Genomic DNA, 144,179 nt, shown 5'->3' on the forward strand with positions numbered 1-144,179 from the left:
TGTCATCACTTCCAATTTCACCTAACGTTTAATCTATCTCTTTCCTGATTGGATCAAATTGGTATCGCGGCCTGAAAATTCATTTTCTGTTTAATAAAGAGCTGGAGACTCCTGTTACTGAACAAACAAACACTATATCAATGATTACTATCAGAATATGGAGCTATTTAAATATAAGAAATAAGAAAATCACTTACCCTGCCTTTAATGTAATGTCTGTACCTCCGCCATGGGGTCCCACAGTAGATTTCCAGTGGAATGTTTGCATTGGGTTTTGGATACATTTAAAAAATATATGCTCTGTAGCAAACAACGATTTATGATATTAACGATATTTTCTCCACAAATCAACATCAGGTTTATTTTTTTTACGATTTTTGAGTCACATTAATAAAAGTTTTAAAAAGCACATAACGGCATCAAAATTCATGGTTGCGATATTAACAGCCTTAATTTACTGTATGTCACAGAAAACGTCAAACTATCTTAGGCTTATGTTAACCGCAGAGTTTATTTTCCTGCGTAAATCAAACACCCTATGGCAAAAAGCTTTGGAGCTACAAACCGTAGCACTCTATACCCTGCCATGCATTGCTGTGGGCAGGGTAATAACTCTAATAAATTTAAATATAGACTATGGGTCAACTTTTTACGTCAATCATTACTGATCTGAAGCCAGGTGACGTTTTAAACTAGAACATGAGTCCACAGCAACCCTAATTTGCATCCTTGCAATGGCAAACATTTTTACTGATTACTTTGGATACGTCCTCAGCCCTTTTTAATCCCATGTCACCTTGAGTCGAGTTGCTAGAACTAAAGGACCACTATACTGTAATAAACATATGCCTCTTGGCTATAGCAAGCCTTCTTTCTGGATGTAGAAGGAAAATTATTCTGTAATTTCTAACTAACGTTGACAATAAAAGCAGGAATCATGTAGCTGCACATTGCCAGTGTTTGATTGTCTTTATCCATACTGTCCTTATGAAATCACTGACATGCTTCACTGGCTTTGTTCACTGTCCTTGGATAACAAGGCATTTTTAACAAAACGTTGTATAGGTTTGTATTTGGCCCGCATACAAAGGCCTCATGTCATGACAGATATTACAGGCCCACTTTGTCATCAACGGGCTTCTGAGAGACACGGTGACAACATTACTGGAGCGCTTGGCATCTCTGTATCAACACAGCATGGTGTTGAGACGGGCCAGGCCTTATCTTGACAATCACAAATGTATCTCACCGAGCTAGTTCCCAGAGGCCCAGAGCGCAAGCCAGGGCCCTGAACTCACACACCCAGGCCTTGTTTTGACAGGTTGTCGTTCATCTCTTGGAAGACTTGGTATGAAGAGGAGCCCGGGGTGGCCAGATACACACACGCGCCATGTTCTGTTGTTATTATTTCCAATCAAGCCCTCCTCGAACCCCTGTCTGCCCGCCTGGGAGGTATGGTGGGAACTTGCATGATCGATCACACGATGTGTCAAAAACAACAAAAACATGACTGCAGAATAACCTGAGAATAAAGACATGCAAGGCTGCCGAAGATTAAAACAAAAGAATCCAGACTGAAAGATGCAAGGAGAAAAACAGGACCATAATAAAAGGGGGAGAGGGGGAAACCCTGCCCCCACTTTGCTAAGGAAGAACCGAAAGCAGCGTGTTTTTGTAATGGGTCGTGTCCCTTTTACAAGCTGATGTAATACCCAATAAAGAGCCACGGGCCGGCCGAGGGCCACGGCAGCCGACGGGGTACTGGACTAGCGGGGTCTTGACTGGGCCAGATATAGCACCAGCCGTGGAGGAAAGGGAAACGGCATTGTGAAAAAGGTCTGGTCCACTCACTCACTACGTGCTAAAACTGTCAACCCGGGCCACGAGTCGCATGAGAGGATCCAGGTGGCCTGGGCCCTAACACAAACAAACCGTAAAGCCCCTCACCTTTGCCCACTAATAACAGTACGTTTTACGCTAAAGTGTGACCGCTTTCGGCGCATTAAGGTGTCCTTGAGGAAATGCAGAGAAAAGTCTGAAATAAAATGCTTCCAAAACCTGAGAAGAAAGGAGATGCCGTAGTAGAGCTTGTTAGCACAAAGGAGCGCAAAGGAGCAAGATCAGACGGGGGGTTCCTCGCCACAGGGAGCCTCAGCCTGAGTCTGTGTGTCATGTGTCAGCAGGTGTTGATGGTGGGGAGTGCTGGGGAGAGTGTTCCTGGGAGTACTTGAGGTTTTGGCTGAAGACAACGGGACCCTAGTGAGTGATGCTCCACAGGGGCTGCCTGACAGCCAGCCAGAGTTCAGGGAGTGAAGCACCTCCTGAATGAATCTGGATGGGGGGAGGCTAAAAAATGCCCACAGTGTAGGGTCTGGCTGCCTGGCACTCGCCCTTTGTAAAGCCTCCAGAGAGGAGCCCCAACGTTATAGCCCCCGAAACCCCCCCCCCCCACACACACACACACACACACACACACACACACACACACACACCGGAGTACAGCAGCAGACGCGCTCGCACGCAGTCTGCAGACAGACTGATTAGTCCGCTGTGCTTTGTGATTAGACTACATTGTTAGCATTGGAACGGCACAGCCTTTGAGGGCCTCTCCTTGGCTTGCGGAGAAGTTGTACAGAAACATATTGTATTTCCCCAAACTGAACTTCAAAGTGTCCGGTTGGGATACTCCCTGAGTGCAGCTGTCCTCGTGTTTGAACACTGGACATACTACTGTTTATAAACAAAAGGTCTAGTTTTGTCACACCAGTGATAATGATTACTGGATGCTTAAACTGTAGGACATGATCATTATTTGTAATACCTTCCTTTTGCAAAAGCTCCCCTTGACCATTGACGCTTGCCATGTGCTCCTTGTGGGCCCGAGTTCCAGTACAGCTCCTGTCTTGTCCCTCCTCCATCTCCGTCTCCATGTATAAATAATACTCAGCGGTACGCAGTGTGACTATTAGCACCAATGCACCAGTGTATTTCTCCAACCACTGGAGAGTTTGTATTTACGACTGGTACAATACAGATGTTACTACTATCACTACCACCGCAAGAAGAACAACAATAAGTGTGCCTTCAACTAACAGAAGGCAGATATGTGGTGCTCAACCATTTCCTGCGTGTTAGAGGCACAAGCTAAAACCAGTAACCACACACAGTGGAATTACATCACATTGGCGTTTACACAGTATATAACTCTTGACATGTAGCTGATCAAGTGGACATTTGTTTAATGTTATGCACCGCTATTTTGGCTTGGGTATTTTTCCATTGTTTCCTGTTATGCGTAGAACATTCGGCTGTTGCATTGTTGTCATTGATGTCATTGATATACTGTGGTCACATTGGAAGTTTAATACCAAATGTCCTGGTGTGCAGTCCTTCCCTGGCAGCTTTAGCCTACTGCATGCCTTAAGGCTCTCAAACACTGAGTCGGTATTATTCGTATCCCTTTGTTTTTTTTCCATCCCTTTGATTTTATCCATCATCCGATCATAATCGTAACGCACACTGCCAATACTGTGATGACCAATTATTCCACATTGCGGGTTCAGGCCAGTGAAGGTTCATTCATACTCCATCACACAAGGCTTTATTTTCTGAAAAGAACTGATCTTCAAGCTTGATGATCAGTATTTATGTCTTCAAGAGACACTGTCATACTACAGAGTTTAATTAGGCTTAAGTTTTTCAGCATTCTCTTTAACCTGGTTAGATATGCGTCCCAGTATCTTCTAAAAGTGCCTGGTAAGCATTTTGAGATTGTTAAGATGATGTCATCCACCAACGATGAAAACACATGTAAACATGCTTGAATACATTCCAAACATGTGTAGTGAGAGGCGGTAAAAAAAAGATTTGTAGCCTACACAAATTATTTTCACATTTGTAGATCAAAGTTGAGGAATATTATTGCAATACCATATGAAAAACTGAAAATAATGACCATAATAATAAAAACAATCTCTCTCAGATTAATATCATGAATATAGTTTAAAGAAATTCATGGGAAAAAAAATATTGAAAGAAAGAAGAATCTACACACAATATTCCAGTTCTGAACACTATCTTGAAGTGGTGTCCTTTCCAGATATATTGTCTGTTAACAGACTATTTTTTTGGGGTGTGTGGGTGGTGTCATTATTTCCAAGGAGTGGTTAGTATCCCCTCATGACGGGAGGAGAGGAGAGAGGCACCTCTGCCTCTCCGACTCCCCCTCTCTCTCTCGCTGTATTCACCCAGCTGCCTCTTCATCTGGTCTCCACTCTCACTTCCCTCCTTTTCTCTATACCTCCCCACCTTGTTTTTTAATCCACTCATCATCTGTCGACGCTGTCACCTCGCAGCTCTTCATCTGTACTTTCCCTCCGCGTGTATAACAGACCCTTCACTCTTTCCTGTACACTTCCTCCCCTGTCTCCCTCTCTTTTCATCCCCTCTCTCTCTCTCTCGTAATGCCTATACCCTCTCAACTCCCCTCTGGCTCCTCTCCCTCCGGTACCTCAGCCCTCGTTCGTCCTGTAGCGGAGGAGGGCAGGAACAAAGGGCCCCTGAATGTCTTCCTGGAGAGCGCTTCTTAAAACAAAAGTCAAATTGTATTAGAGCTCCCTGCGCGTTAGCGAGTGAGGCGGTGCCAAAACGTGGACGGACCCACAGACCGCACTTTCAAAATAATAATTACGCTTTGAGAGATGGAGCGAGGGAGACAAGAGAGCAAGAGGAGAAAGAGGGAAGACAGCAGAGATCTGTGTTTTTATTTAAGTGCTCCGCTGAATGACTCAAAATAGTAGAAGCAGCTGCTATCTGCAGCCAAGGAAAGGGGCCTGGGAGGTGGAAGGAGGAGAGGGATGGGGAGAGCATAATGACATTAAGCAAATGACAGTGTTTTATCACAGGACGTTATCACAGGATTTTACAACGTAGCGAGGTCATAATCTTGCATGGACCAAACAGAGGATCAGTGAAAGGACAAATGTGTTATCTCAGCCTAGCCTACAGTACATTCACTGCTGACATCTGATGACGTGCATATAATTAAGTGATCAAACATGTGATGTGTCAATTATCACCATTTATTTCAAATTGATTTGGGGATAACGTGGCTGCGAGTACCTTCTCCTTTCTGTATCCCAGCTTGGGAGATGGTTCGGTATTTTGTGTGGCAGTGAATAAAAGTGTTCCTATTAAAAGCCTCCTTATTCGGATCTGAAAACCAAGGTCATTACAATATTAAGTCATCTCATATTTTGTACAGCGATATGCTACATTAATATCACACAGCCAAGATGAGAAGTCTACTTAGAAGACTCTTGACTTTCAAAATGTTGACAAATTACTGACAACATGCTCTGTTGCTTTTACCCGTCAACTTCAGAGTCAATCTTATTTTTTATAAGATTTTTTTTAACATGGCTTGATATGTGCTTTTCTATTTTTACATTGAATGACAACTCATGGATATAAAAACAAATACACATTTGTAGATGGCTATGTGTACTAACCATGTAAATGTTTTGGAAATATTAAAGTTCATGGTGATGTGACTTTCTGAAAGATGTGTTTTTGTGAGCTGAGCATGTGGTTACACATGCTCAGCTTTATTCAGCTTTTCTGGAAACTCACGAAGGCTCTTGTAAAGTTCCGACACTATGTAGGCCTAGCAGGAGGAAACCCCAAATATCACAACACACAGTAGCAACCAAAAATAAACAGAATGTGTCTTAATACATGTGAATGTCCAGCCTGTCATTGGTTTTCCCATAAACTGTTACGGCCATAAATCTTGTTTTGCTTCTATATTTGACAAGCACCCATCTTCTCCAAAGAAAGCATTGGCACCGTGCGTTCGCAACTTGAAAATACATACACGGTAGTACTTGAAAACCACAATTGCAGGTTTACATCCATAAGACTCTCAAGCAATGATGTTCATTGTTACTGAGGAAATATTTTCAAGAGTATCAGGTTTTGTTTGCTGAGGCTCATTTAGAATAGACATAGTGGAGTCTATAGACTTAATTTTCTCTGGCACAACAACAGACCTTAATGGAAGTGGTCGTAAGAGTTCTTTCAACAAACAGAAAGGTGTAGCCCCTATGGCTTTGTTAATTACTATTGCTCAATGCACCACTGTTTATTTCAGCGACAGTCGCCTGTGAATCTCATCAAAGGACAGCCCATTAACATGGAGATGCTCTCTTTACGTTGGCTTTGAGGATGAGATAATTAAGTGCCGTTTTCTTTGGCACTGTGGCCTTTGCCTCGCTTGTCACCGACTGAGGAGTGAAGTGGACTAACGTATTTTCCATGAGCCACTTCTACCGGTGCCTATTCAAACAGTCAATAAAGCAGGCAATTACTTATAACGACCAAATGCTTTCATCGTTGTCTGTCAGAACATTAACTAGAAAGATAACCTTATTAGCAGTGGCCCAGTGCAGGACTGCCCTGCAAAGTAGCACATGTGTGCAATAAAATGCTCCCTAGAAGAAAGTTATATGACAGGTCATCGAGTCTCCTGTTCGTCATAAGTCACTCATGCTGGATCCCCCTTATAGCACTTGCCCCTTACTCTGTCCCTAAAAACAGAGGATTATAAAAGGGGACAAAGAATTATGGGGCAGGAGAACAGCTTTTACAACAGGGGATGTGGTCACGGTCGCTTGTTAGAGTCATGTTTTTTTTTTACTGTCTTCTATTTTGGAAATTCATATGTGAATGAATGCGACAGATTTCGCAGGTGCTCATTACGATGACCAGTGTCACCCCTGTCTTTTCCTGCCCTGGGTTCCCTTCCCTGCTTTAAACCGCACAGCCATGAACTATGCTGAACTGGATTTGACATGAAGCCTGAAATAATAATCCAGCTTCTCGGAGTACAGGAATCTATCCCTGAAAGGAAAAAATACAGGAGATACGGTCTTAAACTACCTTCAAAACGGGACAGGAACAGTAGTTCTGCTCCTCATTGCTCTAGTTACTCAAGCAAGCACTCTTTGTATATGTTTTAATTTCAGTGTTTAATGGGGTGTTTTGGAGGTCAGAGTCACTGTGAACAGATGCAATCACACTGGCCATGCTTTAAAAAGCCGGTCCACAGTTCCTCTCTATGTGTGTCCCATGTTTCCATGTAGTTCAATCAACGGCTCAACTCATGCATTTGGAGAACTGCCTGTGGAGAATGGCCTTGTTTATTATGCCGTATTAAGTTGAAGTCTAAAGTGCATCTAGCAGGTGCTTCTGACCACAGTGTATTTGTTTTACTTGCGTAAAAGACCCCAGCCTGCCAGGCCGTTTCATTTATGTCATTTTAACGAACAGCAATTTGGCTCACTAATGAGACCCAGGGTTAGATATATTACGACCCTCATTTATCTTTCTTTCTTCCCCGTTTCGTTTGGTCACCCACTCCCTAGACTTCTCGGTTGTTCTTTCTTACTGCACAGGCAGACCCCACAAACCCACCCACACGCAAACGCTGCGACTACGTGGATCTTCAATGCTTCCTAATTTTAGACGGGGCCATCATCGTCGTTCCAAATGAAATACCTGGAGGGAGAGTCAAACTCATAAATTCAGCGCTGTAACAACAACATCTCCCAGAATGATCTCTCTTTCGTTCTAAAGATGAGCTGCCGCTGCCTCCCCCTCCCCCTGAGGCTCTCATGCTGATTGATTTACATGCAGGCCTGCTCTCGTACGAATCCTGACGGTTCAGAAGACAAAACCGTTCCACCTGCTGTGCTTATTTGCTTTGGGATACACTGTGCGTGTTGTCATACCAGTCAGTCATGGGACGCTACAGGCAGGCAATAAGAAAAGGAGCAGGGGTTTGATTTGCACAAATTGCCCTGCCATTCTTTTTAGTCAGGATGAAGGAGACGGGGGTTTATTCAAATCGAATGAAAACATGTCTGCGCTCCAGTTATAAATTATGTGTCTGGGACCACGCTTGAGCTCATAGGAGTCGTCCACCGCCGTGCTGAGGAGCTAGAATTGGTTCGAGTTATCTTTCTTTTGGAGACTCGCCCCATTTATTGTCGGAGATGACTTCTGACAGGCTTGACTGCAATTGGTCTGAGTGTGCATGTGTTTAAAAACTGCTGCAGTCGTCTGGTTCTTCTCCAGTGGCATCTTCCTGAATAGGATAATGGCTGCTGTCATATGCAGTTTATTTGATTGTTTTGCTCAAATTCTGTCAATATTCCTAGAGTTTTGTAAAAAGAAAAACATTTCTCTACCCACTTAAGCCTCATTCGAGTATGACAATAGCGAAAATAGCAGATCTACAAGCTCACAGTGCATTGCAATGCTATTTTTTTTTTACTTTTAAAAACTTGAAAAAGTTGAAAATGTTCCCAAAATAGGGTTGTTAATATGTTTTAATGATGTAAAACACATTTAATTGTGATTATCAAACATTTCAGACAAGTCTACATTTCCCAAAAGGAAATGCAGTATATGTATATCCTATTTAATTCAGTTTGACCAGAAGCAGCAGGGATAAAAACATCCCCTCCAGAGATAAAAATGAATGACCAGAGGGGGGATATCAAAGGCAGAGACATGGATTTCCACAACTTTGGTATATGTAGGCTATTTACATATAGCCTACCTTTTCTATCACTCATTTGACTTGGTGGCTATAAGTGTGGGATCTATATGGCAGTGGTTCTCAAACTTTTTCATTCCCAAATTCTTATGTATTTGGCCGCGGACCCCTATCTGAAATGGCCATGGACCCCCAGAAGAGAAGATTTGTGTTAAAAAATGCTACATTATTTGCAGAATTTTCAAGATGTTTCAAAATGGTTCAAAAATAGCATATGTACAAGATTGTAGATGATGCTAACATTTTAACATCATCATACAAAGGTGTAGGGTAGTTAGAATTTTCAAATAAGATTGCCAGTATGACTTTCAATGACACGTGAAAAGGTTTGCTTCTTGCTTTAATTTCCCTCTGTCAAGGACGTTTCTCAAAATAAGTTCCTAAATTAGATGTTTGATTGGCGTCAAGACTCAAGACTGATTAACTTTGAACTGAGTGAACTTATTTGCTGTGTCTAAACTGAGAAAATCCTAACCCAAATAGACTGTTTTCAGTGCCCAATGTTTGTCTCCAAATCACTGCCAAACCAGTAGTCAGAGGAAATAGGCTCTCAAATATGTGGTTGTGTGGACACTCAAAAAGGAAAAGCATACAGCGATTTCGTTATTATAACAACATTTGATTTGACATTTTGAGATTCCCAGACTATGCAAGTTGTTGTCTCCACACAGCCATGTTCAGTTTATCTTTCACTGTTAAATAACAAGACCAGGAGACCTGGTTCTGCCAGACCCAGACTTCACATGACGTGTCAGCCTGTGTCTATGCCCATGTATGGACGAAAGGGGGACAGACTTTTATGGCTGGGGCCTAAGGACAAAGTGACCAAAACCATTTTTTTGCCCATGTATGGAGAAAACGGGTACAAAACATGCCCATGTATGGACGAAAGGGGGACAGACTTTTATGGCTGGGGCCTAAGGACAAAGTGACCAAAACCATTTTTTTTGCCCATGTATGGAGAAAACAGGTACAAAACATGCCCATGGACGAAAGGGGGACAGACATGCCCGTGTATGGACGAAAGGGGGACAGACTTTTATGGCTGGGGCCTAAGGACAAAGTGACCAAGCCCATGTATGGACGAAACAGGTACAAAGCCTCATGTAAGCCGACCCCTTGGGTCTGGCAAAAATAGAAATGCAATAAAAACTGTTAAATAGAAAAGCAATAAAAATGCATTCCTGCACAGCTAATGTAGGCAATTGATCTTAAAAAGTTTAATCGCCTTATGTTATATTGTATCAGTCATCATCAGTCGAGTTTCCTTCATACCCCACATAACATATGCGTTTGCGTCTATTTTGACCCTTCTGCCTCTCTGTGATGTTTGGCTGTGTCATAGCAACAGGTGGGGGAGGGGTGCGTCTCCATAGAAACCAAACCATACGGCTCAACTAACTCTGGCTGTAACTGCAAACATTTCCCACTAGAAAGAAGTAACTAACTTTGGGTAAGTGTTCATCTTTAGATATTTTGGTTGCTCCAGTGACGTTAATTATCACCTTGTTAACGTCAGTCAAAGTGGTCCATGTCGTATCATAGGCTATTATGTACATTTGTATGTGTTTTGGGGGAAATTAAGGGGCTCAAGCTAAAACAGAGAGGTGCATGGATGGCACTCACCTCATCGTCACGCGCTATTCCATGATTTCCCAATCAAGATTGATAGATTGTGGCAGGGAAGAAGACATGCTATTGTGAGACTGTGACCAGACATGCCCAAATATGCATTATTAAACAACTGAAAGAGGATGCATATAATCACTAAACTAATAGAACAAACGTAACTAGCTGCTTCCGTAATTAATTAACCTGGTAAGCTTTTAGCCTAATAGGAACATTGTTTTAATGATACCTTAATTGTAATTTTTTTTTTGAATAATTCATTTGAATGATTTGCTGAACTTAGCTCTGGTCCATAGCGTTACAAGGAGTTCTCCTTAAAGCTACAGTATGTTGTTTCTTTGGAGCCGTTGTTGCCCGCACACCCCCGGACAAATTCCGTTGACCAGATCTGTAGGGCATTGGTTCTCAAAGTGGGGGTCCGGGGACCCCCAGGGGTCCTTGAGGGAGTTCTAGGGGGTCCCCAGCTAAATGATAGATTAGGCACCAAATGGACCCTTATGGGTCTGTAACTCTGAGAGTTAAATTGACATAGATTTTACAATAAAAATTGGGGTCCAAGTGATAGAAATGCCATTAAATGGGGGTCCGTAGCTGCATGTCAAACTGGGGATCCTTGAAATTAAAATGGTTGAGAATCACTGCTAGAGACGTAAAAAATCTTCTCTTATGGGGGTCCCTGTCTTATCTTTTCAAATGGGGGTCCGCGGGCTAATAAGTGTCAATGGGGGGGTCCTTGACATGAAAAAGTTTGAGAACCACTGCTGTAGGGGGCGCAGTGGAATAACTAAAACATTTTTCCATCAGGTGAAATATTTGTAGATCTTTTCTGGCCAAAACGTGTATTTTAGACGTGAGGTAGGGGGCTCCGAGTGTTCCCAATAAGGAAAGACTGGAAAGTAGTCTTTCAACATCTTAAAACCGTCTTTGTTTTGGTGAGTAGCGAAAGTGTATTTTTTTTTTTTTACTAAAGACGAGAGGCTGCGCGCAGCTCGTCTTTAGTCTCCGCGGGTGTGCGGGCAACGGCTCGAAAGTAACAGCGTTAAAATAAGGAGAACTCCTTCTAACGCCATGGACCAGAATATAACTGTTGATGAGCTGAACTCAATAACAGAACTAACAGACCGCTAATCAAAGCCTCAGCTGCACCTGGCTCATATCAATCTGCGTGTTTTGATCTTTGCCGCAGGCCTATCTATCCAACATGACAGCCATGTAAACAGTCAGTCAGTCAGAATGCATTTACAGCTAAATAACACTCAAGAATGTTTTTTTTTAAACCATATGAGGCGAGAAATAAACAATGCAGTTACAGAATATTGATTATTATTATCTACACTTCACTTCCCATTGTTTTAGCCAACCAACTTGCACAGCTGGCATCAATTACGCTTCCTTTTTCAAATCAATCAAAACGTCCTGTTGTTATACTTTTGGGCCCAGTAATTAATTTCTTTATTAAGTAGCCGTGTAATAAGTGGGATAATGGAGCAGGTCATTATTGAGTAATAAACCCTGAAAGTGATTAGACCCAAAGCGGAGGGGTCAAATTAGCCTGATTCCTGCTCATCCCCATTGATTAACCATTGCATAATTCAAAAAAAAATAACTTGATAGTTGTTTTTTGTTTGTTTCTTTGTTTTCACAACATGTTAAAGTTAGTAGGCTACTATTGAGAAGCAGTATTGCTTACTGTTTCAGCTACTTTAATGCTCATTATAATATGGTACCATTTCTGTCTGTTAGATCTTAGTCTCAGAGGACTGTGGACAGTTCAGAAACCCGCCTACCAGTGACATCATCGGTAGGCAGGTTTGATCATTTAAAAATAATAATAATAATAATATTTTTTAACAATGGCTTCTATTATAGCATGGTAACTTTCCAGGAATAGAAAACCTGCAGTTTCTATTGGTTTGGATTCCCCATCGATGATGTCACTGGTAGGCGTCTTTCTGAACTGTCCACAGCCCTCCTCTGAGACACAGACAGAGTAGACAAAACATTTATAATATTATAATGATCATGAGTGAGTACTAATTATGCCTATGAAGATAGATTGAAAATGGGTGAAGTGGTCCTTTTAAGCAGTTTTTTGTCAAATTCACTTTCACACTGGTGTCCTTTTGGGCATGTCATTATAGCTTTAAGCTATAAGCTTTTCAAACATTTAAAAAAAAATAACCCAACTACAACCTCACAATGCATGGCATCTCAAAGTGCTACAGGGCTTTAGTGATGAATACAAAGTAACTTATAGTAATAAAGGATTCATTGAATACAAAATAGCCCACAAAATGTTTACCTGTTGAAATGTCAGTATGTTGAACTTGCAGCTGATGTCATGGGAGCATCACTGACCAGAGCAGCCCAGTGGACCGCTGGCAAACTGGAAATCACACCTATCAATGAGTCCTTGTTGAGAGAGATCCTGCGCTTCGTGGAGAACTTCAGTTCTAGACACCCACAGGAGGCAGAGCACGTGTTCAAAGAGCCACTGCAGTGGAGTACCACCTTAGAGGCTTCTGATTTCAAAACAGACTACGACATCAGGTTAGTCTAATCATGAGGCATGCAGGCCTCAGCCTCCAGTATTATGTGTCTCTACAGGATATGCTGTCACTGTGGTGTCCAGATCTGTTTTACCTCCACATAATTGTCCTGGCTCTATATTTAATTTGTTTTTCAACTTCAGCACAGACTGAAAACATTCTAACCCACTTCGTGGCAAAGTTCTCTTCCGCTAATTTCTGCTTGTGGTTAGCTTTTCACCTCATAGCCGCAAGGCTCAAAATGCCAAACACAGACTGTTTTCTCCAATGTGCAAGCCTGGCTGATGAACAGGTTGGGCCGCAATGACAGATATGATTCAACAAAAAGATAATTAGAGCAATTAAATTGTTCTAATTATTTTGGCTATGCGAGCCAAAGTTTGATGAAGTATCAATGAAGTTCTAACAAAATGAGTTTTCTTTCCTCCTCAGTGGCACAACCGTACAGTCCCAAGAAAAGGACGGCAACGGACATCCCTTGTTGCAGCTCTCGCCTCCAACTATTTCTGTGCACAGCTTTGGCCAGCTCTCTAAACTGGTTCAGCTGGCACAGGATAAGAAGCTGAAGGAGGTTCAAGCTTGTCTGGAAGGTACAAGCATGGCCAACCTCAGGATGAGATTTGAATACCATTTGCATCCTAAGTAGTCCAGCCGCCAGCATAGTTCCATAACCCATAACTCCTTGTTATCTTCTACTTCCATCCAATTACACTGCCATCAGATAATGTTTGTAATACTTTACAGATACATTTATTGTGGGGGGCCAAGTGCCAAAACCAGATATGGTGATACAGTAGATGTTAGTCTGCCAAAGGGATACAGTGCACAGAAGACAGTAAAACATACCCTATTTCCATTGCCAAGGGAGGGGTGTTGTATAAGTAAGATTATGTTAACTCAGTTTAAAAAAAGACCAACACAAAACACAAAAGCATGTTAGCCCTCTGTAACAGAGGCTCTTGGGCAGCCTGGGACCTAAATCGGATAAATTTAGTCACGGAACTGAGCCTTTTTTGTGGGACCCGGCCTCATTAAATCACACCAGAGCTCTTTCACGTGAGGGCCCTCCACTAACATTATGGGCCCTGTATCCACAATTTTAGAAACGCTGCTGTAAAGTATATTATATACACACAGTCACACACCATTGTAACCTGGAAACACAGGCTACATATAGCGTCTCACCAAATTGCATTGTCCCTGCTCAGAAAATAGAGACCCCTTGGTCAAGATTCTGGATGCCAGCTTCGCCACCGTCCTGGAGGCGGCGGACACCTCCACGCTGGGTCTGGTGGACAACGTGAAGGCCGTGGACGAGGCAGGGGACTCTGAGCTCAAGGTTAAACTGTTCCTCTTGCTGCAGCATCTGGACAACCAGCTCCTCAGCAAGTCCCTCAAACAGATCCCACCGTAAGTGTAAAACTGTACCTTTTATACCTCCTCCAAACATTAACCACCGTCCGCCATGGCATGCTGCTTTCACTTCGGTGCAATGTGTCCTTTTCTGATTAGAACAGGCAGGCAGTTTACAGACAGAACCACGAATGAATGAGATAAATTGCCTTGTTTGTTTTGTTTTCTTTTGTTTTGCCGTTTCATTACATTCATACGACAGAGAAGTAATGCTGAGCCCGGCGGCGGTGAACAATGAAGTGGAGCTGCTGAAATGCTTCTGCGGCGAAGGGGAAAAGAGGCTGTTGAAGTCTGTTCGATACACATCAGGTTTGAATTTACGCCGCCACGTTCCACCATGCGTTGCGAGGGGAAGCCATTGCTATTAGGGGCTAATACTGGATGTTCCAAAATATAAGACGTCTGTGTTTCAACCTCCCGCCCCCACATTTCCCCAACCCCACGCATCCCTCTGCAAAAAAACATGGAAGTCATTATATCTGTCAGACTTCAGTTTACTGAGACTTTCGTCAATTTATTTACTGTACATGCCTCGGTGCTGCATATTTGCAGCACCAATAAACATCCGTGAGAGGGCCATCCCCCCCACGCACCAAGTGATAAATGCGGCCTTTGAAAAATGTGTCCCCCATATTGCTACAGGTAAATTGAAACCGTCTATGCAAATATGCTTCAACTCGATACCAGGCGGCCTTAAATTATGCTGGTGCCATGATGTGGCCCTGTTTCTCGGCAGATGATTTATAAAAGTGAGTCAAATCATGACTCTAACCTGGGTCCGTCTCTCAGACCTGCGCCGCGCGGAGCGATCTGTCACGGCTGACTTGGCAGCCCCGGCACTTGCGATGATTTCTCCTTTTGTGATGCTGTACTCTTTGAACCCATGGAAATTTACTCCCCCCTTTCTCCTTCTTTCTTCGGGCGGAAAAATGGTGATGTGACCTGATTTCAAGCACTGCTACATATTGATTACAGAGCCTGTTGTAGTATTTCTTCCCTGGCTGTCCGGGTGTGTTATCTTTCCACAGATTACCAGTTTCCCAATGGCTGTCGCAGCCCTCCCTGGAGGCAGGTGCACGATGAGATATGTTACCTCGCCATTGAGCCGTGTGACACTGAGACCCTCTCCATCACCTGTAGCACAGCTGGGGTCTTCTTGAATGGGGTAAGACTGACAAGATAGTGCCACAGTGCACTACTGTATATAACATGATTGAGTATAGTTTAGAATTTTCCCTCCATATGACAGTGTTTTAAAGAGCTTAAAGATATACAGTACTTTAAATGTTGGCAAACTGTTTTATTGACCATGCAGTTCATCTCTTTTAGAAGTTCCATCCCTGTAAAAGAAAAAAGAAAAACTAGAAATAAATACCACATTGCGGTTGTATGCCTCGGCCAACCAGTTGCGGTGTACATGCATGTCTGTCCAGACTCATAGTGTAGTAGTATGTAGTGACCTTGATGGAATTTATTTTGAGAGGTCATAATGACCTTGATCTTGATCCACGAGTCCAAGTGGATCATTTTGTTCCGATTGTCATGACATTCCCCAGAGAGTTATTGTGTCGTTTGGGACAGATGTACGGATGTACAGACGTACTGACAGACAACCTGAATACATAATACCTCCGGCCGCGGTTATCTGCTGGCACTGCCGAAAAAGTGCTGCCATTGTTTCTTTCTTATGCACAATACTGCAGTAGTGCTGATTTCAATGCTTTTTGACCAAAGGAATCAATTTTTACACTGTATCTTTAAATCATGTGGTGTCACTGTCCATACCTAATAAACAGCAAAATAACACTATTTCATTCATACCACTGACAATTAGAATTCCTAAATCGTGACTTGTTGTGAGCTTGTAGATCCGCTGTTTTTGAAAAAGTTTGTAAGTGATTACGTAAGTGTCAATGAAAAGCAGAGAACGTATCAATCTCTGTAATATGGAGTGATTCCCAATGATTCCTGAGAGGCCTTTGTTCAATGTTTACATCAACCCACGGACCTGAATCTGTGTGCAATTAATCATAAGAGAACGTTTTGCATGCCACGTGTCTTTCACTCTTCGGTTTCCTCTGGTGACAAGCCCCTACATTTCCTCTGTCTTATTTCTTCACCTGGAAATAGTTCAGCTAAGGTAAAAAAAAAGAAAAAAACACTAAGGGCGCGCTCCCACCAAGAGTTGGCTGGCCGCTGTTTGCAGAATCTGCCAATGCATTGTCAATGTAAATGCGTTGATTCACGCAAGAGCAGATTTTTCCGCTTGTCGCGCAGACCTTGCGTTTATCTGCTCTCCGCGACTAAGCATAAAACTGCTGGAGGCAGGAGCCGATTTTCTCCCTCTGTCCAATCGGGTGAGTTGAAGGCGGACCGTCCCAAGATTCAGGAAGCATCATGGTGCTCAAGGCAGCATGCCGTGCGGGCTATGGGGACGGTCTTGAATGTGAGTGACAGGTGCGTCACAGCGTTTTCTTGAATCCGCTGGCTGCAAAAAACTGTGGCCGCGCACAACCTGCGTTTAACAGCGGCCAGCCAACTCTTGGTGGGAGCGCGCCCTAACACGATAAATATCTGGGTGTTGCCCATTGGGTGACATTGAGGCAAACCACAAAGATTAGGACGGTTTTAGCCATAATGAAGCTGTTTAAGTGGGTTTAGACTTCCCAACTTTTTCTTTTTTTAGGCAGCCCGGCGATAGTCTGCAATTTCAAACCTCAGTTATTCAAACAGACATGTGGGCAACATTATAATTGTGGTTTTCAGCATTAATGAGGCATTTTTTTCTCCTTTCCCAAACATTGTTTTCACAGGGCATAAAACAGGAGGAGAACGAGGAGAAGGCCTACGAGCGAACGAGTGATGTCTACAAAGACATGGTGACGCTCCTGAAGAGCCGGTCCCCCTATTTTGCAGAGAACATAAACGAGCAGGTAATGTTAATAATATTTTTTTTTATTTATATTGCACTTTACACTTAAATCTCAAAGTGCTACAATTCAGGGTAAAAATATTTGCAACAAATATTACATAAAAAAATGGTACTGCAGAATTAATCGCAAACATGGCATCCCTATTTTGGGCATGTTCAAAATGTTTGAAAATAGCAGATCTACAAGCTCACAACGCGTTGTGACGTGACAAGTTGTGAGCTTGTGTTTTGGCTATTTTCGCTCTTCGCTGCATGGCGAAGTTTATAGAGCTTAAGTGGTTAAGCACACTTTTTGCCCCACAAAAGCATGCAAGCCGGTTGCGTTCAAGTGCCTCTTTGTCTGTTAACTGGGCCCTCCTCCTCCTCCTCCTGATTTGACTGATTCTGTATATGAGTCATGTGTGTGCAGACTTGCATTTTGGGATTGTGAAGGCAGTGTCTGCTCCGCTCCTCTCGCTAGTGAGCTAGTGTCTGCTTGTCACTGTGCTGAAAACTCTGTGACGCGTCCCCCTGCTGCGCCTTCCACATCTCCCCTGGTTTAACACAATGTCAAACAGCCCTGTAGACACGCACACGCTCACCTACACACACACACACACACACACACACACACACACACACACTCACCTACACACACACACACACACACACACATGCACGCACGCACACGCACAGTCATGTGCAGACATTGAAAATGCACATGATTCATTCAGTAGTGCCGTTTCCTGCTTAAGTGATTTGATGAAATAACAAATCACCTCGATAATAGCTACCAGCTGTGCACCAAAATCTGTTCATCATTTGAAAATATGAGATTTTTTTTTTTTTTTTACTCGTGCTGATGTTTGTCGGAAAATGTGGCATCATCACAGGCTCATCAGAAGCCTGCGGGCATTTCAGCCCCTCATTGTTGGGTGGCTGCTCACTATGCAACTCTCCCACCATCTCTGTAGACAAGAAGAGGCAGCTGCTGTTACAGCACGACCAATACATTGGTCATGACGACATCAGTATCGGCAATTATGCAGCTGATGTGTCCCAATTTTTTGTTTCAAACATTTTCGAAAAGATTTGAAAAGGGCTAATAAGTGGTTAAACAAAGTATATATACTTAATTGTGTTAAATGTTTTATGTATCAAATAGATTTTTGTTTTTATTTGTATTTATTTGTTTATAAGTTCTCAAATGCTAACTTTTTCATGTCAAGATTTTGCACTTCTCTTTTCTTTTCTTTCCTTTTTTTTGGATTTTCAAAATGTCGGTCAAAACGTTGGTAATAATCGATGGTCTTGGACTTTCTAAAATCAGGCTCGGTATTGGACCCAGAAACCTGCCATCGGTCGGCCTCTAGTTGCTGTGATCTTATATTGTTCCTTTTGCATACTTTTGGGTCCACTCATCATTTTAATTGCCAATCAAAATGTAAATATGATGAAGCACTGTTTACTTTGCAAATCTTACGCTTAAAATGAGACACTCCAAAAATAAGAGTCTATCTATTGGAGTGATGGGATTCGCAGCTGTAAAACAGGGCGGACAAGGAGATGTATTTTTTCTTCCCGATGACTTTTCAGAACTATTCTGCATGAGAAGGGCCAAATGAGTTCGCTGAACTATTCGGCATGTGAGGCACCTCGGGACCAAAAAGCTCACGACAAAAGAAATCTTTTAACAAAAACCCAAAATGCTTACTGGACCCTAATTGCCCTAAGAGATTTTCCGTACGCTTGTACGTAAATGCCAGGACATTTACTGCTGTAAGTGGCCTTTAACAGCAATTTCTGTTCAGTCGTTTTTGAAATAACATTATACTAGGCTCATATACAGAACACAGCAGCGTACAGTAGACCTTCGCCGATATCTGTCAAATTGTGGTTGGTCAGTGTGACTTTTTTCCAGAAGGTGATAGCAACAGGGAGCCAAGCCTTTGAGTGGCGGGGTAAATGAAGGCATTATTAAGCCGATGAGTGTTTCCAGCCTGAGGCGTGTATAAAAAGAAAAGTTGAAAAAAAAAGAAGCACATCCAGGCTTTTATGTTTTATGATTCCTGTGTGAAGAGTGATGCCATGAGCAGAACTATGTAAAGATGATGAACAGAGGCCGTAAAAACCGCTGTGAATGAGTTTGCTGAGACACAAATCATGTCAAGGTCTTCTCTTCGCTGTCTCTTCTGCTCCTTTGAAGTTGGCCTGGTTATATCCAACATAACATAGCTGGGATGTACGTCCAACGTGTTCTACTCACTTATCCATTTAGAAAATAAAATGTTTTCCTATAAAAAGTTTTGCATGTTGATTCCCTTTCATAATCAAGTAATCAATTAATCAGAAGGTTTGAATTGTCCTACTTGACCAAAAAAAAGTTGATTTGTCATTTTAATCCTTTTTTTCCATGCTGAATGAATACTTTTTTGACAAATGATGAACACATATCTTAATATAAGATATAACATATCTTATAACTCTAGCTATAACCCTTTAAATTTAAATCAAGTAATCTACGGGTGGGTGGGTGGGGACCTGATTAAGAAAACGTTGCTGTGTTTTCAATGTGTTATGTTTGTGGCTGATAACACAGGTTGGGGTGCAAAGGGCCTTTGACATCCCACATTATGGAGACATTAATACTGTATGTAATTGCAGCCACTCTTGAGGTCGAGAACCAGTTTGACCGGCTTTTAAATTTGAGAGAACAATCGCAGGAAAAGTCAGGTCTGTCGGACACACGATCCTGAACAGCTCCAGCCCAGCTCTCTGATTGCGACGCAACAGAGAGCCCGAGCACGGCAGGTAATGGCCAAAGATAACAACACTTAATCTCCAAAACATATCTACTCGTTTTCCAGCACGAGGAAGCATATCTTTTTGAAAAGTTTTATTAGATTAGACAGTCTCCATCAAACCTATGCGGAGGCAGCCAGAGGGAGAGGACGGCTGCAACACAGGGAGGAAGCAGGCTCAACTTCTCTGTTGGCTCGTTGTCGATTCCTTTTGACATTATGGCGTGATTGGAAATTGGACATTGCTGTGTATTTGCATGTGCGACGCACACTCGCTGAGAAGCAAGCTCCCCCTACCTCTCTCTCTGGTCTCGAGACGTTTTGTTATTCGAGTTTTGAAATTAATATGGCCAGCTTCTCTGTCATGATCACTCAGCGGACGGCTGTTTGCATCTCGTCACTGACAGCTATTTTAGCGCGGCAGATTTGCTGCGCTGCTGATTTTCCATCAGTGTGGTTTTGAAGCAATTAGATTCAAGTCTTCCCCAAACACATGTAAATATTTGGAGGTTCGGGTTTTAGTGCCCGAGCTGAAGGCTTGGACGGAAACGAAGCGAGTGAAAGATATAAGTCTCGCTAATGACTGAAAATTGCCTACTATAAAAATATTTGTTGCTGAGAAATGTTTGGAGAGCAGCCGGCGTCAGTTCTGTTTAACATGGCCTTTGTCTGCTGGCCTTTAGTTTGTTCTGACGCAGAAAGGCACCTGTAATAGGGCCCAGTGTTGTGGCGTGCCATAGAATCTGGAGTGTTTCCTCCTGCTTCAGCTCATGGACTTTGCCCATTCCAAGTATAATGGAATTGAATAAGGTCGGATGCCTCAATAAAACCCAAGTGTGGCGTTGTGTTGGAGTGGATTGGTCCGTGTGGCCTTCCAACAGCAGGACACTTTGTGTTTTATGACAAGCAAAGTCATTGGAAAAGTGACTGGGCATGCTTGGTTCTGGCCTATATGTGAAAACAACCCATAGAAATCCATGTTAATTCTTTTCCCCTGCCATGAAAATAAAAAAAAGAAAAGAAAACGAGCTCGGGGTAACCTATGACGGTCCAGGCTATTTTCTGCAGAACAGGTGTCTGTGATTAAAAACGTTCCTGCCTGCAAAGCATTCATATGTGTCTTGTTGGCATTCTTATGTAGGTTGTAAAGTTGGGCAAAAAGACCTTCAAAACTTACAGAAAAAAAAGAAAAAAAAATCATCGCTGAATAACAGTGACACAAAGGCTCTACTTTGTCTGTGCCAAGCTGCAAGGTTTAACCTCGAGGAATGTAGAGAAACAATAAACTTTTGATATTGTTCAGCCAATTAACAGAGAGGGGGGACCCTCTTCTGTGTAAAACACAGGGAATGTGTTATTTTATTCCCAAGGCTCAATAAAGGCTGAATTGTTATCCAGGCCTGGGGATTGTTGAGAGTTTTTATGTGAACAGTCACTGATACTGTTTCAGAACCCTGATTAGTTTTTTATATGGCTCTTCTCAGCCCACGATGGCCAGCAACCTCTTACTGTACGCATCAGCGGGTGATGTGTCTTAACTCTTAAACAGTGAATAAAGAGGCAACATGTCAAGATGTTGGATGGAAAGAATGATAATAGGACGGAGGATTTTGTTAAAAGAAGAGTCCTGCAGAGGAAGGATTATTTTTTTACAACCCAAATTTATTGTATATCACTGCTAGCGTCTATTCGGAGGTCTTTTTCCTCACTCTCAAACTCTTGTCTGTTTTTTCCCCCCGTCTCACCAACAGGATTTCGCAGTTCAAGAAGAACTTCCATCAACAGCGAAAATCCAACATGTGGAATCGGTTGATGCGGAGGAACAAGGCCAAGCCCGAAGGTCTTACGAGCATCAGGAAAAGAATGTGCATGAGAAGGCGAGACAACAGCACACGCCGAACAAGCCAGGCGGCAGAAAGAAATTAGAACCATCTCAGAAGTGGAAGAATCTCGGCCTCGTGTCTCCCTATGAGTATGTGATAATTCCAATCCCCTGTGAAGTGTTCTGAAATATTGTTTGGGCCACTGCGTACCAAGCATGGGTCTCTGCCGTCATTAAGCCAAATTTATACTTGCGCAATTGCCAATCTACAAGCGTGCGACTCCGATGTACGACGGAGCATAAATTAAGAGCCGGGGTTGAAATGCCAGCCGCATGCTCTCAGTGCATCTTCTCCACATGCCAGCAGTCACACATTATCAAGCCATGGTTTTATGGTTTATACGTTTTGGGGGCAGTTTGCAAATATTCCTCTTTACTTACAGATGCTCTTAAGTTGATGTCTGTGTTCGCAGCGTGGAAAACCCTCTCTGCCCAATTACAGACAGAAAAGCCGGGAGAGGTCTCACAAGAAATCCCCAAATGATCTATCACATATGGGCTTTGATTGATAAATAGATCTAGCAGGGGCTGAGCTTTCGCAGCTGTACCTTGTGATAACTGCCCCCACCCTCCCCATTTGAGGGGCAATTGGCTCATGATAAAAGTACCTAAATAGCACAGTGATCCCTCGTCTAGAATTGTTAAATAATGATCACGTTAGAGACATAACCATTTTGCAAAATAGAAAAGGGCATAACGGCTCCTCATTTCATGTGATGATTACAGGGAAGTGGGGGGAAAGAGAGGTGGAAAGGCGTCTGGGAGGGAGAATCCCGCTGAGATACGGGACAAGACGCTGAGATCAGAGAGCAAGAAGAAGTCGGCTTTCTCAGCGTCCTCCTCACCCGGGCACCAGTCAACGCAGAAAACGTAAGTCTCCCCCACAATGACTTCTCCTTGGTCCGATGCCATAATGGTTACCCCCCTTTCCCCTCTACAGATGGAGTACGTTACATGAGATTAAATCACATGCGGAGATTGGCCAAAATGCTTTTTTTGGGGGGGTTTAACAGCGGCGATATCTTCAGTGGAAACTGCAAATAATTCGAGCCAGCGCATAGGCCGACCTACACGTCTCTTGTCTCCCGGCAGCTGAGGTTCTCCCCCAGCTGTCCTTATAATTGTGCCTGCCAATGTATACAAGGCCCCTGCTGTAATAAATTTACTGGGACGATTCTAGCCACTGTTCAATGATAGCGGTTTTCGCTGCTCGCCAGTTAAAACTGGCTAATGTGGGTATACTTCTGAAAAGGGGCTAAGGAACTGTTATCTCAGGCACATTAATGATCGAACACACACACACACACACACACACACACACACACACACACACACACACACACACACACACACACACACACACACGTGTGTGTGTCCTCACTGCTACGCTAAAAGCATTGTTGTTGCTGTTGTTTCGGTGCTTATCACGGCACTGCTTGGAAAATGCTTGGTTCACGTCGGCGCACTTCCTCTCATAATGGGCTCCCCTGGAAATGCTATCTGTGCGTGTACATGCATGGGAACTGTCTCCCCGCGGCCCCATTTGAACGTGTACCAAATTTCATTGCTCCGCGGTGCGCAATTTTCATGATACAGTTATCCAAGTGGCCCGGGCGACTTTGAAAAACGCCATCTGCCATTTGTGTTTGCGTGTGTGTGCATGGTCGCATAGTGCATGATGATGACTCCAGTCATCCCAGGCACTTTCTTCCAGCCATTGCGTGCCGCTGCTCCTTAGATTTTGAGGAAGTTCAAACTTGACGCTCAGATTTCAGCAAGACTCTTTTTAATGGAGCTCGTCGTGTAGGACGACTGAGCTGGTTTTCCTTTCAAAACACAGGAAAGAACTTAGAAGCCGAGACACACATGCACACACAAAAGAAATATATAAAAAGTTGGGTGTTATTGATATTCTTGATGTCATAACATGGTCCTCTCCATCCCTTTTGTAGGAATAATATGTATTGTCTAGTTGCTATACTATCCCTCGCTTTTGTAGGTTGCGATCCACTGTGTGTGTGTGTGTGTTTTGTGGATCTATCTACCTATCGTGGCCCCTTGTGTGCAGGAGGACCTCGACTGCAGGAGGTGCGCTGGCGGAGGAGTTAAGCGAGAGTTCCTCCGAGAGCGAGGAGGATGAGGAACAGCCGGAGCGCCGGGCAGAGAGCAACATGGACCTGCCCTCGGAGTACTGGCAGATCCAAAAGCTGGTGAAGTACCTTAAGGTACAGTAAAGCCACCCCACCTCTCCCACCCCGCCACACGCAAAATGAAGCTTTGAGCTATACTTGGGTGCATGCCGCGTCGTGCACCGAAAAATAGCCGATCTGCAAGCTCACAACGCATCTCGCTGCAACATGTTGTGAGCTTCTAGATCGGCTATTTTTGGTGCGCGACACCAGCATGCAACTGAATATAAATCACCCTTGGGTATCCAACCTATTAAAAATAGTGCTCTGTAGAGAAACATGTACTGTACCACCGCAGGCAAAGGTCGCAACTGACAGGAAACGGTTAAATCCTGTGATCCCTACTGGAATTTTGATGCCGACCCCCGAGTCAATACTCAAACATCAAAGGCGTTCTCCCTTGAAGGACTTCACTTGTAGTCGAAAATAAAAATGTCGTCAGGCTCGGAACGGCCATGAATATACAGCAAGGAGAGGTTATGATCGCTGTCCAACGGCACACAGACCGTTGCAGAGTAATTATAATGCAGCATAATTCCACCTGCCCGCATCGCCTGTGTAGCGTTACATCAGGTTGTCATTCGATAAGGAGGGGGGGACGTCAGATGAAATAACCTACGCGGCGCTCCCGCTCGAAGCCGTTGCTTTGTAGTAAGGGGGACGGGGCGCGTATTGAAGTGGTTGGCCCGGCCCGTGGATTCCTGGGTTTCTGACACAGGGCTGTTTGGTTACGCGTGTGAGCCAAAGCGCAAGGAGGGGGAAAGAGAGCTGTCTTGACAGCGGCAGCTGTACGCTCTGTTTGCCCACACCGCAGAAGCATAAAAATGAAGCGCGCCTGCGAAAGGTCTGACAGTGCATATGGTGAATATTAATGTGTCAAAACACAGGGGGGAGGGGAGTGGAGGGGGAGAGAAGAGGACAGAAACGCCAGTGACCCAGGCTGACTGTGAATACAGCGGGCCACTTGACTCCATAGGATACCTGCCTTTTAGTCTGTTTCTCTGGACGATGCTACACAGTAAAATCCAGAGTGCACAATTAGTCCGTTTTTACACTTTACAGAGATAAAAATAGAAGGCAAAAAAAAAGGACACTAATTTCATCCAAACAGGAGAGATAACTTCTACAGGATGAAAAAAAAGTGCAATTGGAAGTGATGAAACAAAACAAAATGAGCAGGCAAAATTGGAATTGGAACATATCAAATTGAAGCTGAGAAATGGGGTCTTTTTCCAGATTGATTTAAATTGGTGTCCCATCTGAAAATGCATTTTCTCTTTATTAAAGAGCTGGAGAGACCAAGAGACACCTGTTACTGAACAAACACTCTATATACCAATGATTACTATCAGAATATACAGTAGAGCTTTACATTTTAAACAAAAAAGCTTTTGTTTTAACTACAAGATATCACTTACAGCACCTTAAACACTAAGAATTTTACTGTGAATTTGGGTAGAACCTGGTGTAGAGTTTAAGTCTGCACATTCCATGACAATAAAGAAGGCAAACTCTGTAGGTGTTGCACAAATATATATGTGTAAAAAGTTGCTGTTATTTCAGTGTGGAAAAATAGTCTACATTACAGTGTTTTGTATGAATTTATGAATAGCATTATTAGATATGGGGGGGATTTGTGAGCTGTGTTTTGTGGCTCGGTGCCTAATACGATCATTCGCAGGGCGACAGCGTAAATCTCGTAAAGAAAACACCCCTGCAAAGGTCCGGCTCGCCGTCGATATTTTTAGCTAAACCAAATAGAATACTGTATAATGTAAGAAAAGTCCTTCTGCTGCATGCACTCTAAAAGCGAGCTGCCTGCTCCTGTCCAAAAAACATGAACGCCAAGATGTGAGCGATACGAAAGGGGCAATTTCAGATAAAGAAATCTCAGTGCGCTTGTATACTTTAGAATTTTCAGCAGGACAGTGCACGTGCCGCTTTTTAGGTTTTGCGTGCGTGTTCCCACATCCACGCGACGCGAGGATCTGACATATCCCAACCTTCTATCTGTCTGGAAACCACACCGCGCAGTTATTTATGGGGTTTGTCCACCAGTCATCTTATAATATCATTACCATCGCAGGCTCAAGCTCATCATGGGCCAAGTTAAATATCTGTTTTATTTTAGGAGAGAGCTCCTTTGCGTTCCTCCCCACGGCGCTCTACAGACGCAGACAACACACAGACAAGATCAAGGAATGCTCTGCTTGGCATCGCAATTATTATATTCATTTTAGGATATTACCTAGTGAGTGCTAATGTGTTTATGCAGTCCATACCTTTAATATGCAATTAACATGTGCTGTTAAACAGTATGTCATATCAAACATCAAAATAAATGCACACACACACACACACACACACACACACACACACACACACACACGCGCGCGCGCACACACGCGCACACACGCACACACACGCACACACACAAAATGGGACTGGAAACAAGCACAGTAATATCTCAGTTGATGCTGTCACATGCCAGAAATAGCTCATCTACAAGCTCTCAGTATGTCACGGATGGGACGCATAGTGAGCTTGTAGATCTGCTTTTCTTGGCGTATGACATGGTCTTACAATAAAGTATAAATCAGGCTTAAGACTATAGGCTAATTCAGTTAGTGTTTGCTCAATGTAACGTAACTTATTAGTGATGAAAAAAGCACATGTACCATTTTCCATAGCACATAATTTTGTGATTAGCCTACCATACACTGTATATACATCATAGGCTACTTGTGCGTATGGTTGTTTTTGACCCGCCAGAACCAAATAGCCACGTTAGCAAGAATTACATGGTGAGTTTGGCAATGAGGCTAAACAATGTACTTTTACTGTGTCACCAAAGCTGCTGTCAATTAGGCCTGCCTGTGCCCTGCTGTTTTTGATCAGTGGCAGGTGAGGCACAGAGGAGGCTTTCTTCACCTTTGATTCATTTTAACTTTTTTTCAGCTCTAAAAGTGATTTTGTTAATATGTTTTTGTTTGATTTGTTTACATAATTTACTAGATTATGTTTCACATTTCAGGATCATGTACAGTTAAGAAATATTGCATGACTTGGATGCATGATATAGAAGTTCCAGATTTTCTATTCGGCAGATGATCACCTTCCATCATCCAACATCAACAAAATGATGAACTATCCCATAGTTTTTTTTCCAGTTACGTTTTCTGAAATCAATATTAACATAAACCCCTTTCCATTCTTTATAATGCCATTCATATGATTACCTTGGCAAGCGTTAGGTGCGTGCAAGGTTGTAAGGTGTCAGTGGGTTAGCAAAGCTGTGCTGGTTTATCCACTCATTTGAACCTTGTGTTCAGCCCTCAGTAAGTTTGCTTGCCCTCTGCTGGCCAGTGACAGTACTACTGTTCCAGCCTGCTCTCCTGAGAACCATTCTCCTAATTGCTACAGTAAAAGTAAATCCTGCCTCTAGTGCAGGTAAGCCAGTGCCGGCTCATTTTCTCACCAGAGGTGAATTTGTAGTTAATTATACTGTATGCAGTTAAGCATCGGCGGTACTATTTTAAGAACCAAAGGGCTCCGTTTAAACCTTAAAATCTTTAAAACCCTTGTAATGCCTTTACAACATGTCTAGTCTGGGTTTTTTCCTCTTTAGAGGAATAGTTGCATAATTCCACGCTCATGCGTAAAGCAACTTCTATCATTTAGAGAACTTTTGCTTCTCATTTGTTTACTCAGCACGTACCGTTCTTACCGCGAGGACGGTAGGGGCCCAATTGAACGATCAGGTTTTATTTTATTGGAGATCCTGTGTCAAATGTGAAGCAAGAGACCACCGTTAATTATCCGTTCCCTCCCCCTGTCCGTTTGCCCATAATGGAACAGGCAGGTCGAGCTTTGCTCTTTTCATTAGTACCACTTTGCTCCGTGTCCCGAGCTGCAGAGACGAGCGCGCTCTGGGAGAAAGTTAAAACCACATGCGTCCTCCAGGACTCGACCTCTGCCAGAACGCAGCGCTTCTTTCTTACACACTGACGTCCGTGAACCACAGGCAGTGGCTTCTGTCCACCTGTCACCACTCCAGCATGTGACACACGCACACGCACACGCACACGCACACACACACACACACATACACACAGACTCACGAGCGCACGCGTGCACACACACACACACGCACACGCACACACACACACACACAGGCACACACACAGGCACACTCACATGCACAAATGTGTTGCCCTCTTGACCAGCGACGCATGTATACACAACACACCACACACTGCTACGCTGTAAAGGAAGGGGCTTGGGGGTCAACACGGCATCACTGACAGTTCTATTAACCCCGTCCCTGCTCTGGCACGGTTAGCACTGTGATTTATGGGCCAGGCGTGGCTGAGGCAGGGCCGTCTGACAACCAGACCCATATTAGAGCTCTGCTGAGCGGTGTGTGTGTGTGTGTGTGTGTGTGTGTGTGTGTGTGTGTGCGTGTGCGTGTGCGTGTGTGTGCGCGTGCGAAGGTTTCTTTTTGACCTGCATGGAGCCCTACACCAAAGGAGGAGACAAAATGCATAAAGCATCTTTAAGTGGCTCATATCACTTTCACATCGTGATTTAAATTTGACCCCTCAGAGTGGTAAATCTCCTGTAAATCCCTTTTTTGGGGGGGTTCTGCAATTGCATCAGATGAGGGGATACATCACTTACATAATGATTTTAACCATTAGAAGGATTACTGTTGAATTGTAGATGCACGATTATTACTCACCCACCGCACGTAAGCGTAATGTGAATTCCACAATACCAAAAGTAAATGTGTTTTATGGGGCCTCTCAGCATGTGGGAGTTATCTGCACTCGCTATTGTGTTTTGCAATAAACCACAGTCATTTAGGAATAATAGTTTTCGGACGCGCAGGCATTGGGCAACATTCACCGGATCTTAAAATGATTTACTTCTCTGATCTCTCGTTCTGCCGTACGGTACCTCAGTGATTTGTGCCACAGTTTAAAGGTATTTTATCCCTTTTAGGGTGTAATTTACAAGGACATTAGTCACTGCTGTTATTATTACTGATCCCCGCTGTTTGCAAATGTCTTGAAAAGGGTCACCTTCCTCAGGTTTATGAAGCTCACAAGTTTTCACCTGTGGAGTTTATAGAGCCTAAATAAAACACATTACAGCTCAGCAACCTTTCCCTGCCCCCCCCCCCCCCCCCATACCGTACACAGCAAAGTTAAATCAACGTACTATTGCTGTTATCTGCTGGTGGTAATGAAACACTGAGCCTGCATGAGGTGACGGCATGCAGCGTGTAATTCAAGTTAACATTGTCCTCACACAGACAGAGCACTTCTATCAGGCTGTATTTAGAGACTCGCGCGCGTGGTTTGCATGGGATGGGATCCGCTTTGAGCGCCTGCCCTAACCGTGCTCAGGGGGAGTCAAAGATCCCGCACCATAAAAGATTGTCAGATGTTGTCAGTGTTTTTTTAAAGAATGTCTACTGTACTTCAAGACCGAAGCTAACGAAAATGGAAGCATATGACCCTTTTCTTTTCTGTTCTCACCACTTCATCGCTTCAAAACATACCCTCTTCTTTTTTTTTACAAGGTACGAATCAAGCGAAAGCTTTTGAAGTGCGAGAACGTGGGAGACAAAGGAAGCGGTATATTCTCTGCTGTTAATGGGCAAATGGTTCACATTTAGGCCAGCGTTGTGATATGGGGAACACATGTGCCTGTTATCCCAGCGTGTCAGAGCCCTCCTTTTCGGGGGAGATATGATCAAACAGAGCTTGAGATTGTAGTGCAGCCCTTACGCTGATGAGCTGGATCCTCCCATAGCTGCCTGAAACATATTACTCTGCCAGCGTTCTATATATTGGCTACCCAAAGTATATAGTGTGTATATATACAGTATATACAGTAGCTCTGTCTCTGTCTCTGTCTCTCTCTTTCTCTCCCCCTCTCTCTCAGTATATATAAGCCTTCTACTGTACATGCATAACCGTTTGCAGGACATGTATTGTAACATTCCCATGCGTGCGGGTGAAATAATCCACAGGAGGATGAGTCTGGGATGTCTGAAATGTTTATGAAGTGTGCATCTAATAAAAACAAGTTTAAAAGCGCCCTTGACTTCACCCACGTTAAGTCTATCTGTCATGCATTTAAACGAGAGTAAAAAAAAAAACAGAATAAGATTGGATTGTTCACTTGCCAGGAGATTTTGGACCAGGCTTTTTCAGTGTCGCATATCAAAGCCGCATAGCATGTCTAGAATTACAGCCTCTTAACTGTTGCATTTTCTACCTACTACCATGAACTTCTGTTTCCATCCCAACGTTGACTGCCCCTCAACCCCCCCCCCCCCCCCCCTTTGTGATCGAAAAAGGCTGTCTCACGTCAACAGGGTTTTGTTATGCAGCTAGATGTGATAGTGACTAAATATGATGCGGAAAAAAGGGGCTATTGTTACTCAAACTGTACTTTAAATACCTCCATGACCTCACCCTAAGATTGTTATGTTCTGTGCCATAACGCTGTCAAGTTCCCCCCACAAACAGGACATTATGTGGATCACTGTAGTGAGGAGGAGAATCTAAAAAAACATAAAAGCCACAACACGCGTTTAGACACTACACTTAGCATAAGAGAGCAGAGTGAAGTGAGTGCCACTACAGTGTATATCACATCTTGACCTTATGTCACTTGTGTTAAACCCCTGGTTTTGTCTTCTTCTTTTTCTCTTTTTTTGTAAGTGCACACATTGCATCAAGAGGCTATAAAATCTAATATGTTCAATTTCCTGTCCTGTGCCATGTGTACATATTGAGCTGCACTTAAATCAAAGAGCAGATTTTATTTCCCTTTTCATTTTTTTTCTCACACAAACCACTTATTGACTTAGTAGTGTAACAGTTGCTAATTATTGGGAAGTGCGAGTTAAATGTCATATGTGTATATAGCAACTGTCAAAACAGAGCCCCTATACTTTCATTTTTTTCTCCTCTTCTTCTTCGAAATACCCCAAAAGTCGTTATTAGTTTGAGGTCTCCCTTGCTACTGGTGTTCGTTTTCAATCTTAGGTCATTGTCTAATGGTTTCTGGCCTCAGCTCGGTAGTCGGGAGGGAGCAGTGCTCTGTTAGCAAATAGTTTCTTTCCATCGCTGTTTACCGCCACAAAGCTAAACACTTACCAGGCTGCGGTTATAAACAAAACTACAGTACACCAGCAGGAGTGGTCTTACTGGGACAGGACGGGAGGGAGGGAGGGAGGTCTGTGTCCTCCTCATTCCATTTTTTAAATGCCTGTTTCATGTTTAACTCTCTCCCCTCAGCTCTCTCCACCTCTCTCTCCCTCTGTCTGCCGTTTTCATTCAATCGTGCTTGGCATTATTATTTCAGGGAGGGAACCAGACGGCCACTGTGATTGCTCTGTGCTCCATGAGGGACTTTAATTTAGTGCAGGAGACGTGCCAACTGGCCATCCGGGACGTAGGTGGCCTTGAAGTCCTCATTAACTTGCTGGATACAGAAGAAATCAAATGCAAAGTGAGTAGCCGTGCCAAGAACCGGACCTAGATGGCCCGCAGGCCCTAACAGAGCCAGCACTGTGTGCCAGCCTGTGTTTGTAAGCTAGAGAACCACATATCCTCATTGGATCCCCTAGTGCCAGAGAGCAGCGATTTTAAAGACACGGGGTAGCAGTTATCCTCATAGACCTAATGACATGTGTGGGCGCCTGCTAACCCACTTTATTAAGATGTTCTTGTTCCGACTATTTTTAGTAGGAGGAAAGGGTGAATGTTCAGCTAGTCTGTGTTGTTATTGCTCCCCTGACGTGCAGATGTTCACCTCATGTTTGCATCAGGGCACAGTTTTTCTTCCCCCAAGTCTCTGTTTGGTTTGTTTTGTGGTCGTTATCTTATGTGTGTGTGTGTGTGTGTGTGTGCGCGCAACCAGATCGGCTCGCTGAAGATCCTGAGGGAGATCAGTCAGAGCTCTCAGATCCGCCACGCTATCGCCGACCTGGGCGGCCTTCAGACCATGGTGAAGATCTTGGACTCGCCGGTGAAGGACCTCAAGGCCCTGGCGGCAGAGACCATCGCCAACGTGGCCAAGTTCCGCAGAGCCAGAAGGACCGTCAGGCAGTCTGGAGGCATTAAGAGACTGGTGAGTCTGAAGTCTATAGCACGCTGGTGTACAGACCGGCGTAACGTGGTGTCGGGCAATGTCGCACAATTGCCTTCTGCCAGTCTTATGGTACAGCGCATGACACGGTCACAACCTTGGCTAAAGCACGTCTCTCGCTGTCCCCCGGTTCTAAAGTGCCTCGAAAGTCTCTCCTCACACGAGAGCAGGTCCAGGCCGAAAAACAGATAGAATGTCCCTGACGTCCAACGACCTGCGTTCATGTTTATTGACAGAGGGACCTGTGATTAAAGCCCCCGTGCTTTGTATATTTTCCCCAGCTCACGAATCGGATGTTCTCATGTGCGAGTCACTCGCAAGGGCAGATTAATTTCACGCTACGCTACGAGACCACCTTTGAACTGTGCAGCGTGTGTGTGTGTGTGTGTGCGTAATAGATTTGCCTGCTCTGTCTCACTGGCCAGGAACTACGGATTAAAACACTGACTGGATGGCCATAAGCCGTCACACTGGGCTTCTCAGGCCTAACGTCAACATCTGTCCTGACGCTTTTCCACTCCCCGCATCTCTGGCTTTTTAATCCTGTCAGCCCCTGTGGTAATAGAATTTTAATTACGCCCCTAATCACAGCCAACAACTTGCTATTCTCATCTGGAGACGGCCATTATCGCTCCAGCCAGTGGAGATTTCAGAATCCTTGAACGCGAGTCAAGTTCACAGAGTTTGCGTGCTGTAGTGCAGTGTGGGTGACTGCTCTGAGGTTTGCACTGCAAGCCTGTTACCGTATGCCTGATTTATACTTGGTTGTGCATCATGTCGCACACCGAAAACCCCCAGATCTACAAACTCACAATGCGCCGTGATGCGACACGTTGTTAGCATGTAGATCTGCTGTTTTGGGTGCGCAACACCAGAGTGCAAATAAGTATAAATGAGGCCTATTTGCGTGCTTTGCTTGTCTGTGCGTGCATGTACATGAGTAAATGTTTGCAATTCCTCGTCACGTTTTGTGCATCGATGTCAGTCTGTGTCCGCGTGTCGACCTCTTGGGTTCAGGTGGAGCTGCTGGACTGCGTCCCCGCTTCGGCCGCGCTGAGCGGCGAGCAGCAGAAGGACGTGGAGGTGGCCCGCTGCGGCGCCCTGGCGCTGTGGAGCTGCAGCAAGAGCACCAGGAACAAGGAGGCCATCCGCTGGGCCGGGGGCATCCCCCTGCTGGCACGTCTGCTCAAGTCCCCCCACGAGAACATGCTCATCCCCGTGGTGGGCACGCTGCAGGAGTGTGCTTCAGAGGTGTGTGTGTGTGGGTGGGTGGGTGGTTGTGTGGGTGTGTATGTGGTATAGCAGTGGTTCTCAACCTGTGGGTCGGGATCCCCAGGGGGGTCCCCACATGATTTTTGGTGGGTCCCCAGATTAATACCTAAATAAAAAGGAAAGAAAGAAAGAAAGAAAGAAATGAAAAAAGACCATCACTGCATCAAAAGTAATCAAATAACTATACTATAACAACTGGTCAAACATTGGCCAAATTATCAAATAATATAAGAATGTTGATCTGCTATTTTCACAATAATTATCTGTTGAACCGAGTCAAACTAAATGTAATCCCTCAACTCCTACATTCCAAGTGCTTATCAGGGTGGGGGGTCCCCAGTTCAAATATGATTATTTTGGGGGTCAAGGCCTGAAAAGTTTGAGAACCATTGTGGTATAGCATTGGCGACATTCGATCGGCATTTTTTACTATTTTGAAAAACATTTTGAAATAGGGAAAATAGCCGATCTACATTGTTCTGGGCTATTTCTTTTTTTTTATGTTTTTCAAAATTGTCGAAAATGCCTAAAAAGCTTAGGTATAAGGGGTAAGGGGCAAGATAGGGCCCCGCCCCCTACAGTACTTTGTAGTCCCCTAGAGTTCCTTTTTTCTCTCTACACCAAATCTCTTAAAAATAGCCAACCTACAAGCTCACACTGTGTTGCGTTGTCAGCTTGTAGATCTGCTATTTTCGCTGAACGTTCGCCCCCAGAATACAGACACTGAGTTCATGTGGTTAAATTGCAGAAGTCGGCTGCATACCTTTTTCATATGAATCGTCTTTTTTGTCTTTCTCTTACAGGGAAGCTACCGAATTGCCATTCAGACAGAGGGCATGATCAAGGACCTGGTCAAAAACCTCAGCTGTGAAAACCAAGAGCTTCAAATGCACTGCGCCAGCGCAATCTTTAAGGTCGCTGTTTTTCTCTCTTATTCCCTATAGGCGACTTGCAGCATTTTGACCAGGACCATACGTATTCTATGTGTGAAAAGATGAATGGTTATATTCCACTGCTCCACAGTGTTCTAATTGGAAGCACATTGTAGCGTGAGCTGACGTACACCCCGACTCTCCCGTTTGGTCTCTTAGTGTGCAGAGGACAAGCGCACCCGTGACCTGGTGCGTCGCTACAAGGGCCTGCAGCCCCTGGTGTCCCTGCTGAGCCAGGTGGACAACAAGCTGCTGCTGGCCGCCACCACCGGAGCCATCTGGAAGTGTTCCATCAGCATGGAGAACGTGGCTAAGTACGCCTCTGCTCAGGGTCTCACCTTATTACCTCTCATTAACACGCTAACACGCATGAGGGCACACGCACACCTTCACGCACACACACACACGCACACACACACACATCACACACACACACACACACACACACACACACACATACACACTTGTACGCACGCTCACTCGCACACAGTCACGCACGCATGTACAAATACACGTGCACGTCAGAGGCATATACACTTACATACATGTGGCGCACACATACGTACATGTTCTCACACATGCCCTCTCACAAATGTTAATAAGCGGCAATAGCTGGTGTGCTACTGCTGTTTGTTTTGCGTGATAGGGCCATGGAACAGCCCCATGTTTCAAGACCTACGTCTGTGTGTTTGCAATTAGCCGGTAACGGATTACCCTGACGTTGACAAATCACTTACATGCGAGCGTCGATCTAATGAGCCTCAATTTTGAAAGCGGGGTTAATAGCAATTTAGCATTTCACCCACATGTGTTCGTCGTGTTTGGAAAATTATGTTTGCTGACTCGCCGCGGTTAGAGCGGGAGTCCTAGGCAAACCGGGTGACTCCTTGAGCGTATTAGAATAGCCGTGCAATCACCATCACATGTGCTGCGTTTATGGGGGCGCCCATTGGTTCACATGCTAGTCATCTCACTTTTTCCACCCTCACACTGTTGTCATAATATGTCCCTGTCGTTTTACGTCGCGTCTGGCTGAAGTGATTATTTGGGCTAAAATGTAACGTTTTTTGCACAGATTCTATTAGCTCTGATCTTTTACGTGACTGTTTGCCGGTGGAATTCGCCCTTTTCCACTGCTAACAAAAGACAAAGTAAAGGTGTTGATTTTATAGTCTTCTGTGGCGTGTTAGTCGAGGCAATCCTCTGTCAGTGTGTTGAACAAGAGCGAGCATACTGAAAGGATCAGCCGCGCGACGACTATTTGCTAATGTCAGAAAAGGCACGCTGACAGAGCCTTTAATCATTTATCATGTATGGCAGACGTTTATTTAAGTGTCATTTAGTGTAGTTCCCTCAGCAGTGACATTTCTGGAACACTCCTTGGTTTTTTGCGTTCGCGTCGGATGATTTTTTAAGTCAGTAATTTTCCCTCTAAAATAAATAATGCCCGGAGTCCGTGCCCTGGCAGGCCTCTGCCTCTCCAGTGGTGCTCCCATGAAAAGAAAAGAAAATGATTTAACATAACTTATTTTCTCATTCGGTGTGAGGCAGGAGACCTAGAATACAACCCACATCTATTAAATGAATACCGTGGCAACCTCACAATAAATTCAAGGCTTATTTTCCGCAACGGAGCCAGCGAACTGATAACATGCTGTCCGTTAATCACTTTTTTTTACGATAAGATTGTTTTGAGAGTTTTATAGGTTTACGTTGAGGTACGATTATGTGGAAATGTTTAGCTTCTGACTTGGGAACGCTATATAATTCAAATTGCTGTGGAATTCTAAAAATAACAAGAGAAAGGCCCCAGTAGCTCTCACAAACATCTTTCAACACGTCATATATCATAACTGACAGAGTGATATCCTACATTTAGAGACTTAAGTCCCCCCAACTGGAAATGGATGCCTGTTGCCACATTCAATTAAGTAAAGATCCCATTATAGAAGCATGACAATAACATCTTATTGAAAACCGGTGGAGGAATCTCTTCCTCACAGGCCAAGTTCAATGAGGACATGTCACCGTTAACAACATTTTACACATTTCATCCATTTTTCTGGGTACAGAGTGAACCTTTCACACTGCCCCTGCATGGGCCACTGGCTTCTAGACAGCTTTTCATATATGCAGCCCAGTTCTGAACCAAAAAGAAAAAAAAAGCCGTCAGAAAAACAACAGAAATGGCAACAACTGGGAACCCTTCTGAGTGCAGCTTGGCATGGCGATAAAACAAGTTAAGTGTGCTAGCTGGCCATGAGTAATATGGCACCTCAGTACACTTGCTCCCATTATGGGCCCGATGCCCTGCGTAATTACTCAAAACATTGTTGCTATGCAAAAAGGCAATAGTAATAATAATACTAGGAATGATGATAATAGCACCATTAACCACATGTAAAACCACAATTGGTGGCACTTCATTTGCGAACATCAGAGGATTTTAGAAGGTAGCCCTGCTATCATTAGGACTAATGTAATACTTCACAAGGCACCTAGGTGGGAGAACCAAAGGGCCATGACATGGATACAGTGTTCCCATTTAGCTGCTCCTTTCCTGTGTGCTGTTGAGTGTGGGGTTTCGTTTTCTGGACGCCACTTGCAGCCTGGGTGTGAACGAAGGTGAAACTTGGCCGCCACTGCAGGAGACAAACCAGCATGATGCACAGCAAACGTTTTTTAAGGTGCACTTAAAACAGTACGTGTGTGTGTTTTCTTCCTCTCACAGGGTTATTTGAATAACTTGTAAAAATGTCAAGGTCATGCAAAGGCTTGGAATGGCTTGACCAAGCCATTACTGTCAAAAGGGAAAGACTGCTAATGGTAACTCAGTCTCTTTTGAGAGCTGTTCCGGGCGTGCGCTCATTTCAGAATCAATCACAGGCTGAGTGGCATTCCGAGATGGAAATCAGTTTGGAATAAACTGCAGTAGTAATGAGAGGGAGAGGGGTAGATTTCTTTCTTCCTTTCTTTTTTTTATGAAGTAACATTACTATAACAAAGTGCATGGCCCATAACAAAGCCTGCATGCTTCTGTGTGAGTGATCTTCAGCCTGGTCTGGACAGTATAGGGGCAGGGGAGGGAGACCTACACTCAACGCTAGCAGCAGCAGCAGCAGCATGTGTTAGCCATTTAGCTGATTAATGATGCATCACAATGAGAGATGATTGATGGCCAGAAATATAATTACGTTCATAACTGAAGTGTGTTTGTTTAAAGCGGCCATCGTTTAAACGTCCAGAAGCTTGTGTTCTCCATTAGACTTCCAGTATTAAAGAAATGGTTTGGAGCCTGGGCCGAGGTTATTCTTTAATGAAAGGCCTTTATAAAAACGCCAACCTTGGAGTCATCCGAAGCTTACTGTGTACATATTTGAAAGTAGATTTATGGAAGCAATGATATATGTCTCCTTGAACCCATATACCAAGGTGTTAGGGACACACACGAATGCTGTGTGTAAAAAAAAAGAAGCCTTATAACAAAAGAGTGAGGGAATAACTTTGCAATGGAAAGTCGTGACTGCCAAGTTTCGGGCCATATTTGCCAGCACAATAATGTTTGGGGTCAAGATTGTGGGGTTCGCTTCCAATTACTGACTACCCCTCCATCTTACCTCTGTTCCAGCCCTATGATGAGCAAACCATAATTGCATATCCAAATGATACATCTCCTTACCTCACATTCTGTCTAAATGTCTTCGCTCACTCCAGAGTTATTCCCTATTCTGCCATTGCCTTTCACTTGGAATAATTTGATGAGTTTAATACACTGCAGGTCACCTCTAATGTATGAGTCTGTTAGAAATGTTTTCTATCCCGTTATGGTCTCCACCAGGCTTCTCTGCTCCGGGTCCCTGAAATGATGTCTTTCATTCACCCAGGCACTCCTAAACACACTGGCTGGCATGGAGGGTAGCATTTTAGCTCTCTGCACCATCAGTTAAAGTGTTACTATAGCAGATGAATGACAGAAAGAGAAGGAAGACAATCAATCATAAAAAATGCGCCGCACCAAAGCCAAACTGTGGTTCTTGCGTCTTCTGACAAGGCTTTTAATAACAGCTTCCAATTGTATGAGGCCCAATGTTTGGAGGACAGGCTGCTCGAGGCAACTGCTGCCATCACGTAATTAAGCGGGTTGGGATTTGGGCTTTAAGAAAAATAGACATGACTTAGTCGTTCATTTATCAAAAGTTATGTGCAAGATTACAAGATAATTCTACCATAGTGCAATGCAGATGGCACTTCGGTGGCTGCATAGGAAAACCATTGTTTTCCCTTTTTTTCTCGGTGAATTTCACTTTGGCAGACGCGCTCTTCATTAGCACGGTTTTCACTTGCAAGAATATGCTGTGTTTCAGCGGACCCTGACCAAAACCAAATGACCTTGGACACGTTCTACAATGGTCTGCGGATCCGGCCTGCCAGCAACCGTAACCGTGAATAAAAACAGTCGTAGAACTTAACCGTACATCAGAGGTTTGTTGGGGTTTTTCTTTTGCAACCGCACTATATCCCTCTTAAATGTTTACTGTAGTTTACTGCTCTTATAGGGCTGGCAAACAATGCAATATTGCAGCAAAACAGAGAGTGCGCTCTGCCAAGCCACAGCTGAACCTCGGTCATGCAAAGTACATGTGGGGGCGCAGCGAGGAGCCGCATGGGAAAACTGCCTCTGCTACTGTGTCAATGATCTGTGCCAATGCCAGCCAACGACCGATACAACCCAGTTCCTACACTGTTGTTGCTGCTGCTGTTGTCTGTCGTGTGGCCAAATGACACCATTTGTGGCTGTTTACTGATTCTTTGTCAGCGAACCTATGAATTGTCTGTATATGTTGGGAAAACCACGACATTTGCAAGTTTACTAGTACACTTGGGGAAAGAAACCAACATTCCAAAAGACAAACATTTGGCATGCTTTTTTTTTTTCAAGTCATGTAAAAAGTCGTAAAAACTTGCAGTTGAGAACAAAACAAGTGCTGCCCCTCCCTCCGGTCCATCCAGTCTAGCACTAACCGCCTCAGAGCACTGGAACAGGTCATTACCTATTCTGTCCGCCACGGCTTGCCAACTTGGACAGCATGCTTGTGAACGTGCAAAGGCCATCGGCCGCTCTGTGCTGGCCACTTGGTCGCCTGGCGTTTCGTTCGGACTCACAAGCCGCGAGGCCTCGCTGTTGGCGCGCATGGCTTGTTTTTAGGTGATGTACAAAGTCATGCATGTCAAGCAGCTCTTTGTCCACTCGAGAGCGAAACAAGTCGAGCACTCCCCTCCCCTCGGCCCATCCTGTCTTCAGTATAACACTAACCACCTGAGTATTCTGACGGACAAAACAAACATTACATACGCAAATGATTTGTTGACCAAATAAACTACACAGTGTCAGGTGCAGAACTAACATGGTGCCACAACATGACTTGTGAGAGTATAAAGGCTGAATCACTGACAGCACCCCCCCCCCCACTCTCTCTTAAGATTTCAGGAGTACAAAGCCCTGGAGAAGCTAGTTGGTCTGCTCACAGATCAGCCTGAAGAGGTGCTGGTCAACGTGGTAGGTGCTCTGGGGGAGTGTGCCCAGGTTCCTGCCAACAGAGAAACCATCCGCCTGTGTAGAGGCATCCAGCCTCTGGTCAACCTGCTCACTGGAACCAACCAAGCAAGTACAACTTTACTTTACTGTATCTGTTTATTTAGGGGACAGTGCACGTTAATGAACATTCACTACTGTACAAGATGTACAAGACATTAAAACATCACAACAACATGACAAAAACAGAATATACAACAGAAATACAACTCACACGCACACTCGCATGTGTACACACACACACACACACACACACACACACACACACACACACACACACACACACACACACACACACACACACACACACACACACACACACACACACACCACTGAAGACCTGTTGGCTTATTGTTTGTTTGTTCTCTCTCTCTCTCTCTCTCTCTCTCTCTCTGTCTCTGTCTCTCTCTCTCTCCCGTACTTCCTTTCTTCATATCATCAAGGCACTGCTTGTGAATGTGACCAAAGCGGTGGGCGCCTGTGCCACAGAGATAGATAACATGGCGTGAGTATCTCTCCCTTCAAACATGCAGTACTAGGCGAAGGTTACACTGTTCTCTCCTTCCACAGAACACACACAACAGTGTTTTCACAAGTAATTCTTTAATAGACGACCGGCGGCTTACCTAGAACATTACTGAATTAGGTCCAAACATATATTCACGACTGTGTAATAAGATCATGTGTTATGACAAGACAGTGACATAATTTCCCGGATCAAAGATGGTACCATTTAAGTCACCACGACCCAATATAAAAAAAAAACAGTTATTTTAGTGTGTAATTACACAGGTAGGGTCCTCTTTCATCTCCGGCATAATGACAGATTTTAAAAGCTTTGTTTATTGTACCTGCTGTGAGGAATATGGTTGTGGTTTAAGCCCCAGTGTTTTATTGTAGCTCCGCGGTCTTTGTCAGGGACGGAGCTGGTCAGGGGAGCATACTTAAGGCTCTGTCCAAGACCTCATGTGCTGGAAAAAGCACAGTGAACATACAGTACGGTCCAGAACAGTCCATGTTCCTCCTCTCCCGCGGCCACAAGCACTACACAACACTGCACCATCCCCATCTGAATCTCATTGTTTTTTATGGGGTTGTTATGGACTCCAAGACCCTCCTTAATTAACACTGGACACAACTCGATGCTTTGCGCGTCTGAGTGCACGCTCTGAGCTAGCCGTTAACACTATTGTGTATGTCAGAGTAACGCGCTTGTGGGGGGAGTGGAACCGCAGGGGTGCAATAAAAAAAAGTTCAGCGTGTTTGGACAAAATAAGGCTGTCTCAGCCACTAACTGTGGGAGATTCAGCTTCAACAAAGAGAAGTGTTTTACAGTCAGCCTGATCATTCAGCAGTCATGTTCCCCATGTTTTCTCACGACATGTATATTTAGGCCAAGGCCTTGTAATCTTTAGGCGTTTACACTTAGCTGTGGACAGAAAGTTGCGACTTCCACAGGGGCTTTTTCGGCATCTTGTGGCAAAGGGCTTATTTTGAGACATGAGCATGTACTGTACAGTCATTTGCTAAGCAATTAACATAACTCACATTTGATTGTTTCCTGCCCCAGTCCAGCTTTTCGATTGTGTAGACTCTTGCTTGTTTAGTTTGCCAACAAACTAAGATGACGATATTTGCATACAGTATGTGTTGTGCTGCTGCCACAGTGACAAAATTCCAATCTCATGCACCACCTGACAAGTTTGCCAGCGAATGGGTTAGCTTGCATTGCACAACCTTCCACCCCGTTGTAGAAAAACACTGCATCGTGGCTGTATGCTCCTGCCAATTAGTCACAGTTTACATCTATGTCTGTTCATACTCGTATAATGTATTGCAGACTTTACAGAAGGCCTTAATTGTAGTTTTAGGCAAGCTCTTACAGCCTCTCCCACTCACGCACTTAACAGGTGACATCAATTAAGTCTGTGATGGTTCAGGGCTTAGGCCTTAGGGTGGACATTGGGATTGACAACTAAACCTATTAAGCAGGATGTTGGATTCAAGTAAGAAGAAGTGGAAATTAGCCTCCAGCCACGGCTTTTGCCCGTGGAGGCATAAAAACCTGGTTTGTGAGGTAACGGTGACCTTGCCCTTTGAGCTTTGACCACCACATTCATTCAGTTAATTTCTTGAATCCAAGTGGAAGTTTGTGCCAAATTTGAAGAAATCCCTGAGATATATCGCGTTCACAAGGCTGGGACAGACGGATATACAGTACGGGCGGACGGACGGACAACCGAAAACACGATGCCTTCAGCTTTCGCCAAAGGACAAATCTGTGAAAACACTGTTTTCGTTTGCTGCACTAGTAGACTGAAAGAACGAGCCCAATCGATGGTCTTGAAGGGCGGATCCAAACCCAGGCGCTGGATTCCTGCGCCGCTTCCTATTGCTTTACCAATCTATGTCCCCGCCTCCCCCCCCCCCCCCCCCCCCGGCCTGTGCACGGAGCACGCTGACGTCACCAAATTTAGAGCGACGCCCCTCTGCACTCTGATTGGTTAGGAGATAACAAGGTCCTAAGACCAGCGTTCCTACAAGGTTCTCCCAGACTTTTTTTCTTTTGAAAAAAAAAAAAAGGCACGGGTTTCCGAGGCTACTGCACTAGTGACTCCTGCAGGTTGGACCAGTGAGGAGGAGATCTGGGGGAGATGGCGTGAACCTCTGTGTGCATTACGTTCTCCCGGGGAAACTCCTCACGGTCAGGTGAATAGAAGTGGCTGGCGACATCATGTGTAAAGAAGGATGCATGTGGTTGTCTACACCCTTCCCAAGACCAACAGTGGGGGGTGACAGGGACCGCTGTACACTTGGGGTGGTTTGGCAACTCCAACATTGGGGAGGAAATGGAAAAAAAATTACATAAATAAAACAATGTTTGTTTTCTTTCCTGACCGGTAAGACCAGCGCGATTTAATAACGTAGCGTTTCCTTAGACAGACAAATGCCCGTGTAGCTACACAGAGGAACATGCATCGTTGAATGCCTCCGGGGGTCTGCGGTCTTCCCTCACCAATCCATCACTGTCAGCTGCATCTTCATCTCTAATGTGTTTCATACCTGCTTCTTTGGGAGGGATGCGGCCTGTACAGTATTTTGGCGGCCTGTATAGTATTTTGGCGGACTGTATTTTGGCGGCTTGTATTTTGTTTCTGTTTTTCGGCGGCTGGTTTTAAGAGGCCCCTGCGGACTGGAACCTCGTGTTATGACACCCCCTCACAACCAGACCCCCCACCCCCACCGCCCTCAGACTGATTTATGCGCAAACGGAAGACAGATGGCGTGTGGGGGGGGGGGGAGGCGGACGTCTCCGTCGAGTGCTCGCTCGTTGCCAGTCACGGAGATACCGTGATTAGGGAGTGTTTAAGCAATTATGACAGCATTCAATGTCGGCCTTGTTGGTGGAAGCACACATGGGGAACACGTTACATGTTATTTATACCAGACAACGGGCGTACTGTGGCGTAATTCTTTTTGGGTTCCCAGACTCTGACTGCAGCCCCCCGACTACAGTCATGTATGCGGCATGAAATACTGCTCGCGCTTGAGTAAACTACGCTCGGACCCAATGAAATATAGAGAGACCTGTCTCTTGCTCTGTTTGATTTGGAGAGAGGTTCCTTCTCTCTTTTTTTTTTTTCTTCTTTTGCCCGGGTTGAAAAACAAGCCACCATCATGGTACAGTATGAGTTTGTCTCAGTTACTATATATAAATGCATGTATGGAGTGCTCACACACACACACACACACACACACACACACACACATATGTACACCAGTTAACCTGTGGCCCCTAGCATCGCTGGACTGAACCGACAGTGGGTGGGTTTCAGGGCTAGCAGAGGGAACTGCAGCCTACAGGGATCAAGGCGGGTTGTGATGGAAAGCCCATGTTTTAAATGGATGGCTCCTTTGATCCCGCTCAGTAACGGCTGTTCAAGGCCTGCATTCAAGCACGCCGATATGGTCAGAGAACACTTGAGAAATGGCCTCGATAATAGGCACACTCACAAAGAGAAAGAATGAAATAACAGTTGCACTGTCCTGAGCGTTTGATTAGTAGTGTCAGAGCAATCACTGTGTTAGAACACTTTGGGCTCACAGTCGAACCGTTCTTATGGTTTTACTTGTTCATTCCTTTTCTTTAATCTCCCTCCTCTCCACTCCCCTCCCGCTGTCTCCCTTTCTCTTTCCAGGATCATTGACAGCCTGGATGGAGTGCGTCTGCTCTGGTCCTTGTTGAAGAACCCCAATGCAGATGTTCAAGCCAGCGCTGCATGGGCCATTTGTCCATGCATCGAGAATGCAAAGGTACAGCGAAACTTTTCACTCCTGCAACTAGGAGCACATCTGTCTTCTATAATTGAATTTTCTCCTCTGTCTGTGCAAGCGGGCACACATGTGCGCTGGAAATTAAACGAGTCTGCAGCGTTCCTGTCACTTCAAGGATTATGTGGGCAGGGTTGTACTCGCCCAACAGAAAGCCTGCTTGTGTCGCCGTTCTTGTCTCCAAAGCCTGCACCTTCTGCAGCCTTGCTACTGAGAGGTTTCACAGGGGCAGGAGTTGTCAGTGGAGGGCTTACATGAACCCTAATACGAAGCAGAGATGCCTCACACTCGTGGCAGGGAAGCAAGGAGTGGGGGGTAGAGATTCAGAGTAATATCCTGTGGCATGGCTTCTGATTCCTCAGCTGAAAATCCTGCCCTCAACATGCGACTACACACTAAAATCCTCAAGTTAATGTTAAGTGAGAGTGTACAGATGGAACCAAATGGACCCTTATGCCATTTGGTTCCATGTGTACACTCTGAGTTTTAACGAATCTAACCCTAACACTGAGGATTTTACAGTGTACAGAGGCACACAAAACAGGCAGCAGCTTCGCATCACAGCACACTGGGTGACAGACGGCCTCTCCTTTAAACCCGCCGCAGGATGCAAGCCGCCGCTAAGCACACAAAAAGAAAGGTCATCGTGTCCTCCTAAATACCGCTGTCATCAGGCCTATGCAGCATGTCTACACAGGAAGTAATAATCATCTAAGTTTTTGTCATTTTGAATAGAACTGTTCAAGGAGCCTAGATGAAGGCTGCTAATAGAAAAACAGATGTTGGGTTGGTGTTCCTGTGTAATATTCAAGTGGAATATTATCATATTATTCCCTTAGATACTCTTCCTTCTGCTATGCCCCCCCCCCCCCAAATCCGCCTTTCCCAGCGTGTGGCCTAGCATTACACAGCGCTGGTGTCAATCAGCTCTCATTTCAGTCAGATGTCAGTGGGCCTTTGATCCCCAGAGAGCTTGTATAATTTCCAAATACAAACGCAACGTATGTTCTATTAGATTATCGCTGTGATTAAGGTAAACAGCTTGTCAGTGGGACAATCTGGTTAAGTTTAAACAGATATATTGGGCCCAGGCAGGTGTCTCGGGGTTGGAGCCTTTTTCACTGGGGCTGGAATTTCTCCGCCCCAGAAGTGTGGCGAAAAATGATGTATGGCAACCATATGGGAGGCACCGGAGGACGGCGGGCCCGCTATTGAAACGCTAACAAAGTTTGACAATGTTTGTCTGGACGTCATCGTGCCAATTCTGAGGGAAATACATGTACATGCTCTTCGGGTGATTTTTCGGAGACGGGGGCAATGACAAGAGCTAAACAGCGCTCCTTTTTTTTGCCCGTCGAGCCGGGGAACCTGATACAGCCGCCTTGGTGCAGTAGTTATTTAGATAAAAAAAACATGTGGTTTGAGTTAGCAGCTCCAGAGTGGATTTATGAGAGACCCATGCTATAAATGCATCTGCTGGATGCTCCATACGACTGCCCCCCTCCTCACTCTCACACACACACACACACACACACACACACACACACACACACACACACACACACACACACACACACACACACACACACACACACACACACACACACACACACACACACACACACACACACAGAGGCAGCTCTAGCATGGGCCACTCAACTTATATCCACATATCATTATTCAAGTACTGTAAGTGCTTATGGGTTAGTCAATTAGCTTTGTTTTGTTTTTTTTATTTTGTGGACAATATGAACTTCGGATGCCAGATTAGTTTTTCTTTTTTCTTTTACATACATGTGTATGCTGTACAGGCCTGATTGTGTGAGAGAAAGGCACAGACAGGCTGTTCCAGCACGGGCCACTCAACTTAAATCCACATATTATTACTCAAGTATTGTAAGAGCTTAGTAGTGGGCAATTAGCTTAGTTTTTTTTTATTTTGTGGACAATATGAACTTTTTTTCCTTTACATAGTACAGTACCTGTGTATGCTGTACAAGCCTGATCACACGACATGAAATGGCCAGGGTAGCTTCGGTGTTGATATTTTGTGTGTGGCTCCTGCTTAAAATCACGATGCAACAGCGGACAATGTGTTTCTGATTTTATTGGGTAAGAGCACTACGGAGGGAGCCCTGGGTGAGAGATGCCTTTCCGTGTGCAGCCTCATAATGCTGTGGTTTTCAAGATCTGGGGGCCAGTCCAGGCCTTGAATGAGATGCTGGCTAGTCTGCCGCAGCTGGTGGCTTGAGAGCACTTCCTCTGTCGCTGGGACTCCCGGCCTGGCCGTCATCAGTATTCCTGAGGAAGGGCTTCCTGTGTGTGTCGGGCTGGGGGGGGGGAGGGGGTCAGGCTGCTTGCCCCTGGGCCCCTGCCCCCAGCACACGCCTCATCCTCTGGCACAGCATCACAGAGCCCATAGACCCCTGTACTGCATGGCCACATCTCAGCTCTGGGCTCTCCGTTGAGTGAGAAGAGCACATCCAGCTCTCCCAAAGTAGCCGTACAGCAAAACCACACATCAGGACCTGGTCTTTGTCAACAGTGCATTTCCTGAAATCCCTGTCGACGGCTGCTGCCTATTTTAAAAGGGCTAACGACGAAAAAGTACAGTACACACGTTGATTCTCGTGTTTACTGTCCTGAACAGCACTGTGTCATACATCAGCGCTGGACATTTAGATTGATGTTGAAATGGACTCAAATTAAGCGTGCTTTGTGATTTGATTTCACTCATCTATAATTGTATGCTTTTGGGAGAAAAGAAATCTGTGCTATTTTCATAGCATTGAACATTACAGAGTCAGCCACCTTGATGTATTCCTCCCTTTGGCGGGCTGGCGATATGGTGGACTTGTGATTTTAAACAGCGGCCTGTTGTGCCAAGCCATACTGAAGGCAGCGTCCAGTGCCCACTTCTTCCGCTGTGGTTCCCTCAGCACTCGCCACCAGCCTTTTGGCGCGGAAGGCACGGCCCCATAAGTGGCTGGGAGTCCTGTGGTACCCACAAGGCCCCTTGGTGCCATGAACTCCAAGTCATGAACCAAGTCCTCACACCGCGTCAGGTTGGGGCACAAGCTTTGAATGCCATTACTCTGAGCTCTAATGCCATGTTTCCGTCTCGCGGTGACAAGTGAGGGTGAGAGGACGACAGCTTGACAGAGATGTCGAAAGACTCTCGTCCCCTGCTCATACACATCCAAATGACAGCTCTGCTACAGGGGACGGTGCTTGTCGTTGAGACATCCCCAGACGGATTGGAACAGAGTTGCTGCACATGTCTGATGATGAGAACCATAGATTGGGACAGCCAGGTCTTGCATCGATGACAGCCTTTTTCCATTCGGTCTAAAGCAGCGTAGAGCCATGGCTCTGTACTGCACCTCTGATTGGACTGCAATGATGGGACTTTGATTGTTGCTTGGACTGATGAAAAGCCTTTATTTTTTTTCTTTCCCCCCCTTTTTCTTTACTTGTATGTGTCTTTTGTTTTCTCTGCTTAGATGCCCCTGCATGCCCCCCCCCCTCCCTTTCTTTGCCAATTATAGCCTCAGGCCTCATTGTCACAGAGTGAGAACACTAGCTAATAACAGGCCCTTTGACTTTTAGGATGCAGGGGAAATGGTGCGCTCCTTCGTCGGTGGATTGGAACTGATTGTTAATTTGCTGAAGTCAACAAACAAAGAGGTGCTGGCGAGTGTTTGTGCCGCCATCGCCAAAATAGCCAAAGACGGGGAGAATCTGGCAGTCATCACCGATCACGGGGTCGTCCCAATGCTAGCCAAGCTGACTAACACAGTAAGTATACCTCGCCACAGGAGACAAACAGCACGATTTTCCTTTACGGCACCATTTTCTCGTTCACCATAGCGTAAATCTTACTAATGAGGAGAAAGCTGATAGTGTGTTGCCAGGGGTCTGTGGCAGAGACCGTAAGTAGAGCTGAGCTGGTACTAGTTTTAGAAGGTTTGTCTCCGGAGACCATTAGCATTACTGTCCCCCCCTTCCGTCCAAGCAGACCGATGACGGGCTCCATCGCCACCTGGCCGAGGCCATCGCTTGCTGCTGCATGTGGGGCAGCAACCGGGAGTCCTTCGGGGAGGCTGGGGCCGTGGCGCCCTTGGTACACTACCTCAGGTCCACGGACTGTTCCGTCCACCGGGCCACGGCGCAGGCCCTGTTCGAGCTCTCCAAGGACCCCAGCAACTGCATCACCATGCACCAGAATGGAGTTGTCAAGGTCAGTCGCACTTTGATTTATGCCGACAACAATCATACAACAAAAGTTCAGCCACTGCATGGCTTTCCCTATTCATTAAGTCATTATAAAATAATAATTTCTTGTGGTTTAGTGTTGTTTTTGTTATTTTTTTTTATAATGCCTGCCCTTCAGCAAATATAATTATTGCATTGAGGAAACTCGGCCTTGCCCCCCCACCACCACCCCCGGCACCACCAGCAGCCTTGTTATAGCAATGTGTGAAAGAACACTGAGTAATAAACTTTGAAAAGCTGTGACTATTTTCAGAGCCTTTGACCGATGAAGCAGAAACAAAGTGCGTTTTTATTCGGCGGCGGAAACATGACTCCACTCTCTAGCTGTCATGGGAATTCAGAAAAGCAAACAGCTCAGTGTGTGCGAAGTGCCACTTCCTCGGTAGACCCTAGATGCCATCACAGTGCAAGTCAAAGGGCTGTAGCTGGGGGTAACTGTTGCTAAGGGCTGTCCCTGGACATCAGGGTAGAATGCAGCAAAGATACATTTCAGGCCAAGGAATAGGGTCAGAGCTGTTTAGCGCTAAAGAATTACAATGTTATGTTTAAGGCGTGTGATTCCCCCCCCCCCCCCCCCTGTAAAGCTGCATCTCTTGAAGATTTCTTCGTCATTGCAATTATGCAGTGCAATTCCAAAAGCTCTGTTAGAAAAAAGGGAACAAGCATTGTTTTGTCGATGCATTTCGGTGCCGCCGGGCTCTTTCCACAGCCCGCTCCAGATATTGTTTATGTTTGGTCCCTGACAGGGATGTCGAGATTTTACGTTGAGATTACCCTGTAATTGATGTCTTGTCACAGATGATCATGTACTGTAATTCAATGTTTGGGAAAAATGACTGGCTCGTTCTCTAATTCGGTCACATCCTACGTAGAAACATTTTCACATGAGAAATCTTTCTGTGGCCACAGAGAGTTAAAATTGTTCGTTTTTTTTCTTCAATAACAACTGCGATATAAATTATGAAGTGGTTAGCCTGTTGCAGCCAAATATTTTTTCCCATGTTCATTTAATGGTGTACTTTAGCTTGATCTGCTGTTACAGTGTATGTGGTTCAACACTAGCCATAATTGGTAGCTGGACTGAACATTGGGTGTTCCGAAAGAGTTATGTCCAATTTGCAAAAGTCGTTAAGATGAATGTGTTTTTGTAGTTTGAGCCACGACAACAACTGGACAGGCCCTCTTTCTCTCTCTCATTGTGTGTGTGTGTGTGTGTGTGTGTGTGTGTGTGTGTGTGTGTGTGTGTGTGTGTGTGTGTGTGCGTGTGCGTGTGTTTCACTTGCACTCCAACACACTGCATACCACCCTTTTTAATCTGTCTCTCTGTTTGCCCTTATTAATGTACCAGTTCAGAGTTTCAACACCACTCCATAATGTATTTTTGGACTTTTAAAGAGCTTAATTACAAAAGGCCACGTAACTGCACTAGTGTTTCATTTGTTCCTAATCTCAGACCGTTGGAAACACACAACACAGACCGGCTCATTGTTCAGTATGGCCAGTCTGCAAGGGATGTATACCTGGCTTGAGCCCCAAGGAGACATTACAGCAAGGGCTTGTCACTCTCCAATGAGGGAACCATTCAGCCTGTTCTGTAATGTTTAGCCTCATGATATACGCATCAGTACCGTGGAGAATGTGTTAAAACAATATATCCTATAGTCGGGAATGGCTCTGAGTGGACTTCATCGAGGGCCAATGCTGGGCCCAGATCGTACGGTGCGCCTAATTTATTACCCAGTGTAAAATTCTAGACTGCTTCTTGTATTATTGTGGCCATATTTCTAAAATTCTTTCTATGCCACTGAGAAGCTCTCAAAAAACATATTTACCCTTATGTACTGTAGTATACGATTTCAAATGGTTTCTCTCGTCGGAGGCTGCATAGTGTAAGTCTACAGTACGTAAGTGTAAGTGACTTTCCTCTCTAGCATTCTAAATGCTGTACAGCTCTCCGTCCCCTAAGACTTGCAAAGGAAATTAAGCATTGAAACGAAAGTATTTCACACTGGAAAATACATTAATGTCCCATTCTGGCCTCGTTATTTATTTATTTTACTGTCCCTTTCCCTGTCTCAAATATTTGTCACAGCTACTGTACTTACATTATTAAGCTGTGGAACAGCCTTATAGTGTTGCAAATACATACTACCTAAATATTGGTTTATATGTCACTCTAGATTTATTTATGATATAGTGATATATCATATGCAATGTTTTATGTCATGCAATATCATGTTTACATGATTATATTACTGCAGTATATCTTTAAATGTATCTTTAACTACATTTCAACCTTCTGATTTCAAAAGGCATGCATAGATGCTTAAATGGTGTCCCTTTTATTTTGGACCCAACTGCTGTGTGCTGCTAGAAAGTCTGCTGGACTTCTCAGAACAAACCTTGTTCAGGACAGGGTCTCAGCGGCAGCTTGCTTTCCCAGAGGAAGTGTGAAGAAATTTAGCGTCAGAGACACATTTCTCCACGTTTGATTTGACATCTACACTTGGTATCTCACAGTTTTATACGGATGTGCTTTATTTTGTCCGCGTACAAAATCAACACGCCCTCCCCTTCCACATTACATTGCTTCCAGAAGACTGGAGATTGTTTGCCGAGGCCATAAATCCATGTAGACAGCTATAGCCAGCTTTTTGTATTAAAGAGCCTCTTTCATAAGAAAAGCTTTGTGAAGTAAATTGATGTAAATTACAAAATGCGGATGGTAATTATTGGCAATTTTCAACTGAAGGTATTCCAGAGCATGGCTGTTGCCAGGTCCTGGTATGTATTTTAGGCTGTGACTAATCTAAATGAGAAAAACGTTTGCACTGTTGTTGCCATGAGGCCACTTCTGCCCCAGCGCGATGACTGTTTGTTTTCCTTTTTTTTCTTTCTGTCTTACAAGTAAGCTCTGGGAGTGAAAGTAGGCAGTGAAGCAGCGGGCGTGTGTGTACGTGTGTGTGTGTGTGGAGGGGGGGGGGGCAACGATTACACCGAACAAGAGCGAGGTGAATTCAAGCACAGTACATGAGAAATATCTCAGACGATTCCTCTTAGTCATGCCGTCTGTGTAGCAGGACTGGCGGTTGTGGTAAGCAGATGATACAGGCAGTACATGTACTGTACCTGCTCTGTTGTTCTGACTACTGTCCATTCATTATCTATATGGCGTTAGACCCGCTGACTCGAGCTTCTGTGCTCCTCCAACATCTGCACTGCAGGAATACCAAAGAGGCCGGGGATGCTTGAGACTGAAAAACTGAGAGTCTCACAATGAAACTTTCCACTCAAAAAAATCATTGATTTTAATGCTCCCCATCTCCTCCTTCCTCCTCCTCCTCCTCCTCCTTCTCTCCCCAGGAGACACAGGGAGACCAGCTTAACAGCCTTTTGGCTCAGTGGATGCTGTAGGGAATGTTGTTTACCTTGACTTCCCTCAGTAACTTCCCCTCGGTCCAGCTAAACACTGCTGTCTGTTTGTGCTGTTTGCCTACACGGGGGAGCCTGAAACATGGTAACGGCAGCCTAGGGGGGGGCCGGCGGGGCCATAATGGTTGTCAGACCAGGAATGGGGGGATGGAGGGGGGGGTGGGGGGGGGATGGTCTGCGTGCTGAAGGGAATGAATTCAAACCTGCACACGGAGCAAAGCAACCCAACACCGCGTATTTAATCCACCGCAACACATCCATGTGTGATGGGTTGTGTGCGCACGCACGTACGTAAAACAATGTCTGCAGCTCCCCCATGCCATCAGTACTGTGCCCCTCGCTCCTCTAAAACCTCCTGCCTGCTCACTCCTTGGAGGTCAGGACTCACTCGAGCTCTCTGAAGTGAAAAAAAAACACCCCAGACCAGACTTGACGATTCATTTCTCATGCGCGGGGCAAAGTGTTCATGTTACCACGGTCAGGGAATAATCTAACAAGTGGTGTATTATATTCTTTGAGGATCCCAGCTGGGAGGGAAAGAGCGCAGGAGAGAGGGAGAAGAAGAAGAAGAAAAAAAAACAGCACGGAGAGAGAGAGACACGCTTATCTTAGCTTAGCTGTGCGCTTCGGGAGACCTTATTTGGCGACTTCTGAATAACATGCTATGAGGTTGGCAAAAAAAGCTGCCTCTGGCAGTCCTCAGGCATCCTCTCCGTTCACAAAAGAGACTTGTCCCGGGGAGCTGCATGTTTTCTGGGGCCTGTGGATGCACTAAATTTGAGGTGTTTTGGATGCTATTTAGAAAGTCGTATAAAAACCGCTGCCAAAGCGCTTCTTTACACTACTCTACTACACCGACACTAGGGCATTGAGAGGCACCCAGACACACACAAGACTGATCCGTGGTCTGTTCTCTCTTTTTTTCTTCCACGAAATTACATCATTATAATCAAGGAGGAGCCGTGTTATTTTCTCAGCTTTTCGTGGGTTGCTCTGTACATTGTGTCTGTGGGCCTGTTCGTCCGTGCTTGTATGCACGGGAAAGAAGATGGCCCGCCTCATCTTTCATCTGTTTTCCTTTCACTATTTATCTTTGAGCAGAACATTCTGGGAATGTCTCCTCTCCCTGCTTCCCTGGCTCGGCGCAAACCACACGAAATGTGCGGAGCAGCCTCTCTGAGGTTTGCATGTAACATGGAGTGCGGCGGGTTCACTGCTCGAACCTCGGCCCGACTCCGACATGCGTAACGGGCGCGATGACACGTGATGATAACCTGAGGAGAAAACACGAGTCTGGAGTTGTGCCTCAGCGTTGACCGGCTGGGCGCACGCCACGGCAAGCTGTTTCATAATGCAGTTAGATAAAGGGAGTCGAGTCGCGATAAGGGGTACGTCTACACACAGCTTATTAGTAAAGCGGATCATTCCTAGAAGAGGCTGACACTTGACAGTTTGTTAGCATGATGCAGACGATGGAATCTCATCACTTCCTATCTGGCTCAACATCTGGTGTCTGTGGTAGAGAAGGGGGGGGGGGCGGGTGAGAGGGAAGCAAGGAGGCTGGGAGCGAGACAAAGGAGAGAGACTGAGAGAAGAGAACAGTATCACAGAGATCAGTATCCTTTGAAATATCTTTTGGAAATAATTCAACTTGGATCAACTGAATCCAACTCGATGCAGGGAGTCAGGTGTTAAAGAGATTTGTTGAGAGAGCTCATTTCCTGTAGACAGAGGTGCAGTCTACGTATTGTTTGCTGCAGGGATTCACCCAGGATGTGAAGTGGTACCACTGGAAGCAGGGGACTGAACAATGGAGTCTGGACTTGTTTACAGAGACTAAACCACTTTCAAACTGGTGTAGATATTGTGTCATTATATGTGAGAGTTTCCAAAAATGGAAAGAGTCAAAAATAGCAGATCTAGAAGCTCACATTGTGATTTTGTAGATTTGCTCTTTTTGCTATTAGTACATGGGGTTTAAGTGGCTAATTTGTGTTTAGTGCTTGCAAGCATTACGTGTATGGAGCCCTGATGTTGCCTTTGTGGTTCATTATTGATGTAAATAAGAAAGTATCCAAAATAACTGCGATTGTGGCTTAGGAGAGCCACACTCGCAAGGGGAGCACACATTGAACAAATTTAGGTCTGTCCGTTGCCAGAGTGTTTGTGTTTGCATTTACTTTCATTTTGATTCAGCCCTACCACTGCCCGCAAACTTGGTGTAGTCATTTTGCACAAGATAAAAAAAGTCAAACAATAAATAGAATAAACAATGTCACGCTGCAGTGTACCAGAACCACGGTTTGGTTCTTTTGCTACTCTGTATAGGCTATGAATGTACATATAAACCTGACCATATAATAAGTAACTCTTTGAAAGGAATAAAACTTTTTTTTTAATGTACAATTTTATGTAGCCCAAAAAAATGCATCCCCAAAGCTGGAGATTTCTGGAGAGAGAAAAACCGTGTTCTGCAATAAGATCAAACGGGTCCGTTATACAAGCCAGTAATAGTCGGAAATAATGTGACCTTTGGAGCGGTGGGGAGGCTGTCGACTGGTGTGGTTCGTGCTCAGGTTTTTTAATGTTGAGCTTGCCACGCTCAACTTTTCATCTGAACAAACTTACAGAAGCATGTGTGCTCACAGCTGTAACTCCTTTGCCGAGTGAGGCATGGTTTGGATGGTTATAATGGGACGTACAGGGCACACACACACACACACACACACACACACACACACACACACACACACACACACACACACACACACACACACACACACACACACACACACACACACACTGGGACACACACACACTGGGACACACACACACACACACACACTGGGACACACACACACTGGGACACACACACACACACACACACACTGGGACACATGCCACCAGAGCTGAGGACTGTCACAATGTAGCCACTGTATATATTTGTGGCCACACTATAAAATCCAGAATTTGACTCGTAAGAATTGAACCATATAAGGGTCTCAGAGCTAAATTAATGCTCAGGGTTTTATAGTGCATTACAGTTTAGGATATGTAGCCTACAGTTGAGATTGCTGTGGGCTGGAGTCGCTGGACACAACGGCAACCTAAGTTTTCAGACATGAAGTACAGTATGGATAACTTTGTTCCTCTCTGACTCCTTGCAGCTCCTTCTGGCCATGATGGGCTCCACAGACGAGGTGCTGCAGGAAGCTTCCGCGGGCTGCGTGGCCAACATCCGACGCCGACTGGGCGCTCTCAACGGGAAGGCCCGACACGGTTAATGGCAACCAACCACAACACTCGAACACCACTTCTCTCTTATCAGTGATGAAGGGCTGCTTTGGACTGCTTTGGACATTACTGTAAAATGTTTAACACCAGCGTACGTCTCCATTCCAGCCCACCCCCCACCCCCCCCCGACCCGTGCAGACTCCGTCCATCCCACTACCACACAGTGGAGTAGTGTCTTTGAAGTTAAACAGCGTACGATGAGCAGTGAGGTGTATATTTATGTTCCCCTTCGGTCTCTAATCTAACAGGAAGCTTTCATTCGACCAGCTCTGTAGATTAACTATGTCATTAGGAATTTATACAAACATTGTAGGCAACACCGGAAAAACGGTCTCTTTGTTTGTTTTCTCGGGGGGAGGTTCTTGTTTTTGGGAGAACATTTTGATACGTAAGTTCAATAATTCCTCGGTGCTGTCACGTTTGTTCGGACGTCAGACACCCCACTGCTCTTCCCAGAGCAAAGCGAAGCGTGTTCCCTGCAGTCACATTCCTTACATAATCCACACGAGACCCTGATATCTAAACAGGACCTACATCTGGCCATGTTGCTCACTTCAGCACTTCATGTACAGTGGCTTGACATTGGGAGAATATAGTATGCACCGTATCGAAACGAGACAGACATACAACCTACAATGAGTAATTTGGATAAACAGAAGGAAGCACACTGTAGGTTGTTGTGTGCAAGGCCAGCATTTTACAATAATGAGTGTCTATACAGCTGCAGACATTCTCATTAACGTTGAATTTATGAAATAAACAAGCAAGATATTGTTGATAGCAACCCAGGAATATAATAACTTATAGAGGGTAGAGGGAGTCATTATAAATAATAATAATAATAATATATTTTCTAATGCTTCTCATTATTTTTGCCAGTAAAAAGGAAAAACATTGGAGCTATGTGTGGCCAAGCGACCATCTCTGCACAAAACTTCTAGCATGGCATCTGCTCAACACCAGCCATAAAACCATCCATGGAAGGAATAAGACTTTTCTGAACATAAACATAAACTATTTAGTTGTAGGAGGTTTTTCCTAAACAGTCCATGCCAGTTTCAGTTTCAGTTTTGTATGTTTACAGATTATTATGTACATTTACAATCCAGACATCACTGAACTATGAGTCCATTGCTATGCATATTTGGCTATTCTCAGTGGTGGACTTAAAGTACTCAAACCCAGTACTTGAGTGAACGTAGATATTCCTGGTCAACTATGCTCGGTCAAATTTGTACTTGAGTTAAAGTACTGGAGTACTTGCTTTAAAAATATTACGATTTTACAGTGTAGATTGAGGTCCTATGTGATTGTGAACCTAATCCAAGGTCTAACTGTGTTAGACCCCTGGCTAATCCATATCAAGCCAGGGGTCCTTGAAATTAAAGATTGTCGAGAATCACTGATCTAGATGACGTCTTTCACTCTATATGTCCTTGTTAAGTCTCCACCGTTACAGTGCAGTTTGCATTAAAATACCACACCACCACCACCTCTCTCTCCTATATACAGTACATGTCTGTCTGCCTTGTTTTATCTGTCTGATCCCACTATCCTGGTCTCAATTAACCTCAATGTTCAGTACTCAGCTACGGAGTCTGCCGCAAAAAAAAAAAAAAACACCCATGGGACTTTCATCACTAATATCAGCCACGTGCTAATGCAGAAAATTAGCTAAACATCAAAAATATGCACTCGAAAATCTTCATCACTCTTTGATGTTGTAAGCACTACCAGCTGCTGCTGAAGGGTCAGCGGCGGAGCACGGGTTGGAGGAGCGAGGATGAGTGAACCCGAACTTGATTACTCTGAAGAAGCAACTCCCTCCAAAAAAGGTCCAACTGGGAGCTGATAGCTGAAGTGAGGCAGCCTCTCCAAAACCGTTGGAAGCCAATAAATCCGCAGTGATTAATGGCTCTTTAATGCCATGCAACATGCTTTTACGGGTTCCAAAACAGGCAAGTCAAAACAGATTTGAAGGAACGTTTCAAACGAAAAGCATTCGGTAACACAAACATGCAAAAAAAAAAAAGGAAAGCCCTTATCATGGTTATTCTTTTTAGCATAATCTCTGTCTCCCTTCCGCCCATTCATTCTTTCTCCAGCATCTTTCTCTTTTACAACTCGCTTCTTTTTTGTGTGTGTGGCGATTCCGAGGTCGCTGCCCTGGAAGGATATGCATAACTAACATTGTTAAACAAATGTTGCATGTTCTACTGTGGTGGCAGAATTTATGAGATGTGCAACTCCACTCCATGTTTCAGCCGTCGGCAGGGAGGGCCAGAGGCACTGTCTAGGAGTGCAAGATGCTTAGCATTATCCTCAGAGCTTAAAAAGAGAAAGATATATTATTCTTCCTCTCCATGATGGTTTCTCAGTTTGGGATCAGCCTTGATTTACAGTGTTAAATCCCTCTACTTGTTGTTGTCGTAAAGAAATACTGCTTCGATTCACTTTCTGAACCCTGGGCAGTGCTGTGAAAGGCACGGGGGGAGGCTGAGCGGAAGTAGTAAGTTGGTTTCGGGAGCCTGGCCCTCTGGCCCATTGGTCATAAAGCCACAGTTGAGTGTATTAGCCGAGCCACAATCCCTCTGAGAAAGGAAACTGCCACTTTCTTTGGCTTGACGGCTGAAACAGGGACATTATTCACGGGAAATTAGAGGTTGCGTTCGTACGCCTCAGCAGAGGCAGCAATTACGTCCGGCTCCGGCCTTTCTAGTCGCCATCGGAGATCCTGCGCTTCTCATGGATCCACGACGGAAATAGTGGAGGGATATCCCTGATGTTGTTGCTACCGTTTTGATGGAGCGTTCAGGCCCTGACATCTGCCACACCCCTTGCATTTGAACTCCATGTGCTCACCATTGGCCTGACCTTCATCCCACGGTCCAGACACAATGAACACGATCACGCTCAAAGACTTGGAGTACACATCACACAAGACTTAAATGTGTGGAAATATTATATCAACAGTCATGAAATGTGTTGTGTAAAATGTGTATCATTTAATTTTTTTATGGCCAGGCAGCGCTTTAGAAAATGGGACTGAAATATTGTGATACCAGCTCAACTGTTTCAAAGTGGCCTTCTTTTGAAGTTTTTTAAAAGGTCCCACATCTCCGCTAGTGCTCGGCAGGCGGCGGCAATATTTAATAAAAGAGACTAATGAACTGTAAAAGTTCCTTCCAAATATTAGAAGTGGCTTTCTGTCCCCCTCCAGAGTCTAAGTATAATTTTCTTTTAATATAAAATCACAAACGGTTGCACAGCAGCAGTAGTGGCAGCGTGGTTTGCTTGTGATGCGGCCATTAAAAACATGCGTGTACACAAGGGCTCCACAGAGCTCCATCTAAACACGAAGCAGAGCCGGCCGGGGCCAGTAGCCGAGGGCCAGCGGGTGAACACGGCTTCTGTTCTCGACCTGTAAATTGGGTTTCGTGTCATTACAGCCTCCACACACACCGCCAGGCCTGTGTTGTGTGGCGCGAGCTCTCCCGCTGTTTGCACAGCGCTTTCCCTCACCCCGGTGACGTGACCTCACAGCTCAGTGCTCCTTAAAAGGTTAAGGTGCCGTCTTGTAATCCGCTTGCGTTAACTCAGTGGTTTTTGGAGCATTTTTTTAAAAAGACTTTCATTGCCCTAATGAATCCTGACGTTCCCATCCATAAAGTGTAAATAACAAGCTGGCATGACAATAAATAAACAGAGAAATGAGTGGGCAAATACCGCAATGTCTGGGTCGGGTTTCAGGGCCGCGAGAGTAACGTCTCCATAAAGGCCTCAACAATATTAATAATGCCTACATTGCTCATGACAGCTGTGGCTTTTGCGCACGTATATTACTTACAGGGCTTTAGCAGGCTTCTTGGATAGAAAACTTACCTGTAGCAGCGTGGAACAAATGGTAGCCAAACTCTTGGAAAATTGTCATGCGGGCCAAAAACTTGCAGTGGAATGGCTCTCGGCTGTAACCTGTGTTGCATTTTTCTGCCAAAATGCTTCTTTTTATCCCCATCAGAACACTGAACTTTTGTACCATTTAAGTATGACCAGAACAGGAGAAACTCTGACGTTGGTCAACCCTTCCAGATCCCAAAGAACAAACTGGCAAATGCGATCCATATGCACTTGGTCCTTTTTATTTACTCTTTTAGGGTTAACCAATTGTGTTGACAGCAGTTTATAGCACATTTTTACCCCAAAGCGCACTGCCTTCCTCACTCTGCAAAAGATGCAATAAGTGCTCTAAAACCTTGCTGGGCTCTTTAATACACTCCCTATTACTACAACTGTGACTGAGGGAATGCTGATAGCCAACGACATACATCCAGGCTATAAGGCCAACTTCAAGTAAAGACACACAAAAATGCAGAGCTCCTCACACCAGGCAGTGATGAATTGGCACATACATCCAGCAGCACAGCTGTGAACCATAAGGCCCAGACAGAGTTCCCCTCACTGGGTTGTGAACCAACCTGAGAGCTCCTTGTGGCAATCAACCAAAAACTGATATTCTCCTCAAGTTTTCATTAACAGTCTTTTCATCAAGATATCATGACTCTGGACCTGCGTGGGAGAAGCACAACCGAGGGGAAATAGCACAAAATCAACAAATCACCAGCAAGATATTAGAGAACATCAAATGTAAAGACTGTAACTGATTGAGCACGTCTCCACCGGAGCACACAGTACGAATCCATGTCATACCTTGCCACAGGCTGGATTTCGCAGGAGAATATAAGAACAATATTATGTAAAAGCAGGTCAATTTTCCACTCTGGCGCGCTGTGACTTCACCTGCCTATCACGTTGTGTTCTCTCTGACCTCTCGACTTTCATCATTATTTTTCCCCCGCTATGGATCTGACGTTAATAAATGTCCGTTTCCCCCTGTGCAATGCATCAGCCCCCTGCTCCAGTCCAGCCCGACGCCGCCTGTCAGCCTCCCAAATACTTCAGAGCTCCTCAGCTGTCTGCTAAAGAAAATACCTGGAGACTCAACAACTAAAGATAGCACCGTCGGAATTATAGAGGCGATGACATACGGATAACCGAAACATTTTACTGAAATTTTTCACGCTGGCATTACAAATGACCGATTCTAACGCGCCTCTGTTGTTATTCTTGCATGAGCGAGTGGTCTTGGCGCGGGTCTGTTTGCACAAAAAAGTGCACTTTGTCTGACTTAATCCCAACTTGGATCCAGAGTGCACCAAAATTTAACATCCAGTTCACGTTGAAAGCACGTTAGTTGACAGCTGTATCCATCAAGCACACTGCACACTGGATACTGAGCTGTCTGCTCCTCCCTGTAAAGGAGTAGCTAAGGAGTAGCCTATATGTGCCTATTTAGTAGCCATTTGTGTATTCTTGGAAGGCCATATTTAGAGAGACAAAACACAGGACAGCAGGGTTAAAAGAGCATTGCCGCTCCAATTATTCTCCACTGTAATTTTGAGACGTAAACGTTGCAGCTTCTGATGGCATTTGGTTTGCATCTTGATTGCTTTAATTAGGTGTGGACAGGCAGTGCACGTTTATACTTTCTGATTAGTGTCCCAAATGTTTAAAAACGTTCTCAAAAACACTAATTGGGTCATTTTAAACAACCTTGAGAGCTTGCTTCTTGGCTACCATCAGTCACATTTTCCACGAGTCTGGCGAATTATTTGAACAAATAGGTCTTGTGGCTTTACAAGTGGCCCCCGCCATGTAACTCCAACTTGGTTTACATGGAGAAATTGATTCCAACTCTGGTGTGAAAATGTCAAATTAAATGAGGGCCAGATTAGGGTTGTAGAGCCTGGGGTTTAAAAATTCATTTGGCTTGTAATGGCATAAGGTGTTGACGTAACACTGATTTCACATAATGGCCACCTTTCCAGCCAAATACTCTCTAATGCACCCTGAATGATGGATGTTTTGAGAATATCCTCGGGCAGAAAATGGCATGTTCCCCGCTGATCTCAGTGTCAATTGCATGTCTGCTTTTCACGTTCTCAAGTCCAAATCTTACATCTGCAAACAAGCAATCTGCTCCCTCAAGCCCGCCCTCCGCCCTGCTGCAAGCGGTGTTTCATTTCTAGCAAATAAACAGTTAATTGTCTGATAAAGCAGATGCCGGTCCTGCAAAAGCCTTGGAGCTAAATGGGTCCGGTCCTTCCAGGAGCAAACAAACGTAACGAATGCGAAGAAATAAAACCGTAATGACAAACACCCCTCGGTCGGACCAGGCCAAACCCACAGACAAATTAACTCCCCTGGAAGCATGTGCAGGAGAGTGAGCGATGGATGAACCAGCCAATGCAAGGAAAGGAGAGCTTTGGTTCCATTATCCACACAACGTTTTCACATCACAAGATCTACAAGCTCACAAACGTGTCGTAACGCAACAAGCTGTGAGCTTGTAGATCTGCTGGTGATGTGCTGTCTTTTGTGTTTGCAAAATTGCATTGATATAGATCAGTGGTTCTCAAACTCTTCCATTTCGAGGACCCCCAGTTTGGTATGCATTAGGCCACGGACCCCCCATTAACTCTTGAGAGTGTATAAATGGAACCGGGTCCATTTGGTTCCATTTGTACACTCTCAGAGTTACAGACGGGTATGTATCCATTTGGTTCCTAACTATCAATCATTTAGCTGGGGACCCCCTGGAACCCCCCCAAGGACCCCTGGGGCTCCCCGGACCCCACTTTGAGAACCACTGGTATAGATAATTAAAATATCAAATGATCTTTACATTGTATGAGCTCACTGTGTTTTCTTTTGTGTGTGTGTTGCACTACAATGTAGAGGGCAATATCACTGCACATGCAGTCATGATATTAGAGAGGTTGTGATGTTGATATAGTGCATGGCAAAAGTCATTCAGTGCTGCTCTGAAATGCTTACAAACCGCTCTGCTGTGGCGGCATAGAAAACAAAGAAAATGGCATGTCAGTCCAATCCGAAGAAAAATTATATTTCTATTTTCAATATTAAGATGAAACAGAGCTGTCTGGAGGCTGTCACCATTGTGTGTAGTTTGTACTAGCCGCTCCAACCATCACCATTACCAGACCTTCAGAAAGCCTCTTGTGATTAATGGCGTGCTTCTACCTGTTGAAACACTTGTACAGCCGTGACATCCAGAGACCGTCTGTGATTGTGATGGAGATATGGAAGTGAGTGAGTGAGAGCAGAGGCTTGAGGCAAAGGTAATTGGTAGATTAAGATAAAAGAGATGCTAGTGATAGACTCCTGTGAATTTCCATTCTCCAGGGAAGGGCCTTGGCAAATGTTTAGGTAAGAGTTAACAGGGTCACAGCAGGTAACATATTAAGTTCAATTCGGAGGAGAAGGCAAACTTATATATCGGTTATAACTTGAGCAAATAAACTTGGCCCGACCTTAATTAAAGTGATTACATGACTGACTCATTCATAATGTGTTTGCACAAGCTGTTAGCAGAAGTCACTTCCCCCGTTAAATGAAAATAAACACAAATAAACAATAATTACACAGGTCCCTACCCCTTCATAGGTCTTGCTGCTTAGTCATGTCCTTTCGAATCACTACCTCGGATAAACCCCAAAAGAACATAGCTGAGGACCTCTCATGGGACTCATTACAGTCAATGAGAGGGTTCATCAGAAGTAAGCAGTGGTGGCATTCAAGTGGCATTTTATGAATGTCACCTCTGTTTATTGTGCAATTGATTACGATGAACTCATGCAGGGTGCTGGTTCTCAAACTTTTTTTAAAATTCAAGGACCCCCATAATTCTGAGTGTACAAATGGACCCCTTACAGACCAGTAAGGGGCCATTTTGGACAACCTCAAGGAACCCTGAGTCCCTGGCTGGACCCCACTTTGCGAATCAGTGCTATAGGGTTCTTGTTAGACACAACCTGAAAACGAGAGGGAAAAAAAGTTTCATTCGCTCTTGAATAGATGGAAAAGAAAGACAGGCAAAAGTTGGCTATGTTGAAGTAAAGTTGTGCCATACAGCGCATTGTGATTATGAATAATATGAAGGTGGTAAAAGGTGCTGCCACCTGTGCTATATATGCTACTGTCTGGGTGGTAACAGGACATCTGGGCACCTCGATGTAAAATTGGCTATTTTGTTCAAAATGTAAAAAACTTAAGTAAAGTATACATGATTAGAACATGCTTAAACATTCGACAATTGAAGTCTAATATTTCTACAATTGCTACAAATTGCTACAAAACCTGTATATCCAGTCATTTTGGGGCATCAACAAGAAGTTGAAGGATAAAAGTCTGAAAATGATGTACAGTGCATGTTCACATGTATACTTTACATTACTTAATATTATTATTATTATGATGCACCTTGCATGTTCACATCATGTATACTTTACATAACTTCAGACAATTTTTCAAATATATATATATATTTTTTAACATTTTGGACAAAATAGCCAATTTTACATCGAGGTGGCTGGTGCCCAGATGTCCCTAGTGCCCACCTATCCTGTATCCGTCTGAACGTTAACGCATAACGCATGCGGATCCTCATGGATTTGCGAGAAGAGCTGTCAGATCTGGTCTTGCATCGCCGCTTATTGCCCAAGATATAACTCCCCCCTCCAAGTGTAATAGAATCCAAAATAACTTTAAGCCGAGAGAAGCACTAAAAACTGCCTCGGGTCCAAAAATGCTGGACAGATGGAAGTTGTCCAGAGAGACGGGGGAGGGAGGATTCTACCTATATACGCTGCACACAGCCCTAGATCCGAGGAGGTGGGAACAGGCATTAAACATGAACTTTATGTTCGCAAGCTCGGGCCCCGTGCAGGGAAACATGATCAGGGTGAGATATTCAGAGTCCCGGGTCCCGGGCTGAATAAAGAGGAGAGGCAGAGCTGCTGGTGCGCGTTTTGTGTGAGCGCAGGATCTCCATAGAGTTAGTAGGATCTCCGCACGGGAACATGTGAGCAGTGGAATGAGGATTATTGTACACAGCAGAGCCACGCACTGTGACTGGAGGGGCGCTCAACAGGTAGGAGAGGACAGGGAATAGTAATCCGTTACCTTTTGCGATCGATGTTATAGAATGACACGTTCCAACTGATCGCATCGGATTATTTGGTTGTTATTGAACATTATCCAGTGATATTGTTGTCTGCTCTTTTTTCCCCCTCTACGCCAACTCTCCGAAAATAGCAGATCTACAAGTTCATAAGGCATGAGCTTGTAGATCTGCTATTTTTTTTGGGCTAATGTTTCCAGAAAATAAAAAAAGTTTACTTTTTGTGTCGATGTTAGAATAACTTGATCCAACTGCAGGCATCGTATTATTCGGTTATTATTGAACATTATCCAGTAACATTGTTATATTTGTTCCGTAATGATGGCACGGATACAGGATAGGTGGGCACTAGGGACATCTGGGCACTTCGATGTAAAATTGGCTATTTTGTCAAAAATGTAAAAACAAAAAGAAGAAGAAATATTTGAAAAATGGTCTTAAGTAATGTAAAGTATACATGATGAGAACATGTACGGTACATCATTATTAGACTTAATTATATCCTTCAACTTCTTGTTTATGCCCCAAAATGACTGGATATACAGGTTTTATAACCATTTGTAGCAATCGTAGAAATATTAGACCTTAATTGTTGGATGTTTAAGCATGTTCTAATCATGTATACGTTACTTTACTTAAAACATTCTCCAAATATTTAAAAATTTTTAACAATTTGGACAAAATAGCCAATTTTACATCGAGGTGCACAGATGTCCCTATAGTGCCCACCTATCCTGTTACCGATGGCACTATACAGTATAGGCTACCTTATATCACAATGGGTGTAGGATCCCGTGATTGGAGTTAAACTCATGATGTATAGGCTTAGATGTGTTTCTAGTGTGCACTGGAACCGTTTACATTATATCATGTGCCTTGTAAATGAAGGAGGGAAAAAAAATCAGAGTTGTGCCGTGCATGGTATAGCCTTATGTACAGTAGCTACTGGTGGTTGAGTATGAAAACAGCTTCTGTAGAGCAGTGGTTCTCAAACTTCTTCATAACCCCCAAATTGATATTTATTTTGCTGCGGACCCCCACCTGAAACGTTTTTTTTTCTGTGCCAGGGACCCCCCAGAAGAGAAGATTTATGTAAAGAAATTAATATTTTTCAGATATTTTCAAAAATATTTTTAAATAGCCAACTTGTATTGGATAAAGTGGTTAAAATGATTGTGACGCTATGTTAACTATACTTTTGCTGGGGACCCCCTAGAACCCCCCCCCCAAGGACCCCACTTTTAGAGAACCATGCACTGCTGTAGAGCAACCAAAATAAACTGCTGCATGGGATGAGACAGATTTCTGTTATTTACGCTAGATATTTCATAATAGCAACCTGCGATGGCATGGGACGCATTCAGACAATATCATCACTACGCACTTTATGGACCATGCAGTATATATATATATCCCTCATATAGGCTATAGTTGTCGGCTGCATTTTACACTTTCACAGAATAATTACAAACAGTGCATGGTGTATGTATTTTTGTATTTGCATATGCCTTTGAATCGGGATTTAATAACATTAAGTTATTCAAGTAAATGTCACTCATTTTCTGTAGAGGTTTGAGTTGCTTTTAATGGACCTTAAAATCAGTAGAACAGCCCTGATTGCTCCACTCTGCAGTGCTCTGTCAATTAGTATACTCTTCTAATCAATAAGATGAATTCAATACACAATGAATGGAAACAAGCCATAGTGCTTTCTTGGGTTTATCCTTTCAGCAACCCTTGTATAAAACAGTTTTTTTGCGAACTATTAATAAAGTATTCAATCAATCAATCAAAGATTGTAGTTTAGAGGCTATTGAAATAACCCATCCTTATTCCACTTGCTTCACAGGACAGACAACAGCTGGAAGCTTGAATGAGCGCGCTGTGACCGTCCGTTTTTCCGCAGCAGAGAGAGAGAGAGAGAGAGAACAAGAAGGAATATCTATATCTATCCAAAGATGAATACAATTGTGTTCAACAAGTTGAGCAGCCATCATCAGGTCCTGTTCGAGGATCAGAAGGCCAAGGAGGTCGAGAGGAGCAGCAGAAACTATCTAGAAGTCATCGACGGGCAGCATCATCCAGACCTTCATCTCTCCAGCAGTCAGGTCATCAAAGACAACGCAGCCATCAGACACAGACGGACAGGGTATGTGGATTATTCAGTCTGCCAGTGGTGGAAAAAGTACTCAGATTTTTTTACTTGAGTAAAAGTGTCAATACTGCAATGTAGAAATACTCTGTTACAAGTAAAAGTCTGGAATTCAATATTTACTAACATTTACTAAAAGTACAAAAGTATTGGGATCAAAATGTATTTAAAGTACCAAAAGTAGAAAGTACTCATTATGCATAAAATGTATATATGAATATTTTGAAAATAGCAGATAGTTGAAAGTTGTGAGCTTGTAGGTTGGCTATTTTCAAATGGCCGAAATGTATAGGGCTGAAGTGGTTAATGTATGTTTTGTAATAATAATCAAAAATCTATGTTTTCAAATAATTGTTGTGGAATAAAAGTACAATATTTGCCTCTGAGATGTAGTGGGGTAGAAGTAAAAGTATTGGAAATTGGAAACACTCCAGTAAAGTAAAAAATCCCCAAAAGTGTACTTAAGTGCAGTACTTGAGTAAATGTACTTAGTTGCTTTACACCACTGTATGTACGTGGATTTAAACACTGCATCAGACACAGAAGGACATGATGATATGTGGACAAGTCCATTTAAAAGGTGCCTCAGTCACTGTCTGGGACAGGGTATAAATATGTGTCACCTTGCACCAGACAAAATATATGTGGACAGTTAGGTCTACAACTTACACAACTATTTCATGCACTCTGATCAGAGCTGTGGTGCGTAAAGACCTAAATCCGAATAATACCCACCTGCAATGCAATATATTGTATGTATGTATGTGGATATGTGGTTATGGATATGTATTGGATATTCATGAATGACTTTCTCCATGAAACTGACACAAATGATTGATTGACTTTATTACTTTATTAACAGTTTGCAAAAAAAGGAATGGTGGCACAGATTTATACATAAAAATGCTAAAAGGATAACCCAGTTAAGGCTTGTTTCCATTAAGGTCCTGCGAGATTCTCAGTGATTTTGTAACCTGTGCGTATTACGCCTTTTACGCACAATGCAATCTACAGTAACAGTAATGTATATATATCCACTTGTTTTGAATTTCCGATGGTATTAATTAGCAACAACATCGTTTCATGTTCCAAAATTAAAGTAGGCCTAGCATATACGGAAATCACACATGCAGGTAAATGTATCAAAGCCAAGACTTGGAGTGTAATCATTGCAACACAATCTTATGTATTTTTACTTCTACTCCACTACATCTCAGAGGCAAATATTGTATTTTTACTCCACTGCAATTATTTGAAAACTTTAGTTACTAATTACTTTGTAGATTTTGATTATTATTATTACAAAACATTGCCTACATTAACAACTTCAGCCCTATACATTTGAATAGGCCAAAATAGCAGATCTACAAGCTCACAATGCATTGTGAGCTTGTAGATCTGCTATTTTCAAAGGATTTTTTAATACATTTTATACATTTGGAAACTTGTGAAATGGGACATTCTGCATAATGAGTACTTTCTACTTTTGGTACTTTAAGTACATTTTGACACCAATACTTTTGTAAATGTTGAATTCCAGACGTTTACTTGTACCAGAGTATTTCTACATTGGTATTGATACTTTTACTTAAGTAAAGAATGTGAGTACTTCTTCCAGCACTGTTCTGTTGTAAGTAACGCTCCCCATCCTCATGTGCGTGTTGATGTTCACGGCTGATCTTGGAATTAATAAGTGGGTCATCTGACTTTGTTGCTGTTTGAAGGTCGACTCCATCTGTTTCCAATAGGGACTACATTTGCCCCATAGCTCTATGTGTGGTCTAGTCAGTCATATAGAACCCTATATGTTGTTCTTTTTTTTTCCAGAGAGGCTGTAGGAAAACAGCATGTTATGGCGTTATTTGCGTATTTATCTTAGACTATTTACAGACTGTGTAGCCTATACAGTAGTGCCTTTGCTCGGATGTGCAACAACATCGAATCAAACGGGATCCTGTGAAACGTAAGTCCACTTATGCAAACATCCTATGGGGTATAACTCGGCTTGGAATGATTGAACTTGGTGTGTGTGTGTGTGTGTGTGTGTGTCTGCGCACGTGTGTGTGTCTGCGCACATGTGTGTGTGTGTGTGTGTGTCTGTCTGTCTGTCTGTGTGTGTGCGTGTGCGCGTGTGTGTGCGTGTGTGCCTGTGTGTGTGTGTGATACCGGATAACGCGGTGGCCGTAAGGTGCCACCTCGGGGGGAGTATCGGTGCTAATGAAGAATATTAAATTTAGAAGGCGTGCGTGGCGGTGGGCTGTGAATGTGTGCGTGTACGTGCGTGTTGCCAGAATTCAGAACACGGGAGTCAAAATGTTCTTTAGGATGTTCATGCAGATCTAGATTACAAGGAAAATATTTGTAGAACACGAACCTCAGGCAGGCTTGAGGTTAGGAGAAAATATGTGACATCTGCAGCAGGAGCCTTTTTGGGGCTATAGAGGGAGAAAGTGCAGCGCGGAGCCATACTGACATCTACAGGTTCACCCACTGGAGGCAGCAGGTGAAACTAAATAATAATAATAATAGTCTAACAATCATAATAATATTGAAAATGTAAGACTTTATGTAAGACTTTATGTTGGACGTTTGTCTTTTTTAAGGCAAACGTAGGTTACAAAGTGTTTTGCAGCTGTTAAGATGCAAATCAATCAAATCCATAAAACTCAGCTCAAACTTGAATCTTTTATATAGCCTAATAAACAAAATCCTATCAATATCAAGAGGCATACACATTTTCTTTTTCATAGGACTGGTGATATTGCTGTGCTGCACCACAATATCCGGCTGAAAGGCATAGCTAGAATTCAGGATTGACTTTCCTCATAAAACTGACTAAAATGATTTAAATTATTTGAAGAGCAGATTAGCTTGTTGATTTTCACCCTGCTCTTTGTGTCTTTGTGCGATCAAGTACATTGTTCTTGAGAGATTTGTGTTTTTTTGTGGTGTTTTAGTTTTTTTTGCTATTTAACCTAAAAAAAAAAGGAAAAGAAAATTGCCCCTAAACATAAATGTTATTGTTTGTTTGTTTCCTTGAGACGTGTTTCTGGTTTGTGGGACACGCTGCGAAGAAAAGATGACATGCGACCATCTATTTCTCCTTCACACACACACACACACACACACACACACACACACACACACACACACACACACACACACACACACACACACACACACAGTCTTTCAACTTAATTATAGCGCTTTTGGCGAGAAAATTGCACGGTGTAAGAATGTTAATTTAACGTACTGTATCATGGCCCTGGCTTGACGTGTGAATTCTGAAAACATCCCAACACACTTCGTGTTCACTTTGGTTCTGTACAACATGTTTATGTCGACAGTACTTCAGTAAATGGCCTGATCTTAACGGTCTAAGTCTGTTATTTCTTTACAGAAATGTTCATGTTTAGCAGACAGAAATACTTGTTTGGCAAGCAGATCATAGTCTTTACAATGAAGGCGAGGGCATTGCTAACTATAGCGGTGGCAAGATTTAAAAGTCTATTTATACAGTATATAGAAAATAAGTACACAAAAAAGATTATTATAAAAGGCATATTGAGGTAGGTAGCTACTGTATGTGCTTGTCAGACTTCAATTGAACTACAGCAGAGCTGGTGGTTAGTAAACACATTACACCATGTTATAGGTGCATGCACCATGTAATAAAAGCATTCAATTTTATGTTTCATGAATTACCTGATTCTATTTTCTATAAGGTCTATCTGGCAGGGAATATGGCAAAAAAAAAAAAAAACTTTCCAGCCTTCACTATTAGTTGTTTTGAAGGGTATGCGCCTTTCATTAGACATTACCCTGAAATGGACACGGTTTTAGTGTTGTTTTGCCTGAAACACCTGTTCCCTCTCTTCCAGGGGTCGTCCAAACGGTGGGAAAGTGCGACACAAGCGCCAGGCACTGCAGGACATGGCGCGACCGTTGAAACAGTGGCTGTACAAGCACAGAGACAACCCTTACCCCACCAAAACAGAGAAAATACTGCTGGCCCTCGGCTCCCAAATGACCTTGGTCCAGGTAATGCTTCATTTATACTTGAGCCGCGACGCGTTGTGAGCTTGTAGACTGGCTATTTTCAGCATGCGACTCCGTCATATAACAAAGGATAAATCAGGCTGATATCTTCATCCGCAGCCTTTCCTTTCCAAATATTGTCTTCAGCCAGATCTGTTGGGTCATAATAATCTCACTACTTTGAGTCTATTTTGGTTTGATTTAAATATGGTGGCACACGATGCTTTTTGAATGACTGAGGAATAAAAGAAAATAGTAAAATCTAAGTCCAAGTCTAATATTCTCTGTAAAGTTTCCCTTTGTTTTCTTTAATTCAGACTTATATTTCAGCTTTCATTGTTTGTAAAATTTCTCAAGTGTGCATAATTACTTTTATGCACACTTGTTGAGGCTATTTAGATAAATTGTTTACAGGTTGTTGTTTTTTTCACTTTCATGTTATTAAGTATTCATAAAAAAGAGTAGGGCAGTATATGTTTAATGTTTAATTATAACGTTGAAGTCAGTTGTCAATTATGTTCTTATACAAGCCCAAGAGCAAAATATGACCTGATTAAGAAAGTCACAGCTACAGGAAGGGAATGTGTGTGAGTGTGTGCGTGTGTGTGCGTGTTTGCTGGTATATCTATGTTCTGCCTGGCACATGCTGCTGCATACAAACAGTATCATCTGGCTGACGGGGTCAGTGATATGGCCTAGATGGCTGTGGCTGCTATTTCAGGCCACTGCACCTAATCTGCTTCTCATTTGGGTCCTAATGAAGCTGTTTGTTTTGGTGAGGGTGAGCACAGTGTGGAGGAATGCTTTGCACTAGTGGACACTGGGATGATGTCCTGGATGCCTGTGTGTGTGTGTGTGTGTGTGTGTGTGTGTGTGTGTGTGTGTGTGTGTGTGTGTGTGTGTGTGTGTGTGTGTGCGTGCGTGCATGTACACACACACACACACACACACACACACACACACACACACACACACACACACACACACACACACACACACACACACACACACACACACACACACACACACACACACACACACACACACACACACTGCACGCATAAATTCAGACGGCACCAATCAATCAGCATAATACCAGCAAAGAACGGAGTCGAAGCTCATGCCCAGTGGATGGTTTAGTTCAAACGGAGCTGGGACGGTGCAAGACAGCCACCCGTCACATTTTCCCCAAACAAGTGGGAAGTGCTTGATCATTTGCGCTAACAGGTATGCGCCATGCCCCCTGCACCCTCGCTAAACATCACCACCGCCAGGTCACGCTATAACGCTCCTGGCCTGTCTGCGAGACGCCGCCTCCATGGTGCATACAGAACAGACGGGCCGCGGGCAAGAGAGCTGGTTTGGCCCGCCAAGACATCTTTTTTGATATCTGCGGGCGTCATCGGAGCAAGCGTGCCATCATTCCTCTCTCTCTCGTACGGTCTCCCTCAGTCACATAGACCGCCATCTTTCCTCCTGCCCTCATTAGCAGCACACGCTGTCCCTACGCCCGGCCTGGCCTCTGCTCCAATCCAAGCCACATGTATTACTGGAGGCGGCCTTGCGGCCACAGCTCCGCGTGCTGCAGCTCCGGCCTGGGGACAAAGGGGACGTGGGACTGTCTTGTTTCTTAATGAGAAACACAATATTGAAATGAGAGCTTGGGACGGGGGGAAAAATTAAGTACTCTAGCATGAGCGTCCCGTCTCGTCTCGTAACCCCCCCCGCCCCTTCTGCCTTCATAAGCCGCTTGAAGTCTATTGAGCATGAAAAGTTATTCTAGTATAACATCTAATGGTGTCCCTTCCCCTGTGAAAAGGAGAGCGCCAGCTCAAATGTCCTTTTTACTGCCTCTCGAAGACAGCGATGGAAAAAAAATATTATTGGAGGGAGGCTCTCCGCGTCCAGAATAAGCACGGAGGGGACCCGCATCTCGGTTGGAACATTAGTTAATGAAACGTTGCGTTCGCCGGGCCATCCAGCAGGGCGGGTTTGCAGGGTGTAAAATATTTCTGAATGGCCTTGTTGCAGACTGGGTGAATGCTGTCTCCCCTATCTCCCTTTCTCTTACTGTCTGTCTCTCTCTCTTACTGTGTGTGTGTGTGTGTGTGTGTGTGTGTGTGTGTGTGTGTGTGTGTGTGTGTGTGTGTGTGTGTGTGTGTGTGTGTGTGTGTGTGTGTGTGTGTGTGTGTGTGTGTGTGTGTCTCTCTCTCTGTATGTCTCCCTCATTCTGTATCTGCCTCTCTTTCTCCCTCTCTGTCCCCCCCCACACAATACGTCTGGGAATGTTTCTTAACATTGGGGTTCAGGGAGTTGGGTACAATATTAGGGTATGCTCGCTTCTCTAATGTGACCCTGTGTCTCTCTCTCTCTCTCTCTCTCTCTCTCTCTCTCTCTCTCTCTCTCTCTCGGTTTCTCTCAATGAGACTGACGATGGAGGACAGGGACCAGACGTTTGTTTTGTCATGGGACGTACTGTAGAGGTGTTTGGAATCAAAACAGTAACAACCGACCCTATTTGCTATGTGTTCTCTTCCCCTCCTCTCTTCCTGTCTCTGTCTCTATCTCACTCGCTCTATTTCTTTCACTCTCTCTCTATTTCCAAATATTTCTGGCTATCTCGTTCACTCTCTCTATATATTTCTCTCCTACACTCTATTTCTTACTATTTCCGTCTATTTCTGTCTCTCTTTCTGTCTATCTGTTTCTATAAATCTCTTTCACTCTCTCTCTCCATTTCTATTTCTCTCTCTCACTTTCTCTTTCACTCTATTTCTATCTCTTTCTATCTCTATCTCCGTATCTTTTTCTCTTTTGCTATTTCTCTCTCTTTCACTCTCTCCCTCTCTCTCTCTATGTCTCACACTCTCAGGTCTCCAACTGGTTTGCCAATGCGCGGCGGCGGTTGAAGAACACGGTGAGGCAGCCTGACCTGAGCTGGGCGCTGCGGATCAAGCTGTACAACAAATACGTGCAGGGCAACGCCGAGAGGCTGAGCATCAGCAGCGACGACAGCTGCTCAGACGGTACGGCTCAGCATCCATGTTGACATGGCATATGAATGCAATTAGCTGTTTTTATTTATTTTAACAGGTTTTATTTATTTTATGTTTACGCCGTGGCACCGTACGGGCCGATGCTGTTTAGAACACAGTTTCCCAAACAGTGGGTCGGGACCCATGTTTGGGTCGCGGACCAATTTTTATGGGTTGCAAGTAAATATCCCTTTTTTTCGTTTACTACGTTTAGAAAATATATAAATATGATTTATATTGAAAAGACAAACAAAACGTTTAAGACGTGTTGTGCGCTTGTAGATCTGTTATTTTTACTGGTTTGGGTCCCCGGGTAAACATCTAATTTATCTTTTCGGTCTCCAGCTTAAAAGTGTGGGAACCACTGGTCTAGAATTGTGTGTGTGCATGTGCGTGTGTGTGTGTGTGTGACATGTTTTGCCTTTTCTGTTTAATTTATTTGTTCCAGGGGATCCCAAGCAAAATTACGTAATATAATAATATCAAAATCATTTAAATCTTGCTGTAGATGGCTTACGTCATAGACTGGCCCCATGAAGGCCCAGATCCACAAGGCCGTTAATACAACCCGGCTTCTTTTCACAAAAGTGAGACGGAAAAAATAAACAATACTTACTTGCTTACTTACCGTTAAGTCCTCCAAAGTCACACACATGGATAGGATGTAGAAAATAGACATTTTATTCTGGAAATCAGACAGAAATCATGCCATATATCTGTAAAATGAGGCATGCATTTAAATTAAAAATACATAATTATGTTTAAGTGACCAGGGGCATTCGTTAAACAGTTAATTAGGGTTGCATGTGTTTTCTCCTTCTCTCACAGTGTTTGATTGGCAGCATTTGGCGTAGATGCGGGTTGACAAAGCACAGTGGAAAGCCAAATGAAAGATCCAAATTCCCCTCTCCCATAGCCTCCCTCCTTGCCTTGTTCTTAGTGCGCACCCATCTTTTCACTGTTTTCTCTTTAACTCTCATACTGTTCTGACCATGCTGATCTAGAAAACAAGTTTTATTTGCAGTGGTCTGGATCGTAAATAAATAACAATTTGAAAAGGTACACAAGCATTATTTAACCCAGGTTTAGGTTCGGACCGCTAAGCGGTCCTCACACCAATATGTCTGAGTCATAGTAGCCTCGGAAACCCAGGCTTTTTTTTTTGTTACAAAAGAAAAAAAGCCTGGGGGAGCGATGCAGGAACGATGGTCTTGGACCTTGTTATCTCCTAACCAATCAGAGTGCAGAGGGGCGTCGCTCTAAATTTGGTGACGTCAGCGTGCTCCGTGCACAGGCCGAGGGGGGGAGGGGAGGGGAGGCGGGGACATAGATTGGTGAAGCAATAGGAAGCCACGCACAAATCCAGGCGGCTGTGTTTGGGTCCGCCCTTCAAGACCATGGATTGAGCTCGTAGCCTCAGGCTAGAGTCATAGTGTCGGGGGATTTGTCAGAGTACCCATTGTACAGGAGATGCCTGTTTCTGTCTGTCTACCTGGCATATATATGGAGATCCCTGATGTAATCAGTAAACTACTAGTTGATGAATTGAATTTTTGGGTGTTATCCTTTTAGTGTTTGACTGTACTCGTGCTGTTTAGCATTTTTGTCTAATTAAACATTCAATCAATCAATCAATCAATCGATGGCGGGCACCGCACTCCCTCGAGTCCTTGTCGCTGCGTGCGCAGAGTTTGATGTCGGTCGGTCCCATATGTGGCTCTGGACAACCGGATCTCTGTATCTGTCAGTCCCTGTCCCATTTATGCCCATAAATGTATGCCATATATGGCCATATATGGGGGCATATGCCCATATATGGGCATGCCCCCTTTTGTGCCCATAATATGGGCACAAAAGGCGCAAACAAATCAGGCAGCTCCATATATTATATGGAGCTGACTGATTTGTTTGCGCCTGATGCCATGACGACAGATTGAGGTTAACAACACACTCCAGAATTTGGGCGTAGCTGCATTGGGAACTCCTTACATGGTTATGGCTGAGTCATAGTGACATGAGCGTGACGACGTGGTCCGCCGCCCGCCTCATTTAAGCCAATGTTAATATAGACTATATTGTCACATTGGAAATCATTCACAATTGCCCATGCAAATCTTTTACTTCAAAGTTAAGATTAAAATGGCTTCGCTGTTCAGACTGCATCGGCCACGCGCCCCGACACAAACTTGTGACTACTTCTGTCCATGCATTGTGACCTTGAAAAACCCCTTACAACATATTTCAGGCGATCCCATCTTATCCAGTGTTGTCACTGACACCAGGCCAAATGCCTGTCCACCCTTTATCTCACACTCTGTCCATTCTTAGCATCCGGTGGTGCCTCCGAGGGAGGCTGCAGCTATGCAGGGCCACGCTCTGGGTTTATAAATGGAGCGTGTGTGTCCCAGCCGAGGGACACCGAGGCCCACGGGCCGTGACACGCTGTCATTAAGACACCCCACTGGGCCAACCTCCGTCTCCCAGCCTGCAATTGGAAATGAGTGGCTCTCTGTCAGCTGTGTATTTATTGCAAACACACAAACACAGATTCTCAGGGACTTTTTCCTCTCTCTTTCTCTCTCTCTCTCTCTCTCTCTCTTTCTCTCTCTCTCTCTCGCTCTCTATCTCTATCTCTCCTCACTCTCTCTCCCTCTTTCTATCTCTCTCACTGTTTCTTTCTCTCTCTCTGAGCATAAAAACATGGGCTGGAGAGAAAATGTTAAATTCAGTCACACAGCGAGAGTGAGAGATAGAGAGATACAGAAAGAGTGATCGAGAAGGAGGAAGAGAACTGCGGTGTCACTCGACGCTCCCTAATTAAGTTTTTGAGGAGGAGCGACAGGGAGTGTGGCCAGTAGAAGAATGTGTGCATGGTGCTTGCATTGTGTCCACCACCATCCACCGCACCACCGGAGGCGGTATATCTCCCTGACTCATCTCCCTGTCACATTGTGGTCGTGATGCCGTCCGCAGCTTGCTCCCTCTCCTGACCTTCGCGCCAGAGACCCTCCATTATGTTCGTAAGCCTATGCTTTAGCTCCCCAGGCTCTGTACAGGGCCAAACCTGACCCCAGTGACCCAGCGAACTTTCCTATCATTGTCCTGAAATGGTCCTGCACCGCACTCATTGTCGGCATCTACCTTGTTTGCAGCTCGCTCGTTGGCGGCAGCTACCTCGTTGTCTGCTGCTCGTTCGTTGGCGGCAGCCACCTTGTTGTCTGCATCTGGCTCGTTGGCGGAAGCTACCTCGTTGTCTGCAGCTAGCTCGGTTGGTGGCAGTTACCTTGTTGTCTGCAGCTAACTCGTTGGCGGCAGCCAGCTTGTTTTCAGCAGCTAGCTCGTTGTCTGCAGCTACCTGGTTGTCTGCAGCTACCTTGCTGTCTGTAGCTAGCTCGTTGTCTGCAGCTACATGGTTGTCTGCAGCTACCTCATTGGCGGCGACTTGCTCATTGTCGGCAACTCGCTCGTTGTTGACAGCTACCTTGCACAGCAGCGTTTGACACGTTTGTGGGTCTGGAGGTACCCGTGGGGTCAACCTGTCACCGTGGATTAAAATGGGCAGAAGTCCTACAGAGCGAGGGCGCAGACCTGGATACAATAATGTCCGGTGACAGACATGAAGCAAAACACTGTCAAAGAATTTTAATGACAGATTCAGTATATTCTCTTCTCGTACATGTCACCAGGGAGTGTGGGGGGGGGTTGTTGCGGTTTCACCAGAGGCGATGTCCATTAAATGGAATACCTACCTCAGACGGCACATGGGGAAGGAAAGCGAATACATCCATGTGGTTCTGATATGTGGAAACTATAATTATAATTTGGCCGGGGACAGAATCAAAAGTCCAACCTGCCCAAATTACCCAATTACAGTCTTGGCTGGGACAGTATCTAGAATGAAGTTCCCCCTGATTTCCCTCCCCCCGGAGGATATCTGTTTTTTCAGCGCCATGTTTTATCTTTCCCCCAGTTTCTTTCATCAGGTAGGGGCCAATGTTTTAATTCAATCTCTCCGGCCTCGTAGAGAACTCCCTGGAAATGTTTTATTTCATGCAGAAGGATGGAGGGGCTTTTGATGGAGAGGAAATGGGCTACCATCCGTTCTGGTCTGGTAATGTGTCCTCATCGGGTCTGCTGCTGTGGAGGAGACGCCAACTGAAGGGCAGAGGGCCCGGAACTTCCCTATCCTGCCATTCAGTTTAAAAATTTAAGACTCGCAGCGCCTACAACTTTGACATTTATCCTCATGGGGAGGAAGCACAAGGATTTCTCTAGATTAGTGTAGGAGGAGTTCTCCACTGCAAATCCTGACTTGTTCAACACACAGCTACAAGTGTAGCTATAAGCAATAGGAATTATATCTAGCGTCTTATGAATATGAATATTCCATTGTCTTTATTGAGCTGACTGTAATTTTTTCTGTCCTTTGGCTCCGTGGTGGGCACCTGCAGACGGCGACAACCCTCAGAGGACCCAGAGCAGCCCGGGAGAGTTCAGCAAGCCCATGTACCAGAGCGTCATCAAGAAGGAAGGCTCCGCCATGGTGGGCGTGGCTATGGGCATGGGCATGGGGATGGGGATGGGCATGGGTATGGGCATGGGCATGGGTATGGGTATGGGCATGGGCATGGGCATCGGGATGCCGGCTGGTCTGCGGTCGGCCGCCGAGGCCGCCTCGTTGGCCGAGGACTACGTGTCTCCGCCCAAGTACAAGAGCAGCTTGCTCCACCGCTACCTGAACGACTCGCTACGCCACGTGATGGTCGCCAACGCCGTCATGGACGCCCGCAAGAGGAACCACTCAGGCTCGTTCAGCTCCAACGAGTACGACGATGAGCTGCTCTCGCCCTCGTCCTCAGAGGCCGAGGGGAACTTTGTTTACCGCGCCGGTAAGCCCCGAGCCACATGTCTCACATTCTTTCCCTTTAAAAGTCACACTTACACTGCCTCTCTCTCGCTTTCTTTTCCTTTTTTGTGCTACACCCCCCCCGACCCCCCCCCCCCCGACCCCCCCCCCCCCCCCCCCACACACACACACACACACACACACACACACACACACACACACACACACACACCCTTCCATCTGCACATTTTGTTTTAATTCCTGCATCTGGCCCGTCATCTGTCTTTCAGTCTGTGTGTGTGTTCCATTGCTGCTGTCTGGTTGATCCCCTCCCTTGCATTTCATCCAGCATGTTTGCAGGTCAATGTGATACTTTCTCCTGAAACAGAGATCCAACATGAAGGGGCCTCAATCCTTATATTAGATTTAAGACCCCTGTGTGCACACACAAACACACACACTCTCTCTCCCCCCTCCCTATCCAATACACACACATACGGTTCATCTTGCTCTCTCCAATCAAGCACAGAGAGGAATTCCCTCCTGCCCCCCACCACCTCTAGTCTATCCAGGGTTTAACCGGCCAGACACAACAAGGCCATGTGTAACATGCTCTCTCTTTGACTACTGTTTGGCATGCCTTTGATCCTGCCATGAGGTCTAACTGAGACAGCTCTGTGTGTGTGTGTGTGTGTGTGTGTGTGTGTGTGTGTGTGTGTGTGTGTGTGTGTGTGTGTGTGTGTGTGTGTGTGTGTGTGTGTGTGTGTGTGTGTGTGTGTGTGTGTGTGTGTGTGTGTGTGTGTGTGTGTGTGTGTGTGTGTGTGTGTGTGTGTGCTGATATGAACTGCATAATCTGAGGCATGTATCTAAGACGGCCCAAATGAGCCTCAAATAAGAAAAATCAAAAGTCTCACAAGCTAGGCAGTGTAATGCTGTGTGTTCTCAGATAAGAATCTGTAGGCTTCGTACCTCAGCCAGGCAAAGTAAGTTGCACTTGAATTTTGAATAGTAAACAAAAAGAAAGGAAAGAAATCTTAGAATACTGTGTGTCCAATAAGTGTCCAGTCTTCTAGATGCAACGTGAAACACTAAGGTTGCCCAATCTCCCACACTTGCCGGTCGGAACCCTGTGGGAAATTTCATCGAAAACAAGTAACAGTAGAATTACCTTGTCCTCGCCCGTTTTTTAGTGCCTTTGGCCAGGACTCGTTGGATCCAGAGTTGCTGTTGTAATGCGTGCCATTTCATACGCAACTTGCAGGTGCTGCGACCAAATGGGGGGGGGGGGGGGGTCTAATCTCTCCGAGCTTGCAGTAAGATTCCTTCCTGGGATACGAACACTAGGCCTTTGTTCGGCAGGACTTCATAACTGGTTGTAATGTTTTCACTCTTTTCGCCGGTCTAGCACGTATAGAAGTGCCTGGGGGGGCCGACAAGGAGATTTTTATGAGAGCGAGGTGGTGGAGTGATAGAGGGTTTTCATCAGGGCAAGACAAGAAAGGTTTTATTTTCTGTTTTTTATTATTGGTCCATTCAAAATTCTGCTTACAGACAAATGTGTTTTAAATTACGCGAGAAGAGAAGGGAGGTGTTTTCAAGTTGAGGCGCGCTGGCGACGGTTTCTCGCGATCGAAAATCTTTAAAACCCTCCGTGGCCAGGATTAACATCAGGTTCTCTCCCCCGCCACACCTGTCGGGGCCTGACGGAGGGAGGGAGGGAGGGAGAGAGAGACAAAGAGAGAGATTTAGAAAAAGAGAGAGGGATAAAGAGGGATAAATCTACCCGATTTAATAAGTGACTCCCCCCAGTCACCCCCCCCCCCCCATCCGTATCAATTTACTTGGCTGGATCAGTGTTTCTTAATAGTGAGTAACTACTTTATCTCTATGTTTAATATAATTTATTGGCGCTGTCAACCCCTACTCTTGGATTTCTTGGAGCTCTGGCGTCTGCGGAGGACCTCTCTTGATTCCGATGCGGAAAGTTCTCCGAGGCGTCGACACCGGGGGTGCTCAGTCTGCTCACATGAACACCTGCCAGGACAACCTGCCGATCGCCCCCCCCCCAATCTTGGAGATAAAAGAAAAGCGGAAAATGTACTGTTTTTAATTTCTCATTGAGGTAAAGGATGGAGAGGAAGTCAGAAACGGCAGGATGGAGAAAGAAAGAAAAAATAAAACACAAGAGGACATTTTAAGCTCTGGGCTTTGCATCATTTCCTCCTCCGTTCACTCTCCTGTCTGTACATTCCAGATATTTTTGTAGTGAACAAATTCCTCAGCCTCTTTACAATTACAGTGTCTGAAATTTCAGGCCCGAGTTGGACGAGAAAGAGGGAGAGAGACAGAGTCAGACAGACAAAGGGAAAGAGAGCGGGACGGTGAGCAAGCGAGAGAGAGTGAAAGACACAGACAGACAGACAGAGAGACAGACAGACAGACAGACAGACAGACAGACAGACAGACAGACAGACAGTGGGGGATGAGGTGGGGTTGGACATAACAAGAGTGTGAACGGTGTCTCCCGGGTTCTTTTCTTCTTTTTTTTTGCACATAAAACCTAACTCTGCCTTGCTTGCGATTGGATTGGCCTAAGCAAGAGTGGCGTGCCCGGCGACCGTCAGCCCATTGGCTAAGCGTCCATTAACGGGACAATTGGCGATGGCTGCTCTGGCAGCGGCCCCGAGCCCAGTGTTATCTCTGACTACAGAGGGCAGTCAGACGTGGCAGGAGATGGTGAGTGTAGATTTACCCAGTCCACACAGTGGAAAGTAACACACACACACACACACACACACACACACACACACACACACACACACACACACACACACACACACACACACACACACACACACACACACACACACACACACACACACACACACACACACACACCTCTACTACACATGGTTGGAGTGTAGATACATGCCCTTTCACAACCACAGACACGCTCACACACTCGCACAGAGTCAAAACCCTGTGGGGAATTTCATTGAAAACAAGGAACAGTAGAATTCCAACATACATGCCAGGGGTTTCATGCCAAATTACCCTTTAATGGGATATTAAATGGCAGGAATCTGGCTCCAGTGTTTTTCTTCTTGCTCGGTACCAGATTTCACCCCGTCCGATATGATATAGATCATTATACGCCAAATAATTCCAAACGTTTCTTGGGGACGGTAGAGCGAGAGATCTCGTTTAGACGTTTTTTTACACAGGGCTGACAGTGGCCCCGTTTTCTCAGGTTCCCTCTTTTGACGGAGTCCAGCACTGAGCTGAGTCCAGAGGGTCCTCAGCAAACGAGTAATGGAGAGACTTTCCGAAGACTTATGCATCCACGCGTAAATGGAACTCGGCTTTCACATCAAAACAATTGATGAGTTAAAAGTACCGTTTGAGAGGCGAGCTGGTGCGTTCCAGCAAGTTTTCCAAAGATTCGATTTTTATGTGGCTTTCTTTTGAAAACGCATCTAGTAAACCAAGATAATGAACAGTTATTTCTCTCTGATGAAAGGGCCCTCGCTTACTGTTTATTCCCCAGTGTTTATTCAATATGTATTACTGCCTCAAATATCTTCCAGCTGTAGCCGAGCTAAAATATAGTTTATGTGTCTGTGATATTGTTCAGCTCCAGAATTGCATAATTATGTTTTTTTTTTCTTTGTCTTTGCTTTGCGAACACTGTGTTCCACATCAGTTCCACACCGCATAAGATATACAGCATGGGCCACACAAGGCAGCAGAGCTCACCTCCACTGTGTAGCATTCAACTTGTTAGTGCGGCGGGGGACGTTTAACGCGTTGTGTCAGGACGCATGCTAAGTGAAACCAGTGGTGTTTGACGGGGCCGCGGAGGACCGTAAGGGCCTTTTGAATTAGGTCACCACGAGCGCCAGACAGTTATTGAATCCCGGAGAATTTTCGGGGCCCGCTTAAAGAGAGCTCAGGAGTCATCCCCGGTAATTGGAAAGCGGTCTCTTACCAAAAAAAGTAATCTTAGAACGGAAAACTTAAAGTGTTTGTTTTTCTTGTCTTTAGCTAATTTCTCTCCGCGGTTTTCAACCTAAGGCTCCTAGACAGGTGGAGAGAGGGGAGATCTAGATGGTCAGTCGTGACTCAGAGATTACTATGGGAGCTTGTTTCCATATTTGAGGCTAACGTGCTTTACACTGAAAAAGATTTCTTGTACCGTTAATGCCGTCCATTTCCAGAGAGAAAACCACCCCCCGCTGTGCTGATTTATACAGCGGTGCGGCTGTGAGGTTGGAACCCATAGTCTGATTTAAGACGCCCAATGTCACATGTAGACTGGTTGACCGACCGAGGGACACACGCTGATTTACTGTAGCTCCTGTTAGCTGGTAGGAGGCCACAAGCCCAGTGGGAAGACAATGCTTGACTGGGGCCCGCTCGGTGACAACGAGCCACTCACGGACAGTGATGGATGAGGACTCCTCAATCCTCAATCCTAGGAATCCACAGCTTTTTGGACCCGACTGGCCACAGGCCTCTGTTTCCACAGCTTCATAGGAAAGGAGAAGGGGGGGGGGGGGGGGGACACAGAGAAAGGGAGAGATGTTGTTCCAAGGGAAATGTCCTGGCCAAGACTCACTGGGCCCAGATTGGGCTTTAGGAACCAGTGTGGAAGGGATGAGAGGGAAGGGAGGTATAGGGCCCCGATCCCAGATCAAGGGATGCGTTTCTGCAGTGGTGGAGGGGGCCCGCTGGGAGAAAAAACAAAAAAAACGATGGCCACAATGAGTAAGAGACAGCATGGCTGGAAGAAATGACTGTTCCTATGTGTGTGTTTACATCAGGTACGGCAGCGTGCGCGCGCGCGTGTGTCCTATAGAACAACTATGACTGATATTGTGAAAAAGAAAATTGAGGAGGGAGACCACTGTAATGCAAAAGAATAGTTTTAAAGCCTTCAAACAGCTATTTTTTTACAACTTTTGTTTAGGCAAACGAACGCACTTAATGGTAATGTGTTTATCGATTCACACAGCCCCCCCTGATTAGTTTTTGGTGTCATTTCAACCTTGATCGATGTGCTTATCACAGACCACACCTGCCTGTTTCTATTCAAGTGATTATGATGTGACCCCTTCCCTGTATATTCAACATGATTTCACACGCTTACCATTGCTGCCTGAGGAAGAGTTTTGTACTCGAAACATGTTGCCGAGTAGTCTGTAAAAGATTTTAAGCCAATCGTGTATTCGTTTGCCTAAACAAAAGTTGTAAAAAATAGCTGTTTGAAGGCATTATATCTATTATTTTGCATTATACAGTGGTCTGCCTCCTCAATTGTTGGTTTTGCATTGGATTTTTGCCTCCTTGGGAACTCTCTCTCTTTGTGTGTGGCACCTTATATAGTGATACGTATTCCATTCTATTCTTTGTTGCACTCTGTCTCAGTGAAGCGGAGTTTGCAGTGATGATAATTCAGGACGCTGTATGTGTCTCTTTGGGTGCGGCTGGTACCATGGTGGGAACGGCTGGGAAGTTGGCAGAAGTGAAGTATAATCCTGGCAATCACACTGTGGTGATGCTTCATGCGAATGGAAAAGGTGGGATATGAAAAGACGCACGAGAGGCACAGACAAAACCCGATGGCCAGGGTTTCCCATTCGAAGATAGGATAGGTCCGTGGCCTGCGAGTGTGACCACTAAAAACAGAGGCTGGCTGTGAGGTCAAATGGAGAAGCAGAGGGTGTTCATTCAAACCGTTACTCTGTGGAGTGTTAACATCAGCTCAGACGCTGTTTACAAAACAGCTGCCTAACATAGAATGGGGAAAGTGCAGAATAATGAGCGAGGCTCGTTCTCAACCTGATCGTTTTAAAATCATCGGCAGGCCGGGGTTTTTTGGACACACGAACACAGGCATGCGTGCACACACACACACACACACACACACACACACACACACACACACACACACACACACACACACACACACACGCACACGCACACGCACACAACAATCAGCTCATCAGATTCAGAAAACACAGCTGTCCTGCCTAGTAAGGGAAACCGAGGCGCTCGGGCACGCACTGCATAAAACACAAATGGTTTCCATTTTAAAAAGTCGAGCCGCGTCTAGAACAATGGGCTGCCATTGTGTTCCCACGGGATAAAGGAGGGCGGGTGTACTCAGTGAGAGAGGTTTAATGAGAGACCAGAGGTGTGACCTAGCAAAGGCGGTCAAGTGGCTCACACACACACACACACACACACACACACACACACACACACACACACACACACACACACACACACACACACACACACGTATATATACACATATACAGCACACACAGAACCCCCACCGCCACCATGTGTGGGAGAGGGTGATTCAACCTACCAACATAATGATGCAGTGCAGCACAAACATGTTATTTGGCCTCTGAAGCCAGAAAAGGGATATTTTTGGGGAACTGGAAAACACTTTAAAAAAAAAAGAAGTCCAAATTATGTTTACCCAAGGTTTGCACTTTCATGCTAATGCGTGTTTTTGCATAAGACTAACACGAAACGATGGTCATCATCGGTCTTCTGGGAAACCATTGAGGAAATGGCAATGGAACGTTTTTCTTTTTTTCTTGTTCTTGTCTTGTGTCAAAGGAGGGACAACAGGGAGACAAGCCGGCATGGGATGGAATAGGTTAGCCCTGGGTCACTGTGAAGTCCACCTCGCCAGACGTCAGAGTATAATGTGACACACAGCCATGAGATTAGCGCTTGAAATACGCTCACTGATCTCAGATACTCAGACGCAAATTACTATAGGTCAGAATCTCACTTGTGAGACTGAGATAAAAAAAATTGTCTCTTGTTTGTCTTTCTCTCCCTCTCTTTGTATCTGTCTCTCTTGTTCGTTCTTTCCATCCATCTCTTTCTCTGTCTGCTCTTTTCGCGTTCCTCTCTTTCAGTCGCTCTTCTTTATGTTTCCGTGCCAACCATCTGTGGAGGACGTGTTTAAATCTTTGTCACGCCAAACTCAAACCATGGCCCCCGATCCGTCATCATCCGCAATGACTTGACGAAGAGATTACTTTTTTTTTTCTCTCTCTGTCTCTCTTTTGTCCCGTGATGCACACAGACGCACGCTTAGAAAAGGCAGATGAGCCTCAGCCCCTTAACAGCCTTATTTATGCTTTCTACACGAGAAGCTCCTCTCATTTCGGGGTGATTTACGGGGTCCCTGATTAGTGCGTGTTTACAGCCACTCGTAAACACCGCGGCCCGGCCATGTTTAAACGGTCTGAAACGCTGTTATTATTTCTTCATCTCGAGGGATGCCGAACGTGATCCTCGTTTCTGGATCCTTATTATCTTTCCTCACCCAGCGGCTGTGGTGCAGACACGCCACCGCGTCATCTGCCCAGCAGACGGCCCGGAAAGAAGAAATGGTGTGAATTGGGAGGAGGAGAAGCAATGGTACAATGCTTCTGTGTGTGCGTGTGTGCGAATTGGGAGGAGGAGAAGCAATGGTACAATGCTTCTGTGTGTGTGTGTGTGTGTGTGTGTGTGTGTGTGCGCGCGCACGTGTGTGTGCGCAACTGCGCATGCATAAGTGTGTACTATTCCACACAGCGTTGCAGTTCATTATCCTTGCCTTTATTTTCCGATCCGAACCGATGAAAGATACTTGTCTCTGTGAACAGATAGGTCTGTGACGTGACGTCTTTGACAGTGTTGACGTAGAAATGTCAGTTTGGGTCTTTTAAGGCCCCCGACCCTGTACTTTCTCTCTCACCACCCATAGAGTGGAAGAAAGAGAGTGTGTCAGAGAAAGTCAAGAGAGAGAAAGAAAGTAGACTTGAAACGGCTGGGAGGGGCAGTCTAAAGCTGGGGTTGGCAGAGTGGGAGTTCGGAGCGTGCCAAGGCATCTCTTAACTTCATTCACAGACTCTCCTTGCCATTATAAAAAGCACAGGTCGTTAAATTAAAAAATATATATATGAAAAATAGGAGTCGGAGGCAAAGCCAAGACCAAGAGTGCAAGTGATAGTTCTGTGTCAGGCCTGGTTTCAAATGAAAGATAGCATCAGTAGACATCGTAATATATGGTGGTTGGAGGAATTAGTCATTTCCTGATCGTTGAAACCAAAGACGGTTTGGCGGAAAGTAACCTGTAACCTGTCCAACTTTATATCTGCCCATTGAGCTGTTTTGTCATGAGTGTATATCCGGTAAGGTATGTGTCATAATATATGTTTTGCTGGATCTTTGCATTTCCCGCGTGGAATTGGTTTTATGGTCTGACACAGCGTTTTGACTCATCTGAGGCTGACTGTAAAACCCTCGAGTCATCAGCCCCGAATTGGCCTGCAACGGACGGTGAGGGTCACGTGTCGTTATGGTGACGCCGCCGTATCCTCATCCCGATTGGCCAGTGTACCCGCCTGGTGTTGTCATCGCTGTAGGATTCACTGATGAGCGACTTGTCACATCTGCCATGTTGAATTCTCTTTGGCTTCAGGAGTTAAGTGAGGAAATAGGCTTAGCTCATTCCCTTTACTCCTTCGGTACGTGTGTAGTGTGTTTGTCTGCCCCTATGTCTGTGCATGCGTGTGTGTGCGTGTGTGCGTGTGTGTGTGTGTGTGTGTGTGTGTGTGTGTTTATTTGCCTCTTAATTCGGCCCAGCCTTTGGTTTGTGCAACAGGGCCTGCCGTGTTTATTGTTGTGTGTTGCTAGCAACAGCTCCAGATGGTAATAATGATAGTCAGTCACTCATCTCCTCTCCCTCCACGTCCCACTCTGAGCAGGTGTACCCAATTCCCCCATCTCATTTGTCAGCTCCCGCTTGTTTTGCCTTGTTTTTCCCCATGTGTTGTTTTTGCCAGTGTTTTTTTCTCTCTCTCTCATCTTTTCTGTGTTCACTTGTTCACTTGCTCCCTCCATCACCCCGCGGTGATGTTAAGTGAGCTAGTATTTTCGGCCTTTCAACGCGACGCCAGAAACCATCAGACTTCTTAGCTTTCCCCTTTGGCGGTCCATGAAAACCACTGTTAGCGGAGCCCAAAGGCAAACAGCGAAATAGACTGACTTTCAGTAGCAAAAAGTAGTAAAGACAAAAAAATTAAAAAGCAAAGAGGGGGAAAAAAAGAACGAGAAAATAATAAAAGGCCCCGCTATGATTTATTGATGATTTATAGTTTCTTTGGCACAGGCCTTGTTTTAAAAAATTTGAGTTTTAGATGTTTTAGGCACAGGGCTTTGGAAATAGGGTTTTTCTTGCGTGCAGTGGTCCGATTCCAGATCCTGGGGTCCATAGTTCCCTAGAGCGGGGTGGGGGGGGTGGATTTCTGGCCATGGCAAGACTGTGTGTGTGTGTGGGGGGCGGGCACGCCACGCCTCCAGCATGCCTCCAGCCACGCCTCCCACCACCTTCAGGAGCCCTCACACAAACTCAGTTTTTACAGGCCTGAAAGGAAGCATGGACAGTTGGCTGCAGCAAAACGCTGGCAACACCAGAGCTGTGGGTGGAAACAGTATCAGAAGCCTACTGATGCTGCGCTCTCTCTAGTCGTACCTCACAAGACTACAACAAAAAGCAATGTCTGTAGGTCACAGTATTATTATCCTGTTTCCCAAACAGTGGGTCGGGAGTAAATATCCCCCTTTTTTTACTCCTATATAAAATATATTTTATTCTAACATTTTTCAAAAGTATTTCATAAATAATAATAAATAATAAATATGTTTAAGAAGCAGTGAAAATACAGATCTACAAGCTCATAGATCTACTATTTTCACTAGTTTGGGTCCTGGGCAAACGTCTAATTTCTCTTTTGGGTCTTGGAACCACTGCTCTATGTTGTCCTCCTCATATGTTGTGTTGTCCTTGCACTGCTGGTCATAACCAGACAAATAACGAAATAATATATTATAGTTACAACAACACGACACATGAAAGCACTGTAATTAGCCTGTAATTGCACTGTGATTATGCAGAATGGAGCACATTTTAGTTAGGCCCAAACTTGTTCCCCAGCGCAGATATTAATCACGGGACTAAAGGAGTATCGCCATACAGCCTGGGCCATTGTAAGAATAATTCAAGGATTATCACTTTTCTCAAATAGCTGATATTCAAAGTCGCTTACGCGAATGACCTTCTTCGAAGGTATGGAGGTACAAGGAGTAGAAGAATATAAAGTAAAAAGAATTGCGATAATGTTGTTTTTCTTTTTTTTCTTTTTACCATGAATTTCAAAGCCGTGGAACAAACGATTACTCCTAACATTTAGCAGACGTGGTTTTCGTCCTCGCAGAAAGGGGAAAGAGTGAAAACAGTGCATTTGTTTTGGCCGCACCGCATGAGAGCGGTCAGTCTTGCGTACCTGAATCGCAGGGTATTGACGGCAAATCACTCAATGAGAGAGGTGAACGGGAGGAGGGGAGAAGTGCTGATAAGGAAGAGAGGGAGGGAAAAAAAAAAAAAAAGGAAAGGACTCCTAGATAAGAACCTCGATAATGGCTGACAGAACGATAAGGGAGAGGAGGCAGATAGACTGTGGCCAGACAGGAGAATGTGATGAGTTAGCTGGAATGCTTTAGTGGAACGGAACCTTGAAATCTCAACACGGCAGTTTGTTCTACACGGTTATCACATCCCCATCGCTCTTTTCTATCACACACACACACACACACACGCACATGCACACACACACACACACACACACACACAACCTTGAGAGAAGGCTCATAGTACGCACAAACTTTCTTAACTTTTTGCTTCCCTCTGCAAACGATGAGCAGAAGTTAATTGGAGAGAGCGAGGTCCACCTCCCTCTGCGGAGTACAGCGATTAGAGAGCGAATGGGAAACAGCAGGAAGCATCGTAATCAGGCTCTGCGTTGGCCCCAGGGCCATGCATGTAGCCCAGGTACTGTCAGCAGAGGTCACACAGCGCAGCATGCAAACGTTTTTGGAAAACAGGGAGGCGTTGGGAATTAATTAACCCTGCCTGTTGCGCCTTGCACAACGTCTGGACGTGCCGGATCGCGTTTTTTCCGGAAGGACGAGGGTGAGAGGCGACGACGCGTGACGCCAAAATCCGTCTGGGTTGTCTACAGGGAGAGGGTCCGGGGGCGGGGGGGGCTTTTTGGAGCCCATAGGGGAGCAGATCCGTGACCGGGGTTTTTCCGCAGCTGCGCTTTACCTCACGTGCACCGTGTCCCTGTCCAACCCCACCCATCACTTCTAACAAGTGTGGGAATTAAATTCCAGTGGAAATAAAAGACAAACATGGCAAGTTCATTTTCATTAGTGGGAAGGAGGAGGAGAAAAAAAAAGGGTCCATCAGTGGCCGTGTTGCGGCGGTGGCAAGCGGCAGCTCATTAAAAGAGCCAACCTGTTAAACATTCAGACGTGTGCTTTTATTGGATGTCTGTGGTGTGGTGTGGGCCGGGCTGGGCCGAGCAGGAGAACCGAGAGATGTTGCAATGGGCAATGCTCCTGTGGCGGGACGTCTGGGAGGGCGGTCGGCCTAATATGAAAGCATCAGGCCTGGCTTCAATCAGGGCACCGGAGGTCCAGTGTTTCTGACCGATCCGATCGCAAAACAGATCCGGCTTCAAGGGCAAAAGTGGCAGGTTGCATTATTGCCTGAACAAACCAGTAAACACAGGGGTAAATTATTCCCGGTGTACTCGTGGCTTTTTTGGAAACAGGAATTTCAATAGCGCAGGTCCTCTACCTGCTTTAAGGCATGCCTTCTTATAAGCTTATATGGGGCCTTAACTGTGTGTTTAGCTAACTTAAAGGGTGTGCCTGGAGACTTTATGGCCTAATCCAGATGCTCTGGTCTCTTTTAATGCCTCGCGGGCTGCCAAGCTTGTGTCATCATCTTTACTGTGGAGTAAAACTCACCTAGAGTTGGAGCCGAGACGCAAGACAGGTCCTAAACAATGCTTTGCAACACGCCCACACACATACTGTTGTTACTGTCTGCCCGTGAGCTCAGTCCACAGTATGGAGTAAACAGTGTGGATAAACACGGCGGTTGGCCTGAAGAGAAGTCGGTTTCATCGTTTAATGACTCTGCTATTCTTCTCTAATGTTTTACATATGAGCAGCATAGAGGTTGCTCCCATTCGAACAGAAAGAGAGCAGACATCACTCTTTTTGTGGCCTGACTCAGTCCGTGCATTTCTTTCTCCCTTCAAATTTTCTATGCTCGCTCGCTGTTTTTTTTCATGGACAACTCACTTTTGTTCTCGGGACAACTCAATTACTGTCCGTTGGCGGGGCCCCATTTGTTTTTGAACAAAATATTGGAGAATGGAGCTTATGAGTCATATGAAACATCTTTCAGTTCGATCCTATTAGTCAACTTGTTTCTTGATGACCTCTCGCAGTGTGTCCATTTATCTAGCATCTGAATCAAGAGGGAAAGCAGAGCAGCACATGTTTGCTATGGAGTGGGTGTTCAGACCTCACACAAGTATTTATCCATATGCGGAATATGTGCACACGCACGTGCACACACACACACACACACACACACACACACACACACACACACACACACACACACACACACACACACACACACACACACACACACACACACACACACACACACGTGAACACATGAACACACATGAACACACACAAATACTCCATTTCTCATGCAGACATGAGCAAACACTCACTCACACATGAGCACATGCATGCACACACACACACACACACACACACACACACACACACACACACACACACACACACACACACACACACACACACACACACACACACACACACACACACACACACACACACACACACACACACACACACACACACCCCTCCGGAGCTTGAAAGTGTGACAGGTCTTAATTAATCTTCATTGACCCCATAGAGCATTGGAAAATTAACCTCTCTCTCTCTCTCTCTCTCTCTCTCTCTCTGTCTTTTCGATGAATTGAGTACAAAGGACCCCAATGGAAACAAGCCATAGTGCTTTCTTGGGTTTAAAATCCTCTTAACAGACCTTGTATTGAACTGTACTTCCCTGTGCTTGTCTTTGCAAACTGGTAATAAAGTATTCAATCAATCAATTAAAGTCTCTCTCTCTCTCTCTCTCTCTCTCTCTCCTTCAGAGACCGGGGACCATGGATCAAGTAAATGTGACAAGTGAGTATTCCATGATTTTTACATCATGCCACCGTTTAACTTGCAGTGTAGTTAAAATCCACTGCACTCATTAACTACATACACATTAAGTGTGACCTACAAGCTCATAATGTGTCGCGTTAGACACATTTCTTCACTATTCGTTGAGTGAAGACATTTATAGAGTGTGCTCATGTTTAATTACAAACCAAAATCCCACATACTCAATTAACTCAATGTTCCCGCTGTGTGTGTGTGTGTGTGTGTGTGTGTGTGTGTGTGTGCGTGTGTGCGTGTGTGCGTGTGTGTGTGTGTGTGCGTGCGTGTGTGTGTGTGTTTACAGCGTGAGCGTCGGCGGCATGCAGAAGGTGAAGGGCAAGGACGAGACGTACTGGAGGGAGATCAACGCTGCCATGGCCCTGACCAACTTGGCGCAGGGAAAGGACAGCCCCTCCGGGACCACCAGCTGCATCATACAGAAGTCCTCCCACATAGCAGAGATTAAGACTGTCAAAGTGCCGCTGGTGCAGAAGTATTAGTCCCCCTCGCCACCACGATGCCATCCTCCCCCCACTCTATGCAAAAACAAAGAAACAAAAAAGAACTAAACAAGACACAAACGGTCGTGTTTGAGTCCGAGAAACTCCCTGAGAGATAGACATTTATTTTGGGGGGGGCGGTGAGAGGAAAAGTGGGACAGAAAGTGAACTTTTTATTTTGATTTATTTTGTTATCTGTGTCTGTAAAAGTGCAAAAGGGTACTTGAGCATCCTATATATGAATATGTTTTTTTTTCTCCCTTCAATGGGTTGACTTGTTGGCCTGCAGAAATAGCGGTCAGACGTTGATGACCGCTTCGCTGCAGTATTGCCTGAACGAGACACTTTTGTAATGTTAAATTATTTTGATGACTGATTTGTTTCTTATTGACTCTTTTTTTAATTATATACACCATTATATATGTTATATTTATATATATCGTCTCTGTCGGGTGGAAACCTCTTATGTCCAAAACTTTTCAGGATTCAAATAAAAAAAACAGCAAAAGCAGCAGATCTACAAGCGTTTCGAGCTTGCAGATCTGCAACGTTTGATGCTTTTGTGTGAAGCTGTAGTATGTATCAAGTAGGGCGTTCATTTACGGGAAAAAAACCCAAAAGTTAGAATATGGAGATAAGAGGTTTCTGCCCGACAGCGACGATATAACATATATATACATGTACGTATATATTCAACAAAATTCTTATTTTTGCCAAAGTGCCTTGCTTTTTTTCAAACGAACCACACACACACGTACTGAGGTTAATGCAAAGTACAGATACTACCGTGCCTCTTTGGAATTTGTGAAGGATTGTTTAACTAAAGGCTACAAACAGAGAGTCCTGGGCGTTATTCAGGAAAACTAAGTGAGAACTCCCCCTTGCATCGTGTGCCTTACCAGGAGAAAGAGCTCACCGTCTGAGGCACGAATGAACTCTAATAACTTACACACACGCACTCACGCACACACACACACACACACACACACACACACACACACACACACACACACACAGACACACAGACACACAGACACACACACATGCCCAGCAATATTTTCCCTGATGGCATTGCGCTGTGTTTTGTCTGACGTCTTCATTTTGACTGTAAATTGAACACTGTTATGTCTCAGTCGGACGCGCGCTGCTGTCTAGCCAACAATAACGTCGAACACGTGATGAGTTCACTCCGGACCAGCGTTGGCGTTGATGTGAGCAGTGGATCGATAAGCAGCCAGCGCTTCTCAGCCTCCGACAGACTTTTCCTCACCGCGGCCTAAAGATTCCGATCTTTTCCAGGAAAGGATTCCTTCCTTATCGGTGCGTTTAGGCTGTGAACTTGACCCGAGGGCTCAGCTGGGACCCCAGTGAAGTCACGCTCACACACGCACACAGGCACACATACACGCACACACACACACACACACACACACACTTTGAGGTTGTGTAAGGTATTTTGTGTAACCACTTCAGCCCTATGCCTTCGTTGTACGGCAAATAGCTAAAGTAGTCAATCTGCAAGCTCACAATGCGTTGCATCACGACGCGTTGTGAGCTTGTAGATGTGATTTATTTTATTTTTTATTTTGAAAAGGTTGTTGAAAATGACATTTTTCGCCTACACTGACATGCCCAAAATAAGAGGGTCACCAGGGTTAAGGTGGTTAAACACAAGGTCGTGACTTACAGTAAAAGGGATGTTGTTCTGCCTTATCAGTGTTATGTTATGTGGACAGTGTGTTTCCACTCAGAACAAGGTGGTGCATTGAAGACAGCCACGCCACTACCAGCTCACCAACCCATCTCGTTTGATCCTCTCGCTTCTCAGCTGTTTAGAATTACATTCAAATTGTTGTTTACAAGAAGCCAGGGGACAGACGTAAAAGTTTGACTTTCTCTCCTAACTTTATTTTCCTTTTCTTTTTTTTTCTTTTTTTTTTTGTTCCGAAATTGCCTTTCAGTATTATCTCTCTGTCGGCCAGCAAGTGTTTCAAAGTGTTTGTTATTGTCAGTTTGTATATGTGCGGTCATTCCGTTTTTTAATCAGAGTTTTTACTTGGTTTTACTTAACTGCACCGCATTAAGATCTCTTGGTGATCCAATGGAAAGAAGTCTCCCTTTGAACGCCTATAAAGTATGTACAGCGCATATGTTATTTACATTGTAGCGTCCTATGCCAAGTACACAACTGAGAGAAATCAAGTTGGACTTTTGGGAATAACCGAAGTTGGCTGTCTCTGTATGAATATCTTCAAGGTACTGTTTGTGCGTGTCAAAATGTGCGCTCTTTTATTCAACGAGCAGTTTTGCCTGTATGTTTGACAACCCCAGAATGATGCTTGTGGTCAAGGACTTATGGAGGCAAGCTGCACAGTGACTTTTCGATCTGTGTTGGGTTATTTTCTTTTTGTGTGTCCTGAATTTGCAAACTGTAAGAAAAAACAAAACAACAAAAAAAAAAGCTGCACTTACACACAGCCTCTATTGAAAATGTGTAGGACAGAAGAGGGGGGCTTTAAAAACACAATTTGTTGATTTTACATAAAGGTGAACCTAAAAGGAAAAAGAAAAACTGAAGGAAACCCCTATATTATTCCTGTTAGCGTGCCTATGGAAGCATAATAAAAGGAATCGCACTAGCCAATCCCCAGGCGCTATTTGCTTATGTGGGGGTAGGTATGAGGGGGTGGGTAGTGGGCGGTGGGCTCCAACATGTGTTTTTTATACACATTATCCAGACTGGCTAGCTGCAGGGTAGGCTAAAACGCGCTCCTTGTGTTTCTAATAGCCGCCTGAACCCCTGGACCACTCTGAGCCCTCACACCTCACACGGAACCCGGTTTTGCCGAGAGGAGTAAAAGAGAACGAGAGAGGGGAACGTGGTGAAGAAAGCTTCAAAAGCACAGAGCTACCATTGTTGTTCCTACCTGCAGCGTTTGTTCCAGAGCCAGTCCATGGACAACAGCTACACCACACTGATAGAAGAATTGGGTTTCTGCTGCCAAAATGTTGGTACTGTACATTTGTCAGCACAAACCCTGCTTTCACACGGAAAGCAAATTACTTTTTTTTTGACACATATGAAATTATAAATTATTGTGGAGTGTAAAAAACAAAGAAAGTGGTGACTAGGTTTTTTTTATTATTGTTTATTAAGTTATATGAATTGAGACCTTTTTTTTATTATAGAGACTGGATTTTTATCCAATGACCAAATGCATATCTCATTGTATTGTCTGATTTCTTTTTTTAAACCATGCTACTTCCTCAAAAGAATGAATAAACCTTTGAATGAATGCATTATTTGATTTGTTTCTTTTTTCTTTTTCTTTTTCGACTTTTAACCTTTTTAAGGGTTGTTTTACTTTAACTTAAGTTGTAGTCAGTATCTTCCAATTTACTGTAAGAAAAAAAACGTTCAACCACCTCAGCATCTGCGTAAGGTTCCTCGCACACCTTGTTTGATGGATAACCAGCCTCAATGTGGAAAAATATTGGGGGACTTGCTCCGAAATGCTGTCCAATTTGAAAAACAAATTATGGAAGTTTGAAATTCATCTTTCAGTATTTGAAAAACCCAGTTGATTCAATCAGGGGGAAAGAAATGCATTAATAGTGAACCACAGTGCCGGGTTGCTTTCAGAGCAGATGTTTTTTAAGTGATGCAAGTTTCCTTTAGTAAGGTAGATCTTCCTTTAATCTGGCATCTCTCTGATTGGATCAAATTCAAACTAGGTGTTGAAGTGGTCTTCTTCTGGAAAATGTGAATACAGACATTAATTAGCCAATAAACACTACAGTATATAGGCCTATAAATATATAGTCCTAAAGATAAATGTAATGAATTTCCTTAATGTCATCTCTGCATTTCAGAAAACATTTACCTATGGGTAAATTGCATGATTCATCTTTAAAATGTTGCTTTTGCAGTCTGTAAGGTAGCCAATTTTAACTAAAGAAATGAATTACCAGAAAATATTTCCATTTCTCTGCTGTCTTTCAGTTTGTGACTATTTTTTTAAAGTCATTTCATTTCTGCAACCAGCCATTTTGAAGCACAAAGAGCAATGTAATTTGCTTTGAACTTATATGTCACTGCGCTAAGCCCTTCACTTTGCGCATGGGTCGATCTGTCGACACTGATCACAATGTGGGAGATGTTTATTTGCGATACACAAGGCGCGGTGGTTTTCTAAGAGCTAAACAAACAAATCAAGACAAGCATTTGGAACAGCTGAATGTATACAGTACAGCGGGGTACATCAGTGGGGCCTGCATCAGCCGCAAACCACACATTAGTGGTCTGGGCCTCAGAGTTTACTATCTCCTGTGTATTTTTGCTACCTTCAGTAGGATGTTTGGCGTTTCACTTTATTTTCCTGACCTGCAGTTATCCGGGATGAGATAGAAATCTCCTTTTTTTTCAAGGGGCCTAGATGTCAGAGACGGTGGCGGCAAGAGATAAATGTATCTTAAAAAAGGGGGGGAAAAATAGGTCATAAAGTTGGGGTTCGCGTATCCGCTGCTCTAATAGGAAATAGTAGATAGTCTGGAATTGCACACATTAAGTCAAACACTTGAGGGTATTAAGGATAGTGTGTGATACTGTCTATACCAGACAACTGAGCCATTGTGCAGTATGAGTTTGTCTGAGGAGGAAGAGTGAATTCATGGCTCATAGACTCTAGGTGTGTCCTTGTATCCGCGGGGCTTGGGCTTAGCATCCGCGGCCCACTCCCTTCATCCATGCGTCTAGTAATGGCTCTACCATGCCATAGCTAGTCCCGAACCTGAGCTGTGCCACAGAGCTGAGGCCAAAGCCCCTCTCACGCCAAGAAGAGAGAGAGGAGAGGTGGTGCAAGAGAGGGGAAAGCGAGAGAGAAACAGCATGAGAGGAACAAAGAGGGAGACAGCAGGCTTTATCCCCGGCCAATAGCAGTGAACACCGCAAGCTGCTGGTGCTGCCCGGCGCTGGACGGCCCAGGGCCGATGTGTTTCCATGTGTCAGTCGGAACCAATCAGGTCGCAGCTTGCTGAGCGGCCAAAGGTCCGACGAGAGGCCCCCGTTGGGGTTGCGGTGAATCCGCCGGCTCCATGCCCAAGTGGATCTCAAACGTGCGGCCCTGTGAGATACCTCACCCTGACACTTCCCAAAATAATCCTATCAGGTCGGTTTGACCCCGGCTCGTTCCTCCTATCCCTCATTTCACTGAGCTCGCAACCCCCACCTTCCCTGAGCCATATTTTCCATTGAAAAACTTAAGTGATATTCCATGCCGTTGGGCTTCTCACTTCACCCCCCACCCCCCAACTTCATTTGTGCCTCCTCACTGTTCCGCTGAAAGATTCAAAAAGGGGTCGTGGAACCACACTGTTATCTCGGCGCAGTAGACGGACAAGTGGAGATCCTCGCTTGGCGCGGCGCGCGGCTTGACAGACTCCAGACTTCACCTTGGCCATTTGGGCCCCGCCAAGGAACCCGCTGCAGTCCGAAAAACCGCACGGAAACGAAATCCAAGAGTGCAGACGCTCTGAAAATCATTTCCCATTTGATGAGGGAACACGACTCCCGTGGCATGCTGAAGTAATTAGCCGCTTTGCCGTGAAGGATGCTCCTGAGGGCCCGGTTCATTAGAGCCAGGACTTTGTCTTCTGCCGATTCCTGCCCTTGGACACAAATAACGAGGCCTAATTGTTAGATTCCTGAAAGAATTGACTGATTAAAACTCAGCCTGGCCTTGCAATCATCTCAGGTCCAGGGCTGTTTTGGATCAGCGGGAACTTCATGGCTGTTTGGAGTGGAGGAGATGAGGTGTGCGCAGGCGCAGACCGAGGCTAATCACACGGGAGTCGAAGGGTCAAAGACGTGTTATTCTATTGCACAGACAAATTCCACCCTTAATATTAGCATATTGCCCTTGCAGACACGTCTCTATAGATGAGTGCAGTTTGAGCTTTGCTTGACAGCGGGAACTTTTCATTGGCCCGTTGGACTAATACAGCGGATGAATTACCGCAAGCATACCTACGTTGCTGAACAGATAAATTAGTTCAATAAAGCTGTTATGCAATGTGGACAAAGTGTTATTTCAGTGTTAGCATTCACTTCTGAACTTCTACCAAGGAACACTAAAACACTTGGATATACATGTGTCTGGAAAACCGAGAACGTGTTGATTGAAACCATTTTAATCTGAAATTAGAATGAGATGATTCATTTATATGACTATATACCGCATGGTGCTACAGTCGGGACAGGTTTGTTTTTTTAATCCTTTGTATCATAATGGATTATTTCCTTAAGCATTGCTCATGCTATATATTCTAAAGTGAAGGATAAATCCTGCCATTGTTTTGCTTTCTTTATTCTGTTATAAAGCTGCGTTTGTTCAACTCTACTCAGGGACCCAGAGCCATTTTGTCCACTCCTTGCACTGCTAACCTAAGGCAGTTGAAAAATATTTCCTGCATTCATTCTTCATAATAAACTTCCCCCCAAACCACCAGAAACAGAGTTGCGGGAAGGCTGCGCTTACAAGAAACCACAAGAAAATGCTCAGTTTGGCCAAATGAGGACATGCTGGGTGTTATTCCAGGTGGACATCATCTTCGCGAATGGGCCTCTGTCTTTAAGCAGGGTAAAAAGGAAAAATGTGACACATGCCAGCATTAAACAAAAAGGGTCAATTGCACTTATAGGAACAGTATGTGGAGGCATGCACATTGTTCTAACTTGAGCAATTTGGGAAATGGACAAACTGTGGATGGATCAAGAACACTCCATTAAAGACATCTTGCCATGGGAAAAATCTTCTCACAGAAAAGCGAGAACCACTTTTCGTATAATGAAACGAGAATGGTTTGGGTGGAGTCGAACAGACAAAGCAGGAAATATCTGCTTTGGTACCTGGCGTTAAAGTTTTGATTTTCGCGTACATGATTTCATCGACCACATTTTGCTCGTACATGCCCTGGTGCCTTGTTCTCGGTCAGACAAAGTATACACGAACTCCAGCCTCTCATAACATTTCTTCCTCTCTGTCATAACCTGACATAATCCTTCTTACGATCTCACCACAATGCCTTGTAACACAAAGGGCCTCGTACAGTTCACTCCGCGGGGTGTGCAATCCACGGCCAGCATGTAAACAGGCCTGCTGTGTAAGGCCAAAATGCAGTGCATCGCTCTCTGCTTGTTTACTGGAGGATAATGCCTGTTAATTTCTCCCTCGATCCCACGTCTCAGCCAGGCCAAGAATCACAGCGGACCAGCGGCTGAGACGCACGCACGCACGCACGCACGCACGCACGCACGCACGCACGCACGCACGCACGCACGCACGCACGCACGCACGCACGCACGCACGCACGCACGCACGCACGCACGCACGCACGCACGCACGCACGCGCACACACACACACACACACACACACAACACACACACACACACACACACACACACACACACACACACACACACACACACACACACACACACACACACACACACACAGTGAGATGGGTGGACAAGGAGACAGTCTTGCTGCCTGCCTCTCAGCTGTAAACAGGCCTTGGTAATTGGCCTTTCTCTGGGCTCCTGAGACGGAGACGGATAAACAGCTGCTACAGACAAAGACCACGTACGTCCAGTGGGACAATGAGTCTGAGCCGAGACCATGGCTACCAGCAGGGGATGAGAAAAACCAGTAGAATCCTGATTGTGACGGGCGAAAGCAGGCAAGTCAGAGCTCCGATGCTGCAGCCGTCACTTGTGGCAGTTTGTTGATGTTCTGCTGGTGCGAGCAAAATACACAACGGCTCCCTTGTGTGCAGTTAGGGATCGAAACGCTACAATGCCGCCATGTTCTCCCAGGAGTCTTTTGGCTGAGCGAGTTTTCTAAAACCCCAACGTTCTTTCTCAATCAGCAGCCAGCTCCATCATGGTCATTGGTTGGAACGCTAACACTGGGAGCCGTCTCGATTTGGCCCGTGGAAGCGGTGCCATGTTTGGTTTCGGGCTAAAGCCCCAACATTGAAAAGACACCGGCGTCCTATCATCAACTTGTGCAGGATGAGCTCGGGAGGGGGTTCCAGGCGGCTGACGCGGCAGAATTCAAAAATAACAATCACGGTATAGCGCTGCATGCCACGGACACATGATTGTTGTTTTTGAATCCTGCGGCGTCACCGCGCCACTGCGCCACTCCACCCTGTGTGGTTCGTACTCTAAAGCTGATAAACCTGCCTGCCATTCTCCCGGAGCTAAACTGTCAGCTTTAGCCCAAGAGATTGCACTGAAAGAATGTAATGTGATCTTGTGAGGTTTTGCAATATACACTGACGGTACCACACTGACAATTGCGTTCCCTTCCATCCTCACTAAGTATTTCTCAGTTTCCATCTCAAAACGGCCTACCCACCGGGCCTCTCCCCTCTACTTTCAAACAATATTTGGCATTCCACGTCCACATTATGACATGGTTGTCCTGTGAGGTCAGAAAATACCGCCTTTCTTCACTGGCGGCGGCGGTTGTAGTAGCGTCAGCGACAGCGTTGGGCAGAACCCAGAGCAGAACAGAAGCTACAGCCTCTCATAACATAATGACAGCCGGGGGATCACAAATAAGACGTAGTGGTGCGCCGGGGGCCCTGTGCAGAGCTGTGTAATATTTCATCAGAGAAAAAGCGAAATAAATTCCTCAGTACAGTGAAGCAAAACCACGTCAATGCTGCAGATGTAAGAAATGGCAGCTGCCGGAGGAATGTGGTTTGGCAACAGGCAGTGGGGCTGCGAGGAGGCTGGAAGGTCCTCTCACGTTAACACTGTGTTTGGGAACACAAAGATACATTGTTGACGGATGGAGCAGGCTTCATTCGCATGTCTGCCTGCGCTGGAGGGTAGCAGATCACTTTGACCGGCTGCATGGAAAAACCATGCACAAAGCTCTCCATGTGTGCAGGCCGGCTGAAACTGCCAGTTCATACTTTAAAGGGATTGTATTAAGGGAACATCAGTGGTATTAAAGGGAAATGTGAACATAGGAATAACTGCGTACACACACACACGAGGACACTTCACTCCTGTAAAGACCATAAGATATTAACCACACAGGATCTGTCTGAAAGGAGAGAGAAAGAGAAAGACAAAGTGAGAGAGAGAAAGACAAAGTGAGAGAGAAAGAGAGAGAAAGAGAGAGAGAGAGAGAGAGAGAGAGAGAGAGCGAGAGAGAGAGAGAGAGAGAGAGAGAGAGAGAGAGAGAAGAGAGAGAGAGAGAGAGAGAGAGTAGGGGACAATCTGAACTGGCAGACGGTATGGCACACGTGTGGCAGCCATTTTTCAGGGCCAGCAAATAAATACGCCTCACATTGCTCCAGCCTGAAGCCACGGCCAAAACTGTAATGTTACCATAAATCTGGAATCAAATGGGCACAGGCAGCCGGCGCGCGAGCCCATTCCTCCAGATGTTGGCTATGGGACTCTTATTTATGTATTTTCTTCTCCTCCTCCGATAAATATATACATGTGTCCCGTGTAAAACAGTGCGGTAGAGACGTCTGGATTCATCATCCCTCTATGGGAGATTCACAGTTTGAAGCCTTGTTGTGACGTTATACGACGGCACTCAGCGCAGCCATTCTTGCTGTACTCTGTAGGAGTCCATCATCCAGTCGTCCATCACGTCCTTTTCAATGGAGGAATCCCGAGGAGAGAGGAGATATACGATATCAGGGGTCTTTTTTCAGGCCAAGGACCCCGATGGAGAGATGAAACAGAGACCCCCACGGCGACTACACATTGCATAAAATTGCGTTGCACGTGAAACTTTTTCATAGATTTCAGAGATAGCTTCATAGACTTGTTTGACCGCAACTATCATCAGTGTTGTGTCAATTCATGTTGTTTGATTTTGTTTGATTTTACACATTATCATTAACATGTTGGATTCATGTTCATGTTTATTTTCACAGAGTGCTTTGTTTGGTGTTGTAGTAAATGTTTGTAGGTGACGTGAGGCTAAAAGCTAGCCATCGCAGATACTTTGGCCTCTCTCTCTCTCTCTCTCCCTCCCTCCCTCCCTCCCTCCCTCCCTCCCTCTCTCTCTGTCTCTGCCCACCCCCCCCCTCCTCCTCCTCTCTTTCCAGTTGCAGTATCTGGCTCTTCATCTTCTTCCATGCTTTGGCCTCTCTCTCTCTCTCCTCTCTCTCTCTCTCTCTCTCTCTCTCTCTCTCTCTCTCTCTCTCTCTCTCTCTCTCTCTCTCTCTCTCTCTCTAGTGGTAGTCTCTGGCTCTTCATGTCCTTCCATGGCTCATCTGCCTCGGCAGAGACCACAAGACTGTGTACAGTAGCGCTATACAGCCTGCTGCATGACTACAGGACCATTAGCTTGGACCACAGGGAACCCTGTAAAAACCCTTTAATACAGTCAGTTCACTATACAGAGAACGCACTGCCGTACTTCTGATCTTCACATGCGTGCAATAAACCATTAAAATATAATTATAAAAAATAAAAACATAACACCACATCATTATTATATCCTCAAAAACCATCCCGCCCATCCAGAGAAGAGACAGTAATAAAAAGGAAAAGAAAGGGGAAAAAAAAGAACTCAACTTAATGAAAAGGTGATGGTTAAGAGAGAGAGAGAGAGAAAGAAAGAGAGAGAGAGTGTGTGTGTGTGTGTGTGTGTGTGTGTGTGTGTGTGTGTGTGTGTGTGTGTGTGTGTGTGTGTGTGTGTGTGTGTGTGTGTGTGTGTGTGTGTGTGTGTGTGTGTGTGTGTGTGCGTAAGTGCGTGCGTGCGTGCTTGCGTGTGTGCGTGCGTGCGTGCGTGCGTGAGTGTTGAAGGACGGCCTGAGTGCAGTGCTTTATTGTGACTGTCTTGTGCAACCTGCTTTACACTCTTTAGAATTTCTTAAGCATTCTGTCCAGTGGTGGAAAAAGTACTCAAATGTTTTACTTAGGTAAGATGAACATTTTAAAGTTTGAATGAAGTTTCTAGGCGTAAGTATGTAGGACTGGTAGCCTGCCAAACGTTTGTACTTTTCCACCGTAATATCTAAAAAAGCAGTGGTATTAGTCTGGAATCTCTGTGGTCCCTCACAACTACGGAGGGAGAGAAGTCCAGTCTGGAACCAGGCTATTGCACAAGGAAAATTAACATTTAAAGCGCAAAACGTAAACATTTTGGCGGCCTTAAAAGTAAGAGCCACGGTGGAGGAGTGGTTAATATACAGGCCTTGCACACAGAAGGTCCTGAGTTCAAAACCAGCAAGGACGCCTTTCCAACTTTTACCTTGGGCTTTTACCTTGATCTAATCTTTCAGTGAATTGCACGCAAGTGAACAGAATAAGTAAGAACCACTGTGTCAATCTCAAGCATACATGTCCACAGTAAGGTGGAATGTTTTAATTGTGAATCAAGTTTACAGGCTAAAGTATGAAGGAACAGCGAGGTGCCAACGTTTTCAGATGTACGTTTTAAAAGTTAAATATCTCAAAAACTACAAAACATTTCAAAGTAAAAAGTTCAAGCATTTGTGTCCACAGTAAGATGACTTATAAAAAGTGTGAATGGAGTTTCTAGGTGAAAGCGTTGTTTGAGGTGGCAAAACTTTCAAAGGAGTACACTGCTAAAACTATGAAACATTTCAAAGATTCGTTTTCAAGGAAAACATGTTCATAGTAAGATGAACATTTTAAAGTTTGAATGGGGTTTCTAGGCGTAAGTATGTAGGACTGGTAGCCTGCCAAAGTTTGTACTTTTCCCCCGTAATATCTAAAAAAGCAGTGGTATTAGTCTGGAATCTCTGTGGTCCCTCACAACTTCGGTGGGAGAGAAGTCCAGTCTGGAACCAGGCTATTGCACAATGAAAATGAACATTTAAAGAGGACAATTTACTCATTTTGGCGGCATCAAAATCAGAGCCACGGTGGAGGAGTGGTTAAGATACAGGCCTTGTTCACAGAAGGTTTGAGTTCAAAACCAGCAAGGACATCTTTCCAACTTTTACCTTGGGCTTTTACCTTGGTCTAATCTTTCAGTGAATAGCACGCAAGTGAACAGAATAAGTAAGAACCACTGTGTCAATCTCAAGCATACATGTCCACAGTAATGTGGAATGTTTTAATTGTGAATCAAGTTTACAGGCTAAAGTATGAAGGAACAGTAAGGTGCCAAAGTTTTCAGATGTACGTTTTAAAAGTTAAATATCTCAAAAACTACAAAACATTTCAAAGTAAAAAGTTCAAGCATTTGTGTCCACAGTAAGATGACTTATAAAAAGTGTGAATGGAGTTTCTAGGTGAAAGCGTTGTTTGAGGTGGCAAAACTTTCAAAGGAGTACACTTCTAAAACTATGAAGCATTTCAAAGATTCGTTTTCAAGGAAAACATGTTCATAGTAAGATGAACATTTTAAAGTTTGAATGGGGTTTCTAGGCGTAAGTATGTAGGACTAATAGCCTGCCAAAGTTTGTACTTTTTCCCCGTAATATCTAAAAAAGCAGTGGTATTAGTCTGGAATCTCTGTGGTCCCTCACAACATCGGAGGGAGAGAAGTCCAGTCTGGAACCAGGCTATTGCACAATGAAAATGAACATTTAAAGAGCAAAAGCTACACATTTTGGCGGCCTTAAAAGTATGAGCCATGGTGGAGGAGTGGTTAATATACAGGCCTTGCACACAGAAGGTCCTGAGTTCAAAACCTTTTACCTTGGGCTTTTACCTTGATCTAATCTTTCAGTGAATTGCACGCAAGTGAACAGAATAAGTAAGAACCACTGTGTCAATCTCAAGCATACATGTCCACAGTAAAGTGGAATGTTTTAATTGTGAATCAAGTTTACAGGCTAAAGTATGAAGGAACAGCGAGGTGCCAAAGTTTTCAGATGTGCGTTTTAAAAGTTAAATATCTCAAAAACTACAAAACATTTCAAAGTAAAAAGTTCAAGCATTTGTGTCCACAGTAAGATGACTTATAAAAAGTGTGAATGGAGTTTCTAGGTGAAAGCGTTGTTTGAGGTGGCAAAACTTTCAAAGGAGTACACTTCTAAAACTATGAAACATTTCAAAGATTCGTTTTCAAGGAAAACATGTTCATAGTAAGATGATCATTTTAAAGTTTGAATGGGGTTTCTAGGCGCAAGTATGTAGGACTAGTAGCCTGCCAAAGTGTGTACTTTTTCCCCGTAATATCTAAAAAAAAACAGTGGTATTAGTCTGGAATCTCTGTGGTCCCTCACAACTTCGGAGGGAGAGAAGTCCAGTCTGGAACCAGGCTATTGCACAATGAAAATGAACATTTAAAGAACAAATAGTACACATTCTGGCGGCCTCAAAAGCATGAGCCACGGTGGAGGAGTGGTTAAGATGCAGGCCCTGCATACAGAAGGTCATGAGTTTAAAACCAGCAAGGATACCTTTTCAACTTTTACCTTGGTCTTTTACCTTGATCTAATCTTTCAGTGAATAGCACGCAAGTGAACAGAATAAGTAAGAACCACTGTGTCAATCTCAAGCATACATGTCCACAGTAACGTGGAACGTTTTAATTGTGAATCAAGTTTACAGGCTAAAGTATGAAGGAACAGCGAGGTGCCAAAGTTTTCAGATGTACGTTTTAAAAGTTAAATATCTCAAAAACTACAAAACATTTCAAAGTAAAAAGTTCAAGCATTTGTGTCCACAGGAAGATGACTTATAAAAAGTGTGAATGGAGTTTCTAGGTGAAAGCGTTGTTTGAGGTGGCAAAACTTTCAAAGGAGTACACTGCTAAAACTATAAAACATTTCAAAGATTCGTTTTCAAGGAAAACATGTTCATAGTAAGATGAACATTTTAAAGTTTGAATGGGGTTTCTAGGCATAAGTATGTAGGACTAGTAGCCTGCCAAAGTTTGTACTTTTCCCCCGTAATATCTAAAAAAGCAGTGGTATTAGTCTGGAATCTCTGTGGTCCCTCACAACTTCGGAGGGAGAGAAGTCCAGTCTGGAACAAGGCTATTGCACAATGAAAATGAACATTTAAAGAGGAAATCTTAAACACTTTGGCGACCTGAAAAGTATGAGCCACGGTGGAGGAGTGGTTAAGATACAGGCCTTGCTCACAGAAGGTCCTGAGTTCAAAACCAGCAAGGATGTCTTTCCAACTTTTACCTTGGGCTTTTACCTTGATCTAATCTTTCAGTGAATAGCACGCAAGTGAACAGAATAAGTAAGAACCACTGTGTCAATCTCAAGCATACATGTCCACAGTAAGGTGGAATGTTTTAATTGTGAATCAAGTTTACGGGCTAAAGTTTGAAGGAACAGCGAGGTGCCAAAGTTTTCAGATGTACGTTTTAAAAGTTAAATATCTCAAAAACTACAAAACATTTCAAAGTAAAAAGTTCAAGCATTTGTGTCCACAGTAAGATGACTTATAAAAAGTGTGAATGGAGTTTCTAGGTGAAAGCGTTGTTTGAGGTGGCAAAACTTTCAAAGGAGTACACTTCTAAAACTATGAAGCATTTCAAAGATTAGTTTTCAAGGAAAACATGTTCACAGTAGGATGAACATTTTAAAGTTTGAATGGGGTTTCTAGGCATAAGTATGTAGGACTAGTAGCCTGCCAAAGTTTGTACTTTTCCCCCGTAATATCTAAAAAAGCAGTGGTATTAGTCTGGAATCTCTGTGGTCCCTCACAACTTCGGAGGGAGAGAAGTCCAGTCTGGAACCAGGCCATTGCACAATGAAAATGAACATTTAAAGAGCAAAAGGTACATATTCTGGCGGCTTCAATAGTATGAGCCACGGTGGAGAACTGGTTAAAATATAGGCCTTGCACACAGAATGTCCTGAGTTCGATACCAGCAAGGACGTCTTTCCAACTTTTACCTTGATCTAATATTTCAGTGAATAGCACGCGTAAGTATGTAGGACTAGTAGAAAGTAAAAATAACACTGTCTGTCAGTTATGTAACATAAGAGATTTAAATAGGATTAAATCTGATTTAAATCATTAAATAATTTGGCCTATGTCACAAAACCATGTGACTTAGGCCAAAAAAATGCCTATTTTGGCCTAAGTCACACTAGGGAGTTAGGCCATTATACTAAAAGGGGAGGGAACAGCATGATCCTTTTCAATTAGGAGATGGGCGATTTTGCCAGAGGTGGCCAGTGTCATGAGGAGCTGACTTAGGCAAAAATATCATTTTCCTCAAAAAATTACGTAGGCTATTAGTTTAGCAAGGTGACGATGTGTAAAAAAAATAAAATAAAAAGAAATACATTAATTTACACAACACTGTTGACAGTGCTGTCAAACAAGTATAAAGCTATCTATAAAATCTGCAAGTTTAATATGCAACACAGTTTTATACAATATTTATCAGCTATATAGCTATAGCTATAACATTTGTCAGCTATGGGGTCCTTGGCCTGAAAATTGGCCTTATAGTGCTGTAATAGTGATAGATATTATCTCTATATATTTGCATACACAGTGAAATGAGGTATTTGCATTTAACCCATCCTAAGTAACAGGAGCAGTGGGTGCTACGAGGGGAGGATTTAGTGGGGTTAAGTGTCTTGCTCAGGGACACTTTGACACTTTGCTGAGGCTTGGGATCGAACCTGGAACGTATGGCTTCCCAGGCAGGCTCTCTAACAGTTATGGCCGCCCCATCATCAGATATTCTAAGGCAGTTGTTCTCTGTAACAGTAAAGGGGTTTCAGGGGTTCCCCAGCACAATGAGGAATAATAATGTCATAATAAAAGACTGTCTTGCTAATAAAGCTTCACTGTCTCTCATTTTTGACATTGATATTACCTTTATATTATTTAATAAATTATGCATTTCATATTGTCCAGCAAAAGAGGCAACGAAGGAATATATTGAAAAATGGAAATCTGACACCGTTGTATGACAAAGTATGAATCAAGCTTCAGTGTACGAGTGTTCAGAAATCTGATTAGAATCTCATTTCAAACCACTGTGATGTGATTCAGATCTGATTCATATAAATCAGGGAAAAAATGACAGAAAAAACTAATGTCAAAATAGCTTATCTACAAGCTCACAGCACGTCTAAATGTGACTTGTTGTGAGCTTGTAGATAAGCTATTTTCACTATATCTACTATGTCCATTATATTTGAAATAGGGCTTAAGTGGAATTCGTAATCATAATGTATTGTTTTCCCCCTTCCTATAAATGTCGGAAGTCAAAAGCACAATATGTGTCTTTGAAATGTAATGGGGTGAAAGTCATAAGTTAATAATAAAAAAGGTAAGGTACAGTACACATACTCATAAGGCCCCATAAGAAAGATTTGTGTTTAACATTTTCAAAAGTATTAAGAAATTGTAAGATTCTTCAAAATGAAAACTAGTTATTTGTAGGATTAGAACCCTGGGGCCTGTTCCTCGAAAGGTGAATTAAATAAGCCTGGATTTAAGTCAAATCCAGGCTTGACAAAGTCGGGTCCGTATAGCCTGGTTTATTCGGTTCCTGGAACGCCAAGCCAGGCTGAAAAGGAGCGACTTTGTCGAGCTAGGCCTTGTCAAGCCAGGCTGTGTCGAGCCAGGATAATGAAGCCAGGCTTCACTTATTTCTATAAAAGACCATGAAAGTCGATAGCAGAATCCTTGAACTTGACCAATCATGGAGCCCAAAACCAGAGCGGCGTTCTTCTCTGTGGCTGAACAGCAGCACTGCAGCAGCTCATGGAATCTTACAAGGAAGTAAAATTTATAATAAGCAAGAAAGGAAACACGGCCGCAATAAATATAGATCCAGGGAGAAAGCGTGGCAAAGTATTGCCGACAAATTAAATGCACAAGTTGTCCAAAAATATGCAATTAATTTATATACAAATCCATAAATATATAATTCAGTTAGGTTTAAACATAAGGAGTTTAAGTGAATGTTGGAATTATAATTATAAACACTTAGAATAATTTTTTAATTTCAAATTTCTAAAATCGAAGATCTACAAGGGAAAAGCTTGCCTTTTGGCGGCCGGGGGTCCACGGTCCACGGGGGTCAACGGGGGTCCGGGAGTACCCAACAGAGGTCTGGGGTATACGGGGGTCCACGGGGGCGGGGGTCCACGGGGGTCCGGAGGTCCATGGGGGTCCGGGGGTCCACGGGGGTCCGGAGGTCCATGGGGGTCCGGGGGTCCATGGGGGTCCACAGGGGTCCGGAGGTCCATGGGGGTCCGGGGGTCCATGGGGGTCCGGGGGTCCACGGGGGTCCGGAGGTCCATGGGGGTCCACGGGGGTCCACGGGGGTCCACGGGGGTCCGGAGGTACACAGGGGGCCGGGGGTACACGGGGGTCCACGGGGGGCCGGGGACCCCCGGCCGCCATAAGACAAAAACATTTCGGGCTTGTAGATCTTTGATTTTCGCATAAGAATTGAATAAGTGTAGAAAAACTCATTGGTTTATGATTGGAGTCATTGGACTAACAGCTACAGCTATTTCACAAAACTTGAAGAACAAGGCACTGGATTAATAAAGCTTGGCTGTTAGCCTGCTCCTGACCAGGCTAACTTCACAGCTAAATTGCCATGGTAACTAAGCTAGGCTTGCTTCAATTCTCTTTTGAGGAATCGGATAAGGCTAAACTTAGCCAGGGTGAACTGGCTAAACTAATCTTCAAGATAATTCACCTTTTGAGGAACCGACTCAGCTCTAATCCTGGCTAAATTAAGCCAGGATAGGTGGTAAAGCCAGGCTTTAGCTCTAATTCACCTTTTGAGGAACAGGCCCCAGGACCGTTGGATCATGCAGAGAGTGTCTTTACACAGTGAGCTATTGAACTTGTTTCTCAACTGTAGCCAAATGGATTTATCACAAAAAGCCAGAGTTTTGTGCTCCAAACTGCTCCATAAACAACCCAGACAAGCAACAGCACAATAAACAATGATATATATAAAAACAAAAGTAAATTCAACTGCATTTCTTGATATATTTTGTTTGTAGCCTATCGTTGTTTGTTGTTAGTTAAAACAGGAAGAAAACAGATATGTAACAGGCAGCATGGTAGGTCACTGTGTTAAGACACTGTCTACATGATCCAATGGCCATTCAATTCAATTTGATTAAAGTGTCAAATCACAACAAGTTGTCTCAAGACACTTTACATGTAGAGAAGAGACCCGACATCCCACCCTGAGCAAGCAATTTTGCGACAGTGGCAACGAAAAACTCCCTCTTAACTGGAAGAAACGTCAGGCAGACCCTAGGCTCTAGGGTGGCGGCCTTCTGCCTCGACCGTGTCGGGGGAAAGAAGAGAGAGAGAGGGAGAGACAGACAGAGGAGAGACAGAAAGAGATACAGTGCAAGTAGTAACAATAACAATAGTAGAAAATATAAAAGTGTAAGATAGTATATGATAATATAATATAGTACAGCAATAGTGTGTATGCAGTATATAATGGTATAATAAAATAATGTTAAGATAATATACAGTATAGTGTAGTGGTATAGTGTAATGTAGTAGAAATCCACGGTCGTGCTCCATGGAGAGGCCCTGTCCGCAGTCACAGTATTGAGCCGCAGCTGGGGGTCCATGGACCTGCGACGTGGGAAATAAAAGAAACTCCGGGGAGCGGGTCCCCGGTTGTAGAATGAGCCATGAGTTCAAATCCTCCTGCTTCTTTACTGTGAAGCATGTTTTGAAGACTTACATCCAGAAAACTCAATTAAAAGCACTAAAAGAAACATGTATAAATGTGTGGAGGTGCCGTAGGGCAGCGGATAGTTGGTGGACACCTCTGTGGTGTTTGGCACAGAAAGCCACACGGCGACCAGGGCCACAGGTTCAATTCCCGTCTCTGCAAGCAAGGCGCACAGGGTTGTCCAGCCTCAAGGCACCGAAGCCAATACTCATCGATGTACTCAGTACAGTGGGTGTAGTGGAGCAGTGTTGCTCCCCGCTGTTTCCAGACAGTAAAGTTGGGGCGTTATGGCAAACAAAAAAACACCCACCTGAACTGTTATGTAACCACACACACGCCTTTGAACGGTGTGGTTGTGACGTCACATGTGTATAGTTCATTACGTTGATCGAAAGCAGCAGACTGGGATACATTCACTGTGGGTTGATTGATACAGAAACTGTGTGTGTCTACTACACAGTAGGATATTTTCAGCCCACTATTTAGTATCTACGAAGCAGTAGGGTTTCACTTCGGACATAATAAAAAGTAATTAGTAAGTAACTAAATAGTATATTTAGTACATGTGGTTTCGGACACAACGATTGTGTCACATGGGGGCCTCCGAATCCTTACATCCGGGAGAGAAAGAGAAAGAAGATTATGGGGAATTATGGGGAAGACAGACATACATGTACTAAACAGATAGGCAAAGGTACATTTGAACAATGAAAAGTAACAGATAAAGTTAACACTTTGGATGCAGCTCCACATCTCTCTACGGTGGAGGTGGTAAGCAGGGGATAGCGCGTGAACTCACTGAAACATATATTATGTGCTACTGTCTGCTGTTTGATTGGACGAATGTAAACATTTGAGCATTGAGCATGCCGCCCACTGTGATGCCATGCCAAAGCATCCCAGGGCTGTAAATGAGTACGGGAGCCTCTCTCCTGAGGCCCTGTGGTTGAGGAGCCAATGTCGGGCCCCATTGGGAAGCAGAACCATGCTATACCCACACACTGCTGTTACTGTATCTGTTTTCTGCCCCAGGGGGGCCTGCGGAGGACAGATGGGAGACTCCGGTCTTTTATTACAGAGCCGCTCCTGTGGCCTATGGTGTTTGTGAAAGCTGATGTAAAGCGAGATGGGGAGAGTGTTTTGGAGCCAGTGCCACTCTGTGTTAAGCGAGGTTTGAGCCCAGCAGGATAATAACGTGGGCCATATTGAGACTCGAGGTGGGACCCGAGGTGTAGACAAAATAGCCACGGCCCAATACCCCCGCGCCCCGCTGCCTCTACACACACAACCCACACTAATACACACCCGCTTGTCTGGTTCGCAAATCAAAACCAATCGTAGGTGTCAGTTCAACTGCCACATCTGTCACAAACACATTCAAATAAAGGGTTTCTTTTGTTGTCTACTGTAACGTGGTAAACCGTCTCAGCACTGCGAACCACAGAATCATATATGAGTGTTGGTGCTAGATAACTGAATAGAGCTATGGTTTACAACAGTGTTTCCTAAACAGTGGGTCGGGACCCATTTCTGGGTCGCAGACCCATTTTTATAGATCACGAGTAAACATCCATTTAAAATATTTCAAGATTTAAAAGGGATATTTAACTTTTAAACATGTTTGAAAGTGAAATATCCCTTTGAGAAAAAAATATTTAATTCAGAAATATTCCCCAAATAATACAACATTTTTCAAAAGAATTGCAAACAAAAAATAAAGTTCCATAAATTAAGAAAACCTGCTGGTCTCGAGACCAGCAAATGGGTTGCCGACCATGCATGGCATCACTGTGCCCACATTGGCTATGTGGGCGTAAACAAGGCCTCTATCTCACGATTGCAGCTAGTCCAAAATGCTGCAGCAAACACGATCACATCACTCCAGTCCTGGACACTCTCCACTGGCTCCCTGTTCATTACAGAATACATTAAGATGTTTTTGTTTGTTTTTAAATCACGGAACAGGCAGTACCTCTCTGATCTCCTACATGATTATTATATGTCCCTCCCAGGGCCTTGAGATCCGCACATCAGAAAAAACTCATTGTCAAAACGACACATTTGAAGACTAGAGGGGACCGCGCCTTCTCAGTTGTAGCCCCTAAATTATGGAACGAGCTACCTTTCCATATCAAAGTGGCCCCTACTGTTGAAACTTTTAAATGCTGCCTTAAATCTCATTTTTATACTTTGGCTTTTAATCCAGCTTGAACTAGGTCTCCTTGCTGGTAGTTGATGTTTCACTTTAACTTAACTTTTACTATGTACCAGTATTACTTTTCTTTGTGTTCGTTTTGATGTATTTTCTTTTGTGCAGCACTTTGGAAACATTGTGTTGGTAAAATGTGCTATATAAATAAATTGGATTGGATTGGATTTCTTACTGCCCCAAAATCAAAGCAATCTAGAACTGGCCCTGTCATGAAATCAAGTTTTCCAACTGTATTTAATAATAGATTTATATTCATCTATAAAGTTCAACTTCCAAATATATTAAGTGCCAGTCATAAGAAAAACTATTTTTTTTGTTTTGTCTTACCAGTTTCTTCTTTCACTTCACTCACTTTGGCCAAGAGTTTCACTTCAGAGTGCAGCCGTTTTTTTCAGTGGACTTTCATAGTGTTAAGTGTGTTCAAGTAAGATGACAGGTGTGACATACAGTACAGTCCCACTTCCCTACATCTTGAACTTCATGGAGCTTTGAGTAACCAGAGATCTTTTATCAGACCATTAGAGGGACATAATAGAAGCACTTTAACCCCACAAAATTACTGTGGCTATAGCTAGCTACAAACTACCTGTCACATCACTGTTGTTCTTCTTAATCTGATTGGGGAGAAAGAAAATCCTCTGACAAAGTGGATCGTGGACACAAGCTACAGACAATCATGGATTAGGCAAAACCCAAATGTGTTTGAAGTATCCGCTGTTTGTTTGACCCGGTTAAAATTTCCACGGCGAGAGCTTTATTTGACTTTAGCTTGCTGGAGAGAGGGTGGGAGAGGCAGAAGTGGCTTTGCGATTTCAAATCCAATTGTCCGCTATGCTTTGAAAAAGCCAGAGCTTCCTGTGGCTCGGTATAGTAAACCTAACCTCAGGTTACATTGTAAGCACAATAATGGACAACTGCAAATAGGCAGGGTGAAAAAACAGTGCTGAGCAGGCCTGTAATAAGGTTGTAATAAGGTTAGGTCTCCAGCTCCAAGAAACAGAATGTGGTAAAAAGTATTTAAACCTTTGAACTTGTATTTGAGTCACCCATTCCAAAACAAGGACCTGGCCTATGACTAGTGGAAAGGGACATTTGCGAAGTAAAAGTGGATCTTCCAGACCAGGGCCATGTAGACTTAAATGTCTCTAGAAATGAACTTGGGGACTTTTAGTCTTTGTGGTTTACAAGAAATTCTCTGGTCGGGCCCCAAAAACCAGATCAGCTTGGCAAAGGAAAATAAGCAGCGCAATTATAACACAGGGGCCAGATTATTTATACAAAATAATGAATTTGTTTCTATACATGCCAATCATTTCACCCGACAGGGTTTTAATAATATCAATTTTTCTTTTTTCGTTTCCCGAGGAGCACAGCATAGCATAGTAAAACATGCGTCTTTTCCATGAAAATGTGTTTCAGGCATGTGGAAAGCTTACACCCCGGCCCATGTTGATACAAAGTGATTAGTTTATTATAGAAACCCATGGTCTGGGTGCATGGGTATTTGCTTCCATGTTGTAGCGGTAGCATGAGCGAGATCCGGAGGGCATTCTGTGACACGCGGAGTGACAACATGGACGTGGAATCCGAGGAGAGGAGAGGCAGCGTGTGGCCAGAGATATGCCACTTGGGACTAAGTGCCGTGAACAGGGGGAATTATATGGTGGTGGTGGGGATGATGAATGGAACTACTCATCCTTCCATTTTTTGTTTCCACAGAACACCGTTGCCCCTTGTTGCTGTCCTGTCCCAGGCCCATGTTGCTTATTGCCACGGTAACCCGAGGCCGGGATGAAAGCATCCCCCGCGGTGAGAGGTCTTTCCTTTTCGAGGGCGCCGAGTCCGCCGCTCCTTGCTTTCTTTAGGGGCCTTTACATAGGGCTGTGTGTTTTTGAGAATAACAAGTGTGGCTTACAATACAATCATTTAGGTATAAATTAGATTGACATGGCTTCGAATCCGAGGAAACTCAATTATAGCCAAAATTACAAGTCAAATTGACTTACACGGATCCAGGGGCTTCAGGTTCACACCAAACAAAGCTAGTGGTTTCCTGCTTACCCAGAGCCAGCTCTTATTGCGTTAAGAAGGAACCTGATGTGATTGATGGTCAGACATGTAGACCTGCTGTATCTGAGGATGTGGGTATGCCTCTCCAAGGACATGATCCATGTTAGCTCATGACGGGGCTTCTTCCTATCAAACGTTATCCTCTGTACATACTGTGCAACGGTGTGGCTATTAAGATATTCAAGGATAAAACATGCAAAGAAAAGAACAAAAAGAGAAACAAAACTAAATCCCAGGCCCACACAAGTAGAACAAGGCCCCGGCACCCTCAGTTTGAGTTAGGATTGACGGGAGTCAAAGTGCAAAGGAACCCTGAGGGCTGGAAGGCCTAGGGCAGGTCACACAGCTCAAAACAGATCAGTCAGGCCCGTGAAAGGCGACCGTCTCATCGCCAGATGAAATATCCCAGTCTAAATGTAAACGGGTGCAACAATGTAAACACCAGGTTCCATGTAATCAAAGTGTTTCCACCTGCGGTGACAGAGCCATCAGTTCTGGGCGTGCGGGCCATTACCTCACGCTCCTCTGGTGCTGCGAGGGTAACCTAAGAGAGGCCAGAGCCTGGCGTTGGCTGGCTTCAGACAGTCGTGGAGGAGGCACGAAGGGGCATTTTCCTCTACCTCACCTCAGAAAGTAAACAGTGTGCAGACCTACAGGTGCCTCTGAGGCATTTTGCCCAGAGCAAGTAACCTGGGTTTGATCTAGGCTGATCGACGTTGATATTGGTTGTACAGGTCGAACTGCAGGATCCAAGGCTCTTGATCCTCCGTGAAATTGAACTCAGAAGCCTTCCTCCGGTGCTTCTCAGTGTCACCCCGGCTCTATCACACTCTGACTGTCCAACTGAATCCTTATGGTCAACACATCAGCCCTTCCATACAATGTAGGATTCAGATGGCTGCGGCAGAGGTTGAGGTCTCAGCATGGCAAAACAATTAACTGATAGCAAATGGCAACGAGCATGACAAATTGAGTGACGTCTGGGAACCCAACACCTTATGAAACGATGCCCGACGTCTCGTAACATTTTTACGCATGACAGCGTGACTGCTCTCCTGAGGGTGGCTCGCAGGAGCGCTAACCCAAAATCCATACGGCCGGCCGCTGCACCACGGGAGCATCAGAGAGACAAGACTGTGTTAATGAGAGCCAGATCAACTCTGTTGGCTGGCTGGCCACTCAGACACAGGCGAGCCAGACAAGACAGACAGACAGACAGACAGACAGACAGACATGCAGTCCATCAGACCGCTCCCTGGAGAGCGTCTCTTTGGCTTCTGGAGCAAAAAGGTGGGGCAAGACAAATTGTGCGTCTTTGCGCTGTCTAAGGGAGAATGAAATCAACAGATTTGCTCACTGAATAGTCCTAGTTCAGTTCTCTGGTGAGTATGTAGCTATGTTTTCTTCTGGGAAATATTTTCAAAACAGTCTCTCAGCTCTCAAAGATGAGCTGATGTTTTTCAGTGGATGACTCTAGGAAACGGCAGCAATGCCGTCCAGCAGATTGTTGGCCCACATGAAGGCATTAGTATGCTGTATGCCTCTGTTGTTTGACTGTGACATATTTCCAGACGGCTGCCTGGACTGTGGCAGCAGATGAGGGATGCGCTTACATTTGAGTCTTCTTCACTCTCTCTGCCAGCCCGGGGCCCTTTCATAATCGCACAGGAATTATGCGCATACCAGTTAAAGCGCTGGTAAAAAAAAAGAGTTATGGCCACGGTGGTGTTTCCTGAGAGGGCCTGCCAAAAAATGATGATTTAGAGAGATCACAAGTCTGGGGTCTAAGGGTTCCTCGGACACTGTTTAAACACATCTCTATTGGGTAGACAGAGGAATGCACACAGCAGTGAGTGAGGAACCCCTCACCTAACAGTGACATTTCCAACACGGTAACGATGACAACACAAGTTATGGGTCATTTGCGGTGAAGTATTGGGTGGGACAGTAAAACCATTACTTATGAAGATTTACTCCTGCTTCAAATGCCTTTGCATTTGAGCAACCAGCAACAGCTTTTCAACACAGCTTGGTATATTAGATGAACACATTAAACAAATCCCTTTAAAAAGTTGTTTTATTTAGTGTAATACACAGGGCGGTTCATAGTTGATGTAAGTATACATTCAACTTTACAAGGTCACATACTGTAGGAATTATTTCATAGTATTCCTAAATACACAGTAATGTACAAGGTATCCATATGCTTTCCGCATATGAACTTGAAGATGAAAAGATACCTATGACAGTTTAATAATTAAGTAAATTATTAAATCGGGACAAATGGACCACTAAAATCCATATACAAGGTTTAACGGTACAAGTAAATAACTTTAGTGCTGAAGAGAGTTAAGTGTTCATAGACAGTCTCTTGTAGGTCATTCCTTGACCAAAACACACAAAAACAAAACAAGAATGAGAGAAAAATAAAGTTTTTTTTCCATGCGGTTTAAAATACAAGATAAAAGTTAAGTATCCTTTGTTTAGACAAAAACAAAAAAAGGCATCCGTGTCATTATCTGCATATGTTACAATGTCTCTTAAACTACATTTCCCCAAATGCATCAGCACTCGAATACAACAAACATGAACAGAGGTTAAGGGTTACAGCACATCCTTAACCTGCCTGCTGGACACGAACACGAGGAGTGCTGTGAAATCCATCAGTGATGTGGAGCACACGGCGTCAGGCTTTCATTTATTTTTTTTACATCCCCCTCTTATTTCAATGGAAACACCCTTATGACTCACTGTCCTGTTTAATATTGAACACTTTTCCCTTGTCTCTGTCCAAGTCCAAAAGGATCTACACAAAGTCTGCAGCAGAGCTAGGCGGCGATATTGCTGATATTATCTGTCTGGAGCGAGCGAGTGCCAGCAGGTCGCACCCCATTAAAAGCAACTAGTTACACAACAAAGCGTGCAGTTTTAAGAGCAACCCCGACTCCCCCCCCCCAAAAACACAATTTCTAAACACACAATGGAAAGCTCACCGGTGCCAATCTTTTTGATTTATGTACCCTTCAAAATGCGCTGAATGCTTCATAGTCCAAGTCAATAAAAAACAGTAAAACTTTGTTCTAAAAATGCTTGTTAACTATCACAAAGGAGCCATTTTTGTATGGACAACAGAGCCGTGTGCCCCCCCACTCCCTCCAAATCTCCCCCACCAGGTACACGCCCTCGACCGAGGTGATGTGGCGAGAGAGGAAATGGGAAAACAGCACAGTGTGATAAGATTCCTGGAGACGTCAGCAGCGATACGTGCACAGGTGTGGGGGGGGGGACAAGGCATGCGGGGCAGAGTACTGCGTAGACAGGATGGAGCAAAGTGAAGCCCTGGCTTTTGATCCTGGTGTGCTTTGCAAAGGGCGCAAGGCTACAAGAACATTCAGCAAACAAGAGACAAAAAGCACACACACAAAAAAAATAACTGAAAAGAAAAAAAAGAAGAAAAAAAAATAACTGAAAAGAAATAATAAGAAAATGTATATTTTTTCCTTTTCTTCTTATCATTCTTTCAGTGACATTCCATTTAACTTTATGCCCAACAGAGGGACGTTTATAGTTTTGGGGCTTACTTCATTGTTCCATTTTAATTACTCCAGAGCACGCGAAGAATGTATGCGGAAGTATATGGAAGGAGAAACGAAAGATATCCCCAATCAATCCGTTCACATGCCAAGAACGCGAGGACGGCTGCCGTGGATTAGTGTTCTGGTGTGGCCATGGTATGGGGGAGGGGGGGGTGCAAACAGCAGCATTTGTAGTGGGTGTACAGGAAGGACCCTCACACCGCAGGAGGAATGGGGGGACTGTCTGAATACTGCGGCCTCCATGTCTGAGGATGGACCTCTGTTTAAGACAAGCACACACACACACACGCACTGGAAGGGAGCTTTCTTTGTTCAAGTGTGTGTGTGTGTGTGTGTGTGTGTGTGTGTGTGTGTGTGTGTGTGTGTGTGTGTGTGCGTGCGTGCATATGTGCATGTCTGTGTGTGAGAGAAAAAAAGGTTTGTACTATGCAATGTCTACATGTTTTAGATGCAGTATGTGGTGTGTGCGTGGGCTGGGTCTGTGATATTTCAGGGCCGTGTTGTCGTCTACACGAGGGAGCAGTAGCCGCCACAGCTTCCACCGCCGGCGTCCTGGTCGGTGAGCTGGACTCCTCCTCGGCCGTGCGAATCGCTCTGCCACAGGCCCGGCGTCTGGATGATCTTCTCCACCAGCTCCTCAAACGCACACTGCACGCCGTCTTTCGTCTTGGCACTGGCCTCTGGTGGACAGGAAGAGGACAGAGGGGTAGGAGTGTGTGTGAGAGAAAGAGAGAGACAGAGAGAGAGAGAGAGAGAGATGAGACACAGACACAACAAGCATTAATGTCTACACCTTGATGTCATCATCACGGTGGTGGCTTCCCCAGCTGGAGCAGAGTGGAAAATGTCTCAACAATAACTGTCAACCCCAGACACTAATAGTGGGCCTTAGGAGGTAATTAGAGAGAGTGAGAGAGAGAGGGGGGGGGGGGGGGGGTTTACTGGCAACGCTTGCTCCTAAACGCTGACAGTGTCCAGAAACAACAAGACAGTAATGACAAGCGGATGAAGATGTAAAGTCTTCATTTTAGAATCTTTTTTTTTTTAAAGCCACAATTAATAATATTAGGAGAAGGTTTGGAAAGATCAGAGTTAAATCCAATTTCCAATGAGCCGCCTTTTCTTTGAAATTAATGGACAGCTTGAGGAACGCTTGATGAAGACGAAGCTCAAAGCTGTTAAAGTAACACGAGTCATTTCAGTGACTTCTTCTCCTGACAAATCGGTGTGGGGTGGGGTAGGGTGAGGTAAGTGTGTATGTGTGTGTGGTGGTGGGGGGGGGGGTTCGCCGAGCGAGCGGACAGAGGGGACGTCTAGGCCCGTTTTATAAATAGAGCTATACAAGCATTCCTCAGCAAGAATGACAGTTATTTCAAAAGCAGCTTCCCCTGAGCGACACTCTGCTCTCGCTCAGACAGAGAGAGAGATGGCGAGAGAGAAAGAGAGATGGAGAGAAAGGAGAGAGAGATGGGGGGGTGGGGGTGGGGGTCCTCCCGACTTACCTATAAAAAGCATGGAATGTTTTCTTGCAAACTTCAGCCCTTCGTTCCTGTCTAGTTCGTGGTTTTCCTAAAACAAAAAGGAGAGGTAATGGCTCGTGTGAAGTCTGACCAGCAGAGACCTGTCAGCTACTGTGGTCGATGCGAGACCAGGGATCTTTTCTCACAGACGAAGAACAGCATATGATGGATTTATAACGTGTTATTTATACAGCAAATTCTCTTCCCCCTCCCCCAATCAGCATGATTGATTGATTGAGTGATTCCAGTGCGCTGGTACTGGGAGTTTGACCAAAATATATTGAACAGCAGAGTAAGGAAAACTGTGATTATGCTACTTAGTTCATGCCATTATAAAAGAGGTGTTTTTCATCATAGCATTTCTTTTAATGTTATTATTTGCCAGTGTCATGTGCAACTGAGTCAGGCATCTAGTTGGCAAAGGAGTTTCGTCAATAATAAATAAGGACAAAACAAGAAGTCCACCATGATGTTCTGCACACGTTGATGAGCTGGAGGTAGTACACATAACACAGCTCTGTCTGCTGTGGATGAATGAAAACAACCCTGACTCTTCACTGAGGCATGGTGGAAAGGAAAGGGAGGGGAGAAACAGACATCATCGTAAGCAGGCCCTGCGGCTCACCTTATCTATCTTGTTCCCCACCAGCATTTTGACGAGGTCATTCCTCGTACAGTACGTCTCCAGTTCGTTCAGCCAGTTGTCTAGCTTGGCGAACGTCTCCCGCCGTGTCACGTCGTACACTGGTGGCAAGGGACAAGGGAAGCGGGATTGTTCAGAATTAATGCAGGCAGGGAGTAGGTAAACAACACATAGGCAAACACACACACACACACACACACACACACACCCCCACACACATTTACCTCTGGAAAGTCAAGGTTAAAAGGGACTGAAGGACAGAAGCGGAAGGCTTGCCTTGTTTGGTCACAGAATACACTTTGTGACTTTTCGCCAATGACGCTGACGTTTACATTTCAAGGCTATACAAGCCAGGCTTCAGGGTGACGTTTTGTGACATCGTTGAAGGTGTCCTCAAGGTTGTGGAGAGATAGAAATATCTTTGAGGGAGTGGGTGAGCGAGTGAGTGAGCGATAAACCCTTCAATTTACTCAAGAAACACATTTTATTCAAAAGTATCATCATAATTTGTTTCCACATACATTGAGGCATTTTACTGATTTGCAATTCTAAAAAGCAATAGACTACAAAAAAATTACAATGATTTGGATTGTGATAATATCATACAGGGTTTGGAGGGTAGCTGTCTTTCTAATTCCTTTTTACTAGAGCTGCAAGAAGGAGCCAAACTCTTATGGCATGCCATTACGAGTGTGGGCTGTAGAGGATCTCTGCTTTAGTACTGTATTAACAGTTGTAACTTGGTCCCGGTCTGTGCATGTGTGTCCATTTGTGTGGCTTCAGTTTAGGGTCAAAATGGACTTCCAGAGACAGATATATAATATAGAGAGAGGAACTGGGAGAGAGTGAGAGAGTGTGAGTGTTTGCACATGGGCCACAGGATGAAAAGCCATCACGCTCTTTACAGTCGGAGGACCTTGGCCCGACGGTGTCAGGCTCAGTACAGGGCATGCACGCACAAGCACAAGCACACACACACACACTTGTCTTACCTAGGATAACTCCCTGGGCTCCTCGGTAGTAGCTAGGCGTCAGGGTACGGAAGCGCTCCTGGCCCGCCGTGTCCTGCAAAACACAAGCAGCTCAGCCATGCTGGACAACACTTGTCGGGAAACAAACTGTGGCTTTAAACGGGAGGAAAACCAGGACAGACAGGGAAAAAGTCTGACTCCCATTTGTTCCCAACAGCATACTTTGAGTAAAATGGTGTTACTTTGGCGCCATCTTCTGGGTGCTTGGTGGATAACAAGGCAAAGGGGCAGTTGAGGGACACAGGGACATTTTGGTTGCTAAGACTTTGTAAAGACACACAGGGCTGCATTTTGTCCTACCATGTGCTATTTAGCTATGTTTTTTCTTTTTTGCGATTTGCCACTTACCCATATTGCCAACTTAGTCTTGTTTCCGTCCACGGTGAGCGTCTTGACTTTGAAGTCGACACCTATATGCACGCAAAAAAACAAACAACAAAAAGGGGGAAAAAAACACAGGGGCCAATCAGTCAGTTGTAACGGCCACAATTACCTCATCCGATCGCAAATCCAAGTATGATGACTGCTGCAGGTCTGGCCGCTCGGCTGCCAAGAATATTCTATCATGACGACAGACTACAATCGTCTGTGATGAATTGTCAAAACATACATGCCACACAATGTCCCTGAACTTCCGCTAACCCCGGCCGTTCAGACAGACAGATGCTAGGCTCGGCCTGTGTCCTGGATTTAAATTACGGTGTGACTACGCATTTAATATCTACTAGATAGGGGCTTTTAAAGGAGAATTCCGGACAAATTAAGTGTTATCTTTGATGTCTCGTTACTCACCTACCGATGTGAAAAGTAGCGTTATTTTTTTTCATATATTCCCCTGTCGTCATTTTTTAAACACCCTCCGTTGTTATAATGGGAGCCGCTGGGTTAGTGAAGTTCGTCTATTATAACCGATGCAATGTTATTTTTTTCTCTACTACGATTCATTGTAGAGTCTCATGATAGTCAAACATGCGCTGAAAATTCCTGCGAGCCTGCCGTTAATGGCGAACGATTTAACACTGGTTGCTTGTTTCTTCCAGAACCTGGCAACTCGTGTTGCCAGAATCTGGAAACAAGCAACCAGTGTTAAATCGTTCGCCATTGACGGCAGCCTCGCAGATAGTTTCAACGCATGTTTGACTATCATGAGACTCTACTATGAATACTAGTAGTGAAAAAAACAACTTTGCGTCGGTTATAATAGACGAACTTCACTAACCCAGCGGCTCCCATTATAACAACGGAGGGTGTTTAAAAAATGACGACAGGGGAATATATGAAAAAAAATAACGCTACTTTTCACATCGGTAGGTGAGTAACGAGACATCAAAGATAACACTTAATTTGTCCGGAATTCTCCTTTAATATGCAAAAATGAAACCAATACGGCCGGTCTTGATGAAAAAAGAAAAATTATACGTGAACCACCTGTGACATCGCTCAGAAATGGCCATGATTCACCCTTTTAAAACCCCTGGCCCTGGCTGCTGTGGAACAGACATTTACATAAAAATAACAGCGTTGTCCTCCTCGCACTCGACAAGTAAATCTCTCTTATTGCCTCACTCTGCTCGCCGAGCATGAAGCGTCTGGATGACATATTTCCCCAGGTTTTAGCACGCTCTGACAGATTTACCAGGGAGGCCGGCGGCGCTCTAGATGGTCCTTGCTCGCTTGTACGTCTGAGAACGGGAGGGCCAGGGCAAAGAGCAAGACTTAAGACGACAGACGGACAGACTAGGGTAGGGCCACGATGCTATATTAATATTGTGATATGAGATGTATCGTGATATGGCATAATTGCTGTATTTTCCTGCTTTTAAAGGATGCGTTACAGTAAAGTGATGTCATTTTCTGAACTTACCCGACTGTTCTAGCAGGTCTAATTATTTACTTTTACCCACATTATTATGTAGGCATTACTGGAGATTATTTATTTAACCCATTAAAGACCGGGAAAGCCTATACGGTGTTATACCTTTAAGCATCTGTGTCATTTTAGATGTTGCTATGTATATAGTAACAGCATTTTTTTAAATGATTTTTTTTGGGTTAAATGGGTTAAAGGAATAGTTCACCCAAAAAAAAAAGAAGACTTCATGGATTTTTTTTTGTTTTTGTCACATTCCTAAGCCAATAATTTGATGACCAGTGGACCGGTAGGCAGCGGTTCCGGTAGGAGACACAAAGGAGACTCTTTGTGTCTCCCACCGTAGCCGCTGCCGGTCATCAAAGTCATTTTGTGGGTGGACTATCCCTTTAATACAAATCATTGGGTATTATTATTGTATCATATTTTGAGATAGCACCAATAGTCATCCCCACAATATTATCACCATATTGACATATCTGGTCAAAAATATTGTGGTATTTGATTCTGTCCATATCGACTAGCAGGCCACTCTGTAACACACATGGCACCATAGGGACATTCCGCGACACACAGAGGGACAAACATTGTCACATATCCAAACACATGCACACAACATTACTCCAAGTTTCTCCACATACATAGTCAATCAAGGTGATTTTGTTCTTCCACATGCCTAGTGGGTTTACTCAGATACTATCTCTGCACGTGCGTGTGGAAGAATTTACACCAAACAACGGTTCCCCCAGACCCGGAGCTCAGTATTCCAACAGGCGGGTTGGTGTTTACAACACGCTCACTGACAGGCGCTGTACGCGGACGGCACGCAGCATCTGTTTGCAATATCACAACACGACACAAAGCCACTGCTTGCACCAGAGTCAAGGTTGGGAACTCTCTGTGGACAAGGCTGTTTATGGCTGACCTCAAACAGCCTGGCATTCACAGATAGAGGCCAAACTGCAGACGGTTGCAACAGGCATTCGGCACACAAACTATGAGTAAGTAAGTAGCCTTGGGAACCAGCGGTTCCCGCCATGTGGCTCATAGGTCAGGAGCCCGTCTCCCGTTTCTGTAGCGTGAGGACGTGACGCTGACGCTAGTATGCCGCGGGGACTTAACCCCAATCCAAACCTTGAGTATGACTTGGCCTGGGATTGAACCCCCGACCGACCTCCCAGTCTCAGGACAGACACTAACCACAAGGCCACTGAGATGGTTACAAACTATGAAGCAAGTATCAAAAGGCTATGTAAGCCTCAACTGTTTGTGTCTGTCGTCTTGTCTGTACTGCTTTTAGAAGCACTGGTTTCTAGATGTTCAGTGTTTGATATGTCTCGGTGTTGTGTTGTCACCTTTTCTCTGTAAATGTACCACTTAAACCCAATGTATCTAGTTTTTTACCCCATTTCTTTTTGACATTTTCTTTAACTCATTCAGTGCCACTGGACGTCTAAAACGTCCAGTGGCATATAAGCCCCGAGTGCCACTGGACGTCTAAAACGTCCAGTGGCATATAAGCCCCGAGTGCCACTGGACGTCTAAAACGTCCAGTGGCATATAAGCCCAGAGTGCCACTGGACATCTATAACGTTTTTTCTAACTTTTAACTTCTTACTGAAAAAGGCTGTATCTCGGCACCTAAGCACTTTTTTTTTACAATGAATTTTGGCTGTGGCACTCAGAGCCAAAATTCCATAAATAAGCTGGGCACTGAATGAGTTAATGAGATGCCCAAAATAAGGATGCCAGGTTGAAATTTGTGAAACAGTTCAACAATGTACATCCGACTTTTATATATCTTATCTTCATTTACTGCAATCGGAATAACCAAAGGTTAACCCATTAAAACCGGGAAAGCATCCGTGTCATTTTAGTTTCTAGGTTGCCTATTCAAAAATAGCAGATATACAAGCTCACAGCGCGTCAGTTCGTGCCCCTTGTACATCTGCTATTTTTGAACATTTTTGAAAAATAATTAAAAGTGTGAGAACTACTGATTTAGAAGGCATTTGTGGAATCGGCCTCAGGTCTTTATGTGGTTACGTCACACCACTTTAGAGCAACTAAAGGTTAAATGAGAGTCAGACATGACACAGAGAAACAAAGGTTAGGTCACACTTTAGTAACACAGGTTGAATCAGAGATTGGAGTACCAAAAGTTACATCAGACTTAGGAGTAAAAATGTTGAATCAGACTTAGGAGTAACAAATGTTCATTAATCCATTGAGACCTGAAGCCGATTCTACATGTCTCCTAAATCTCAACAGTTTTCTGAAAAACGTATGTTTCTATATCAGTGGTGCTCAATCTTTTTCATGTCAAGGACCCCCAAAATGATATGTACTGTACAGTATTTGGCCGCGGACCCCGATCAAAATATTTTGTTCCAGGGACCCCCAGAAGCAGTTAAAAATGTTCACTTTAAAAATATATATATTCAAAGATTTGCACACATTTTCACGATTTTTCAAAAATAGCAGATCTACAAGCTCGTAGCGCGGCACTCGGTGCCGCGCTATGAGCTTGTAGATCTGCTATTTTTGAATAGCCAAAGTGTAAAATAATGCTTTTTAGCTCAAATCAAAACATTACACAGTTCCAGGTCTTAATGGGTTAAAGTATAAGATATCCACCATAACACGGACAGAATTTGCCAAAGGATTCTCTAGGATCTTTTGGGGGTAAAAAGAGATGACAAAGGCATCCAGAAGCAGATACATCTACCCAATCAGTGTCTCTGGGCAGCTGCATTGTCTGCTAATGTGACAATAATCCAACAACTGAATCCAGCAAATTGAGATAAACAATCTCAGCAAGCCAAGTACCTTGGGGATTAAGGAGGGATTAATCTGATTGTGCGAGGGAGATACCAAATTACCAGCCATTTCCCTGCAATGAATCTGGGGTAAAAACAAGTCAATGGAGGGAGGCTAGACGTCTATGGAGACATCTGTTTGGCAAAGACACCCGGCTGGACAAGTAAAACAGCGATGCATGCCTACCAGGGAAAAGGGAATAAAAGTGTTTTTAATACTCAGAGCTCTGGGAATATGTTGCCTATGGTTGCTTAAACAAAGACGGCATTGTAAGGTAGGAGGAGCTGTTCACAAAATCACATTAGGTAGGTTAGAGGGGAAAAAAATATATATATATCGCTGCCTCTCAAAGTCATCAATATGACTATGAATCTTAAGTTGTTGAAGGATTTAATGAACATTAGCTCAGTGGGCTAGTAACCGCTACAAGGCCACCTGAAAAACAACATGGAAGGACGTCCTTGATGCACAAAATGTTTAATACCCCGTAAAAAATAATAAAAAAATAAAAAAGGCTCCTGATATTATTCACAGATCCAGCAGAATCTGGCAGGAGAGCTACTTGCCAAAACCACGTACTGCTAAGGTCACTATTTCACAGGAGGAGATGGATCTCCCAGTCTGCTCTAAGCATCTCACACACTGCCCATTAAATTGAGAATAAATCATACAGCTAGGTGGCTGTGCGGATATGTAGGGTCAGCAGTCACGCACACTCGCTGAATGATGGTGTCTTCTCTTAGCAGAAGTCCAGACACTCGGCAGTCAGACAGACAGACTACATTTTGTGTGGCTGCAATTTGCACCTTATCTGTGACAGGTTTTCCATTTCACTACAAAAACAGATGGACCAGATTCATGTGTCAGTTCAAAACAAAGGTCACTAAGAATAATATAGCTAGAATGGTGTGATTATGAAAAAATATAAAATCTACTTGGATAGCACGTTTTAGTGTTTGCCATAGGATGAAGTAGTGGTGGTGAATATGTATCTCGCAAATACATAGAGACGGAACATTTATAACAAACATTTATTGCTTAAACCAACTTAAAGTTGATTTGGAATTTGTTTCTGTGAGCTCAATAAGAACCAAGAAATATGCTGAAGTATCGCCACAAGATCAACAAAAATCTCTGAACTCTTTCAATGGGTCTGGAGCTCCGCCCACTCCTCCCCTTACAGGTGTGTAACTGGACATGGTCCATACTGATAGTGCAAAATAATATGACTTTAGTTTATAGAGACATAAGACGGAGCCGTCTTCAATCGTTAACAAATATATAAAATAATAATAAATACTAATAATAATAATTAGGGATGCACCAATAACCGATCAACATTGCCGTTATGGTCGATAACCGATATTTACCGATGTTGAATGTCTCTGTATAAATCAATTACACATTTTTCCTTTTTTTAAACGTAACCCTTTAATCCAAAACTAGGGATGCACCATATTGAAATTCTGGCCCATGATATCCCAATACACAGCTTGAATGTAGTATTTTTTTATTTAAAAATGTTTCAACTTGCTGACCCTTTTGAATAGCCTGGTAAACCCTCCCTCCGGAAATCTCAATTCCATTTCATTTCAGGAGTGAGTCTGGCATGATCCGCCTTTCTGCAATATTGGCTCTGTATGCCAAACGGCCGGGCCTATCAGCGTCGTCGCTCATTGTTCTGTGATTGACAGCTTACGTTGGCCAATCAGGTGGCGAGTTCGAGTGAGCCCAAAACACGAACGGCAGCCATCTTTTTCTTGTGCGGCCAATTCTCCGCTATTTTTTTACTTCAAAAAGCTCTCTAACTTCTATTTTGAGGCACGGAATTTACTTATAAGATATCGTTTGGATAGAATTTAGTTGTTTAACTTCATATATGTGGTCAATTAATCATGACAAAGCCTATTTAAAAATAAAAATTTAGAGAACCGGTAGGGGCGGGCAGTGACACCATTTTATCCGAATAAGGCAACCCATTTTGGGTATGGCTGTCTCAAAAGTCCCGTCGCGTCACATTAAGACTGGTGAACTGCTGATTGGCTGAAGGGGAAAAATTATCATTGGCTGAAGGGGTTGTCAGTCAACGGTATTACTCCCGCCCAACTCCAGCACAGCCAATATTGCAGACAGGCGGATCAGGCCAGACTCACTCCTGAAATGAAATGGAATTGAGATTTCCGGAGGGAGGGTTTACCAGGCTACCTTTTGAAAGCTTCCCCAGAAAACATTGATTGAATCTGCAGCCTTCATCATCACAAGACGCTTTTTCAGCTTCACAGCAAAGTGCTGTGAACTTCGAACTTTTATTGACTTTTATTAGGCCATTTCAAATGAGTCCATCATAGGGACCCAGATACGAAAAGACGTGCTGGTTTACACATTCACTTGATTCATAGTGGTGACATTGTAACACAGTATTAGTCACTCACTCATACATGGTTTTGCATTTTAATAATTTTATGTTAACTGAATAAGTGAAAATAAACAATTCTTCATTTGGTTGGAGAACCCCTTCAAATCAAACATGTGACACATTTTTAAATGCTTTTAACATCAGATCTAGAGCGGTGACAGCTGTGACTTTAGAGGCCTGTTATACCAGTTAGGTTAAATTTCTGTCTGCCTTCAAGAGAAAGGTTGATATTGATATGGAGAACTGATCTCTGTCACTCACCTATTGTCGCGGGTTGCTCTTCATCAAACGTGTCATCTGTGAATCTTAAGAGGAGGCTGTTGACAGATGGAAAGAGGCAAGAATTATTCAACTGGAACAGACTTTTACTCTTTACTAAGAAAATCTATTCTTCATAGACAAGTGTGCCTCTGCGTTGGTTTTCCATTTCGATTTTACATTTTTAACAATTCACCACACCTACCCACTGCCCTGCGGCACCAAACATCACTTGTTCAGGGTTAATTTATCATTACATCTCGGGTACAGGACATAGAAGTAAAAAAAAAATGTTGTACAACATTGTAGCAGCATTGAAGGTGCTGTAAGTGAAATTCTTTGCTGTGAAAATGTTTTGTTCCAACGTTGATCTATAGTAGGATAGTACGGTAATCATTGCTATAATGTTTGCTCAGTAACAGGGGTCTCGCAGTCTCTCCAGATCCAATTTTGTGTGATAATTTTAAAGTTAAAATGAATTATTTCCAATTTCAATAGTTTATGCTGTATCAGGTATGAGTTCTCTCACCTGACTGAATGAAATTGTTATACCGACCTGAAAATGTATTTTCTGTTTACTAAGAATTGGAGAGATGGGGAGATCCCTGTTACTGAACAAACTCAATAGCAACTAGAAAAATTGCACCTCGGAGCACAGGTCTCCACCAGGTCAGGTAGGTTATTGTGGGCCAGCAATGTTCTGTATTCGTTCTGTATTCCATCAGGATGGAATATGAAAAATTGGACAGATCCGTCTTGATCACTTGACTATAGAGATCATGTGAACCGATTTGCGTGATGTTTGGAGAGAAAAAAAATTGGTGCAACTCCTGGTGGCACTATAGTAGGGCAAGTTAAAAGGGTGGCATTTGCTCCTCAACCTAGCGTGAATGTGCGTGCAAAGTGTTGGACGCTGTGTTCATGATTTGCAGCATTTTGCTCAAAACGGGCCACTCCTGCAAACTTTAGATGTCGATCTTAGCCAATCAGGATGGAATATGAAAAATCAAACAGATCCGTCTTGATCACATGACTATAGAGATCATGTGTACCGATTTGCGTGAAATTTTGATAAAATCTGAAGGAGTAATATCAAAAAATGCATTTTACAGATGTAAAAAATGCAGGGCAAAGGTTTTTCCTTGGCCTCTAGGGAGTGCGCATACACAGTTTTACACAGATCGGTGCAGTTACAGTTAAAAACAAGACTCGGCCCGTTATAGCACCACCATGAGGCTGATTTGAAGGATTTCAAGTGGCATTTCTTTCTCTGTCTAGTGCGAATGCGTGTGCAAAGTTTCACGGAAATCGCACACCGATTGGAGGCATTTTGTTCAAAACGGAGCACTCCTGCAAACTTTGGAAGCCAATCTTGGCCAATCAGGATGGAATATGAAAAATCTTAAAGACCCGTTTTGTTTAATGACTATAGAGATACTGTGTACCGATTTGCGTGATGTTTTTGACTAAATCTGTAGGAGTACTGTCAAAATATGTGTTTTGCAAAAATCGGCCTCCTGGTGGCGCTATAACAGGGCCGGCCCATTGGGTCAGAGGTTCTGCTCTGGCATCCAGGGAGTGTATGTGCACAGTTTTGCTGCGATCAAGCCAACAGTGCTGGAAATTAGCTGTTCACAGACGGACACACACACACGGACGGATGGGGTGCAAAACATAATCTCAACTTTTCAAAAAAGTAATATCACTTACAGCATACAGCAGCAGCTTTAATAATAATAACAATTATTATAATATATATATTAAAATATATATATATATATATATATATATATAATTCATCATACAACCAGAAATATAACGAAACCTCTCCATATCTCTCTGTCTCCTTATCAATCACATTCCTACTAACATACAGTCACAGTATGTTCCACAGTCACTGGAGCTCAAGAGATGACATCAGTGGTTCAACTTGGTCAGGAGGACAGGGTTCACTCACTCACTGTGACTAATCAAGTGCAAAGGCCTTAATCACAGCAATGCTGATGAGATGGATACACCCTCTCATTCCTCCCCGGACCAAAGCAACTGGCACAACGTCTATATACTTTCTCCATGGCCCATCACGGGCGATGATGGTGCGCTGTACATTCTCCGTTTGAAGTTTACATAGTCAATGAGCGACGTTGTGCAACGGCCAAATTCAATGTGCATTCTGTACGGGTCATTTATGAAGGTAACATAAGACCAGTGAATTCCTTGCCAGGTAGACATCTTGTTGAGGATTTGATAGCCTTGGTCCACACATATTGTGGGGGGGGGGGAAGAGTTAAACTGAGTAGCCTATTGTGTATGTACACCGTTTAGTAATAGGCAATTAGAACAAAGTCTACTAAACAATTAAGTCAAGATTGCTTTCTGGAAATGCTGCCTTTATATTTGGCTCCACATAGTCTAAATAAACTATCAACTGGACTACAGTTAAGCCGGCTTCAGGAAATCGGGCCAGTCTTAAAAATAGTCCATGTCTCCGTTATGGTATATTAGTACACACAGTGCTTCCTCTGTATTCAATAAATAGTGATGTGCTGTCACAGTATTCTACACCGCTGCAAGAAAAAAGTTAAGAAAAAAAACTATGACTAAACTAGGCTCACAATGTATGCATTTTCACTGTTATGAAAATCTTTAGTTCTACTACAACATATATAGGAACCAAAAGGTAGGATTTTGTAGAAGTAAAAAGCAAAATTACATCTACCACTGATATTGAGGACACATTTATTACCGAGAGCCTCTCTGGCATTAAGAAGTGAACATGAATTATTGAAACAGAGTCAAATCCATCTTGGCCAACTTCGCTTTTTAGGTTTAATTCTGGGCTAGTAGTCATTCCGCGGAAAAGGTTGTGACGAAGGCTGCGGCGGAGTTATGAGGTGCAGAATTGGTCAGTCAAATGGTTGGCATAATAACAGACTAGTCAATCAAAGAACACAGCTCACAACGCATTGCATCACAATACGCTATGAGCCTGTATGTGTACATCGACAATACTTGCTATTTCTGAATACATAGATATGTCTATGTATGACTCATAGACATAGAGACTTATAGATGAAGACGTCATAGATGACTAGTAGTATCACAGGCTGGTGCTGCACAAAAGAAGTCCAAGATCAACATTGTTATTCTGAAGTTTAAAATTCTGATATTGTGACACAAGTTGACCCTAACATAATTTCACACATTGCCCATACCAGTTCCAGCCTATATACTGTGTTTGACCCAGTCTTGTTGCAATTTGGATTTAATCTACAGTTCTCTTAAAGATCCACCACAAGGTATGGATGGAATATACCTTGTTGTTGATTTTTAAGAGAACTTAAAAATGTTACTCTCCTCTAAGGTTACACACTGCGATATATTGACAAACGGAGGGAGGACGTCCCAGTCAAGTGGATGCCTTAAAGAAATCATAATACATTTTAACCACCTCATTCACCAGTCAAATTGTTGTTATAATGAAGCACTACATGGTTCATGTTACGGTTCTAGGCGGCCGTGGTAAACATGACACCATAGTCTTCAATGTGATGGTTCACGTCTCAAGGCGCGGCTCACCTATCAGCATACTTTCATGCAGTCTAGAAGACCGCAGGCATGGGTGTTAAGACAGACCAACAAGCTGGGTTAAGTAAGCTGTGGTCTGGCAGTGGCACAAACTACAACCTGACGTTGAAATTGACATCACATGTTGTATCCCGTTAAGAGTCTCTAAAGTGATACAACATCAGTGTTGCCAGATGTATGACAATTATCGTATTTGTACTTTAATGTTACCCTCTGTACGATCAATAATTCCCAAAATGCCCAAATGTACGATCATTTTTGCCATATCACAAAAAAAGTGAGTGAATTGACTAAATTCCCTGGCTGCTGCTTCAGGATCCGATTTGGCTTTTCAAAATAAGTCAGGAAATCAGTCAATCTGACCCTAGATCTGTACTTTAAAAACACTGGTTGTGTCTTTCCAGTCCATGTTCAGGCTTTTTTTTGTGTAAAGGTCCAGGAAGTTGCCTGCTTCCACGCAGCATATGTGATGCGTTTTTATCTCGTAGGAGTCTCAAACAAGGTTGTTTCTTGAATTAATGTGATTTGTTTTGGTGAAATTACATATTTACACCTGTGATTCATATTTTTTGGCTGTGTATGATAGTTTCTTTCTTTCAAATACGATAATCTTAAGCCTCCGGTACGATAATTGAAGATTTCCCATTTGGCAACACTGTACAACATGGTCTGTAAATGCAAGTCTACACGGTTAGACTGATTGGTGGTTCTACACCGATTTGATTATTTATTATAGCTTTGACAAGCCAACAACTTTTTGGCAACACCCACATTCCTCTTATCAATGCTGACGTTCTCATTAGCGATCTTCCCTGTGTTCTCCAGTTCTGGTTGTAATTTGTCACCCTAGTGCTCCCAGCATACTACAGTCCCCTCGTTTCATCTCTGACTCTGTTCACCCTCACCTCCTTCACTTTTCTTGGACATTGAGCTGAACCCGCATAATGTTCACCATTACAATGCAAACACCTAGCTTCTTGTTCTTGTTCTTAACATTTCTCCTCGCAGTTGTCCTTCTCACACCTAAGTTATGTTTCCCCTACATACGGCAGCAACATGTCCATAATACTCCTGACACTTTGTCAGACCATCCCTTTCAAATGGCCTGACACAGGCAACACCCACATTATGTGGGTGTTGCCTGTGTGAAAGTGAAAGTGGGGAAAGACTGTCTCTCTCAGAGGAATGTGGGCCACATTCCTCTGAGAGAGACAGTCTTTCCCCACTTTCACTCAAAATGTAGGCTAGAGATCATCATAATCTCCAGCCTGTAGTTGTGGTGAGATGGTTTACAAAATGTATATAGGGCTGAAGTGGTTAATGTATGTTTCGTAATAAGTAAAGTAAATTTGTAACTAGTAACTGGAGTAAAATTATAATATTTGCCGCTGAGATTTAGTGGAGTAGAAGTAAAAGCACAGAAAATTGGAAATACTCCAGTAAAGTAAAAACAATAACTCAAATTTGTACAAATAAGTACAGTACTTGAGTAAATGTACTTAGTTACTTTACACCACTGCAGAGATAATGATCATCAGGTCTCTGGACACTTGACAACAAAAGAAAACAAATCGGCTGGATTGCAACACAATGTGACGTCACATCTGTGCTATCAGCACCACGAGCTCTGTTAAACGCTATGTCTCGACGATACATAAATATACGCGTTTCAACGGAGACGTTTTTCTTTCAAATACATTTCGTTGGAATCCTACCACGTCGTTTCTTTTAACTGGTCGAGCAGCGACGACATATAAACGAGCCTTCAGCTAACTAGCCACTAAGCTAACGCTAACTTTAGCCACAACAACAGCCACGTACGACACACATCAGCTTCTTGGTTTGTTTATTACCTGGACTTTCCAACGCCGCTCTCTCCTATTATTAATATCTTCAACGTTGTTAATATGTCGTCCTCCATGTTCCCTTGTTGTTGTTGTTTGTTTGTTTGTTTGTGTGTGTTTATAGCTCTTTTAGACCAACAGACGGTCACTGAGGCGAGGAAATAACTGCTGCTGCTGTTTACAGTAGGTATGTTCCACTGTCTTCCACTCTCGCGAGACTTCGCGGACTTCCTGTGTGGCGTGCCAAAAAAGAACAGATCTGCAAGCTGACACCGCCTCGCAATGAGTTAGATTGCGACCCATTGCGACGAGGTGTTAGCTTGTAGGTCTGTTCTTTTTTGACAAGCGAAGGAGTTTATTTTTAACTCTATGAGGAGTACTCAATTTTATTTTTATTTTTACGGAGTGCTCAAAATAGAAGAATGACACGAGGCAGCGTGACGTATTTGAATGAATAATCAATGCATGTTTTGGCCCATGAATCACACGCGACGTTCGTCTGTCACGACCGTCATGGATGAACTTCAATCTGGTGTTTGGACGTTCTCCATGTACATCTACATAAACGCTCGGATTTCAAATATAAAGTGCTTACCCCATGGCCACGGATGTTATAATTATGTACGGGCCCTTAGAAGTACCTGTATCTTCGGTATTGTTTAATAAAAAGTATTTTAATCCGATTGGTGGCCATTTTCTCATAGTTATAATGTATTAGAGTGCAATACACCTCCCAATCGATAGGGTCGCGTAGTTGAAAGCATATGAAGAAAATGGCCATCGGTCGGATTAACATGCTTTTTATTGAACAATACGGAAAATAAGGGTATTTTTGAGGGCCCTTACATAATTGTAACATCCGTGGTCATGGGGTAAGCACTTTATATTTGAAAAGTAAACGTTTATGTAGATGTACGGGTCGTAAATGGAAAAAGTGCAAACACCAGATTGAAGTTCTTCCATGACTGTCATGACATGACAGTCCTGCTTCAGGGCCATGAATGTTTCAAACATTCATTGATTAAATATTTATTTGTGTTATGTCATCATGGCATGCAGCAAACAGTTTGCTGCATGCTATGATGACATAACAAAAATACATAGTTTATTTTAGCTATAAAACTAACACTGAAATGGAAGAAGAAGGAAAAAAAACATTCAAAAAGTTCGTTTTTCCCGGAGTGAGTGTGATATAGTTTGACGTTAAAATGGTTAAAATGATAGATCAAGTCAGTAGTAGTATAACCTAACACTATAGTTATTTATTTTGTTAAAATAAACGTTAAATAGCAGTGGTGGGCATTTTTCTTTTAACTTAAAGAGGTGGTGCCATGGTTTTGCACTTTTTCTGTTTTTCATGTGTCTATGAGGTTGATAGAACATCATTAAGCCCCCTGGTGGTGTTTTTATGGTGTTTTAAGTCTTCTCTGACTATTTTGAGTTTCTACCTGGAGGCTGAAACCTTGAGGGTCAAACGTGCCAATAGAGAAACAGCGCTTTAGTGACATAGTAAAAAATATACCCTCCCCCTCATTATCATAACACAACAGGTGTGGGCATGAGGAGGAGGAGGGACTAGGACAGGTGGGTGGTGCTAAGGTGGTGGAGGAGGTGCTAAGGTGAGAACCAGGTATACTTAATGAACTGAAGGCGTGTCCACATAAAAACATAATTTTAACAATTTCTGTACACTTTTTTGAAAAAAATCTTCCTCCTAGTATAACCATAATACCTGATGATTATGTTTTAGGGGGCGGGGGGGGGGGATCACTGAAAATCACGGCACCCCGTCTTTAAATAGCTCTAGTTCTTATAGTAATCATCATTGCTTTATTTAATAAGAAAATGCATTTTCAGGTCAGGATACCATCCAATCAGGATAGAGAACTCAGTCAGGATACAGATTAAACAAGTGAAATTGGAAGTGATGACACAAAGAAAAGTAGACACAATTGGAACTGGAACACTATACAAATAAAGCTGATAAATGGGTACTCTCTCCTGATTGGCTGAAATGTCACCTACCTGAAAATGAGCTGGAGAGACAGGGAGACCCCTGTAACTGAACAAACACTCTATAGCAAAGATTACTATCTTGTGGTTCCACAGATCGAAAGCCCATAAATGTTTCCCATAGAGATTTCTGGAAAGATTTATATTAATTATTCTAAGCCTGGAACCAAGCCACCCAGGCTCCTGGTGATTCATGACCATAAAACTTATGTGATTTTGTGTCAAAAATATATTTGAAAACCGCAAAAAAAAAGGGTATTTATTAAATATAGTATATGATATAATTAAATATTCAAATATGTTTTGACACAGAATCAAAGGTTTTATGGTCATGATTCACCAGGAGCCTGGATGGCTTGGTTCCAGGCTTATAATAATATAAATATATTTTTAAAATTTCTATGGGAAAAATGAATGGGCTTTCGATCTATGGAACCACAAAATGGCCGCCACTGCTATGTCCTGTAGCCTGCAATGCGTTGTGAGCTCTATTTTCAGTTAGACCTGCAACTAAAGTGTAAATTGGCCACGATAAGGCACGAAAGTGGCTTGTGTTGTGCTACAGCTATCAAACTAAAATCTCATAAATGTATTCCCACAAGTGTCATCAACTGTTATGTTACACAGAACTCCTATCTGGTCATTAATACGTTGCTGTGGCCTATAAGAGATGCAGCTAAATGACTAAAATGTAAAATATAGGCCAGGTCTATTCAATTAATATCGAATAATATGATAACGAAAAATGAATAAGACAATTCCCTTAAAGTGTTTAACTTTAAGGGTTATTAAATTCAAGCTCACAACAAGATTCACTCACATTTTCTGTACTTTATTTAATAAATAAATTTGGGAGATAATTTTGAAATAAAAGGCACTTTGAAAACAATACTGTGTAGACCCATCTACTGTAGGCCTTTGTGTGGTATCTCAGGGGCATACTCAGGGGTGCAATGCTCACTGGACGGCCTTGCACGCCGTGCCGGAACCTATTTGACCAGGAGCACACGCAGGCACACGCATAGATTTAAAACTACTTTAAATTCGCACCTCAACAAAGTTTTCAAAGGCTCCCGACTCACACCTAGCGAATTAACATAGGAATAAGCCTAGGTGCATATCAATTGTCCATTGTGTGACTTGCAGTGTAGGTGCTAAGCGACGTGCGCGTCACGTCATTGAAATAAGAGTGCAAGAACATACCAAATGAGCATTGCATGCCTGGGCATACTAGAGGTCATTCATGTGATACTCTTCAAACAAAAAACCTTCTAGTGACATACACAAATGTGAGTTCATAATTTGTTCACAATTTGCAACGTAAGCTGACAAAAAGCAAAAAAAACAAGACAATATATTTGGCTTACTTGACATGAGCACAGAGTAGGACCTGAGAATGTAGAATAAAAATGATCATTGCATTTTAGTTGTACCTTATTTCATCATTTTCATAACAATACAAATCATTTGATTTCAACATGGCCACACTTTGACCTTTAAAAACAAGTGGTATACAATCCCTTTGTGATAGTATCTGAATGTCTCTGTCCTTCAAGAAGGACTGCAGTACTTAATAAGGTTGCGTTCAGAAATACATTCTGAGAATCTGCTCCGATTTCAGAGTGCCCTGGTTTTGATATATCAGTTCATTTCTAAACGTTCAGAGGAGATACTAATTAACTAACGTTGCCATTTTTATCTTCTAATATTCATTCAATTCATCCCGTCCATGTATTAAAATATTATTATTATTGTTTTGTTACATGTAGATGCACGTTGAATACTGTCTAGACTAGAGTACCAAACAAGCCAGTGTGCTCTCTGATTGCTCTGGGAGCACAGCACTCAGAATTTCAGAACGACCAGAGAGCTCAGAGCGTACTTCCGAACGTATCCTAAGAGTGCAATAAATCTTTTTTGAAACATTCGATATTTCTTACCAATGTGAATTTTGCACTTTTGTAAGCCACAGCTAACTTGATAATGCTACCACGTTGTAATCTACTGACCTTCATTGAATGTTCAACATTGTCCAACACTTTGTAGTGTATATTTGCTCTACATACACACACACACACACACACACACACATATCATATAATGTATAATGTGCTATGTGTGACAAACTATGTATTTAACTCAGGTCCTCTTGGAAATACACAAGACATCAGTGCACAGAGAAAGTAAGAGTATCTGGAGACGAGGAGAGAAATGTAAGTGACAGAGAGAAAACATGATAGTGAGAGAGAAATTATGAAAGTGAGAGATTAGATTATGAGAGAGAAATAGATACTTGTCCATCATACATCCATAGTCTACACATTTTGTTGGTAAAAAAAAAAAGCAAAGTAATTTGCCCATACCAGTCCCGTGGCAGGAAAAAACACACACCTTAATTCCATCATCTTTAGCAAATATGCAACTTTAACGTATATATACACATATACTGTACATTTAGAATACAATGAGAAAGAAAGACATGATAAATTGTTATTAAAAAGAAATACAGATGCAGTGGCCAAATTGTTATAATACTGAAGCGAAGTGATGGACATACTGTCGGATCTAGCACATGTTCCCCTCATGGAGGACATACTGTAGGCTCTACCACACGTTCCTAGTGATGAAGGACACACTGGAGGCTCTACCACACGCTCCTCTCATGCCACCAGAGCTATATAGTGTCATTTTCCCAAATGCTTGCTGACAATGTTCTTGCAAACCAGGAGGGCCATCATTTGCCTTCGTATTTGGGATTGACCACAGTCGTAACAGCACTCTTGTAGATTGGGTTCTCACCCTGAAAAAGAAAAAAAAGAAAGTGTGAGTCTCTCATACAAGTGTGTTAACATGTTCAGTGCATAGCAGGTAAAGGTAAACCAATAGGAAAACCACCGCAAAATCCAGATATCCACTTTGACACAAATGCGACATTTGTGACCCTTAACACGGACAGAGAGCACTCGAGTCAACAATCACAACATGCTATTTTTATAATGAGCCAAACTCCCAGAATTCACGTACAACAGGGACCTCACACTGATTTCATAAGACAACATACTCGCTGGGCAAGGTTTTTACATCCTATTACCGGTAACCACATGAACCCTAGTGTCCCTTTTATGGACATGTCATAATAGGCGAACATTTGGTGTGCTACTTTCGCCGAATAGATTTGGTATAGACTCTACACCAAATCTCTTCGGCCCTGTAGTCATGCTGTGAATGACGACGTAAATGAGGCCACCCATGGTGAAACTAATGGTAATTACGGCCAGGGCTGGCTATTGTTCTCTAGCCGCCATAGACTTTCACAGTAGCGGCGAGAGAGAATCATTGTGGGGGCCGCAGTGGACCCCTTACGACAGTTTGACACCCCTGGAGAGGGAGGAAAGGAGGGGGCCAAGTATAGCCCCTGGGGGACAACAGTCATTGAAGTATAGTAAGAGGTTAATACTCTAAACCCTAAACAGGTTGTATGACCTTTTAACTATTGTCTATCACAGCACACCATGCATTTGCTCCAACTATGACCCGTACTGTACTGTAAGTATGTACCTGCCTTGTGGACAAATCAGTTTGCCCACTTATTTGTCATTTGAAAGTGATGAGATACAGGTGGAATTAAACAAAACACAGGAGAGTGCGATTAAGAGTGAAACAGGAAATGCATACCAAAAGAAAGCCCATGCAGGCGATACAAGCAGAGAGGAAAGGAATACAAACTTATAGGACGCCAGCTTTACGTCCATAGTTTGGGTTCTGGAACTTATTGATAGGACTCTTGTATATGGGGTTCTCTTGCTACAGGTAGACAATTGGGAAATAAAAGAACATAAGCACAGCTAACAGACAGAAGAGAAAGCTAAATAATGGACAGATGAATATGAAAAGAGAGAGATGGAGAAAAGTGAAGGAAATAATTGAAATGAAGAGAAACAGTGACTCCACGGTTGGATTTGAATGTATCTACTGTGAATACATATGTTCTGAGCTCTAGACAGAACACTAGACAGACATCTCTCTGAGATTCACCAATAGCCCCTTTATCTTGCTAGGAAAGGAAGGACAGTGTTCTAAGAAGAAAGAAATATCTGCCTTTTCCTAAGAAAAAGATCTGCAAACCTAGGTGTCTGTGTGCCTAAACTTTCCGCCTCCTTTGATATGGGACATCTGTGTCATAAATGCCCTATTTACTGCACAGTATAACGTTTCCATGAATTACCAAACACTTGCCACTAGGTGGAGCTAAAGTACAAGAGATTCAGTGGTTATGTCCATATTGATGCTGGCTAACAGAGAGGAGAAGAACTAGGAAGAGGGGGGTATGTTCAGGGTGCATAACATTCCCCCAAAAGTTCCAGACGGTCTCCATTTTATAAAGTCAATCATTCAATCATTCAATCCATTTACGCAGCTGTGTAGAAAAAGGAGTGAGGTTATCAACGGGTCTGGTATTCCCATCCCATCTCATCAGCTACTGTGAAAACACAGTTCTTCAGTAGCTTGTCTCCGTACAGCAGCTCTGCACAGCAGAACACACCTGTTTTCCACATCTCAATTACTCAACTTTTGGAGAACGCAAAATGCAGCCAAAAGTCCCCAAACACATGTTTTTAAATCTCCCCTAAACGCCCATCTTTCCCGGTTATTGTTAGTTATTGGTGGTGTTTTTTTTCTTCTTTCTTTCTTCTCACTCACCGTATCCCATTTAGCATTCAGCTTCTCCTTCTCAAACTTGGCAAACTCTCTTCTGTCGTGGACGATCATGAACAGCTTCCAGATCAGCAGAAGGGCCAGGCCAATCAGGACAATGCCGGCCACCACGCCCGCCACGATGGGAATGGTGTCAGGGCCGGCGGGGCAGTCTGAAAAAACAAGGGAGAGTACAGTAACGCATTCTGTTAGCTTGAAACAACAAACGATAAATTAGTTTATATATAACAGAGCTCCAGGCATAACACAACACAACACAACACAACACAACACAACACAACACAACACAACACAACACAACACAACACAACACAACACAACACAACATACAGTAACATAACATAACATAACATAACATAACATAACATAACATAACATAACATATTTTAGGAGCCCCAATGCCTCAAACCCAACTAAGTAATTTTCCTCGTGTTTTCAAAAGGCCACGATTCTTTCCACTTTCCACTGGTCCCAGCCTTTCACCAACCCTCTGCTTACCCTGTGTTTCTACCACACGGACCTCCTCTCTCTCCATGTTGTTGCTTACCCAGTGTTTCTACCACGTGGACCTCTGTCACCGTGCTGTTGACGACGGCGAAGGTGAAATAGAACCAGCAGTCGTTGGCGTCTCTCTCCTTGCAGTGCATAATTGGGAAGTCGGCGGTGTTGGGCTGGGGCAGCTTGTCCCGGTCCTTCACCTTGATCAGGTTAAAGTAGCTGCACTCTTTCTCGCATACGTCCTTCTTCTCACCTGTGCCGAACGCCCGGCACTGGACACACTCCCTGCGGGGGAATATGTTGTTAGTGGCGGTGTGCTGTGGTATTTCCTCAGTGGTACGTACGGCTGGGCATCGTTTGAAAATGTACACAGATATACCGGCGTCAATACCGATTCTTTCCTGCCAATACTTTGAGTGTAAACACATCTTTCTACATTAACATTCATTATGATGATGACGATTATAATTATTATTTATTGTATTTTGTTTTACAAAATAAGCCAAAACTTCACAAATGCTTCTGTGCTTCATGTTGTCTTATCTTAAAAAAAACAAAAAACATCCCTAGTGGCACATTGGTGAGACATGTTAAAACGACTCGCTAACTAAGTACATTTACTCAAGTACTGTACTTAAGTAAAATTTTGAGGTATTTTGACTTTACTAGAGTATTTCCAATTTCAGTACTTTTACTTCTACTCCACTACACCTCAGAGGCAAATATTGTACTTTTACTCCACTACAATTATTTGAAAACTTTAGTTACTAGTAGTTACTTTGTAGATTTTGATTATTATTACAAAACATACATTAACCACTTCAGCCCTATATACATTTCGGCCATTTGAAAATAGCCCACAATAGCTCACAATACGTCGCGATGCGACGCATTGTAGATCTGCTATTTTCAAAGGATTTTTAATACATTTTGAACTTGTGAAATGTGACATTCTGCACAATGAGTACTTTTACTTTTGGTACTTTAAGTACATTTTGATGCCAGTACTTTTACTTAAGTAAAATTTTGAACACAGGCCTTTTGCTTGTAACAGAGTATTTCTGCATGGCAGTATTCCATCAGTACTCACTTGTGTTCAGGGCACACTGTGGGACAGGTAGGGCAGGCCTCACAGGTGGGGCCCTGGAACTTGGGGTTGGTACACTTGCAGGTTCCACAATCGCAGGTTCCCCTGCCGTTACAGATCTGCTGGTTGCTCGCCATGCAGGTGCTCGTGTCTAGTGAACAGTCACAGGCACTCCCGGTCCACATGGGGTCGCAGATACACACTCTGCAGTCACAGCGTCCGTGCCCTGGATGCAAGATTCAAGATCAAACAAGGTTGTTTCCAGTTAGTCCCATTCAGAAACAACGTTTTTCGGTAAAGGCAATACATCCTATTTTAGTCGCAGGACAATGTCACAATGCTGGTCATCAATTACAATTGCACAATTTAGGTATTTAGCATGAACTCTAGTAGAGTGCAGAGAGAACAATGTAGTGCCTCAAAGAAACTAGTATACCAGGTAAACAATGAAACTAGCATCTTTCCAAACAACATGCAATTCTCAACATTTGTGGTAAATCTAATTGGGGGGAAACTGGGAGAAGCTGTCTCAAGCCATCACATGATTCAGACACAGTGGTGCCTCTCTACATCTATGCAATGTCTTTACTTAGTGACTTAGTGATACCAAGCAGTTTTGTTCAGTCTATACTTCACAAAAGCTGTTGAGACAGCCGTTTTCAGGTCTATTCCATTCTGTCAATGCAAATTTGACCCAGTAACCATGGTGACCTTATTCCCATGGTAATAAGGTCTAACTAAGTATAGAGCGTGCCAAAAATCCTGAAGGGGGCGTCAACAAGTGTCTTTTGGTAGCGGCGGACATCTTTGAGGGGTAAAAACCAGGTTGACTTAACATTGCCCAATGCCACGCCCAATGCCATGCCCCCCGTGGTGACGACACGTTGGCACGCTCTGTAGGGTTTAAGTGATTTTAAAGTACATCCCACTTGTCATCCTCACCTCCGCACAGCCTGTTCCCGGCGCGGTCACAGTTGAAGTTGTCGCACTCGCAGAACTGGCCAGTGTACCGCTCGTCGGGGTGGTTGTTCCTCTTCTTGCACTCGCACGTCCCGCAGATGCAGTCTCCGTTGTTGCTGCAGATGTCGGTGCCGTTGTCCTTCCGGCACGCCTTGTCCATGTCCTCTGTGGGCACGTCGTTGCTGCTGCACTCGCACTGTCTGCCCACGCGCCCTTCGTTGCACCTGAGAGACGGAGGAGAGGACAGATTAGGTTGACCATGATCCACCCCACAACGCTTACAG

At 44.0% G+C, this 144,179-nt stretch overlaps 3 protein-coding genes across 4 annotated transcripts in view; 1 reads left to right on the forward strand and 2 right to left on the reverse strand.

Moving 5' to 3' along the window:
* Positions 1–12,590: 12,590 nt before the first annotated feature.
* odad2 (outer dynein arm docking complex subunit 2) lies at positions 12,591–95,348 on the forward strand (the record flags this gene model as incomplete). Its single annotated transcript, XM_080417490.1, has 25 exons — positions 12,591–12,799; positions 13,231–13,388; positions 14,007–14,208; positions 14,414–14,520; positions 15,240–15,376; positions 17,025–17,144; positions 21,675–21,895; positions 23,874–24,030; positions 31,378–31,524; positions 31,936–32,145; positions 33,181–33,414; positions 34,239–34,349; positions 34,527–34,681; positions 39,849–40,033; positions 40,408–40,465; positions 44,160–44,274; positions 47,902–48,090; positions 48,311–48,532; positions 55,167–55,278; positions 66,213–66,483; positions 70,368–70,527; positions 73,397–73,550; positions 78,011–78,448; positions 91,533–91,566; positions 91,889–95,348. The coding sequence occupies 25 exons, from the start codon at positions 12,591–12,593 to the stop codon at positions 92,082–92,084; spliced, it is 4,302 nt and encodes a 1,433-aa protein (XP_080273616.1). The 3' UTR covers positions 92,085–95,348.
* Positions 95,349–117,094: 21,746 nt separating this feature from the next.
* On the reverse strand, positions 117,095–134,811 carry rab18a (RAB18A, member RAS oncogene family). Its single transcript, XM_080417176.1, has 7 exons — positions 134,631–134,811; positions 129,193–129,248; positions 122,174–122,235; positions 121,787–121,859; positions 120,777–120,895; positions 120,134–120,200; positions 117,095–119,311 (listed from the first exon to the last, which is right to left on the reverse strand). The coding sequence occupies exons 1-7, from the start codon at positions 134,696–134,698 to the stop codon at positions 119,139–119,141; spliced, it is 618 nt and encodes a 205-aa protein (XP_080273302.1). The 5' UTR covers positions 134,699–134,811; the 3' UTR covers positions 117,095–119,138.
* Positions 134,812–137,445: 2,634 nt separating this feature from the next.
* LOC308077615 (integrin beta-1-like) overlaps positions 137,446–144,179 on the reverse strand; it is a 63,736-nt gene continuing 57,002 nt past the window's right edge. For both annotated transcript variants that reach the window (XM_080418373.1, XM_080418372.1), the window contains exons 12-16: positions 143,878–144,119; positions 142,939–143,161; positions 141,898–142,133; positions 141,336–141,502; positions 137,446–139,434 (exon numbers count right to left, since the gene is read on the reverse strand). In XM_080418373.1, coding sequence (XP_080274499.1) covers positions 139,369–139,434; positions 141,336–141,502; positions 141,898–142,133; positions 142,939–143,161; positions 143,878–144,119 — 934 coding nt within the window. In that variant the 3' untranslated portion in view covers positions 137,446–139,368. The remainder of the gene's footprint in view (positions 139,435–141,335; positions 141,503–141,897; positions 142,134–142,938; positions 143,162–143,877; positions 144,120–144,179) is intronic.

This window comes from Gymnoscopelus braueri (assembly GCF_963280865.1).
Source record: "Gymnoscopelus braueri genome assembly, chromosome: 21".
In the NCBI taxonomy this organism is placed as follows: Eukaryota; Metazoa; Chordata; class Actinopteri; order Myctophiformes; family Myctophidae; genus Gymnoscopelus; species Gymnoscopelus braueri.

Excerpts from the sequence above, each read along its gene's own strand:
- rab18a (XM_080417176.1), bottom strand. The coding sequence starts at position 134,698 with ATGGAGGACGACATATTAACAACGTTGAAGATATTAATAATAGGAGAG. Across the intron at positions 121,860-122,173 it reads AGACTAAGTTGGCAATATGG|GACACGGCGGGCCAGGAGCG; the intron begins GTAAGTGGCAAA and ends TGTGTTTTGCAG. Across the intron at positions 120,201-120,776 it reads TGGGGAACAAGATAGATAAG|GAAAACCACGAACTAGACAG; the intron begins GTGAGCCGCAGG and ends TTTTTGTTTTAG.